Consider the following 144,179-nt stretch of genomic DNA (forward strand, 5'->3'; position numbering starts at 1 on the left):
CATAAATACATATTCCAACAAGGAATCAATACATGATATAAAATATAAAAAACATTTAGAACATGGTTGCATGATTGGGTTGATAAATATACAGGTTAGGAGATCACAAATAAAATTTATAAAAAAGGAAAAGCAATTATATTGGAACGGCCTGACCAGATGCATCGTTGTATGCACTAGGTTGTTGTTGGCTCTACGCATTTCAAGGTCTTTATGCCTACCATCAGGAGCAAAAAACCATAGTGATAATCTAAAAATAAAAATAGAAAATATATTAAATCCCTCCTGGACCCAGCCTGCCCATACACTCACATGGTGGTCCTCACAGTGATGGTGTGGAATCACCATGAAATCCTTAGACCGAACCAGAAAGGTCCAGCACGGGAGCTGAGGGGACATGCTGCGGTGGACAAAACACAAGAATGAACGACGCCCCGCAAGGGTGACAATGTGGGAAAAAGTGATAGGTCAATAGAAAAAATCTAGGGAAAAAAAAAAAAGAGGTTGCTGTAGAATTGACAAGAGCAGGAAGTGAATGAAAGTGAGTAAGAAAAAGTGAAGAAAATAAATGTAGAGGAAGAAAAAGAGTAGCGATGGAAGCAAAGAAGAGAGCGAAGGGGGAAATAGACTGGAAATGAGAAACAAAGAAATGGTGGTAGGAAGGAGATGTGTGTACCTGAATCAGAATAACCACAAACAAAGGTGCCTGAGTGCATGATGCTGGACAAATACAGGTGTGTTCAGTGCAGAGTGTGAAATCCATGTGGGGAAGAAGCCCATAATGGCCATGTCCCCGCAAACATATCCCCAACATCAGACATTGGTCCACAGATAGGGAGAGAAAGGAAGAACGCCATCAGCTCAGAAACCAGCCCCTCAATGGTCCCACAGCCGGCGGCACCAACCATGTCATCCCCCCAATAGGCCAGCAGATAGCAAACACTCGGTCGGCAGCGCTGCGTTTAAGAAGACGCCAGCGTGTCCGGCCGGGATGTGTGACGTCGATGCGCAGTGAGGACAAACCCCGCCCACCCCACGTCACAACAGGGCGGAGGGAGGGTCCGCAGTGAGCGTCGCAGCTCCCAAACGGGACAAACAGGCAAGGCCTAGCTAAACCACAGACACATACACCACTGCGTGCATGTAAGAAAAAAGAACAAAATATAATAGCAAAAAAGCTATAAAATAAAAAACAAAAATAAATAGCAAAAGATCTATGAAGTAAATATAGAAAGTCCCGCCACTTGCTTTTTTTACTTTATAGAAAAGGTAGTAGTATAGTGTGTAATAATGTATACTAAGAGAGGCCCCCCAAAAAGAACACAAGGACATATGTGTCAATGGAGGTTAATTAAAAATGAGGGGTGGGATAATTGGGGCTGAAAAAGTGGAGGGCAGACCATTAGCCATGTCCACTCAAACAGCTCACCAATAAATCCCACTCGACATGGTGCTGGGCGTGTTATACACCCAATGTATATAGGTAAACGAGTGGCCTCTATGGTAAGATACTGAGGTAAGCAAAAATAAAGACATGTACCATCATCCAGAAATCAATAATTAGCAAGATTGGGATCAGGCCCCCAATCTTGCTAATTATTGATTTCTGGATGATGGTACATGTCTTTATTTTTGCTTACCTCAGTATCTTACCATAGAGGCCACTCGTTTACCTCCTGGTGTTGAGGATGGAATGGTCTGTTATGGTTCAGGATGGTGGTCGCCTGTTAGCTGCCCCTTCGCCATTCCCTTCCAGTCAGGCTGCACATAATGGTCTGGAGTTGATTCCAGGAGGACTGCATCCCATATTTTTTTTGTTTTTTGAGTGATGCCCCCTTCAAAATCCATAAGGAAAGGACTAGGCTATGACCATATCTGAGCAATGAAATAACCCAGGATAGCTGCTGGATTGGTCACAATTTAAAACAAATAAATATACAAAAAAGCAGCGCAGGTTACAATATAAATGGAAAACCCAGTGCAAATCATCACATTAGTCCTTTGAGCAATATTGCAGCTCCTGGTGAGAGATGTACAGTCTATATGTAGGGCAGCCTTGCAAAGGGAGGTGAAGCCACTCCAATATGTGAAAAAGAAAAAACAGCAAAAAGGCGCCTCTTAGTTAGATTGTAGTATTTAATGACAATAAGGGCATTAAAAACACTCACATTTCATGACATGTTAGTCCGGTGCAAGGGATAGCAGTGACAGCCATAGATGATCTCTGCAGCAGTAGGTAGAAGGAAGCCTTGTTCTTCTGTATTGCCTGCCGTTAGTAGAGCGTATACTTCCGAGATCCGACCGGGATCTAGAACGAGGCTTGCACCTCAGCCAAGTGATGGTAATTAGGCTGGAACGCAGAGTCTGTGGTATGCGCTGTAGTGCCGTTAAGCAACGCGTTTCCGAGCATGCGCCGTGGGGCGCGCTCCTTTATCAAGCTAGGGGAGAAGGATAATGTGCGGCCTATTTAAGTGCTTCCTCAGCACTGCCACCTAATGATAGAGACTTATATTGCAAGCATACAACGAGCACAAGCTTCTCTCCAGCCACTCTCCTCCTGCTGCAGAGATCATCTATGGCTGTCACTGCTATCCCTTGCACCGAACTAACATGTCATGAAATGTGAGTGTTTTTAATGCCCTTATTGTCATTAAATACTACAATCTAACTAAGAGGTGCCTTTTTGCTGTTTTTTCTTTTTCACAATTTAAAACAAAGATGGTGGGCAGCCGTAAACTGTCATCAGTTAGTGACTGTACTGATACCACCATTAAATGACTTCCTTCTGCAGTAGCCAATGATTCAGGTGGTGGGTGATCTTACCAATACAAGCCATTTAGTTTGTCCATTCAACAAATGGCAAACAGCTTGGGTTGAGGTTGAACTCATGACTGACTTGAACCTGAAGCTCATCCCTATTGGTAAGCCAGTTTATGAGATATTAACAAAAACAATACTGATTTCTGTATCTGTCTAAGTTCAACTGTAATGGGTTGGTATAAGCTTTTTTCATTTCCATTTTGGTATTAAACCAAAAAGTGTTAGGAAACTGGTGACCTCTTGTACCCATATTATGAATCCATTATATTAACAGACCTATGCAACATTACTACAAGAATATTCAAATGTTCCTTTTTGCCATTGACCAAATGAATAAAAATCCAACAATCCTGCCTAATGTGACCCTAGGATATCATCTTTATGACTCGTGTTCTGATCCCAGAAAAGCCATAAAAAGTGTTTTACAGATTTTATCCGGACCGGGAGAGACTATCCCAAATTATTCCTGCCGAGATCACCAGAAATTAGTTGGTTTTATTGGAGACCAGAGTTTAACCACAACCTTGCCTATATATCAGCTGTTATTTGTATATAACTACCTGCACGTGAGTATAATAACATGAATTATGTCTGAAGTCTGGTATATCAGGGCTGTTTTGTCAGTCTCATCTGTTATTTATTTATTTTTGCATAAACATTCTCATAAAGCTGTTTAACATTACAGAAGTGCAGCATAAGATATATAACATATGCATAAGCATACAGGTACAATTAAAAACACACATATATATATATATACAGTATCTCATAAAAGTGAGTACACCCTTCTCATAAAAGTGAGTACACCCCTCACATTTTTGTAAATCTTTTCTTCTATCTTTTCATGTGACAACACTGAAGAAATGACACTTTGCTACAATGTAAAGTAGTGAGTGTACAGCTTGTATAACATACTCAACATACAACCATCAATGTCTAAACCGCTGGAAACAAAAGTGAGTACACCCCTAAGTGAAAATATCCACATTGGGTCCAAAGTGTGAATATTTTGTGTGGCCACCATTATTTTCCAGCACTGCCTTAACCCTCCTGAGCATGGAGTTCACTAGAGCTTCACAGGTTACCACTCTTCCACTAGTCTACCAGTCTCTTCCACTCCTCCATGACAACATCACGGAGCTGGTGGGTGTTAGAGACCTTGTACTCCTCCACCTTCCATTTGAGGATGCCCCACAGATGATCAATAGGGTTTAGGTCTGGAGACATGCTTGGCCAGTCCATCACCTTTACCCTCAGCTTCTTTAACAAGGCAGTGGTGGTCTTGGAGGTGTGTTTGGGGTCGTTATCATGTTGGAATACTGCCCTGTGGCCCAGTCTCTGAGGGGAGGGGATCATGCTCAACCTGTCCTGTATGGTCTTGGCCATCGTGCTGCAACTCAGTTTCAGGGTCTTGGCAATCTTCTTATAGGTTAGACCATCATTATGTAGAGCAACAATTATTTTTTTCAAATCCTCAGAGAGTTCAGGTGCCATGTTGAACTTCCAGTGACCAGTATGAGAGAGTGAGAGCGATAACACCAAATTTAACACACTTGCTCCCCATTCACACCTGAGACCTTGTAACTCTAATGCCCTGTACACAATTTCTGATCATGTGTACACAAATCCGACGCACAAAGTGCCACGCACGCTCAGAATAAATTAAGAGACGAAAGCTATTGGCTACTGCCCCGTTTATAGTCCCAACGTACGTGTTTTATGTCACTGCGTTCAGAACGATCAGATTTTCTGACAACTTTGTGCGACCGTGTGTATGCAAGACAAGTTTGAGCCAACATCCATCTGAAAAAATCCGGTGGATTTTGTTGTCGGAATGTCCGATCAATGTCCGATCGCGTGTACAGGGCATGTCAAGTCACATTACACTGGGGATGGAAAATGGCTAATTGGACCCAATTTGGACATTTTCACTTAGGGGTGTACTCACTTTTGTTTCCAGTGGTTTAGACATTAATGGCTGCATGTTGAGTTATTTTGAGGGGACAGCAAATTTACACTGTTATACAAGCTGTACACTCACTACTTTACATTGTAGACAAGTGTCATTTCTTCAGTGTTGTCACATGAAAAGATAGAATAAAATATTTACACAAATGTGAGGGGTGTACTTACTTTTGTGAGATACTGTATATATACAATATTCAATATTAATGCCAAAATGTCACAATTTCTGCCAGGGTATGCAAACTTTTGAGCACAGCCCCGGAAGATTTTACCCCCTTCCTGACCAGAGCACTTTTTGTGATACGGCACAGTGTCACTTTAACTGACAATTGCGCGGTCGTGCGACGTTGCACCCAAACAAAATGTATGTCCTTTTTTCCCACAAACAGAGCTTTCTTTTGGTGGTATTTGATCACCTCTGCAGTTTTTATTTTTTGCGCTATAAACAAAAAAAGAGCGACAATTTTGAAGAAACCGCAATATTTTTTACTTTTTGCTATAATAAATATCCCCCAAAAATAAATAAAAAAAATATTTTTTTCCTCAGTTTAGGCCGATATGTATTCTTCTACATATTTTTGGTAAAAAAAAAATCTCAATAAGTGTTCAGTATATTGATTGATTTGCGCAAAAGTTATAGCATCTACAAAATAAGTGACAGTTTTATGGCATTTTTATTATTAATTTTCTTTTACTAGTAATGGTGGCGATCTGTGATTTTTATTGGGACTGCGACATTATGGCGGACAAGTCGGACAATTTTGACACATTTTTGGGACCATTGCCATTTTTACATCGATCAATGCTATAAAAATGCATTGATTACTGTAAAAATGTCACTGGCAGTGAAGGGGTTAACCACTAGGGGGCGATCAAGGGATTAATGTGTTCCCTATTGTGTGTTCTAACTGAAGGGGGGAGGGGACTGTGCAGGGGAGATGACAGATCGCTGTTCATACTCTGTATGAACAGACGATCTGTCTGTTCTCCCCTCAGATAATTGGAAACTGTGATCCTGGTTCTCGATGTGCCCCAAGCGATCGTGGGAGTCTGGCGGTGATCCCGACTGCTGGGCACTCGTATCGGCTCTGTGGGTGAGCAGGGGGCGCGCGAGCATCTGGCGGCGTGCACGCGCCCCCCTAGTGGCCGAATATGTTACCGACGTAACATGACGGTGATTCGCGCAGCCGAGCCATGTTGCTGCGGTGGCTGGTTGGCAAGCGGTAAAATAAAAGACAGTTGTTTGGCATGATCAGTCATATTTTCAATAATAATGTCAAAATTTCACAATTTCTGCCAGGGTATGCAAATTTTTGAGCACAACTGTATATATACCTGTACTCTCCACTACATCCATTGCTCCATCAGAGAACACAGACACATAAGCAGTGACTAGTAATCAGTAATTATAAATAGTAAATATAATTTAGCTCCTTTCATTTTGATCCCAGCAGAGGATCTGGCATTAGTAAAGATAACTTAGAACAAAAACGAAAAGGCTCCTAACGTGTCCTTGTGTTTTTCTATGGTGTTCCACACTGTGTATTGCCATATCCCTCAACTGTTGGCTCTAGCATAATGTTGGACCATAGCTGTAAACACCTCCTACAGGTAAAGAAGCCTTTACCCTCAAAAAAACAGTTGGTGTAAAAGTGGCAATGGCTAGCTGTAGGCTGAAAGCTTTTTTTTTTTGTCAATGAGGACCATAGCCTACATGTGATCACTATGTCATATTTGGATACTGATCATTAGTTGCATTCCATCTGTCAGTGACAGAAGGGATTGAGAGGCAGCAGTCATGCAAAGTTTCCACTAGTGGCCCTCAAAGGGAGGCAATCTTTATAGCTTTATGGATCTGCAAGAAAAAATTTTTAGGTGGCTATGAGGTGAATGTCACTTTTTCCCACTGGAGTGCAGATTTTGGTGAATGAGGGTATATGTTGCTTGGCCCACTGAATGTGCAGATTATTCTTTATGTGGATGTATTTCATGGACGCAGCTAAGGATTTGTATGTAAATGTTTAGAGAATGTGCAGTAAATCTCATTTTAGAAAAAGTGTGTCTTCCTAAATCCTTTGAAGCTTAGCCATTTCTTGTAAGTTTATAGCCAAAATGTTGAAACACATCATCCTGTGTTTTAGATCAGTTATGGGGCAGTGGATCATACTTTGACCAACAGAGCTAGCGTTCCCTCTTTTTACAGTGCAGTCCAAGATGACTTTAGGATTTATCAATATATATTAGAATTACTGAGACATTTTGGATGGACTTGGGTTGGAATAATATCATCTGCAGATGAAAGTGGAGAAAGGGAATCATGTTGGTTATTAAGAATTTTGTTAAATCATAGGTATTGTGTGGCATTTATGATAAGGACTGGTATCGGTGTATTAATGCCTAATAGTCCTGATTTGGAAATTGCATATAGCACCATTGAGAAATCATTGGTAAAAGTGATCATACTCTGTGGAACATATCATGATGCCATGTTTCATTCCTCACTGAGAAGATTATACGGGGATGTAACATTCATCCTCCCTCCTAATTGGGCCTCAAATATTCCTCTTTTAGAAAAGTATCCGGAGATTTTGAATTGTAGCTTATCCTTGAACATTTGGTCTGAAGCTGATAAGAATTTTAAGAATTTTGTTGATGGTTTCCATCCAATGATCCGCCCAAAAGACAAGTTACTTGAAAATCTGTGGATGACAACACTTTTCTGCTTGTCAGGGAACACAAAAAAAGATACTTTGTATGAAAAATTGTATTATATTTCTCTTCACAATTGTACAGGTCAGGAACATTTACCGGACTCCGGAGATTATTCATCTGACAGAACTACATCTCCTGTGTATCGCTCAGTGGAACATGTGGTTAATGCTCTACAAGTTCTGTACTCATCTCAGAATTATTCTTCTCTTAAAGGTCAGACAGATGAAGGAAAATATAGACACAAGGTGAGCACAAATGTGGCCAAAAAATAGACTTTTATTAGAATCCTTCAGTGGAGATGTGTCAACGAGTCACGATTGGTGACCAACTTGCAGCTTACTATTTGCAATATTTGACACTGCTGAAATTTGTGAAGCATCAGCTTAGTGTTGTCAACCTGAAACAGGAAGTTCTGCTCTCTGACTAAGAAACTTTGCAACACATTTACAAAAAAAGAATATGCTTAATAACACTATATATAGTGAGGCATGTGAAACATACCAAAAAATAAATCTAGGGTTCACATACTCTCTTCCTGTTGTCTTGTCTAGATATATATTTAGGTGTCAGGAAAAATGAATGGTGCTACAAAAAGGTTTGGTTTGTGCCAGAACTCTCGAACATCGCAAAAGTTCAGTCACAAGCCACTAACCCTATTGAAATCTATGGGACCCTGAAAAAATTTAAATTCCTAATTTTGAAGTCTTATATGCAAGTCATTGGCCATAAAAAAGGGTATAGGGGCCCAGCTACCACCTTGGGGGACATGTATCAACGCAAAAAAAAAAACTGAAAAAAGATTGTTTTTAAGGGAGAAGTGATTTTAATGATGCTTAAAGTGAAACAATAAAAATGAAAATTCCTTTAAAGGGGTTGTAAAGGTAAGCGTTTTTTTACCTTAATGCATTAAGGTGAAAAAAACCCCTGGCAGTGACCGGTCCCCAGCCCCCCCTGTTTTACTTACCTGAAGCCTCGAACTTGTACCACGGGGACATGCTGTCTCTCGGCTGGGGGTTCTCGGCTGTTGATTGGATAGTTTTATAGTAGCTATAAAGGAAATTTCTGCGCTAACTAAGTGAAAAAAGTGCAGCTGCTTGTGTAAGCCTAAATACAAAAAAGCTCAAAAACATATATCTCCAAAAAACAAGCGAGCAACCATTAATTAATCAGTGAAGATGATTAAACACAACCATACAAACTCATATAAAGATATATATAGTATTGTGCAAAAGTGATACAATAAAGTAAAAAAATGCTACCAAAAAACGACCCATGTGAACAGTAGTGTGCACTATCAATCTGTTACAAGGACCTAAAGCAAAAGTACTCTGATATATACAAAATCCATATAAAGTGAGTGTATCTAAGTGATCAACAATATATAAGCAAAGTCCATAAAAATGACAATGTGAGTATGGAGAAACTCAGTAATCAGGAGAGATGGGAATGAGATGATCTTGCAGCCCAAAAACTTGTGATATTACTGCCACTTACCAGATCAGTTGGACATCAAATTATGGAGATCATGGGAGCCTGTTGCATCAGCCTGCCGACATCAAAATCCTCCACCTGTCTTTCAATCCAGGGATCGTGATTACAATCACCTTCAACGACTGAAACTAACTCCTCTCTCCTTTTGGAATCCACACACAGGAACAGTTATAATCACCCTTGATTCAGATCTCTTCTCATGGATGATCTCAGCAGTTAACACTCAAGGGAGATAAGAAAAAAGCTCCATAGTGCAGATAAACTTCGAAAAGGGGTTTTTTTATTCCAAAAAACTTCACAGCAGCTCACAGCAATTTAAAAAACTTTGATAAAACTTCACAGCAAGCTAGCAATCTAGCAATCAGAAAAATGGAAACAGGAACGGTTGAAAAACTAATGAAGCAACAGCTCAGGATCAAACCAAATAGCTGGATAAAACGTGATAACGTCAGAATCAGCTGCTCCACCCGACGCGTTTCTCCAGAGAAGGCATCAACTGGGAACGGAGGCTGGTTGTATGGATAGATTGACAGCAGCGCAGCCATTGGCTCCCATTGCTGTCAATCAAATCCAATGATGTGGCCGCCGGGGGGGCGGGGCCAAGTAAACCTCCGGGAGAGCGCTTCTCCCAGGGGGTTGTCCAATGCGGAGTGGAGCCGAGATAGCCGCCGAGGGACCCCAGAAGAGCAGGTTTGGGCCACTCTGTGCAAAATGAGCTGCACAGTTGAGGTAAGTATGACATGTTTGTTATTTAAAAAAAAAAAAAAAAGAACCTTAGTATACCTTTAAAAATAGGGCCTACAGGGTCCCCTTTCTCTGCCTGTAAAGTGGCCCATTTGTACCGTGTAAAGAACCTGCTGCATCAAATCTGACAATTATAAAGAAAGAAAAATTACATTTAAATTGAATTTCCTTGCAAGATTTCTTTATATAGTAAACAACGACTTGGGGAGCCAGTCTATATGAAGAGGCCAAAATTTAGTGCACTCGGAACAAGATTAGAGATTTTTTGGATACATTTTGGTGTCTCTTTGGCAGACTTTAGATGGAAATAACAAAGTTTTGCACTACAGTGAGCAAGCCTTATGTGAAGAAGCCAAATTATAGTACACTCAGGACAAGATTAACAATTGGTATTAGATAAAGTCTGGTGTCTCTTTTGCAGACTTTGGATAGAAGTAAAATGTGAAGAAAAATTGGGCTTTGGGTGTTGGTAATGCCTTCACACCATAACCCTCATAGAGGTACTCTTGACGAAAGCAAGATTTGGACTTGCTGTAAAAAAATTTAATTTTATGCACCTGTCAAACAGGTGTGGAAAAATTGGTCCTTGGGTGTTAATTGTGCCCATGAAACCTATATAAAGAATTACTTCAAGAAAAAATCAACGCCCACAAAGCTAGGTAGCCTAGACAGTCTTGCAGAAATTTGAGATCGCAATAACACTTAATCAGTGACATCGGCATCAGGGACTTGATAGCTGCTGCTAATCCAGGACTGATTCATTTTGACAATTGTCAGCCGGTCAACTGAGTCTGTGGACAGAAGTGCTCTTTTATCTGTCACAAAACCACCAGCAGCACTGAATGCCCGTTTGGAAAGCATGTTGGATGCAGTGCAGCCCAGCAGCTCAATTGCATACTGGGCAAGTTCTGGCCAGAGGCCTTTTCTCATGACCCAGACACCCAGTGGATTGTCTACTGGAAAGCTCTCCATGTTTATTTCCACCCCTGAATAATCTTCCACCATATGATGCAGATGCTGATGATGGAATATAGAAGCTGACAGTAAACTACCAAAATCTGGAAAGCCGTTACATAAACTCATCTTTAAGGTTTCCTCAAGATATTTCATCCTCTGCTCCCTCTGTGAGGCAGAATGAGTTCTGAGACTTTCCCCTTGTAATGGTGGTCAAGGAGGGTTGCCAACCAATAATGATCCATCTCCTTGATGCCTCCTTGATGCCACAAATTCTCAGGGCCTTTTGCAGGCTTTGAAGAATAAGGGAGCTCTTGCACTGCAAGTTTGTGGAGGTATGAGAAGCAGAGTCCTTGGGGTCACTGAGGTTAACAGTATCTGGAACTACCTCCTTCCAGCCACGTATTACTCTCAAGGTTTCTGGGGATGGAAAACCTTCCTTTAAGGTTGGACGTATGTCTGCCTCTCCTACTATGCCTCCATACCTGACAGAATCCTCCTCCTCTTCCCTCTCCTCTTGTTTGTTTTGTGGCATCACAAGAATAGTTTCTTTGTCAGCTTACCTGTCTCCATGTATTCCTCTCTAGAGACCAGCTGACCCTCACCTGACTGCTTTTGTAACCTCTCCTCTAAGCATGGCCCCACCCTAGGCCCTATCATGGAACCCTATATTAACCTGTGCACTGCAAGCCAGCAGTGCTGATCAACCATTGTGTGTTAGCCTCCATGTGTACTTGCTGTGTTTCCTACATCTAATTCCTGTTACCGACTTTGGCCTGTTCTTAACTATTCCTGTCTGCTCGTGACCCTGACCTTTGGCGTGTCCCCGTTGAACTCTGTTGTCCTTGTCTGCTTGTGGCCCCGATCTTGGCTTGTCCCTTACTTTCCTTGTTGTTCCAGCCTGCTGCCTCCTTCCTCTTCTCCTGTAGTCTACCTTGAGCGTGAGCTGTGAGACCCTGGGGGCCGCGACCTGGAGCCAGACTGCAGCGCAGTCCATCCTTACCACTAAAGGCTCTGGTAAACACCTGCTGGCTCTTAGACTCCGCGCCCTGGGGAATCTATGCTCTAGCTCCCAGTGGGATCTGTGTCAGTGATCCAGTAGACCTGCTTCCTGAACCTCCCAGGGTTCAATCCGCAGCAGTCAGTCCTAGGGTCCACTACCTAGCGGTGCATTTCTGACTCCTACGGAGTGCATCTGTCACCTAGTCTCAAGGTGACCTGACAATGCTCCAGCAGGAACACAACAGGCCCCTTACTTGGATCTGTGATCACCCGGGTCTCGGTGACTCAATGATCACAGTGCGTGCTCTGCAGGGGGCGCGCTGGGCGCTTGCAAAAGGGAGGACGTCATATGACGGCCTCCCAGAAATGCAGGTCCGCGCTGTGGCCATAATTCGGCTATAGCGCGGACGGCAAGAGGTTAAACATCAATAAAATCACTGCTCCTATAAAAACGATCTTTTAAAAAAAATGTCCCCTAGGCAGTACCCAGACCCCAATACCGTTTTTATAATCACTTACTTGCATATAAGCCTTCAAAATGGGGACTTTTCATTTTCCATATTTGGCTCCCAAAGACTTTAATGGAGTTCGCAGGTCAGGGCCAAACGGTTCACACCAGAACTCCTGAACAGGGGGGTGTTTGGCCATCACCTCATCATCATCATCCCCTCCATCCTCACCATCACTGGAGCCAACTTGGCAATACTCTGCAGCTGGGGGAACATGACTGCCAATTTGTTGTTTATCAGTGTTCTCCCCTTTCTGTATGCTCATGTTCCTACCTTTCTCTACCTCAGAACCAACATCAGAATGAAGTCATTTCTGTGCATCATCAAGAAGCAATTGGCTGATGCTGTGGTCAAATAATTCAGCTCCATGCATGATGCAGGGGCTATGGCAGGAGCAGCTGTTGAAAAAGAGGCAGAATAAGCTGCTCTGGCAGCTGCGGTGGACTGTGCACTAGTGTCAGCTTGGGTCAAAAAGGATGAGGAGGATGAAGAGGATGAGGATGGTTTAGTAAGCCAGTCCACCACCTCCTCAGCATGTTGTGGCTGGATAGCACGGGCAACATCACTAAACAGGGACAAAAGTGTCCTGCCTGAGGACGGACCACATCCACCTTTTCCTGTGGACACAAATGCTGCTGGCCCTCTCATAGTGGCATGGGAACATCTGCCTCTGCTTGCTGGGCTCTCAGACATGATGGGGGGGGGCTTGAGGGGGAACACCAGCGTCACAGTCAGAAAAACTGCGGCTGACAATTTAAAACAAAGGGGGCAGGCAGAAGACAAAAAAAAGACAAAAAAAATGCAACAACAAAAAAGAAAGGGTATACAGCACTGTAAAGAGCACTAAATGTTATGCAATGCTTTGTTAAACACTGCACTACACTACACTACACTAATGGATGAACAGGCAATGTTCAGCCCGAACTTTTGCTCAGCCCAAACCATTTGACCCAACACTGGTGATAGCTAGTCAGAAAACGAGATACAAAAATGTGGCAAAAAATTATATTTTCAAAAGACTCATTATTCCTCTTAAAATACCTTTGAGTGTTTGGTTTCCAAAATTGGGTCATTTCCACTGTCCTGGTGCTCCAGAGCCTCCAACAATGTGATGGGTAGTCAGAAAATTAGATGCATAATTTACTTATAATTTATGCTTCTTGAAAGCCTAATGTCACTCCTTGGATTTTGGGCCCCTCGATATGGCTAGACTGTGTAAAAGTATCCCCATACTCGAGAGGCATAGCAGAATGTGTTTTGGGGTGTCATTTTAAGTATACCTATAATGTGTGTGAGACATACACTATATTACCAAAAGTATTGTGACGCTTGCCTTTACACGCACGTGAACATTAATGGCATCCCAGTCTAATAGGGCGCACACACGGTCGGACTTTGTTCGGACATTCCGACAACAAAATCCTAGGATTTTTTCCGACGGATGTTGGCTCAAACTTTTTTTGTCTACACACGGTCGCACAAAGTTGTCGGAATTTCCGATCGCCAACCACGCGGTCACGTACACCACGTACGACGAGACTAGAAAAGGCCGGTTCAGAACCAAGCGCGGCACCCTTTGGGCTCCTTTTGCTAATCTCGTGTTAGTAAAAGTTTGGTGAGAGACAATTCATGCTTTTTCAGACTCGTGGCTTTCAGATCGTTTTCTGCCGTTCAGTTTGTGCTTGTGGGTTTGTATCTGCTCTTCAGTGCGTGCAGTCAGTTCGTATCGGAGTTTTCTGTGCGATCTTGCCCGCTCGTTGCTGTTTTTCAGGTCGCTCTTCACAGGCCTTGCTATTCTTCAGTGGGTTCTGTTACTTCGTTCTGAGCAGCCGACCATTTTCTAGCCATGTTTCGTATGCGTACTCCTCGTAGAGTTCGTGCTGTGCGGGGGCTTGGTGTTGGGGTCCTGACCTTGACACAAGTCCAGTCCATGAACAGGGTGGGGAGGAGATCATGGACCAAGAATTGGTTGCTCCAGCGTGACCAGTTCTCTCATATGCCTTTGCTCTGTGAGATCCGTGAGAATAATCCTGATGATTTCAGGAACTTTCTCCAGATGACGGACCCCGTGTTTCACCATTTGTTGGCTTCGCTGACCCCCTATATCAGCAGGCAGGATACCTGCATGAGGCAAGCCATCACTCCGGAGCAGAGGTTGGTCGCTACCCTGCGGTATTTGGTGACAGGGAGAAGTCTGCAGGACTTGAAGTTCTCGACAGGCATCTCCCCCCAGGCTCTGGGGATCATTATCCCAGAGACCTGTTTTGCCATCATCCAGGTCCTGCAGAAGGAGTATATGAAGGTAAGATTTTTATCCTTTTATATCACATTTTATTGTATTGAATGTTTGCTAATATATTGTATTTCTTTCCTCATTCCCTAATTACCATGCTTGTAATATGCTGTGAATGTCCCCTTTGTCCTCATGCATGCTGGATTTTTATGTAATTATTATTTTAGGTCCTTCATACATATTTGCCCTTCACTAAGCTCCCCAGCATGGTGTCTCCTGCCCTATATTCACCTCATGTAGTCACTTAACAATGTATTTTATCAGCTCCATAGTAGTGCTTTACCCCAAACACCCCCTAAAATGTTTGGAAATGTTATTTTTGATTTAAATTCAGGCAGAGTGCCAGAGGCTTTTTTTTATGGTGTCCCCAAATAATTTTTAGTAACCCTCCCTCCCCCAATTGCTAAGTCAGCTGATCCCAATTCTCTATGTATCCTCAATCATCTATCTGCTGACTTTGCCAAACCCATACACACTATACCCATCTCTTTTGTGGTCAGATTTATGGATGAATTCCCCAAAGCATGTAGTGCAAGGGCCTGCCTGTATACTTTCCAATGGTACTGTTTAAAGTTTTTGTATCCTATTATTATCTTGATAGGTAATAGCAGAATGTCTAAATGTCCTCAAATGTGTACAGTGTGTATTTATATCTTTGTATTCAGACACTTCTTACCTGTCCAGTGGGCTGCCAATAGTGTAACTAAGGAGGGGCTGTTCAAAGTAATACCCATTATTTAGGCATTCATCTCTCAATGAAGTGAAGAGGGTTACCTGTCCAAGATTTACACACACCCCCTATAATGTTAGAAATGGCCCATGAGAGGGGGGGGAGGGGGAATATGATAGGTGTACCTTATACTTTGGCGTTGTTAAATTCCCCTTAGTAAATGCTATCTGGAGGTTGCCCCATAATGTTTGTGTATAATCTGATTGCCATGTTTCAGAGTAAAAATAGTAATGTTTATTGTTTTTTCATCAACAGTTTCCTTCCACGCCACAGGAATGGCAGACTGTGGCCTCCCACTTTTCAGAGCGGTGGGACTTTCCTAACTGCGGAGGGGCAATTGATGGGAAACACATCCACATCGTCCCACCACCCAACTCGGGGTCGTACTATTATAATTACAAGGGGTTTAATAGTATAGTGATGTTGGCGGTGGTGTCGGCTAATTACGACTTCTTGTATGTGGACTTGGGAAAGAATGGCCGGATGTTCGATGGTGGAGTCATCGCCCAGACGGAGTTCTACAGGCGTCTCCAGAATGGCAGCTTGGACTTGCCAGCTCCAGAGGACAATGTGGAAGGACTCCCATTTGTGTTCGTTGTTGATGAAGCGTTTGGGTACACCTGATGCGGCCATTCCCAATGAGGACCCTCACCCCGGAACAGAGGGTTTTTAATTAACGGCTGGCCAGAGCCCGAAGAGTGGTGGAGAACACATTTGGAATCCTGGCCAGCCGGTTCCGACTATTTCTGACACCCATCCATATGGCGGAGTATAAACTGAACCATATTATACTGGCGTGCTGTGTTCTCCATAACTTTTTATCATAGAAAAGGAAAGTTGGGACTTTGCATGAAGCAATGGAGTAGTGGAGGTGAATTACAATATAAACACGTTTATTTAGTAGCATGGGTCTGCATACATTAAAAAATATTTCATATCATATATGCACAAAAGGCGTACACAAGGGCTGAGTATGTAGAATGGAAAAGTATATACATAACATCATATGGTCAGAATAATAAACATACATATATACACATAAGAATGACATATCTGTGCCAGTAACAGCAAGCCTTACACCGGCACATGCACCCAAATGGTGCATCTGTGTCCACCAGATGGTATGAAAAACATGATGTATTAGTAATGAATAAATAGATCTCAATCCGTATAGGGTATATGGCTGCGACATCAAAATAAAGCTCTACGCGTTTCGTGGGTTTTCCCACTCGTCAGGAGTAAAAGAATTTAAGAAAACGTACTTCTCAAAGAAATTCAAAAAATGTTGTTTCTGTTTGTATAGATGGTTAACCACTAGCACTCACCAAACCAGGTATGGACCGCAAAGTGGGGTGATCGGTGCAGGATTGGCCGAGAAACATAGCCTCAATGCGGGAGCTGAGGCGGCATAATACAAGAATGCAGCATCGGATAGGACAAGAAGTAGAGGAATGGATGAGAGCTCCCTATGACCAAAAAGATAATGTATAGCTTCGTGGAGCAAAGATATCTGGGAACAAAATATTAAATATATGTGTGAATAAAATAATATTCATCATAATGATGATATAAGGAGAAATAGTAACACCAATAGGTGAACCCAGTGTAACTCCGTATGAGAAGTGTATAGATGATGAGAAAAATAGGAAGGGTGCGAATAGTGCCCAAGAATGTGAAAGTGTCTGTGTGTGAAAGTGATAAGCATAAACATACAGCAAATTGCGGTATGAATGCTAAAGGGAATACCACGTGCAATCAAGGGTAAATAGTATGGATAAAAGACTGATCCACCAAGAAAGAGAAAGGAGGAGAAGGTGAAAGTATAAGAAAACGAAAAAAAGTGCCAACCCTAATGCTGCAACAAAGAAAACCCCCGGCAGATCATGTAGCTGGTATATAGAGACCTCAAGGGGAGACTGGTCAAATTGAACAGCTCACAAAAATGGGGGATGTAGTTATGCCGCCAACGCCACGCCAATGAGCCAATGAAGGAGAGGGAGCCGCACCAGAGGTGAGTGTAGCACTCAACAACAATCGCGGAGACCTCCCTATACCGGGACAAAAGATGTTATGGCTAGACGCCAGCGTCATGACCTCATTACTGACATCACACGCACGGAGTGAAGCCGCCACACAACACAGCGTGACAGGCGTGGTGTCGATGCGCAAAGCGGCAAACGCCCCATTCTCCCAAACACAAAGTGTGCAGGGGGAGAAGGGGGAGGATCCAATGAGCGCATCACAGCTCCCGCAATAGAGGTGGAGCCCAGCCAAACTCAAGCACCGACCCATCCACACATTTCAGGCCACAACCAGGTAAAGGGAGTGTGCATGGAACATATGAATGGAGGCAGTCCATGTGGGTGCATGAAACTAGTGGAGAAGCTGCTGCCTATGAAGAATATCATATATAAAGCACACAGACATGGATGTAGATAAATGATATGGATAAACATTTATATTAGCAAAATTTCAACCTTAATAAAGGTACCATATGAATGAGGGTGTACCTCACACTGGGATGGCAGGGGAACACTGCCACTCCAATCACTCAATTGCTTCCATCCCGGTATATCTGTATAAAAATGGGGGGGAGTTTGGGACTTTATATGAAGCACCCTGAGGTGCCTCCATCCCGCGGGACTTTAGATGAAGCACCCTAAGGTGCCTCCATCCCTTATGGCATCATAGAAAAGGAAAGTTGGGACTTTGCATGAAGCAATGGAGTAGTGGAGGTGAATTACAATATAAACACGTTTATTTAGTAGCATGGGTCTGCATACATTAAAAAATATTTCATATCATATATGCACAAAAGGCGTACACAAAGGCTGAGTATGTAGAATGGAAAAGTATATACATAACATCATATGGTCAGAATAATAAACATACATATATACACATAAGAATGACATATCTGTGCCAGTAACAGCAAGCCTTACACCGGCACATGCACCCACATGGTGCATCTGTGTCCACCAGATGGTATGAAAAACATGATGTATTAGTAATGAATAAATAGATCTCAATCCGTATAGGGTATATGGCTGCGACATCAAAATAAAGCTCTACGCGTTTCGTGGGTTTTCCCACTCCTCAGGAGCGGATGCGTCAGACATGTCTATGAAATAAAAGAATTTAAGAAAACGTACTTCTCAAAGAAATTCAAAAAATGTTGTTTCTGTTAGTATAGATGGTTAACCACTAGCACTCACCAAACCAGGTATGGACCGCAAAGTGGGGTGATCGGTGCAGGATTGGCCGAGAAACATAGCCTCAATGCGGGAGCTGAGGCGGCATAATACAAGAATGCAGCATCGGATAGGACAAGAAGTAGAGGAATGGATGAGAGCTCCCTATGACCAAAAAGATAATGTATAGCTTTGTGGAGCAAAGATATCTGGGAACAAAATATTAAATATATGTGTGAATAAAATAATATTCATCATAATGATGATATAAGGAGAAATAGTAACACCAATAGGTGAACCCAGTGTAACTCCGTATGAGAAGTGTATAGATGATGAGAAAAATAGGAAGGGTGCGAATAGTGCCCAAGAATGTGAAAGTGTCTGTGTGTGAAAGTGATAAGCATAAACATACAGCAAATTGCGGTATGAATGCTAAAGGGAATACCACGTGCAATCAAGGGCAAATAGTATAGATAAAAGACTGATCCACATTCTTGGGCACTATTCGCACCCTTCCTATTTTTCTCATCATCTATACACTTCTCATACGGAGTTACACTGGGTTCACCTATTGGTGTTACTATTTCTCCTTATATCATCATTATGATGAATATTATTTTATTCACACATATATTTAATATTTTGTTCCCAGATATCTTTGCTCCACGAAGCTATACATTATCTTTTTGGTCATAGGGAGCTCTCATCCATTCCTCTACTTCTTGTCCTATCCGATGCTGCATTCTTGTATTATGCCGCTTCAGCTCCCGCATTGAGGCTATGTTTCTCGGCCAATCCTGCACCGATCACCCCACATTGCGGTCCATACCTGGTTTGGTGAGTGCTAGTGGTTAACCATCTATACTAACAGAAACAACATTTTTTGAATTTCTTTGAGAAGTACGTTTTCTTAAATTCTTTTATTCCATAGACATGTCTGACGCATCCGCTCCTGAGGAGTGGGAAAACCCACGAAAGCGTAGAGCTTTATTTTGATGTCGCAGCCATATACCCTGTACGGATTGAGATCTATTTATTCATTACTAATACATCATGTTTTTCATACCATCTGGTGGACACAGATGCACCATGTGGGTGCATGTGCCGGTGTAAGGCTTGCTGTTACTGGCACAGATATGTCATTCTTATGTGTATATATGTATGTTTATTATTCTGACCATATGATGTTATGTATATACTTTTCCATTCTACATACTCAGCCCTTGTGTACGCCTTTTGTGCATATATGATATGAAATATTTTTTAATGTATGCAGACCCATGCTACTAAATAAACATGTTTATATTGTAATTCACCTCCACTACTCCATTGCTTCATGCAAAGTCCCAACTTTCCTTTTCTATGATGCCATAAGGGATGGAGGCACCTTAGGGTGCTTCATCTAAAGTCCCGCGGGATGGAGGCACCTCAGGGTGCTTCATATAAAGTCCCAAACTCCCCCCCATTTTTATACAGATATACCGGGATGGAAGCAATTGAGTGATTGGAGTGGCAGTGTTCCCCTGCCATCCCAGTGTGAGGTACACCCTCATTCATAGGGTACCTTTATTAAGGTTGAAATTTTGCTAATATAAATGTTTATCCATATCATTTATCTACATCCATGTCTGTGTGCTTTATATATGATATTCTTCATAGGCAGCAGCTTCTCCACTAGTTTCATGCGCCCACATGGACTGCCTCCATTCATATGTTCCATGCACACTCCCTTTACCTGGTTGTGGCCTGAAATGTGTGGATGGGTCGGTGCTTGAGTTTGGCTGGGCTCCACCTCTATTGCGGGAGCTGCGATGCGCTCATTGGATCCTCCCCCTTCTCCCCCTGCACACTTTGTGTTTGGGAGAATGGGGCGTTTGCCGCTTTGCGCATCGGCGCCACGCCTGTCACGCTGTGTTGTGTGGCGGCTTCACTCCGTGCGTGTGATGTCAGTAATGAGGTCATGACGCCGGCGTCTAGCCATAACATCTTTTGTCCCGGTATAGGGAGGTCTCCGTGATTGTTGTTGAGTGCTACACTCACCTCTGGTGCGGCTCCCTCTCCTTCATTGGCTCATTGGCGTGGCGTTGGCGGCATAACTACATCCCCCATTTTTGTGAGCTGTTCAATTTGACCAGTCTCCCCTTGAGGTCTCTATATACCAGCTACATGATCTGCCGGGGGTTTTCTTTGTTGCAGCATTAGGGTTGGCATTTTTTTTCGTTTTCTTATACTTTCACCTTCTCCTCCTTTCTCTTTCTTGGTGGATCAGTCTTTTATCCATACTATTTACCCTTGATTGCACGTGGTATTCCCTTTAGCATTCATACCGCAATTTGCTGTATGTTTATGCTTATCACTTTCACACACAGACACTTTCACATTCTTGGGCACTATTCGCACCCTTCCTATTTTTCTCATCATCTATACACTTCTCATACGGAGTTACACTGGGTTCACCTATTGGTGTTACTATTTCTCCTTATATCATCATTATGATGAATATTATTTTATTCACACATATATTTAATATTTTGTTCCCAGATATCTTTGCTCCACGAAGCTATACATTATCTTTTTGGTCATAGGGAGCTCTCATCCATTCCTCTACTTCTTGTCTTATCCGATGCTGCATTCTTGTATTATGCCGCCTCAGCTCCCGCATTGAGGCTATGTTTCTCGGCCAATCCTGCACCGATCACCCCACTTTGCGGTCCATACCTGGTTTGGTGAGTGCTAGTGGTTAACCATCTATACTAACAGAAACAACATTTTTTGAATTTCTTTGAGAAGTACGTTTTCTTAAATTCTTTTATTCCATAGACATGTCTGACGCATCCGCTCCTGAGGAGTGGGAAAACCCACGAAACGCGTAGAGCTTTATTTTGATGTCGCAGCCATATACCCTATACGGATTGAGATCTATTTATTCATTACTAATACATCATGTTTTTCATACCATCTGGTGGACACAGATGCACCATGTGGGTGCATGTGCCGGTGTAAGGCTTGCTGTTACTGGCACAGATATGTCATTCTTATGTGTATATATGTATGTTTATTATTCTGACCATATGATGTTATGTATATACTTTTCCATTCTACATACTCAGCCCTTGTGTACGCCTTTTGTGCATATATGATATGAAATATTTTTTAATGTATGCAGACCCATGCTACTAAATAAACGTGTTTATATTGTAATTCACCTCCACTACTCCATTGCTTCATGCAAAGTCCCAACTTTCCTTTTCTATGATGCCATAAGGGATGGAGGCACCTTAGGGTGCTTCATCTAAAGTCCCGCGGGAAGGAGGCACCTCAGGGTGCTTCATATAAAGTCCCAAACTCCCCCCCATTTTTATATCCATAACTTTTTAAGGAAACATTCGGCCAACTATGCTGGCTCAGTTGGGCCTGAGGCCGGAATCCTACATCAAACTACACTGACGGCGCTTGAAATGGCCGTCCTGGCTTGCCCTCCCTGAGTGCCCGTGATGTCCGGTTACGCTACCTGCGGGTAGGGGGGCTATCAATATGCCAGCAAATCTGTGAAGCCTTTTTATAATAAAAAAAAAAAGAAATTCTTGGTGGACATTTACTGCTTGTGTTTGTTTTAGCTGACCCTGACAGAAATGTGTTGAGTCCAGAAAATGTCGTGATTGTGTAACCTTATACAAAGCACTGTTGGCTGTTATTTCCTAAATGCAAAAACACATTTCACTACAAGTGCACTTGCAACTGCACTGAAACTGCACTTGTAGTGCCAAGAGGATTTGGCCTTAGGAAATAACACCCATTTTTGCAGAAAACAGCAATTACATCACCCCAAAAGTGTTGTATTGTAGTGTTGAGACAATAATCCACACATTCTTGAGTAAGAAACTTTTTTATACCTGCACAATCACATGTGCATTTACCAAAGGTTTTTAAAACAAACCAACATGTTTGTTGTATAACAATTTTTGCAGTAGCATTATCAAAAATCGAAATGTCCATTTCAGATAACACAGGCCTGTGTAAAACCAACAAGAAAGCCAAAAAACTTGAACTTACAAAGTTCACATTAGGTAAAACCTGAAGGCTATATCAGACATCAGTATTTAGGAACTGGGTTTGATAGAACGTTCAGATGGGGGGAATCACCCCTGGAAAAGCCAAATTTGGAAGATGCACACCAATTTACGAATGTCAACATGTGCTATCTGCCATCAGGGGGGATCAAGGGACGTGTTTTGGGGGAGAAAGCCCTTCCTCAATGCTACTTTATAATTGAGGAAGGGGTTGTACCCCCAAAACGCGTCCATTGATCTCCCGTGATGGCAGATAGCACATGTTGGCACACTGTGTGCATCCTCCAAATTTGGCTTTTCAAAACATTGCAAAAAAATTTAAAAGATTGGACCACAATCCAAAAAGTGATTTTGTGGGGTTTTAAATTCGCCCCAAAACATCAATGATGTTATTATTTTTTTTAATAGCATCATTGATTTTTTGCTGTATGTTTTGCAGTTCGACATTACACCCCATGATCTCCCCGATCAGGATCTGGGCACTTTCTGATGTGAAACGTTCTGGATCCACAACATCACGATCACCTAAAAAGAGAGAAACAAAACAAAAACAGGTCTTAAAAATCTGTCACCATCCATCTCGTTTACCTGAGCCTGTGGTCGCAGACACTCACCTGTTGTGGTGCCAATCTCCACCACATCTTCTTCTTCCTCCTGCACTTCTTGGGTTGGTGGTATTTTACCTTCTTCCAGAGGTGGGGGGTCTCTGGTCTCCTCAGATGAGGGGTGTCTTCCGAGTCTTTTCTCCCCTATGTAAAACAAAAATGGTATAATTAGCACACAGATATTTGATGGCAGAACTAGAAATAGGAAACATTGCTTGGAAGTGGGGTACAATTGTCTATTTTAGCCGAGTTCCAAGATGTATTTTTTTTATTGGCCTTTGTCAAGCTGCAATACTTTACCTGTTTAGTACAAGCTTCACAGATGGAGACCCCCCTATAGTATACACTGGAGCACCTGTGTGGCCCCCTAATAAAATGGTGTTCTGGTGTCCCACACTAGTGCTCCAGTGTCCAGATGTGAAAACAGCTGCTCAGTGTCCTCTCCTTACACACAATCTAGTTGGCATTTCATTCTAGTAACAAACCCATCTACACAAACAAATATTTGGCATCCAAGTAGGCCCAAAAAAAATGTGTGAAAATGCATATGGCCTAAACAATGGTGTTTTAGAGGCCGAAAGAAAAATGTTTGATACGAACAAATAATGGGCCCATGAACATTAAAGTTGCCCTTTTAAACTGTACAATTAGGAAAAGCACATGGAGCAGCACGAACGCAATAAAGACAGAAAGAATTTTGTTTGTTTCATCAGTCTATCAATTAAGGGTGTGGTTAATTGCTCCCAGGTGACTATTTAACTTGTTGTAGGACTCAGTTGAGCATGCTCAGTTTGAAGCTGTGGAGCTTGGTGTAAGTGGAGCTTTTTTAAGTGGGAGTTATAAACAAGAGTTTAAAACAGGAGGTTATAACAGGGGTCATAGTACCTGTGTAGTGTGAGTATCTAAATGTTGTCTGAGTAGTGTGTGTGGATCGTTAGTACTTGTGTATTGTGTACCTGTGTATTGTCTTGAGTATTAGTGCCAGGAAGCTAGTTGTTAGGTAATTTGGACAGGGTAAAATCCCCAAATCCTCACTAAATTTAATAGGTACGATGCCCGGCGGGTGTGGAGAGGCGACTCTTTGTACATCTTGCCGCATGTATGCGTTCCTTGATCATCCGATCGAGGGCGAATACTGCTGTGCAAAATGTAAGCACATTGTTTCCCTGGAAGCCCAGGTTCTGAATCTGGGGAAGCAACTGTCAGCACTGAGAAGTCCCTCCATACTAAAGGTGAGCCAGGAACGTACACGGCAGGTGCCGGCAGGGGCCAGCACAGAGGCGGGTGGAGACAAAGAGGTGCAGGCACTAGCAAAGAGTAGATGGGTGACAGTCAGGAGGGGTAGAGGGGGAAGTGCCAGGGAGGCCGATCCAGGACTGGAGCATCCCAATAAGTACGCTCCATTGAGTGACATTGGTGTAACCAGTCAGGGACCAGCACTGCTGGAGTTGAGGGACTCTCCTAGCTGCCAGGGGAAGAACTCCTCCAGTGAGAGTGGGGGGGCAGCAAAGGGAAAGGAAAGACAGATTCTGGTGGTAGGGGACTCAATTCTTAGAAGGACAGAGAGGGCAATCTGTAACCAAGACCTGAAGCGCCGAACAGTATGTTGTCTACCGGGCGCTCGGGTTCGGCACATCACGGATCTTGTGGACAGATTACTGGCAGGGGCTGGGGAAGACCCGGCTGTCATGGTGCACGTTGGCACCAATGACAAAGTCAGAGGCAGATGGAGTGTCCTAAAGAACGATTTTAGGGACTTAGGAGCTAAATTGAGGAAAAGGACCTCCAAGGTAGTGTTCTCAGGAATACTACCGGTACATCGAGCCACACCAGAGAGGCAGAGGGAGATTAGGGAAGTAAACAAGTGGCTGAAGAGCTGGTGTAGTAAGGAGGGGTTTGGGTTCCTGGAGGACTGGGCTGACTTCTCAGTCGGTAACCGGTACTATAGAACGGACGGACTGCACCTAAATGAGGAGGGTGCAGATCTGCTGGGAATGAAGATGGCCAAAAAGTTAGAGGGGTTTTTAAACTAGGCGATGGGGGGGAGGGTCCAGAGACAGTGATAGCCAGCGCGGAAGATATTCCAGAGTGTAGTATTGGGGGCATTAGTGGTAGGTTAACCAAAGCACAAAAACACAAGGTGAGTATAGTAGCAAGTCCAAGTTGCAATCTTGAAACACCCAATACGAGGACAATATGCGACCGGTCTAAACTATGTGGCATGTTCACCAATGCCAGGAGCCTGGCGGACAAGATGGGTGAACTAGAGATACTGTTGTACAAGGAGGATTTGGATTTTGTGGGAATTTCAGAGACCTGGTTCAACAGCTCTCATGATTGGCTGGCAAACATTCAAGGGTATACCCTATACCGCAAGGATAGAGAGGGTAAAAAAGGGGGAGGGGTATGCCTATATATCAAGAATAATGTACAAGTGAATGTGAGAGATGACATCACTGAGGGGGCTAGGGAGGAGGTGGAATCTTTATGGGTAGAGCTCCAAAGGGATGAAGCTAAGGGGAAAATAATACTGGGAGTATGCTATAGGCCCCCTAACCTGAGGGAGGAAGTGGAGACGGATCTCCTATCACAAATTGGATTAGCAGCAAGGATGGGAAGTGTTATCATAATGGGGGATTTTAATTATCCAGACATAGACTGGGCGGAGGGAACCGCGCATTCATTTAAGGCTCGCCAGTTCCTTAATGTCTTGCAGGACAATTTTATGGGTCAGATGGTAGACGCACCAACTAGAAATAAAACATTACTAGATCTACTGATTACCAACAATACAGACCTGATAACAGATGTGGAAATACGGGGCAATTTAGGTAACAGCGATCACAGGTCAATTAGTTTCAGTATAAATCACACAAATAGGAGACATGAAGGGAACACAAAGACACTGAATTTCAAAAGAGCCAACTTCCCTAAACTACAAACCTTGCTAAAAGGCATAAATTGGGATAAAATATTAGGAACAAAGAATACAGAGGAGAGATGGGTTTGCTTTAAGAGCATATTAAATAAGGGCATTAGCCAATGTATCCCATTGGGTAATAAATTTAAAAGAGCGAACAAACATCCTGGATGGCTTAACTCCAATGTAAAAATGCATATAAAAGCAAAGGAGAAGGCCTTCAAAAAATACAAGGTTGAGGGATCATCCACAGCATTCAGAATTTATAAAGAATGCAATAAGAAATGTAAGGGTGCAATTAGGATGGCTAAGATAGAACATGAAAGACACATAGCGGAGGAGAGCAAAAAAAATCCCAAGAAATTCTTTAAGTATGTAAACAGTAAAAAAGGGAGGACAGACCATATTGGCCCCATAAAGAATGAGGAAGGACATCTGGTTACAAAGGATGGGGAGATGGCAGAGGTATTGAATTTATTCTTCTCCTCAGTATTCACGAGTGAATCGGGGGGCTTCAGTAACCAAAACTGCAGTGTTTATCCTCATGACACAACACAGGAAGCACCTACATGGTTAACAGAGGACGGAATTAAAATTAGACTTGAGAAACTTAACATTAATAAATCACCGGGACCAGATGGCTTGCATCCGAGGGTACTTAGGGAACTCAATCAGGTGATTGCCAGACCGTTGTTCCTAATTTTTACAGACAGTCTATTGACTGGAATGGTGCCAGCTGATTGGAGAAAAGCCAATGTAGCACCAATATTTAAAAAGGGCCCAAAAAACATCCCTGGGAATTACAGACCAGTTAGCCTAACATCAATAGTATGTAAACTCTTGGAGGGGATGATAAGGGACTATATACAAGATTTTAGTAATAAGAATGATATCATTAGCAGTAATCAGCATGGATTCATGAAGAATCGTTCTTGCCAAACCAATCTATTAACCTTCTATGAGGAGGTGAGTTGCCATCTAGATAAAGGAAGGCCCGTAGACGTGGTGTATCTGGATTTTGCAAAAGCATTTGACACAGTTCCCCATAAACGTTTACTGTACAAAATAAGGTGCGTTGGCATGGACCATAGGGTGAGTACATGGATTGAAAACTGGCTACAAGGGCGTGTTCAGAGGGTGGTGATAAATGGGGAGTACTCAGAATGGTCAGGGGTGGGTAGTGGGGTCCCCCAGGGTTCTGTGCTGGGACCAATCCTATTTAATTTGTTCATAAATGACCTGGAGGATGGGATAAACAGTTCCATCTCTGTATTTGCAGACGATACTAAGCTAAGCAGGGCAATAACTTCTCCGCAGGATGTGGAAATCTTGCAAAAAGACCTGAACAAATTAATGGGGTGGGCGACTACATGGCAAATGAGGTTCAATGTAGAAAAATGTAAAATAATGCATTTGGGTGTCAAAAATATGAATGCAATCAATACACTGGGGGGAGAACCTCTGGGGGAATCTAGGATGGAAAAGGACTTGGGGGTCCTAGTGGATGATAGGCTCAGCAACGGCATGCAATGCCAAGCTGCTGCTAATAAAGCAAACAGAATATTGGCATGCATTAAAAGGGGGATCAACTGCAGAGATAAAACGATAATTCTCCCGCTCTACAAGACTCTGGTCCGCCCGCACCTGGAGTATGCTGTCCAGTTCTGGGCACCAGTCCTCAGGAGGGATGTACTGGAAATGGAGCGAGTACAAAGAAGGGCAACAAAGCTAATAAAGGGTCTGGAGGATCTTAGTTATGAGGAAAGGTTGCGAGCACTGAACTTATTCTCTCTGGAGAAGAGACGCTTGAGAGGGGATATGATTTCAATTTACAAATACTGTACTGGTGACCCCACAATAGGGATAAAACTTTTTCGCAGAAGAGAGTTTAATAAGACTCGTGGCCACTCATTGCAATTAGAGGAAAAGAGGTTTAACCTTAAACTACGTAGAGGGTTCTTTACTGTAAGAGCGGCAAGGATGTGGAATTCCCTTCCACAGGCGGTGGTCTCAGCGGGGAGCATTGATAGCTTCAAGAAACTATTAGATAATCACCTGAATGACCGCAATATACAGGGATATGTAATGTAATACTGACACATAATCACACACATAGGTTGGACTTGATGGACTTGTGTCTTTTTTCAACCTCACCTACTATGTAACTATGTAACTATGTAACTAATAGGAACACAGCACAACTACTTACTTTTTTGCAGCACTCTCCGGATCTTTCAGTACTGCTCTGGCTCTCTTAACTTCAGGTCCGACCACCGCTTCCTGAGCTGATCTTTCGATCTTCGTACCCCGAAATTCTTGTGAAGGCTTTTGACCACTTTCACCATGATCTTTGCCTTTCTGATGTTGGGGTTGGGGTAAGGCCCATACTTTCCGTCATAGTCGGACTTCTTCATGATGTCGACCATCTCCAACATCTCCCCAAAGGACATATTTGTGGCCTTAAAACGTCTCCTTCTGGATCGGGACGTGTCCGGATCCGGGCTTTCCTCCTCCTCCTCCTCGTTGCTATAATTAGCACACACCTGCTCTAACTCCGCCATGTGCTCTTCACCCACTGCGCCGAACGAAAAGGGGCGGGGAATAGACTAGAAAGAACGTCAGGGGCGGGCGGAGTTACACGCATGTGCAGTGTGTATAAAGCGTAACACGTGTGCGTATTACGTACGATCTGTGAGCGGAGGAAGGAGCATTGGACGCGCCGATCGTAAGAACGAAGGTAAGAGACAAACTTGTGCCTATACTGCTTCTACAATGAAGCCTATATTGTAACAAGATTAGGAGAGTTTTGTTTGACATTAGGCTTTGTCTTGTGTTGTGTCTTGCAGTGTACATGGATAGCTTAGTGAAAGACAATGACTTCATGTCAGTATTCATAGATATCTTAAGGGAGCTGCCCTGTCTGTGGGAGATTAACCACCCCCATTTCAAGAACCAAGCAAAGAGGAAGGCAGCACTAGTGCAATTGTGTGAAATTGTGAAGCAGGTGATCCCCACGGCAGACATCACCTATTTAAAGATCTTAATTGGTGGCCTGAGGAGTACATATCTAAGGGAGCGCAAGAAAGTCCTGGATTCACAGAGATCCGGAGCAGCAGATGACATCTATGTCCCCAGGATGTGGTACTTCGACAGGCTGCATTTTCTGGCAGGCCAGACTGAACCCAGGCCATCCCTCTCCAGTCTTCCTTCCACGCTTCCTTTTCCCCCGGCTGAGGCTTCTGACGCCCAACCTGGGCCTTCCAGGCAGCAACATGTGGAGGAGCCCAGCTTGAGCCAGGTATAGCATTCCTCGAAATATTTCTGCTTGTCCAATCAATGATGTTAACTAGATGTTAGTTTGGAGTACTAATTTAGGATTGTGATTGATGAAGCAACAACTAAAACCATGTCCCTTTTTCATACACAGGGAAGTCTCAGCCAGGAGGTGGCCAGGCCGAGCCGGTTGGCTGATCTGCAGGTCCCTCCACCCCCCCTGAAAAGAGAAAGTGGCAGGAGGAGGAGTGCCCTAGAAGAGGCTACCGGAGGACTCTTTTGGAGGGCTACAGAGGTCCTGGGAGCACCACAGACCGTGGAGGAGGACATTGCTGCCGTCATTGCCTATAAAATGCAGAGGATGGAGGAGGGCCAACAAGTCTTGTGTGAGGCGCTCATATTGGAGGCTCTTAACAAAGGTATGAGGGGCCAAATGACAGCTCAGACACACCTTTGCGATGGTCCTCCTCCTGCAGGTCCTCCTCCTCCTCCTTCTCCTCCAGGTCCTCACAGTCCTCCTCCAGGTCCTACTCCTCCTCCTGCCACATCTCCAACTGCACAGCCACAGCCGGGAATGAAGCGTGAAAGGAAGACCAGAAAGTGAGGACCCTGGATCCAGTCTGGTCGGCCAAAAAATGCAGCCTCTTGTGGTACCACAGCCTGGGGACACACATGTCATCTGCTGCTATCCGGATCTCTGCGAATTCTGGACCAAACTGCCCTCCCTTACATATGGACTCCTCAGGCCACCAATTTTGATGTTCAACAATTGATGTCTACTGTGGGGGTCCCAGGCTTAGCTAATTTCTCCTGTTGAGCCAGTGTTGCCTTCCTCTTTGTTTGGTTCTGAGCCCTTAATAAAGGATTTTTGTTTTGAATTATACTCTCCTATGTGTTTTACTTCAAAAAGGACAGTTTTTTTGTGAGGATTCAGGTACATTTCAAATATACAATGTGAAATGAACAAGGGACACCAACACCAAACAATCTCCTTGAGATTAAATAATAAAAGATATCAATGGTGTTGGGGTAACTTCACACACAAAACACACACAAAAATATTCTGTATTAAAAATAAAAATAACATTGAACAAAGATCAGTCTTTGAAAAAATCCAAACATTAAGTAAAAAAAAAGGCTTAAAATCCCCCAAAAAATTAAATAAAAAAAAAAAATTCTGTCAGATGTGACAACTAATAACAATATATTCAGAGAATCCAAATAAAAAAACAAAAATAAAACTTTGTGAGAAGTGTGTGTGAATATGAGCAGCAAAACTACTTAATTCTTGTCACATTATAAAAAAGAAGAGAGTGCGCTGTATTAAACCATTTTTAACATTGCAGCGTGACGAAAGTGCTGTATCCATTGCGAACGCTAAGTTTACCAGAACGAGCTGTTCCGTCTTGGAATTTCTTCTGAGCATGCGTGGCACTTTGTGCGTCGGAACAGGGCACACACGGTCGGAATTGACGCGATCGGATTTTGTTGTCGGAAAATTTTATCTCCTGCTCTCCAACTTTGTGTGTCAGAAAATCCGATGGAAAATGTCCGATGGGGCCCACACACGGTCGGAATTTCCGACAACACGCTCCGATCGGACATTTTCCATTGGAAAATCCGACCGCGTGTACGGGGCATTAGTCTGTAGGGTTTAATATTGAGTTTGCCCACTCTTTGCAGCTATAACAGCTTCAACTCTTCTGGGAAGGCTGTCCACAAGGTTTAGGAGTGTGTCTATGGGAATGTTTGACCATTCTTCCAGAAGCGCATTTGTGAGGTCAGGCACTAAGAGTTTAAGCTGTTATAGCTGCAAAGGGTGGGCCAACTCAATATTGAATCCTGAGGCCGGCCATACATGGGTCGAATTCCGAAATAATTTTCTTTTTTGAAAATCTTATCTAAGAATTTTCATTTGAATTGTGCACCATTAGTGGGCCTCAGCAACGGGGTTGTTGGAAATTTTTTGAAAAACAAATGATTTTCTAAACAATGATGGGAGAATCATGTGAGAAATATAATTGGAAAAGAAATGCGCACAAGCACAAGAAAAGAAAATTCCTGGAAAGTAGGGATGAGCTTCAAGTTTAAGTCGAACGTGAGTTCGACTCGAAGATCGGCTGTTCGATCGTTCGACGAAGATCGAACATTATGGGCCGTTCGCACCAAAATTGAGCAGCGCGTCATGGCCCATAATGCACTGCGTCATCGCAATGTTTTGCTGGCTGATGATTGGCCAAGCATGCACAATGACCCGCATGCTTTGGCCAATCACAGCGCCGTAAGCAAACACAGCCATAATTGGCCAAAGGCAGGGTGCCTTTGGCCAATTATGGCTCAGTGGATTAAGTACACACCCCACAATATATAAGGCCGCCTGCACGTCGGCCATGTGTAGTGTGTTCCGGCATTCAGAGAGAGAGAGAGAGAGAGAGAGAGTGTCATTTAATTTCATTTAGCTAGATTGAGCAGACAGTTGATTCAGTTATCTCCAGTATATTTAATATATATATATATATATATATATATATATATATATATATACATTCCAGGCTTTGTATATATATATATATATATATATATATATATATATATATATATATATATACTGTATACCGCTTAGCTAGATCTCACTGCAGGCCGTTCCTGTTGTTCTGTTCCGAATATACTACAGGCAGGCAGTTCATTCATTTAGCTGCAGTATATTCAGTACTGTATCCTGTGCAGCTAGATCTCGCTGCAGACCGTTCCTGTTGTTCTCTTCCTTATATACTACAGGCAGGCAGTTCATTCAGTTAGCTGCAGTATATTCAGTATATAAATACATCCTAGCTTTGTGCAGCTACATCTCACTGCAGGCCATTCCTGGTATACCTATTCAAATACATTACAAATACATCAAATACAGTATGTCTGGAAGGCCAACAAGGAGAGACAGACGCTCACAGTCCACTAAAAGAGGGCAAGCAGGCTCTGTGTCTACAGCCAACATTGCTGTATCCTGTACAGCTAGATCTCGCTGCAGACCGTTCCTGTTTTTCTCTTCCTAATATACTACAGGCAGGCAGTTCATTCAGTTAGCTGCAGTATATTCAGTACTGTATCCTGTGCAGCTAGATCTCACTGCAGACCGTTTCTGTTGTTCTGTTCCTAATTAGGGATGAGCTTTGAGTTCGAGTGGAACTCATGTTCGACTCGAACATCGGCTGTTCGCAAGTTCGCCGAACAGCGAACAATTTGGGGTGTTTGCAGCAAATTCAAAAGCCGCGGAACACCTTTTAAAAGTCTATGGGAGAAATCAAAAGTGCTAATTTTAAAGGCTTATATGCATGGTATTGTCATAAAAAGTGTTTGGGGACCTGGGTCCTGCCCCAGGGGACATGTATCAATGCAAAAAAAAAGTTTTAAAAACAACCATTTTTTCGGGAGCAGTGATTTTAAGAATGCTTAAAGTCAAACAATAAAAGTGTAATATTCCTTTAAATTTCCTACCTGGGGGGTGTCTATTATATGCCTGTAAAGGGGCGCATGTTTCCCGTGTTTAGAACAGTCTGACAGCATAAAAAAGTAATTTAAAACTACTTGCGGCTATTAATGAATTGCCGGTCCAACAATACACATAAAAGTTTATTGATAAAAACTGCATGGGATTTCCCAACAGGGGAACCCCAAACCAAAATTAAAAAAAAAAACTGGCGTGGGGGTCCACCTAAATTCTACACCAGGCCCTTCAGGTCTAGTATGGATATTAAGGGGAACCCCGCGCCAAAATTTAAAACAAAATGACGTAGGGGTCCCCCTCAAAATTCATACCAGACCCTTCAGGTCTGGTATGGATTTTAGGGGGAACCCCGCGCCAAAATTTAAAAAAAAATTGGCGTGGGGTCCCCAAAAAAATCCATACCAGACCCTTATCCGAGCACGCAACCTGGCAGGCCGCAGGAAAAGAGGGGGGACGAGAGAGCGCCCCCCTCCTGAACCGTGCCAGGCCACATGCCCTCAACATTGGGAGGGTGCTTTGGGGTAGCCCACCAAAGCACCTTGTCCCCATGTTGATGAGGACAAGGGCCTCATCCCCACAACCCTTGGCCGGTGGTTGTGGGGGTCTGCGGGCGGGGGGCTTATCGGAAACTGGAAGCCCCCTTTAACAAGGGGACCCCCAGATCCCGGCCCCCCCCTGTGTGAAATGGTAAGGGGGTACAAAAGTACCCCTACCATTTCACAAAAAAACTGTAAAAAATGTTAAAAATGATAAGACATTTTTTGACAATTCCTTTATTTAAAGTCTTCTTTTTTCCATCTTCTATCTTCTTTCTTCTATCTTCCTTCAGTATCTTCCTCCATCTACTTCTTCCTCCGATCCTCTGCTTCTTTCTCCGGTGTTCTCATCTGGCATCTCCCTCCGCGGCATCTTCTTCTCTTCATCTTCTTCTCTTCATCTTCTTCTCTTCATCTTCTTATCTTCATCTTCTTCTCTTCATCTTCTTTTCAGGCCGTTCCGCATCCATGATTGGATGGAAGGCTCCCGCTGTGTGACACTTCTCTCTTCATCTTTTTCTCTTCATCTTCTTGTCTTCATCTTCTTGTCTTCATCTTCTTTTCGGGCTGCTCCGCATCCACGATGGCATGGAGGGAGGCTCCCGCTGTGTGACACTTCTCATCTCCTGACTGTTCTTAAATAGCGGAGGGCGGGGCCACCCGGTGACCCCACCCCCCTCTGATGCACGGGGACTTGACGGGGACTTCCCTGTGGCATTCCCCGTGACGTCAGAGGGGCGGGTCTGGGGGTCCCCTTGTTAAAGGGGGCTTCCAGATTCCGATAAGCCTCCCGCGCGCAGACCCCCACAACCAATGGCCAAGGGTTGTGGGGATGAGGCCCTTGTCCTCATCAACATGGAGACAAGGTGTTTTGGGGGGCTACCCCAAAGCACCCTCCCAATGTTGAGGGCATGTGGCCTGGTACGGTTCAGGAGGGGGGGCGCTCTCTCGTCCCCCCCTCTTTTCCTGCAGCCTGCCAGGTTGCGTGCTTGGATAAGGGTCTGGTATGAATTTTGAGGGGGACCCCTACATCATTTTCTTTTAAAATGTTGGTTCGGGGTTCTCCTGTGGGGAAACCCCATGCAGTTTTTATCAATGAACTTTTATGTGTATTGTCTGACCGGCAATTCATTAATAGCCACGAGTAGTTTTAAATTACTTTTTTTTTCCTTTGAAATGTCATTTTGCTGTCAGACTGTTCTAAACACGGGAAACATGTGCCCCTTTTACAGGCATACTATAGACACCCCCCCAGGTACGAAATTTAAACGAATATTACACTTTTACTGTTTGACTTTAAGCATTATTAAGCAAGGTTCGGTTCTTGGACCCCTTCTCTTCTCTATCTACACCTCCTCCCTTGGTCACTTAATAACTGCCCATGGTTTCCAATACCACTTATACGCTGATGACACCCAAATCTATCTGTCTACTCCTCACCTCACTCCTTCAGTCTCCTCTCGCATTACTAACTTACTAACTGACATATCAGCATGGATGTCGCACAACTTCCTTAAACTAAATCTCTCTAAAACTGAGCTATTAATATCCCCCCCCGCCCGTGCCCCCCTCCATGACTTTTCCATCAAAATTAACAATGCAACCATCAGTCCCTCCCCTCACGCCAGGGTACTAGGTGTAATCCTAGACTCTGACTTGTCATTTCAGCCTCAAATCCAATCGTTGTCAAAAGTTTGTAGAATTCACCTCCGTAACATCTCTAAAATCCGCCCCTTTTTAACAAATAAAACCACCAAGCTCCTCATTCACTCCCTTGTTATCTCTCGCTTTGACTATTGCAACTCCCTTCTCATTGGCTTACCTCTCCATAGGCTATCCCCTCTTCAGTCTATCATGAATGCTGCTGCCAGACTTATCCACCTTACCAACCGCTCAGTGTCTGCCAACCCTCTACTCCAATCCCTACACTGGCTCCCAATCACCCAGCGAATTAAATTCAAAATACTAACCACAACATACAAAGCCATACACAACTCTGCCCCGAGCTACATCACTAATCTTGTCTCCAAATATCACCCAAATCGACCTCTCCGCTCTTCTCAAGACCTCCTGCTTTCAAGCTCTCTCATCTCCTCCTCCCATGCTCGTCTCCAGGATTTCTCCAGAGCCTCTCCCATCCTCTGGAACTCGCTACCTCCATCTATCCGGCTATCCCCTACTCTTGCTACCTTCAGGCGATCCCTGAAAACTCATCACTTCAGGAAAGCCTATCACGTCTCCAACTAATCTCCTCCCACTTCCACCAGCTCATTCCCCACAGTTACAACCTTTTGTACCACCTGCCCCACCCTATTAGATTGTAAGCTCTTTTGAGCAGGGCCCTCTTAATCCTCTTGTATTTTATTGTATTATGACCGTATTGTCTCCCTTTTATATTGTAAAGTGCTGCATAAACTGTTGGCGCTATATAAATCCTGTATAATAATAATAATAATAATTATTAAAATCACTGCTCCCTAAAAACGGCCGTTTTTAAAACTTTTTTTGCATTGATACCTATCCCCTGGGGCAGGACACGGGTCCCCAAACACTTTTTAGGACAATACCATGCAAATTAGCCTTTAAAATGAGCACTTTTGATTTTGAACATTCGAGTCCCATAGACTTCAGTGGGGTTCTAACGTTCCTGCAAAGTTTTGGTCTGTTCACAAGTTCTGGTGCGAACCGAACCGGGGGGGTGTTCGGCTCATCCCTATTCCTAATATACTACAGGTAGGCAGTTCATTCAGTTCGCTGCAGTATATTCAGTACTGTATCCTGTGCAGCTAGATCTCACTGCAGACCGTTCCTGTTGTTCTCTTCCTAATATACTACAGGCAGGCAGTTGATTCAGTTAGCTGCAGTATATTCAGTATATATATACATCCCAGCTTTGTGCAGCTACATCTCACTGCAGCGCGTCACGGCCCATAATGCACTGCGTCATCGCAGTGGTTTGCTGGCTGATGATTGGCCAAGTATGCACAATGACCCGCATGCTTTGGCCAATCACAGTGCCGTAAGCAAACACAGCCATAATTGGCCAAAGGCAGGGTGCCTTTGGCCAATTATGGCTCAGGGGATTAAGTACACGCCCCACACTATATAAGGCCGCCTGCACGTCGTTCCAGCGTTCAGAGAGAGAGAGAGAGAGAGAGAGAGAGAGAGAGAGAATGTCATTTAATTTCATTTAGATAGATTGAGCAGACAGTTGATTCAGTTAGCTCCAGTATATTTAGTATACATATACATTCCAGGCTTTGTATATATATATATATATATATATATATATTGTATACCGCTTAGCTAGATCTCACTGCAGGCCATTCCTGTTGTTCTGTTCCGAATATACTACAGGCAGGCAGTTCATTCATTTAGCTGCAGTATATTCAGTACTGTATCCTGTGCAGCTAGATCTCACTGCAGACCGTTCCTGTTGTTCTCTTCCTTATATACTACAGGCAGGTAGTTCATTCAGTTAGCTGCAGTATATTCACTATATAAATACATCCCAGCTTTGTGCAGCTACATCTCACTGCAGGCCATTCCTGGTATACCTATTCAAATACATTACAAATACATCAAATACAGTATGTCTGGAAGGCCAACAAGGAGAGGCAGATGCTCACAGGCCACTAAGAGAGGGTAAGCAGGCTCTGTGTCTACAGCTAACATTGCTGGTCATGGACACGGTGCATCCTCAGCACGTGGCCATGGGGCGCGCTTGTTCTTTTTTTCGGCAGCTGGCCGTGTTGAGCCACAAGAGGAGTTGGTAGAGTGGATGACCAAGCCGTCCTCATGCTCCTCATCCTCTGTCACCCAGGCTCAGAGTACTTTGGCTGCCAATGCACCTCTTCCATTGGCTCAATGTCATCAGTCACTCCTTCCCTAGCCCCACCATCATACCCTGAGGAGTCCCCCGAAGCTGTTCGACCACAGTGTTGGGTACATGCTGCAGGAGGATGCGCAGCATTTTGAAGGCTCCGATGATGGTACCCAGATTGAGGAAGGCAGTAACGTGAGCCCAGAGAGAGGGGGTGCCCAAGAAGGACAACAAACTTACAGTCATGTTCCCCCAGCTGCAGCATACTGCCAGGTTTGCTCCAGTGATGAGGAGGGAGGGGATGATGAGGTCCCTGACTCTACGTGGATGCCTGATAGGAGAGAGGAGGAGGAGGAGGCACATCTCCAATGAGTCAGGATGCCCTCCAGGGGGCAGCTTAAGGGCAGCCAGCAAACTGCATCACACCGCAGAGCTCTGCATGTGCAGGGTGCTGCTGACTCCGCGCATTTTTCCAAAATTCCTTTGGTGTGATCCTTTTTTGAGACTTGTGCAGCAGATTGCACCATTGCTGTTTGCAACATATGTCTGAAGTGTATCAAGCATAGCCAAAACAGCAGTCGCTTGAGCACCACATGCTTAACCAGACATATGTCGAACTCCCATGCAATCCATTGGCAAGCGTACTTAAAAAACCCACACCAAAGAACAAGGTGGACCTCTCCTTGCTCCTCATCAGCTGGGATCTCCAACCCCACTATACCTTCAGTTCTCTCAGAAACCTGCTGTCAGGTCACCTGTTTCCAGGTGACAAATGCATTCCGTTGGGGTCAGAAGTGCACCGCTATGATAGTGGACCCTAAGACTGACTGCTGGAACTCGGGGTGGTTCAGGAAGGCAGGTCCCCCGGAGCACCAACATGGATCCCACAGTGAGTTAGAACATAGATTCCCCAGGGCGCGGAGTCTAAGAGCCAGCAGGTGTTCACCAGAGCCTCTAGTGGTGAGGATGGACTGGGCTGCAACTGGCTCCAGGACGCGGCCCCCAGGGTCTCCCAGCTCACGCTCATGGTAGGCTACAGGAGGATGGAGAGGAAACAGCAGCCCAGGACAGCAAGGGATAGTAAGGAGAAAGCCAAATGTCGGAGCGACTAGCAGACAAGGATAACAGAGAACACGCCAAAAGTCAGGGTCACAAGCAGACAGGCATAGTCGGGAACACGCCAAGATCGGTAACAGAGACAGAGACAAACTTAGAGCACACGGCAAACAGGAAGCCAAGCACACAATATTGCACGGCAAGGTAGGCTTGGAGAATATGGTGTTAAATAATGGTTCCTGTTGATGCTAGGGTGGAGCCACACAGAGGGAAGATTACTTAAGCATGCAGGTATGAGAGTACAAGCCTCAAGGCTGATACACAGACCAGGTAAGAGACAGACAGATCATAAATGTATTACTGCAAGGTCATGACAGTACCCCCCTCTTACAAGGCCTCCCCCTCCCCCCGCTTTGGACCAGGCTTGGAGGGAAACTTCAAATGGAACTTCCTCAGAAGATGAGGTGCGAAGACTTCAGATGTAGAAATCCAAGATCTCTCCTCAGGACCGAAACTTTTCCAATCCACAAGATATTGAAGGACACCTTTATAGAAGCGAGAATCCAAAATTTGACTAACTTCGTACTCCTGATCATCTTCGATCGAGAGAACTTATTGAAAACTAAAGGTTTCAGAAGAGATACATGAAAGGAGTTTGAGATCCTGAGGCTTTTAGGGATCTTGAGTTTAAAACAAACATGATTCAGCTTAGAAATTATATTGTAAGGACCAATGAATCTCTGGGCAAACTTGAGAGAAGGAACCCGGAGTGTGATGTTCCTAGTAGAAAGCCAGACTTTGTCTCCTTGCTGCAGAGAAGGCGGCTTATGCCTGCGACGGGCAGCAAAACTTTTGAACTTGTTGGTAGCTTTCTGGAGGGAATCATGAACGTCAACCCACAAGGAATTGAATGATTCCTGAACAGTAGTCAAAGCTGGGATGTCAGAAGAACAGGTCATAGGAAGAGGGAGCTGAGGATGTCTTCCATAAACAGTGACAAAGGGTGTCTTCTGAGAACTGACGTTGACATGATTGTTGTGGGAGAACTCTGCCCACGGGAGTAATGATGCCCAATGATAAGCCGAGACCAAGGTACGGAGAAAGACCTCCAACTCCCGATTAACCCTTTCAGTCTGGCCATTGGATTGGGGATGGTAAGAAGAAGTAAAATCCAAGGTAATGTTGAGGGATTTGCAAAAGGCTCTCCAAAAGCGAGTAAACTGAACACCCCTGTCTGAAATGACATGGGAAGGGACACCATGAAGACGGAAAGATGGGAACCAAGGCAGGAGCAGAAGGGAGACCAGGAAGAGGAACAAAATCCATCTTGGAGAATCGATCAATTACCACCCAAATGACCGTATTCTTCTCAGAAGTTGGAAGATCAGTGAGATATTCCATGGCTATGTGAGACCAGGGCTCCTTGGGAATGGGCAAGGGCATGAGAAGACCAGCATGAGCCTGCGTGGAGGACTTAGACTGGGCACAGACATGACAAGCCTTAACATAGTCTTTGACATCCGAACGGAGAGTAGGCCACTAGTAGTGGCGACTGATGAGGAGGAAGGATCAAAGAAACCCAGCATGACCTGCCACCTTGGAGTCATGTCCCCAATGAAGGATCTTATCTCTTAGCTCAGTGGGGACGAAGGTCCTGTCAGGAGGAATTTTTGACTTCAGGGTGGTAGAATGGGCAAGGAAGCATGAAGTAGGGATAATCGGCTCAGGTTCAATGGTAGGCTCCTCATCCTGAATGTCGAAAGATCTAGAGAGTGCATCAGCCCGACTGTTGCAGGAACCAGGTTTGAATGTAATGGTGAAGTTAAAACCGTCAAAGAAGAGACTCCACCTGGCTTGTCTGGGATTCAATCATTTGGCATTCTGTAAGTACTGCAGATTTTTATGGTCAGTGAAAATTGTTATGGAATGTGGGGAACCTTCCAAGAGATGATGCCACTCCTCCAACGCCAATTTAATCGCAAGAAGTTCCCGATCACCAATAGCGTAATTCTTCTCCACCTGAGAAAATTTTCTGGAGAAAAACGCACATGGTAGACGTTTTTCCCAAAGGATTGAAGAAGCACAGCTCCCACCCCAGTTGAGGAAGCGTCCACTTCAATAAAAAATGGATCCCCCGGGTCAGGTTGCCTCAACAAAGGTCCAGAAATGAAGGCCTGTTTCAAATCCTGAAAGGCAGAGACATCTTCGGGGGACCACTCCTTGGCATTATCACCCTTCTTGGTCAAGGCCATAATTGGCGCAGCAATAGAGGAGTAATTCCTAATGAACTGCCTGTAATAATTAGTGAACCCAAGAAAGCGCTGCGTGGCCTTGAGGCCGGCAAGAAGAGGCCAGTTGGTAATGGCCGAGACCTTCCCAGGATCCATACGAAGACTGAAGTTAGAGACGAAGCATCCCAGAAACAGGACTTCAGAACATTCAAAAGAACATTTCTCCAGCTTGGCGTACAGATTATTTTCTCGAAGGCGCTGCAGTACAATCCGGACATGGTCTCTGTGAACCGACAGACTATCCGAAAAGATGAGAATGTCATCCAGGTAGATGACAACAAATTGGTAAAGCAGATCCCTGAAGATTTCGTTAACAAAGTTTTGGAACACCGCTGGGGCGTTACACAAACCAAAGGGCATGACCAAGTACTCATAATGCCCATCTCTAGTGTTAAACGCAGTTTTCAATTCATCCCCTTCCCGTATTTGGATTAAATTGTATGCACCCCTGAGATCCAACTTGGTAAAAATGGAGGGACCTCTCAACCTGTCAAATAGTTCTGATATTAGGGGTAGGGGGTATCGATTTTTTATTGTTACTCCGTTTAGGCCTCAGTAGTCAATGCAGGGTCTTAGGCTACTATCCTTTTTGGCAACAAAAAAGAACCCTGCTCCTGGAGCTGCTCCGGGAACAAGGTCAATGGCACAGTCAAATGACCTGTGAGGAGGAAGCACCTCAGCTGACTTTTTACAGAACACATCCCGGAAATCGCTATATGCAGCGGTAAGGGCAGAGGATAATGAGGTGGTAGCCAAGGAAGTCTCCCCTTAGGGGCAACCTTGAGTAGGCAGGAAGAGAAACAGGAGGGACCCCAAGCCAGGATCTGCCCAGAAGTCCAGTCAATGTGTGGAGAGTGGAGCTGCAACCAAGGAAGCCCCAATACGATAGGGGTTAAGACCTTAGGAAGCATAAGAAAGGATATCCACTCCTGGTGGAGTATCCCTACCGATATCTTAACAGGAGGGGTCTGGAAGCAGATAGGGCCCCCTGGAAGAACAGTGCCATCAATCGCCGAGACCACCAATGGAGTGGTGAGGGGTAAAAGGGTAAGGTTCATGGAAGATGCAGTTCTCCAATCCATAAAGTTGCCAGCGGCTCCTGAATCCAGATAAGCCAAGGCCGAGTGGGAGGAAATGCCGAAAGAAGGAGATGAGAAGATAGCTTTTCTGGGTCCAATACTCCACCTTCCAGATGTATTACCAGAGCTTTTCCTGGACGAAATGAGCATGTGTCACGAAAATGAACTTCGCCCCCACAGCAGAGACACAGGCCCAGAGTTCTGCACCTAGCACATTCCTCGGGGGATGGCCTGGTCTGGCCCAACTGCATGGGATCCTTAGTTGGCAGGAGATGCTCCACAGGATGAAAAGAGGGGAGCTCGGGCTGACTAAGGACCAAGGAGTGCTGGCGTGGCTTTTCTAGGGTCCTTTCCTGAAAACGAATATCAATCTGGTTATACAGGGAGATAACTTCGGCCAGATCATTGGGGATGGTTCTTCCTGCTAATTCATCCTTCACTCTATGAGAAAGGCCATGCAGAAAGGTTGTGACTAAGGCCTCATTGTTCCAGCTCAGTTCAGCCGTCAGTATGCGGAAAGGAAGAGCATACTGTCCCATAGAAGCAGACTCTTGACGGAGATGTAAAAGGGTGCTGACCGCTGAAGAGACACGACCTGGTTCCTCAAAGATATTCCGGAAGAGTGTCAGAAAATTAGAGAGGCTGGAAACCACTGGGTCTTTCCTCTCCCACATAGGGGCAGCCCAAGCTAAAGCCTCGCTGGACAGGAGAGAAATAATATAGGCTACCTTTGACCGATCAGACTGGAAGTTTTGGGGTTGGAGTTCAAAATAAATGGTACACTGGCTAATGAACCCTCTGCAGGCCTTGGAATCCCCAAAGTAACGGGACGGAGCTGGTAAGTGCAAAGGGTTAGCGGCTGCGACTGTAAGCGGAGCTGATACGGCAGCCGATTGCGGTTGTGGAACCGTGGAGCCTAAGGAGGCTTGAAGTTGTTCAAAGTGGGAAGCCAAATCCTGAAGGAATCGCATCACCTGGGTCTGATTAGATTCCTGGGTCTCGAGTCTGTGGACTATGCCCTGCAGCTGATCATCGGCAGGTAGCGGTACATCAGACGGGTCCATGGCCGTGCAAACTGTCAGGTCACCTGTATCCAGGTGACAGATGGACCCCGTTGGGGTCAGGAGTGCACCTCTATGATAGTGGACCCTAAGGCTGACTGCTGCGGATGGAACTCGGGGTGGTTCAGGAAGGCAGGTCCCCTGGAGCACCAACACGGATCCTACATTGAGTTAGAGCATAGATTCCCCAGGGCGCGGAGTCTAAGAGCCAGCAGGTGTTCACCAGAGCCTCTAGTGGTGAGGATGGACTGGGCTGCAACTGGCTCCAGGTCGCAGCCCCCAGGGTCTCCCAGCTCATGCTCACGGTAGGCTACAGGAGGATGGAGAGGAAACAGCAGCCCAGGACAGCAAGGGATAGTAAGGAGATAGCCAAATGTTGGGGCGACTAGCAGACAAGGATAACAGAGAACACGCCAAAAGTCAGGGTCACAGGCAAACAGGGATAGTCGAGAACGCGCCAAAGGTCAGGGTCACAAGCAGACAGGGATAGTCTGCTTGATCGGTAAGAGTCTGCAAAATCGGTAACAGAGACAGAGACAAACTTAGAGCACACAGAAAACAGGAAGCCAAACACACAGTATTGCATGGCAAGGCAGGCTTGGAGAATACAGTGTTAAATAGTGGTTCCTGTTGAGGCTAGGGTGGAGCCACACAGAGGGAAGATTACTTAAGCATGCAGGTGTGAGAGTACAAGCCTCAAGGCTGATACACAGACCAGGTAAGAGACAGACAGGTCATGAATGTATTACTGCAAGCTCATGACACCTGCACTGAGAGGAATGAAGGTGTAGAATTAGGTGTGCCAAGTACTTGCGGGCAATCTGCTATCACTACACCAATGTCCGATTGTAGAAGTCAAATTTGCCTACCCCAGTTGCTAAACCGGCGAAAGAAATTCGGTCCCAGCCATCCACATGTCCAGCGGCTGAATGCTAGCTTGGCCAAATTTCAAGCACTCCAACTGCTGCCTTTTCAGCTGGTAGACTCTGCCCCCTTTCATGAATTTGTGGAATGTGGGGTACCTCAGTAGCAGGTTCCCAAATGCCACATTTTTTCACCGAAGGCGATTCCCGCTCTCTACCGGCATGTGGAAGGCAATGTCTTGACCTCGCTGGACAGGGCGGTTAGCGGTAAGGTGCATATTACCGCTGACTAATGATCCAGCAGGCATGGACAGGGACGTTACCTATCTTTCACGGCACACTAGGTGACCCTGCTGGCAGCTGGGAAGGATGCAGGACAGGGTGCAGTATTGTTGGAGCTTATTCTGCCACCACGCCTCCAAAATTCTACTAGTGGTGATTCTGACACACCTCTCTCCTCCACCCCCTCCTCTTCTTCTTTCTCCATGGCCTCTTCCTCTACAGATTTGTCTTTGGAACCAGCAGTGCTCCGAAGGCGTTCAAGGGGCTACGCAAGCACTCAGGCAAAAAGATGCCATGCGGTGCTTGAGCTGGTGTGCTTAGGGGACAGGAGCCACACTGGGGCAGAGATTCTGTCAGCTCTGAAGGGGCAGGCTCAGAGGTGGTTGATGCCATGCCAGGTTCAGGCAGGAATGGTGGTTTGCGATAATGGCACCAACCTCCTCTCCGCCCTCCGACAGGAAAACTTCACCCATGTTCCCTGTTTGGTTCACGTTCTTAACTTGGTGGTGCAGCGGTTCTTGTGCAGGTACCCGGGCTTACAGGATCACCTGAGGCAGGCCAGGAAAGTCTGTGTGCATTTCCACCGGTCATATAATGCCAGTGCTCAGGTGGCTGACCTCTAAAAAGAATACAACCTGCCCAAGAACCGCCTAATCTGTGACATGCCCACCAGATGGAACTCAACGTTGGCCATGCTGCAGTGGCTGCACATGCAGCAGAGGGCCATCAATGAGTACCTGTGCGACTATGGCACCAGGACAGGGTCAGGGGAGCTTGGCTTTTTTCACCACGCCAGTGGCTCATGATCAAGGATGCATGCACTGTCCTGTCACCATTTGAGGAGGCCACGAGGATGGTGAGCAGTGACAGTGCATGCATCAGTGATACTGTCTGTCAGGTACTCACCAAGGCCAAGATGCTGAGAGCGGCTCCCCTTGCAGCTGAGTGCGCTATACCCCTGGAGGTGGCACAGAGGGTATCGGGCACGGAGAGGCACGGGTCGCCAGCAGGTTGTAGAGGCTTGCGTGAAGACCTTCTGGCAGGTAGAACTGGGACACTGGTCAGCAGAGAATCCTGGCTGGGGTTCAAACACCTTGATCCGGAACAGGTAACTGGAACAGGGTATGATGAGAAGGCCGAGGGTCAAACACAGTGATCCAGTAAAAGAGAAGTCCATTAAGCAAGCCGGGGTCATGCATGATAATCAAGCAATAGGGAAGTCCTTTTAACAGGCCGAGGGTCAAACACATTACTCAGGCAGAGCAAAGTCCTAAGAGTAGAGTGGTCAAACACCAAGATCAGGCAGGAAGAGAAGTCCATTGGGCAAGCCGAGGTCAAGTGCAGGAGAGGTTCAGAGGTGATCAAGGCAATCCGGGTCACAGCAGGCAGATACAGGTAACAGATTTTTGGAAACAGGAACACTGGAGCTGAAGAGACAAACCAGGAATGAGGCAAGGAGCAGAGCTGCCTTTTATAGGGCCGCCAGGGGATCTCACGTTGAGCGGGCTAAGGCGCGTACGTGCCTACACCGATGTGCCGCGTCGCGGCCCGCCGAATCGCGCACCCGCATGCGCCGTTGAGCTGCTCTATCACACAGGCGCACAGGAAAGCACCGGTACTGGCAGATAAGGTTCCTGTTATTCCTCTGACACTGTCCCTCTTGTCTACCTGTTGGAGCACATGCTGCGTGGAATAATGGACAGGACACTTGAGGCAGAACAGAGGGAGGAAGAGGAGGACTTCCTTACCTCTCAAGTCCCCCTTTTTCCAGACAGTGTTCCTGCGGGCCTGCCGATCACACAGGGAGAGGAGGAGGAGGAGGATTGTGTCAGCATGGAGGTGGAGCCTAGCACTCAGCATCAGCAGCAGTCTTCAAGGGATCGTTTACAGTCCCCAAAAGCCCATGGGCTTGGCTGGGAGGTGGTGGCTGCAGATCAGGTCGTCCTTAGTGACCCAGAGGACCGAATGCCTCAGCAAACCTATGCTGCATGGCCTCCCTGATCCTGCAAAGCCTGCGAAAGGACCCTCAGATTTGTGGTATCAAGGAGAGGGTTCAGTACTGGCTGGCAACCCTCCTTGATCCACATTACAAGAGTAAGGTTGCAGAACTTATCCAGCCATCGCAAAGGGAGCAGAGGATGAAACATCTTCGGGAGGTCTTGCAGAAAGGTTTGTGCAACCAGAGCCTGGGAGGTTATAATTTCCTGGTCCTGGACAATGTGTTGCTGAGGCTTCAGTTAGTCACAAAAGGAACGGTGGAGAAGGTGGCCATCTGACAGATGCATTCAGACAATTTTTTAGTCCGCAGCCCCAAGGTCTGATCGCTTCCAGCAACTATGTCTAGTGTTTGATTTACATGGTGCAGGAATACCTAGGGGCAAGATCAGACTTGGAGACCTTTCCAACCGAAAATACTCTGGGTTTCTGGGATTTGAGGATGGGTCACTGGCCAGAGCTTGCACAGTATGCAATTGAGCTACTGGCCTGTCCTGCATCCAGCATTCTTTCGGAATGCACATTCAGTGCTGCTGGAGGCTTTGTAACCGATCACAGTGTGCGCCTGTCCACTGACTCGGTTGATTGGCTCACCTTCATAAAAACGAATCAGTCTTGGATCACCAGCTACCAAGCACCTGATGCTGATGTAACCGACTAATTTTTTTCTGAATGTGAGATCCCTTGAAGACTGCCTATGCTGATGCTGAGTGACTATCCTGTTATGCTGAGTGGCTATCCTATTCCTCCTCAATGTTCATGTTGATAGCTTGTAAGAACATTTTTGGTTCTGGGCACCACCACCAGTGGCTAAGGCCCAATTTTTCTGCCCCTGTTTAACAGGGGCGTGTACCAGGGCAAGGCTGCAAATGTCACTGACAAGGCTGCAGATGGACACTGACAAGGCTGCAAGGCTGCAGATGGACACTGATAAGGCTGCAAGACTGCAAATGACACTGGCAAGGCTGCAAGGCTGCAAATGACACTGGCAAGGCTGCAAAGGCTGCAAATGACACCGGCAAAGCTGCAAGGCTGTAAATGACACTGACAAGGATGCAAATGAAACTGGACAAGCATGCAGATGGACGCTGTGCAAGGCTGCAGATGGACAATGATAAGGCTGCATTGATGGGCATTTAAATGTAAGTTTTTTTCCTTAAAAAGTTTTTTCCTTAAAATTGCCTCATAAACTTGGGGTGTGTGTTATACGCCGGCGCGTGTTATACGCCGATAAATACAGTAATTACAATTTTTGCTGTGATATTTTGCAGCAGGGCTTGTTCCCGCACTCATCTAGAGTATCTGTGAGGGGTTGCAGTGTTGTGGCACCAGCACCAGTGCCTAAAGCCCATTTTTTCTGCCCCTGTTCGACAGGGGCATATAATTACAATTTTTGCTGTAATATTTCACAGCAGGGCCCGTTCCAGCGCCCACCAAGAGTAACTGTGAGGGCTTACAGTGTTCTGGTACCACCAACACCTAAGGCCCAAATTTCGGCAGAGTATATAGGGCACGCCCCTACTTTTAAACATCCGACTTACAAACGACTCCTACTTGCAAACGGAGGGAGACAACAAGAAGTGACAGGAAATCTACCCCTAGGAAGGGAAATTCTCTCCTGTAAGAGTTAATATGGGAAAAAGGTGTCTCCTCCAATGATGCTTTATCATCAATCCTTGTTTCCCTAAAAACCCCCAAATGTTCAAAATCCAATTGTCATTGGGACAGAAAGTGAGGTGAAATCTTCTGAATAGGGGCACAGACAGCAAAACAAATGTTACAGGGGTGATAACCCCTCCCTATGTTTTCCAAAAAGCTTAAAAATTGTTTTTTTGGCTGGAGCTACACTTACAAAATGTACCTGTTCCAAATTACAAACAGATTCAACTTAAGAACAAATCTACAGTCCCTGTCTTTCTTGGGACTGCCTGTATACTGCTGTTCAGAGTATATAGGGACTGGGGGCCCCACACCTTTTCTTTTTTTAATTTGGGTGTGGAGTTCCCTTTAATATCCATACAAGACCCAAAGGGCCTGGTAATGGGCTGGGGGGGTTACCCATGCCATTTTTCTCAATAATTTTCATCCATATTGCCGGGACCCGACATTACATTACCGCCGCAAGCAGTTTTAAATGACTTTTATTCCTTTAGAAATGTCATTTTGTGCAGGGACTGTTCTAAGCACGGGAAACACGCGCCTCTTTACAGGCATACCATAGACACCCCCCAGGTATGATATTTAAATGAATATTTCACTTCTATTATTTCCCTTTTAAGCATCATTAAAATCACTGCTCCCGAAAAAACGTATGTTTTTAAAACTTTCTTTTGCATTGATACATGTCCCCTGGGGCAGGACCGGGTCCCCAATCCCTTTTCAGGACAATACCATGCATATTAGCCTTTAAAATTCACACTTTTGATTTCTCACGTTCGAGTTCCATAGACTTTAACGGTGTTCGAAAGTTCGCGCAAAATTTAGGTTCGCGTGTTCTGGATGCCAACCAAACCGGGAGGTGTTCAGCTCATCCCTACTGGAAAGAAAAGAAAATTCCCTGAAAGAAAATAAGATTCCCGGCCACGAAAATTCTTTTCTGCAGCAACATTAGGGGAAATTGAAGGCTTGGTTGGTCGAATTTTAAAAAATGTAGTCACCATCGGATCACAAAACGCATGAAGTTTCTGATTTTTGAAAGAAAATTTGTTTGCAATTCGACTCATGTATGGCCTAATGTGTGTGTAAAGACAGGCGTCCCAATACTTTTGGTAATATAGTGTAACTTAAAAGGTTAAAATGGCAACATTGTGAAAAAATATGTACTTCATTTCTTCATTTTCCAAAAATTACAACATCAAAAAACTCACCATGCCTCTTACTAAATACCTTGGACTGTCTACTTTCCAAAAAAGAGTCATTTGTGGGGTATTTGTATTGTCCTGACTAGGGATGAGACGAACACCCCCCTGTTCGGTTCGCACCAGAACATGCGAACAGGCAAAAAATTTGTTCGAACACGCGAACACCGTTAAAGTCTATGGGACACGAACATGAATAATCAGTGCTAATTTGAAAGGCTTATATTCATGGTATTGTCATAAAAAGTGTTTGGGGACCTGGGTCCTGCCCCAGGGGACATGTATTAATGCAAAAAAAAGTTTTAAAACCAGACGTTTTTTCGGGAGCAGTGATTTTAATAATGCTTAAAGTGAAACAATAAAAGTGAAATGTTTCTTTAAATTTCGTACCGGGGGGGCGGGGGTGTCTATAGTATGCCTGTAAAGTGGTGCATGTTTCCTGTGTTTACAACAGTCCCTGCACAAAGGAAAAAAAGTCATTTAAAACTACTTGCGGCTATTAATGCATTGTCGGTCCGACAATACACATAGAAGTTCATTGATAAAAATGGCATGGGAATTCCCCACAGGGGAACCCCGGACCAAAATTAAAAAAAAAAAAAAATGATCTGGGGGGTCCCCCTAAATTCCATACCAGGCCCTTCAGGTCTGGGATGGATATTAAGGGGAACCCCGGCCAAAATTTTTAAAAAAAATGGCGTGGGGTCCCCCTCAAAATCTATACCAGTCTCTTCAGGTCTGGTATGGATTTTAAGGGGAACCCCGGACAAAATTTAAAAAAAAAACGACGTGGGGTCCCCCTAAAAATCCATACCAGACCCTTATCCAAGAAAGCAACCTGGCAGGCCACAGGAAAAGAGGGGGGGACGAGAGCGTGCCCCCCCTCCTGAACCGTACCAGGCCACATGCCCTCAACATTGGGAGGGTGCTTTGGGGTAGCCCCCCAAAACACCTTGTCCCCATGTTGATGAGGACAAGGGCCTCATCCCCACAACCCTGGCCGGTGGATGTGGGGGTCTGCGAGCGGGGGGCTTATCGGAATCTGGAAGCCCCCTTTAACAAGGGGACCCCCAGATCCCGGCCCTCCCCCCTGTGTGAAATGGTAAGGGCCTACCATTTCACTAAAAAACTGTCAAAAATGTTAAAAATGACAAAAGACAGTTTTTGACAATACCTTTATTTAAATGCTTTTTCTTTCTTCTTTCTTCTTTCTTCTACCTTCCTTCGGTTTCTTTCTCCATCTTCTTCTTCTGGTTCTTCTGGCTCTTCTGGTTCTTCCTCCGGTGTTCTCGTCTGGCAACTCCTCCGCGGCGTCTTCTTCCCTTCTCCTCGGGCCGCTCCGCATTCATGATGGCATGGAGGGAAGCTCCTGCTCTTCTCTTCATCTTCTTGTCTTCATCTTCTTCTCTTCATCTTCTTGTCTTCATCTTCTTCTCTTCATCTTCTTTTCGGGCTGCTCCACATCCATGCATGGAGGGAGGCTCCCACTGTGTGACGCTTCTCCTCTTCTGACGGTTCTTAAATAATGGGGGAGCGGGGCTCTGACGCACGGTGACTTCACGGGACTTCCCTGTGGCATTACGGGGAATGCCACAGGGAAGTCCTGTCAAGTCACCATGCGTCAGAGGGGGGCGGGGTCACCAAGTGGCCCCGCCTCCCCGTTATTTAAGAACCGTCAGAAGAGGAAAAGCGTCACACAGCGGGATCCTCCCTCCATGCATGGATGCAGAGTGGCCCGAAAAGAAGATGAAGAGAAGAAGATGAAGACAAGAAGATGAATAGAAGAAGATGAAAACAAGATGATGAAAAAAAGAAGATGAAGAGAGAAGTGTCACACAGCGGGAGCCTCCCTCTATGCGATCATGGATGCGGAGCGGCCCGAGGAGAAGGGAAGAAGACGCCGCGGAGGAGATGCCAGAAGAACCAGAAGAAGAAGAAGACGGAGGAAGAAACCGAAGGAGGATAGAAGATAGAAGAAAGAAGAAGCATTTAAATAAAGGAATTGTCAAAAACTGTCTCTTGTCATTTTTAACATTTTTGACGGTTTTTTAGTGAAATGGTAGGGGTAAGTACCCCCTTACCATTTCACAAAGGGAGGTGGGCCGGGATCTGGGGGTCCCCTTGTTAAAGAGGGCTTCCAGATTCCAATAAGCCCCCCGCCCGCAGACCCCCACAACCACCAGCCAGGGTTGTGGGGATGAGGCCCTTGTCCTCATCAACATGGGGACAATGTGTTTTGGGGGGCTACCCCAAAGCACCCTCCCAATGTTGGGGACATGTGGGCTGGTGCGGTTCAGGAGGGGGGGCGCTCTCTCACCCCCCCCCCTCTTTTCCTGCGTCCTGCCAGGTTGCGTGCTCGGATAAGGGTCTGGTATGGATTTTTAGGGGGACCCCACAACATTTTTTTTTTTTAATTTTGGCCAGGGTTCCCCTTAAAATCCATGCCGTTTTTATTAATGAACTTCTATGTGTATTGTCAGACCGGCAATGCATTAATAGCCGCAAGTAGTTTTAAATGACTTTTTTTCCTTTGAAATGTCATTTTGCTGTCAGACTGTTCTAAACACGGGAAACATGAGCCCCTTTACAGGCATACTATAGACACCCACCAGGTATGAAATTTAAAGGGATATTACACTTTTATTGTTTGACTTTAAACATTATTAAAATCACTGCTGCCGAAAAAACGGCCATTTTTAAAACTTTTTTTTGCATTGATGCATGTCCCCTGGGGCAGGACCCGGGTCCCCAAACACTTTTTATGACAATACCATGAATATAAGCCTTTAAAATTAGCACTTTTGATTTCTCCCATAGACTTTTAAAGGGTGTTCCGTGGCATTCAAATTTGCCGCAAACACCCCAAATTGTTTGCTGTTTGGCGAACTTGCGAACAGCCGATGTTCGAGTCGAACATGAGTTCGACTCGAACTCGAAGCTCATCCCTAGTCCTGACATTTTATGGCCCTAAGGAATGAGCTAGGCCGTCAGTACATCAGGTGTGATCAATTTTCAAGTACAATTGATTTTTAGGTGATTAACCACTTGCCGTTTGCCCCCCCCACCATCATATGACAGAGGAGCAGTGCAGCTCTCATTCTGGGATGACATCATATGACTCCCACGGGGGGGGGGGCAGCGCACCGATCACTGCTGCGATGTGTTTCTAGGACATGGCGCAACACTGACCTCTGTAAAGAGCTGCGGGTCTTTAACCATGTGATCGTCTGTGAGTGGACACTCACAGCCGATCACATGTAAACACGGAAATGCCAGTAATCAGCTCTCATTGCCTCACACTGACAGAGTGTGTGGTGAGGAGAGCCAATCAGCGGCATCTCCTCACAGGGGGCATCGAGACGTGTAATCAGGCACTGATTACAATAAAGCGCCACCAGTACCAGCAATCAGCGCCCACCAGTGCCAGCAATCAGTGCCACAAGTACCAGCAATCAGCGCCCACCAGTGCCAGCAATCAGTGCCCACAAGTGCCACTAATCAGTGCCCATTAGTTATGCCAGTCAGTGCTGGATATCAGTGCCGCCTATCAGTGCTGCCCATCATTGCTGCCTATCAATGCCCATCATTGCTGCCCATCAATGCCCATCAGTGCCACCCATCAATGCCCATCAGTGCCCATCAGTGCCACCCATCAATGTGCCCATCAGTGCCACCCATCAGTGCTGCCTATCAGTGCTCATTAGTGCCACATGTCAGTGCCACCTATCAGTGCCCATAAGTGCGGCATATTAGTGCCTCCTCATCAGTGCCACTTAATCAGTGCCCATAAGTGTCGCCTCATTAGCGCACATCGGAGAAGGAGAGAAATTACTTATTTACAAAATTTACTGACAGAAACTTAGAAAATCTCTTTTCTATTTTCAAAATGTTCTGTCTTTTTTTTTGTAAAAAATAAAAAAACCAACAGTGATTAAATACCACCAAAAGAAAGCTCTAGTTGTGTGAAGAATATGATAAAAATGTCACATGGTTACAGTGTAGCATGACCGCTCAATTGTCATTTAAAGTGTGACAACGCTGAGAGCTGAAAATTGGCCTGGGCAGGAAGGGGGTAAAAGTGCCCGGTAGGCAAAGGGGTTAAATGCCACCATGAGAAAACTCTATCTGTTTAAGAAAAAAGGAAGGAGGTGAATAGTGTCTGGTACTGTGTCTATCTGACCTGTGGGGGTCCTTAATAGCGCCTGGAGGGTATGATAGTATTTCACTTGTTTCCAACTTCTATTATCTTCGGTTACATCTGAGTGTTGCAATCTGCTGCAACCTATTTGCAACCACTTCCTCTCTGCATTCACTCCATGATGATGTATGGCATTTTCTAGGGTGGGTTTCCTGATGGTGACAACAATGGACCATGCTTGCTAATAATGTATTGAATTGGTCACTTGTAGTCAATGGTGGAATCTCATGTGACAAGGTGGTAACATAGCAGCACAACTGGGAGACAGGAGTCCACCATACAACAGGAAGGGCCTGAGCATGGAATATATATATATTTAAAATTAATTTTGAAAATGAAATTAATAGTAAACGTATTTTAGTAATTGGGTTTACAGCTACTTAAATGTAGTAATTCAGTAACCATGATATATAATATATTATGGAATGTTTTTACTCTGCAGTTGAACTTGTGCTCAAACATGATATCATATGATAATTTCGGTACAAATGAAGGAAATGAAGACCTTTCTATACAGTTCACCGTTAAGAACCATGTTTTTGTTAATGGGAGTTTGTTTACAAGATCTGTCGGGAATATCCTTACTAATTCGTTTCGTTATTGGACACTTGCAATTAATTCTACTTTAATTAAATGGAAAAATAAGAAAAATCAGGTAAAGCTACCGTATATACTCAAGTATAAGCCGACCCGAATATAAGCCGGTATATGAGATTCTCTAAGGTCCTTCAGAAAAAAGTCTTAAAAATGTGGGTCATTCATATCATAACTATCAACTATCAGAACTATTACCTCCCAGCAAGGACTCTTCTTTTCCCAAGGTATAGCAAGAATTATGTAAGTCTATGTATGTATGTCTTTTCTCCAGCATTTCTCTCTAAGACCCCATACACACTATTAGATTTTCTGCAGATTTTTGTCACTTTTACCAAAACCATATAATATGAGGTCAAACCATAATGCCCCGTACACACGATCGGATTTTCCGACAACAAATGTTGGATGTGAGCTTGTTGTCAGAAAGTCCGACTGTGTGTATACTCCATAGAACATTTGTTGTTGGAATTTCCGCCAACAAATGTTTGAGAGCAGGTTCTCAAATTTTCAGACAACAATACTTGTTGGCTGAAATTGCGAACATGTGTACATAAGTCCAATGCACAAAAGTCCACGCATGCTCGGAATCAAGCAGAAGAGCCGCACCGGCTATTGAACTTCATTTTTCTCGGCACATTGTACGTGTTGTACATCACCGTGTTCTTGGCGATCGGAATTTCCTACAACATTTGTGTGACCGTGTGTATGTAAGACAAGTTTGAGCCAACATCCTTCGGAAAAAAATCCATGGTTTTGTTATTGGAAAATCCTATGGTGTGTACAGGGCATAAGAGTTTCAATTTGTATGCAATCAGGCAGGCCCTTGTGCTAGATGGTTTTGGTAAATCTGAAGACAAAAATCTGCAGAAAATCTAATAGTGTGTATGGGGTCTTAAGCCTTGTACACACGATACGATTGTTGGCCAACCGAGTGTCTGATTTTTATCAAAAGGGCATGTGCCAGGATCTTGTCTTGCATACTAACGTTACACGATAGTCATGCAACAAACACGAACATAGTGACATACTACGAGGAATTTCAGCTCTTGAGCGCCACCCTTTGGGCCCCTTCTGCTAATTTCGTGTTTGGTGAGCATTGATTCTGAGCATGCGTGTTTGTAATTTTCGACATTTGTGTGACGGATTTGTGTACTGACCACACAAAAAAAAGACGTCAAGCCGTTGTCCGACGAAAATGTACTAGCCTGTCATCCAACATTTGTTGGCCGGAAATTGGACAACAATTGTCAAAAGGAGCGTACTAACGGTAAGATTTTAGGACAACAGTCTGTCAACAGACAATCCCCTGCCAACAATCGAACCGTGTGTACGAGGCTTAAGTCCCTTTCTGTCTCCTGTGGACTTTCTGGAAACCATACGATCAACTGATAAATAATATTAGGATCAGAGTTCTGTGCAGGCCTCTTGAGTTCCTCAACACCAAACTCATTAAATCAAATTATGTTGCAATAGAAATATATCTCTCCCAAACTTTGACTTTGATTCTTTGTGGGTTGATGGTAATATATTCAAGGAATCATTGATAAACACTGAAGGCAAGGGTAAGTTTTCAAATAAACATAAAAGTAAGCATATAAATAAAAATAAGAGTGGGGATACAAGATGCATCATGAAAAGGTTGTAAGTGGCAAGAATGAGGTACCAGGTGGAATAGAGGCAATGGTTACTAACATCATATGCCCTCTGGGTACATACACTAGGTAGGCCTCTCCATGGTGAACTACATCGACCAACCCCTAGGAATGACAATGGCAACTTCCACTTGGAGAGGAGAAAAATCTTTGTGAATCCCATAGGGTCACTACCAGGGAACAAGAAGCTACCACACTTAAGGCCAGTACACACTATACAAAAATTAGATGGGAAAATTCGTATGACGAGCTGTCTGTGGATTTTCAGATCATTAGTACGGTGCTTTAGAGAGCCGATTTCACTTTTTCGTCAGACAAAAGCTGGATGAGCAGACTAGTAAATTTTTGATGAAGGACAGCTCAACGTTCGAGTTTTGGATGGTCAGTACAGAAAACGTCACACAAAAGTCGAAAGTACAAACACGCATGATCGGAATCTAGGAACGACCCAGAAGAGTTCGATCTTGTAAACCAGTGGTCATCAACCCTGTCCTCATGGCCCACTAACAGGCCAGGTTTTATGTATTACCTTGGGGAGATGCAGACTAGAATACTGCAATCACTGAGCAGCAAATGATAACACCTGTGATGTACTTCAGTTATCTTGCAAACCTGGCCTGTTAGTGGGCCCTGAGGACAGGATTGATGACCACTGTTGTAAACTACCATTTGTAATCTAGAATTAACATTCGTGACGTGGCAATTGATGAAATGTCGAAAATTCAGCGCACATATTTATCTTCTTTAATGGGATAATAATGAAGCTACTTTGCTGGTGATATTGATGTAGTTATGCCAAACATATTTTAAAAGGCATTTGTTTTGTAAGATCTGAAAATCGCGAATCAACGCTCACCAAACTTCTACTAACATGAAATTAGCAGAAGGGGCCCAAAGGGTGGCACTTGAGAAACAAACTTTCTCTTTATACTCTTGTAGTACGTCATCAATTCGCGGATAGTTAGTATGCTAGACAAAATCCTGCACACGCTTTTGACAAGAATCAGACGCTCAGTCGTACGACAATCTAACCATGTGTACGAGGCTTTACATATGATTTGGGGGCCAGACATATGTATCAGTCAACCTCAATCACCTTTTGTAATGAGGAGATCCCCAAGTGTAAGTGTGGGGGGTGAAAAGAAAAAGAAGAAGTGGGACCAGATGAGGAACCCAAAAAAGGAAAAATCTAGCAATCAGTCACTCAACTATTAAGATTTTTAGTGTATCTTGTTGGGTTTACAGAAGTGGAAGCAATTTTTCTTACGTAATAGTGTACCTATGCTCCATCTTGAACCCCTCCCCCCATTACATCTGTATGAGGTGTTTGTGGATCTGAAAAAAAAAATCATTAGAAATCTTACTATGAAAATGTATTATGCCATGATGGGCGAAAATAACGCTAGGGAAGCAAAAACACTGGCAGGAAGTGAAATAGGCTATAATGAGATGTTGGCTTTGGATATTTTGGAGGAACTCTGGTAAGAGGGGTAGTTGGAGGAAATTGAATTGCTGGAGAAGGCAGTAGGAGGAAGCTTTGAGGTTGAACTATAACAGATGACAGTCATGTCTAAAGCCTCCTTCTATCCCCATTGACTGAAAGGCAATTTCATTCCCACTTTCTAGGGAGCGGTTTACTCTGAGATCATCCAGGTTTGTAAGGAAGCCAGAAAATATTTTAGATCTAATTTGTCATGTAACGAGACGTAAGTTATATGGGGTCTGATGGATAATGCCAATGTGTAGTTGTTTATGGTGCACAAAGCTATGCCAGAAGAGATGTGTGGTGGCATTAAGTACATTTGCACTGCACCTTGCCACAGCTTGTGTTTGGGTTCCATTAATAACATCGCAAGTACTTTCTGATGGACGTCCAGAAGTTCTGCCTTAAGAAATAAAACTTAAGACAGTCTCACCTTAGAAAAACACAAATAATATTATGTTGTCATGTCTTTATTGAATGAATAATTTCATGAATAAAGTTCATTCATGCATGAAATATGTAACATATCAAAAAATATTTAGCTGAAGTCAAGTATGTAAGATAATAAGTTGGCTTTTAAAATCTAGTTAGGTGTAAGCATAACATGATATTTAAAAAAAATCACACACATTCATTTGGTCATTTACTAATCAGAAAAAATGTTTTAGAGTTTGGGTAATTAAAATTAAAATAAAAAGCGTTGTTGAAGTCCACAGTCAGCAGATGGTTTACAAGTTGAAGAATCTCAGCACAATAATTGCTCTCCATAGGAGAAGAGATTTTATCTGAGAAATTAGGATAGAGATGAGATTACATCACTTGTAAAGTGTCAATTATACATTTGAAAACTTGGTTTTCTAAAACCAATATAAAATATATACTGTATAACATACAACATGTTGCTTTCTGTTAGGTTCCAAAATCTCAGTGCTCAATAAGTTGTCTCCCAGGATACCGGAAAGTTCTCAGCTCTTCCATACACCCTTGTTGTCATAGTTGTGTCCTGTGTTCATATGGAGAAATATCAAATATTACAGGTAATGACTATGAAATATTACTGTGGTTATGCTCTTTTGTATGTATTGTCTCTAAAGAACATTAAAAAGGCCGAATTGTAACCTAGAAATAAACGACTTAGCTGATTTGATATGTTGACGCATATTAATATTTGATTATATTAATATATATAAACCAAACAAGATATCCTGTAAGTGATCACAGTATTCATTGATTTTATTTTGTTTTCCAGATAGTGAAAACTGCATGAAATGCCCCGATCATGAATGGCCAAATGAGAACAGAACTCGCTGTATTCCCAAGGAAGTAGAATTTCTTTCCTTCACTGATGACACGCTCTCACTAGTTTTTATAGTCCTCTCACTGTTGTGTTTTGGGAAGACTCTTCTAGTACTCGTCATTTTTATTTTACACCAGGACACACCAATTGTGAAAGCCAATAACAAGAGCCTCAGCTTTGTCCTCCTGGTCTCCATCATGTTGGGTTCCCTCTGTGTGTTCCTCTTTCTGGGTCGTCCTGTGGATGTAACCTGCTTGTTACGCCAAATTTCTTTTGGAATTCTCTTTACAATAGCCGTATCTTCTGTATTGGCCAAGACTATTATGGTTTGCATTGCCTTCAAAGCCAGCAAACCCAACAGCGTGTGGAGGAAATGGATTGGAGTAAAACTGCCCACCTGTATAGTCTTAGCTTGTTCTTCTGTTCAGGTTATAATCTGTATTAGTTGGTTGTCCATCTCTCCTCCCTTCCAGGAATTGGACACACACTCATACCAGGAGAAGATCATCATTCAGTGTAATGAAGGGTCAGTTATCGGGTTCTACTCTGTCCTGGGTTATATGGGAATCCTGGCTGCTGTCAGTTTTATTATAGCTTTTTTTGTCAGGACTTTACCGGATAGTTTTAATGAAGCCAAATATATCACCTTCAGCATGCTGGTGTTCTGCAGTGTCTGGATTGCCATGATCCCGGCCTATCTGAGCACCAAAGGGAAATACACGGTGGCTGTGGAGATATTCGCCATACTGATTTCAAATAATGGTCTCTTATATTGTATATTTCTTACAAAATGCTTTATAATTCTCTGTAGGCCGGAACTGAATACAAAAGTCTATCTGCACAGTCAAAGAAATATATAAAAACTCTTTTATTTTAAGACATCACAAAATGTGTAAAGTTATGCAAATGATACATCACTTTTTGATTTGGCAAAGTTGAAAAAAGTAATATAACATTTTAAAATCCTACTTATAGTGTAAGAGAACATCTTTCAAAAGCAAAAAATCAAATATACAGTATGTCAGCTAAATTTAAATACTTAATAAAGAATCCAATCATCAAGATATGCATGCTTCCAAATCATTAAAAACCACAAAAACAAAGAAACAAACACACAGCCATAAAACCAGACATTTGTACTGGTCCCATAAAACCTAAAGTGTGAACTCCAGACAGATATGAAAGACACAAATGATTGCATCTCTGTAATCATTAATACATCATTAAATGTATTTTTCCTTGTCAAAAGAAGTTTATTGAGTATACAATGTTATAAAGATACATAAAGTAAGTTTACAAGGATCTATAAAGTAAGCTCATTGTTTTACAGTAGGGTTTATATAGGTAAATATCATGAAATTTCAAATATTAAACATTGGGTTCACGTAAACCTAAATTAAAGATATATATTTCCTTAGTTACTTTTGTAGGTATTTAAATGATTTATACCTACTATAATATTGTTTACAAGTAGAGTGTATATAGGTCAAATAAATTCTGATAATGAGCTTTAATCGTAAGGTGGAGAAAAGGAAAGAGAAAGAAGAAAAAGGGTTGAAAGGTAGAGGTATGGTCCACAAGGTTGTCCCGCTCGTCAGTTTATTATTCTTTTTAGTTCTCTTTGAAGCCTTAGAATGGGTGTCTCTGTAAGTCATTTAATCTGTTACCATGGCAACAGGACAGAGTCATTAAAGTTTGACAGGAACTGTTGTTTTATCCAAGGATGCCAAAGTTTTTCAAATTTTGGAATTTGATTTTGATCGATGGCTACCATCTTAGCATGGGACATTGTATTATTCATTCTGTGAATTGTTTCTGCTAGTACCAATGTAGGAGATTTCCATGCCTTGGCCACTGTTTGTTTTGCAGCCGTTATTAGTTGGATCATAAGTTTGAATTGAGAGAGTGTTAACCATTCCGGTTTTAGATTAAGTAAAGTTAAATATGGATCTGGTTGTATTATTTTTTTAAATATTTTAGATGCAATCACGAAGACTTCCTTCCAGAAGGTTTGGATTACTGGGCACGTCCACCATATGTGTAAAATATGTGCCTATTTCTGGGCATCCTCGAAAACAAAGAGCTGAGGTATTAGGTGAATATTTTGCCACTCTAGCGGGTACAAGGTACCAGTGAGTTAGGACTTTATAATTTGTCTCCAGTGCTAAGATGTTGGGTGAAGATGACTTAGATGTGAGCCATATGTTAGACCAGTCCGTGTCTTCTAAAGTTTGTCCCAGGTCCTCCTCCCACCTCTGAACGTAAGAGGGTCTATTAAGATTTGCTACTCCATATAATTGATTATAAAGTGATGAAATTGTACCTTTAGCAAATGGATCTTTTGTACAGATTGATTCAAAAATGGATAATTGGGATAATGGTGTATCCCCCTTTAGGAATGGTGTATAGAAATTTTTGATTTGGAGATATCTAAATATCTCAGAGTTTGGTAGGTCATATTTTTCTCTAAGCGATGGGAATGAAAGGAATGATTTAGATGCTATGAAGTCATTTAGTGTCTGAATGCCTGATGTTGTCCAAGCTTTAAAAGAATTTGGGTAGATCCATGCCGGATAAAAGGCCGGATTTCTGATAAAAGAAAGGAGAGGATTGTGTGGAGATTGTAACTGATATTTGGTTTTTAATTTATCCCAGAGAGATAAGAAGTGTTTAGTTATGGGATTATGAATTTTAAAGCGGTCTTTAGGATCAAGCCATAATAAATTTGATATTAATAGAGGGTCATTTTCTGAAGCCTCTATAAATACCCATAATGGGATTTCCTGTTTTGCATGGTATTTGGACAGACTGGCCAAATGTGCTGCTCTGTAGTAGTTAGTAAAATTAGGGTATCCCAGGCCTCCTTTATTTTTGGGAAGATGTAGTGTGTGTATAGGTATACGTGGTTTAGAAGAGCCCCATATAAACGAAGTTGCTCTTTTTTGTACTATTCTCAAAAAATAGGAAGGAATTGGAATTTGGGTAGAATAGTCATTTTGATTGCATTAATCTTCCCTATCCAGGATAAAGGAAGTTGCGACCATTGTTTTATTAGATTTGTGATCTGTCTTAATACAGGAGGATAATTGGTTGAGAATAAGTCAGAATGAGATGCTGTTAAATGAATTCCAAGATATGGGATTGATTTTTCTGCCCATGTGAATGGGGGTGCAGCACTAGCCCGGATCAATTCCATGTTTGTGAGTGAAATATTAAGCACTAGGCATTTCTTAGGATTAATCATAAGGCCGGATAAGGCTGCAAATCCATCAAGAGCTGGTATTAAGTTAGGACCAGAGACCTGTGGTGATGATAGAAAAAGTAATATATCGTCTGCAAATATACATAATTTGTGTGTAATACCTCCTACTTCAATGCCAGTTATAGTTTGGTTTGTTCTGATGTATTGGGCCATGGCTTCGAGTATAAGGGCAAATAATAAGGGAGATAATGGGCAACCCTGTCGGGTACCTCTTTCGATATTAAAGGCTTCAGATTTGTATCCAGCATATTTTATATAGGCTTTGGGTTTATTATATAATGCTTTGATCCATGTTAAAAAGTGGGGTCCAAAACCCCATTTTTGTAATGAATATTGCATATATTGCCAGGATACTGTGTCAAATGCCCTCTTAATATCGAGAGATAGAAAACATAAAGGGATTTTCCGTTTTTTAGCAATATGTGCCAATAACACTGCCCTGCGTATATTATCGCCTGCCTGTCTATTTGGCATGAAGCCTACTTGATCTCTATGTATTAATTTTCCTATAATGCTATTGAGGCGTTTTGCTATTATTTTTGCTAATAATTTAATATCGAGGTTTAACAGAGAGATAGGCCGATAATTCACACAGGAAGTATCATCAGAAAGGGGTTTTGGGATCATACAAACAATTACCATTAGTGTTTCTTGCCGAAAAGAATGTCCATCTAGAAGTTTGTTAAAAGTTTTAGTGAGAATGGGAGAGAGTATTTCTGAGAATGTTTTATAGTATAAAGCCGAGTAGCCATCTGGGCCTGGTCTTTTGTTAAGTTTTAGGTCTTTTATGGCGTTAGCAACTTCATCTATAGTTATAGGCTCATCCAAACTGCTTTTTTGATTCTGAGATAACTCAGGTAAGGTTATTTTTGAGAAGAAGGATTCAGCCTCTGTAGGATTAAATTAATTGTTTGTCTTGTATAAAGTTGCGAGATGTGAGTGAAATTTATGGACTATTTTAACTGGATTACAAGTGTAAACATTTTTTGATAATTTCAAACGTATTGGTTTGAAAGATTTGTTAGTTGAATTTAATGCCCGAGCCAAATATGTACCTGGTTTGTTTGTATTCATGTAGAAATTGTGTTTGGAGCGTTTGAGGGATTTATCAACTGACTCAGTGAGAAATAGATCGTATTCCAATCTAGATTTTTCCAGATGAGATTTTTTACTCTGAGATGGATTATCTTGAAATGATATGTAGGCTGCATTAAAATTGAGTTCTAGTTTTTTTGCTAGATTTTTGCGTTCCCGTTTAAATAGTGCCATTTGTCTTTGTATTGTACCACGCAAGACAGGCTTATGAGCTTCCCACAGTGTTATTGGGGAGATGTCTGTTGTATTATTAATTGATATGTATTCCTTTAAAGCTTGTTCAATGGCCATCTGATGTAGTGGGTGTTTGAGCATTATGTCCGGTAAGTACCACGTTGGGTCATGCGCTTTTGGTATGGCTGAGGCTATAGTAGTGTATACTGCATTATGGACAGACCACGGAATCGGAATTATATCTGATGCAATAATTTCTGGTATCATTCCTATTGTTAGAAAAATATGATCTATTCTGGTGAAGGTTTGATGAGGGTGCGAGAAATAAGTGAATTTCTTTTTCATTGGGTTACTTTCTCTCCATGAATCTACCAGATTGTATTTGGAAAGAAGTTGAGAAAAAGGTAATCTAGAGGTTATTTTGGATGGTGTAAAAGGTGATTTATCTAGAAATGGGAGGAGGACCTGGTTTGAATCCCCGCACATTATCACTGTTCCTATTTTGTGTGTATTAATCACTTGTAATATATGTGAGAGGAATGGTGTAGGTTGTTTGTTAGGAGCGTAGTAGGAAATCACTGTGATTGCTGTATCCATTATATAACCCATGAGTATCAGGTATCTACCTTCTGGGTCTTTAATTTCTGATGATAAGGTGAATGGTGTGGATCGGTGAAATGCAATTAGAGTTCCCCTTTGCTTGGTACAGGCAGAAGCCATGTAAATTTGTTGATAAAAAGGAGAAATATATTTTGGAGTAGAATCTTTGGTGAAGTGTGTTTCTTGGAGGCATACTATGTGAGCCTTCTTGTTATGGAAAGTACGGAAGGCTTTGGTCCTTTTTTGAGGGACATTTATTCCCTGAACATTCAGGGAAAGTATATTCAGTGGTGCCATGGCAATAGATCAAATAGTTTTGACTTACTTTTGTTATGCAGAGCTGACTGCGCAGATCAACCTGTGTGGACTGAAGAGATGAATAGATAGAAAAGAAACCAGTGAATTCTGGAGTAAAGAGTAAACAAAAAACATATGAGATTAGATGATACATTGTATAAATTATTTTTTGCAAGTAATCACAATTTACCCGTGAAAGAGAATAAATATCTCTCTCAGGGGAATAAGTGCCTTTGTCACACTCCCACATAATATGGTTGGGAGAATGAGGAGGGCTAATGGGGGTACACGGATCTTCCGCTTACAGGAGAGAAGTGCTATGTCAAAAGACATCAAAATGATGTTTCATTAATTGGAGTGCAGAATATAGTTTTTGTTGAAATTATTTATTCCAGGGTGGTTGTATATGGTTAGTCTTGCCCTAGGCTAAATAATTCAGTTAGAAAGGTACTGTTAATAACTTTGGTATTGATGAAGATAGTTTGAATTATTTTGGGATTTTAACCCTTTTAGAGTAAACAATTACATATTTTATTCATATGTAACTGTTTAGATATATTAACTCATAAAATTGAGGTTGTATTGCTTCAGACCAGAATAAACAAAAACCTAATTCTAGGAACTAGTTAGGTAATAATATATTTGTTTTAAGAAAAGAAAGAAAAAGCTTCCATTACTTCTGGATTATTGAACATATTTGTCCTAAAAAGTAATAAATCTATTGTTATTACCTGATAATATATAACTGAACAAGAATTTCCTTATTTCACTTATATATTCTAAGGCTATATGAATCAGAAGTAATAAGAAATATAACTGGAATGTAACATGATCCCACACAGTGTGTGACTATCAGAATGCAGTTACATTCAGTTATAAATATAGGTTTTTTTATAGAGAACCATCTCTTAGTATAATAAATGAAGAGATATCAGGAATTAGGATGTCAGTCCATTGAATCTTCTTGGTCCATGGATGATGTGGCATAACGGCCTCTTTTGTGAGAATGATGATTCCCATTTTGTTCTGATATTTTCTGGGTGCTGCCTGAAGGTGAAGATGATGCCATTCTTCTACGTGTGGGAGTGTTGCTGCTTGTGGGTTCTGTCAGATTTAATTTTAAAAGGGTTTGTTGTAGTTCATCTGCTGATCTGCTTCTGTAAATTGTACCTTGGTAGTTAAATCTGACTGAAAAGGGGAAGCCCCATTGATACATAATGTTGTGGCGTTGCAGTTCCATTAGTTGGGGTTTCATGGATCGTCTTTTAGTAATAGTAAGTTGGGATAGATCAGCAAAAATTTGATAATTGTGTCCTTGAAAATTAAGTTCCTTTTTTTCTCTTGCAGCAATTAGTATTTGTTCTTTCGTTCTGTAATAATGAAATTTTGTGATTATATCACGTGGGGATCCATCTTTCTTTTTGGCTGTGAGGGCTCTGTGTACTCTGTCCAGTTCTAAACGTTCAATAGGGATATCTGGCTTTAGTTCTTGTAATAGAGCAGTAATAGTAGATATCAGGTCTGTCACAGTTTCAGGTATTCCCCTTATGCACAAGTTTGAACGTCTGGCTCTATTTTCGTAATCTTCGAGCTTAGTTTGAAGTATTAAATTCTCTTTTTTTAATTGTTCCAATTCTGTTATATTTTCTTGGGTTGTAATTTCAATTTCATCCATTTTTATTTCTAAGGCTGCGGTGCGGTTTCCCAGCTCTCTTATTTCTTTGGTTAGGCTTTTTGTTATTTGGTCTGAGGTTTGTTTTAAAGCCTTATGAAGCATCTTTTCAAATTGTAATAATATTACTGGGGATACTGAGGAGGCTTGTGGAGAAGTTTGTGAGAGGATTTGTTCTGTATCTGACTCAAATGGAGAGTCTTGCTGTGACATTTTCTGTCTGTGAGAGCGCCCTGATGCTGTATCTTGTGAGGTGACTGGAGCTGCTTCAGCTGCAGTGAGTGCCTGTGAGCTCTTTGTTTGGTGATTTTTATTTCTGCCACGGCTTCCTCCCAGTACCATATTTCCTGCTCAAACTTTCACAGTTTGTTCCCTGGGGCAAAAAGGTTCAAATGGATACCTTTTGAGCCTGCAGGCTCCGCTTTGTCCTTCTCTTCTCTCCTCAGCGGTGTGGAGCTCTAACAATGCATGTCTGCTCCGCTAGGCTTCGCCTCCTGCCCCTCCATTAAATGTATTTTTCAAATGTTAGAAGTGTAAGTATCTGAATGTGATGTAGTTTTGACCTCTTTTGGTCCCTTGACTGCAGTTGTCCGACCGGGAGAGGGGGAAGCAATACAAGTAGCCAATCGGTTGTATTGAATTATATGAAGCATGCTGATAGAAGTGATATGTATGTACACAGTACAATCCTCCTCACTCCTCTTTCCCTCTGTAATGCTAAGCCCTAGGTTTCAATTATAGGTGGAGTGTCTGAAGGGAGGCAACCCCATCCTTATAGCAACCTAGGCGGGAGATACTCTTATTCTATTACTATGCACGATAGCAGAGTTATTAAACAGAAAAGTAGTGATTATTAGGCCTTCATTCCCAATTTCAAGATGGTGGGAGGAGCCAAGGGTCCATGCTAAAGATGGTCAACATGGTGGTTACCTGGTCAACATGTGGTGGCAATATATACAGGCATAGACATCCCATTTCCCCGTGAGTAAGCCATGATGGGTGTGGTGAAATGCATTGGGGGTGGAGCTACATGTTTTTTGCATTTTTGTTTTGTTGAGCACAGCAATATATATATTGTAAGGTTTGCACATACAGTAAAACCTTGGTTTGAGAGTAATTTGGTTTGAGAGCGTTTTGCAAGACAAGCTACATTTTTAAATACATTTTGACTTGATATACAAGTAGTGTCATGTCACAACTGAGTATAAAAGAGAAGCGAGGAGCCTCTAAGTGTAGCAATATGTTTACATTTAATGAAGGTATAACATTTAGCAACTCACATGGTTGATGATTAAAACAGGAACATCTAAGTATTCAGGCATCCGGGGTAAAGCTGTCCACATAGACCATTCTCCTCACCGCCATCAATGCCGTCCCTTCCACGCTGCGGTCCGTGAGCCGTTCAATCACTCTACTGCAGGTTAGTCTTCCTGGTCACGATTGCAGACTCACAGCGGTGAGAGCCGGCGGTGAGGAGGATGGTCTATGTGGACATCTTTACCCCGGATGCCTGCATACTTAGATATGCCTCTTTTAATCATCAACCATGTGAGTTGCTAAATGTTGGACCTTCATTAGCCACTGAAGATTTTACCCCCTTCCTGATGAGAGCACTTTTTGCGATTAAGCACTGCGTCGCTTTAACTGACAATTGTGCGGTCGTGCGACGGTACACCAAAACAAAATTGACGTCCTTTTTTTCCCACAAATAGAGCTTTCTTTTGGTGATATTTGATCACCTCTGCAGTTTTTATTTTTTGCGCTATAAACAAAAAAAGAGCAACAATTTTGAAAAAAAGCAATATTTTTTACTTTTTGCTATAATAAATATCCCTTAAAAATATTTTCCTCAGTTTAGGCCAATATGTATTCTTCTACATATTTTTGGTTTGCGCAAAAGTTATAGCGTCTACAAAATAGGGGATAGTTTTATGGCATTTTTATTATTAATGTTTTTTATTAGTAATGGCGGCGATCTGCGATTTTTATCATGACTGCGACATTATGGCGGGCACATCGGACACTTTTGACACTATTTTGGGACCATTGTCATTCATACAGTGATCAGTGCTATAAAAATGCAGTGATTACTGTGTAAATGACACCGGCAGGGAAAGGGTTAAACACTAAGGGGCGATCAAGGGGTTAAGTGTGTCCTAGGGAGTGATTCTAACTGTGGGGTGGTGGGCTACCACTCACATGACAGCAATCACTGCTCCAGATGACAGGGAGCAGTGATCTCTGTCATGTCACTGGGCAGAATGGGGAAATTCCTTGTTTACATAGGCACTTATCCATTCTGAGGCTCTGTGACACAATCGCCGGGACACCAGCAGACATCGAGTCCGTGGGTCCCGCGGGTGGGGTCACGCTCTACGCGCACGCCCACTAGCCTCGCCAATTAATTACAGGTACGCCCATTTGCCCAGCGTTGCCACTGTGCCGATGTATATCGGCGTGCAGTGGTCGGCAAGTGGTTAATGATAGTGTCAGGAGCATCTAGTGCTCCTGCTCCTCATTCCAGCATCCCGGGTTAGGCAATGGTACTCTCCTTATCCGTCTGTCCACCTGCAAGGTGATTAATATGATCAGTTTCTGGGTGCAAACCAGGCCTGTTATAAGCTCTCCAAACCCTCACTCGCATGCTTGTCATAGAGAGTGATACGTAGGGTTGCCACCTTTTCATCAAGTCAAACCAGAAAACACTTTAGCAGCGCACATCAATTTTTTTTATAGTATAAACTATACATACAGTCAGGTCCATAAATATTGGGACATCGACACAATTCTAATCTTTTTGTCTCTATACACCACCACAATGGATTTGAAATGAAACAAACAGGATGTGCTTTAACTGCAGACTTTCAGCTTTAATTTGAGGGTATTTACATCCAAATCAGGTGAACGGTGCAGGAATTACAACAGTTTGTATATGTGCCTCCCACTTTTTAAGGGACCAAAAGTAATGGGACAATTGGCTGCTCAGCTGTTCCATGGCCAGGCGTGTGTTATTCCCTCATTGTCCCATTTACAAGGAGCAGATAAAAGGGCCAGAGTTCATTTCAAGTGTGCTATTTGCATTTGGAATCTGTTGCTGTCAACTCTCAATATGAGATCCAAAGAGCTGTCACTATCAGTGAAGCAAGCCATCATTAGGCTGAAAAAACAAAACAAACCCATCAGAGAGATAGCAAAAACATTAGGTGTGGCCAAATCAACTGTTTGGGACATCCTCAAAAAGTAAGAACGCACCGGTGAGCTCAGCAACACCAAAAGACCCGAAAGACCACAGAAAACAACTGTGGTGGATGACCGAAGAATTCTTTCCCCGGTGAAGAAAACACCCTTCACAACAGTTGGCCAGATCAACAACACTCTCCAGGAGGTAGGTGTATGTGTGTCAAAGTCAACAATCAAGAGAAGACTTCACCAGAGTGAATACAGACGGTTCACCACAAGATGTAAACCATTGGTGAGCCTCAAAAACAGGAAGGCCAGATTAGAGTTTTCCAAACAACATCTAAAAAAGTCTTCACAGTTCTGGAACAACATCCTATGGACAGAAGAGACCAAAATCAACTTGTACCAGAGTGATGGGAAGAGAAGAGTATGGAGAAGGAAAGGAACTGCTCATGATCCAAAGCATACCACCTCATCAGTGAAGTATGGTGGTGGTAGTGTCATGGCGTGGGCATGTATGGCTGCCAATGGAACTGGTTCTCTTATATTTATTGATGATGTGACTGCTGACAAAAGCAGCAGGATGAATTCTGAAGTGATTTGGGCAATATTATCTGCTCATATTCAGCAAAATGCTTCAGAACTCATTGGACGGCGCTTCACAGTGCAGGTGGACAATGACCCGAAGCATACTGCGAAAGCAACCAAAGACTTTTTTAAGGGAAAGAAGTGGAATGTTATGCAATGGCCAAGTCAATCACCTCACCTGAATCCAATTGAGCATGCAATTCACTTTTGAAGACAAAACTGAAGGGAAAATGCCCCAAGAACAAGCAGGAACTGAAGACAGTTGCATTAGAGGCCTGGCAGAGCATCATCAGGGATGAAACCCAGCATCTGGTGATGTCTATGCGTTCCAGACTTCAGGCTGTAATTGACTGCAAAGGATTTGCAACCAAGTATTAAAAAGTGAAAGTTTGATGGATGATTGTTAATCTGTCCCATTACTTTTGGTCCCTTAAAAAGTGGGAGGCACATATACAAACTGTTGTAATTCCTACACCGTTCACCTGATTTGGATGTAAATACCCTCAAATTAAAGCTGAAAGTCTGCAGTTAAGGCACATCTTGTTTTTTTCATTTCAAATCCATTGTGGTGGTGTATAGAGCCAAAAAGATTAGAATTGTGTCGATGTCCCAATATTTATGGACCTGACTGTATATTTTTCTATTAAATAACATTTCTAATCATATGAAGTTAATAACAAGAGTCCCCCTTTACATCAGAGTCCACAGAGTTCCCCTTTTTTCAGTACATCTGAAACTCTCAGAGTTCCCTTTCACTGTAAGGGGAGACTCTACAGACTCTAATGTAAGGGAGAACTCTGGGGACTCTAACATAAGGGATGCTCTGGGAACCCTGATTTAACCACTTCAGCCCCAGAAGATTTTACCCCCTTCCTGACAAGAGCACTTTTTGCGATTCGACACTGTGTCGCTTTAACTGACAATTGCGCATTCATGCAACGTTGTACTCAAAACCAGAAGAGTGTGGCCTAAGCCTAAAGTATAGCATACAACTATTTTCTATAGTGGGGGTCACCAGAAAAAATATCAGACAGATAAACTTTGGTTCCTGGCTCCTGCGTTACTGCTAGAAGTGCATTTACACGCACAGACAGTTTATGGACTTGGCGTGTCAGTTTGCAACTTTCCTCAGAATGTCACTGGTTCTGGTTCCAGCTACATCCTTGGCAGTACATCCTTGACACTCAGCAGTAAGTGAATATGGTCACTTGTAAACGTTTTAGTGACATTCTTGCTGTTTCTGCCCGTGTTTGCTTGACTAGGGTAGCGATGAATAGGGGATGAGCCGAACACCCCCCGGTTCGGTTTGCATCCAGAACATGCGAACGGACCGAAAGTTCATGCGAACATTTGAATACCGTTAAAGTCTATGGGACTCGAACGTGAGAAATCAAAAGTGTGAATTTTAAAGGCTAAAATGCAAGTTATTGTCCTAAAAAGGGTTTGGGGTCCCGGGTCCTGCCCCAGGGGACATGTATCAATGCAAAACAAAATTTTTAAAACGTCAGTTTTTTCGGGAGAAGTGATTTTAATAATGCTTAAAGTGAAAAAATAAAAGTGAAATATTCTTTTAAATATCGAACCTGGGGGGTGTCTATAGTATGCCTGTAAAGTGGCGCATGTTTCCCGTGTTTAGAACAGTCCCTGCACAAAATGACATTTCTAAAGGAATAAAAGTCATTTAAAACTGCTAGAGGCTGTAATGTAATGTTGGCTCCCGGCAATATGGATGAAAATTATTGAGAAAAACGGCATGGGTAACCCCTCAGCCCATTACCAGGCCCTTTGGGTCTTGTATGGATATTAAGGGGAACCCGGCACCCAAATAAAAAAAAAGAAAAGGTGTGGGGCCCCCAGGCACTATATACTCTGAACAGCAGTATATAGGCGCTCCAAACAAGACAGGGATGGTAGGTTTGTATTTAAGTTGAATTATTATATTATTATATTATTATACAGTATTTATATAGCGCCAACAGTTTACGTAGCGCTTTACAACTTGAGGGTAGACAGTACAAATACAATACAATTTGATACAGTAGGAATCAGAGGGCCCTGCTCATTAGAGCTTACAATCTAAGAGGGGAGGTCAAGAGATACAAGAGGTAATAACTGTGGGTGATGTGCTGATTGAGAAGATAAATATACAGTTGTTAGGTGGGGGCCAGATAGGCTTCTCTGAAGAGATGAGTTTTCAGGGATCGTCTGAAAGTGGATAAAGTAGGAGAAAAACGGACGGATTGGGGTAGAGCATTCCAGAGGATGGGGCAGGCTCTGGAGAAGTCCTGAAGGCGAGCATGGGATGAGGTGACAAGGGAGTTTGAGAGCAGGAGGTCTTGGGAGGAGCGAAGAGAACGATTAGGTTGGTATTTTGTGACTAGGTTAGAGATGTAGCTAGGGGCCAAGTTGTGGATGGCTTTGTAAGTTATAGTTAGTATCTTGAATTTAATTCGGTGACTGAGTGGCAGCCAATGGAGGGATTGGCAGAGGGGTGTAGCAGACGCTGAGCGGTTTGTGTGGTGGATGAGCCTGGCCGCAGCGTTCATGATGGACTGAAGTGGGGATAGCCTATTTAGAGGTAAACCAATGAGGAGGGAGTTGCAGTAGTCAAGGCGGGAGATGACCAGGGAGTGGAGTAGAAGCTTTGTGGTGTCAATGGTTAGGAAGGGGCGTATCTTGGAGATGTTGCGAAGACAGAGGCGGCAAGCTTTGGATAGTGATAGAATGTGGGGTCGAAAGGTTAGTTCAGAGTCCAGGATTACACCTAGGACCTTGGCGTGGGGAGATGGGTTGATAGTTGAGCCGTTGATCTTGACAGGGAGATCAGGGGAAGTGGCACCTGAGGGAGGAAATATCATGAGCTCGGTTTTGGATAGGTTGAGTTTGAGAAAGTGATGTGACATCCAGGCTGATATGTCTGCTAATAAGTTGGTAATGCGTGAGGAGACAGATGGAGAGAGCTGGGGGGTGGAGAGATAGATTTGGGTGTCATCAGCGTAGAGATGATATTTAAAGCCGTGGGAGGCAATCAACTGACCCAAGGAGGTGGTGTAGATAGAGAAAAGGAGAGGTCCGAGAACAGAACCTTGGGGGACCCCAACGGAAAAAGGAAGAGGAGAGGAGGAAGTAGAGTTGTAAGTGACACTGAAGGAGCGGTGGGATAGGTAGGATGAGAACCAGCGAAGAGTGCAGTCACGGAGACCAAAGGAGTGGAGTTTTTCGAGGAGGAGTGGGTGGTCCACTGTGTCAAAGGCAGCAGAGAGATCCAGGAGAAGTAGTACAGAATAGTGTCCATTGGCTTTAGCCATTAGTAGGTCATTTGAGAGTTTAAGGAGAGCAGTTTCCGTGGAGTGTTGAGGGCGAAAACCGGACTGAAGGGGATCAAGAATCTGTTTCTAATTTGGAACAGGTACATTTTGTAAGTGTAGCTCCAGCCAAAAAAATCTATTTTTAAGCTTTTTGGATAACATAGGGAAGGGTTATCATCACCCCTGTAACATTTGTTTTGCTGTCTGTGCCCCTGTTCAGAAGATTTTCCCTCACTTTCTGTCCCAATGACAACTGGATTTTGAAAATTTGGGATTTTTAGGGAAACAAGGATTTGTGATAATAAAGCATCAGTGGAGACATCTTTTCCTCATTAACTCTTACAGGAGAGAATTTCCCTTCCTAGGAGCAGATTTCTTCTCACTTCCTGTTGTCTCCCTCCGTTTGTAAGTAGGAGTCGTTTGTAAGTCAGATGTTGGAAAGTAGGGGACTGCCTGCATATACTATACAGCCTGCCCTATATACTTTGCAGAAGTTTGGGCCTTAGATGTTGATGGTACCAGATCACTGTAAGCCCTCACAGTTACTCTTGGTGGGCGCTGGAACAAGCCCTGTTGTGAAATATTATATCAAGAATTATAATTACATGCTCCTGTTGTACAGTGGCATAAAAATTGGGCCTTTGGTGGTGGTGCCACAACACTTTAAGCCCTCACAGTTACTCTTGGTGGGCGCTGGAACAGGCCCTGCTGTGAAATATTATATCAAGAATTGTAATTACATGCCCCTGTTGAACAGGGTCTGAAAAATTGGGCCTTTGGAGGTGGTGGTGTTGCCACAACATTGTAAGCCCTCACAGTTACTCTTGGTGGGCGCATGAACGGGCCCTGTTGTGAAATATTAGATCAAAAATTTTAATTACACGCCCCTGTTAGACAGAGGCAGAAAAATTGGGTCTTGGGCAGTGGTGGTGGTGCCACAACACTGTAACCCCTCACAGATTCTGTTGTTGAGCGCAGGAACGAGCCCTGCTGTGAAATATTAGATCAAAAATTGTAATTACGTGCCCCTGTTATAACAGGGGCAGAAAAATTGGGCCTAAGGCACTGGTGCTGGTGCCACAACACTGCAACCCCTCACAGATACTCTAGTTGAGCACAGGAACAAGCCCTGCTGCAAAACATTACAGGAAAAATTGTAATTACATGCCCCTGTTAAACAGGGGCAGAAAAATTGGGCCTTAGGCACTGGTGCTGGTGCCACAACACTGCAACCCCTCACAGATACTTTAGTTGAGCACAGGAATGAGCCCTGCTGCAAAATATTACAGCAAAAATTGTAATTACACGCCCCTGTTAAAAAGCTATCAACATGAACATTGAGGAGGAATAGGATAGTCACTCAGCATAACAGGATGGTCACTCAGCATCAGCATAGGCAGTCTTCAAGGGTTCTCCCATTCATAAAAAATTTAATTGGTTACATCAGCATCAGGTGCTTGGTAGCTGGTGACCCAAGACTGATTCATTTTTATGAAGGTGAGCCGATCAACCGAGTCTCTGGACAGGCGCACTCTGTTATTGGTTATGAAGCCTCCACCAGCACTGAATGAGCGTTCAGATAGAACGCTGGATGCAGGACAGGCCAGACAGATCTTGGGGCTGCGGACTAAAACATTGTCTGAACGCATCGGTCAGACGGCCACCTTCTCCACCGCTCCTTCTGTGACTGACCGAAGCCTCAGCAACATGTTGTCCAGGAGGACCAGGAAATTACAACCTCCCAGGCTCTATAAACGCTTTGCACAAACCTTTCTGCAAGGCCTCCCGAAGATGTTTCATCCTCTGCTCCCTCTGCAAAGGCTGAATAAGTTCCACAACCTTACCCTTGTAATGTGGATGAAGAAGGGTTGCCAGCCATTACTGATCCCTCTCCTTGATACCACGAATCCGAGGGTCCTTTCACAGGCTTTGCAGGACCAGGGAGGCCATGCAGCATAGGTTTGCTGAGGCATTCGGTCCGGAGTCCTCTGGGTCACTAAGGATGACATGATCCACAGCCACCTCCTCCCAGCCACGTACAAGTCAGTGGGTTTCTGGGGACTGAAAATGATCCCTTGAAGACTGCTGCTGATGCTGAGTGCCAGGCTCCACCTCCATGCTGACACAATCCTCCTCCTCCTCTTCCTGTGTGATAGGCAGACCTGCAGGAATACTGTCTGGAAAAAGGGGGCCTTGAGAGGTAAGGAAGTCCTCCTCTTCCTCCCTCTGTTCTGCCTCAAGTGCCCTGTCCATTATTCCATGCAGCGTGTGCTCCAACAGGAAGACAAGAGGGACAGTATCACTGATGCATGTACTGTCACTGCTCACCATCCTCATGGCCTCCTCAAATGGTGACAGGACAGTGCATGCATCCTTGATCAGTAGCCACTGGCGTGGCAAAAAATCCAAGCTCCCCTGACCCTGTCCTGGTGCCATACTCATACAGGTACTCATTCATGGCCCTCTGCTGCATGTGCAGCTGCTACAGCATTGCCAACATTGAGTTCCACCTGGTGGGCATGTCACAAATTAGGTGGTTCCTGGGCAGGTTGCATTCTCTTTGAATGTCAGCCACCTGAGCACTGGCATTATATGACCGGCGGAAATGCCCACAGACTTTCCTGGCCTGCCTCAGGAGATCCTGTAAGCCCGGGTACCTGCACAAGAACCACTGCACCACCAAATTAAGAACGTGAGCCAAACAGGGAACATGAGTAAAGTGTCCCTGTCGGAGGGCGGAGAGGAGGTTGGTGGCATTGTCGCAAACCACCATTCCTGGCTGAAGCTGGCGTGGCATCAACCACCTCTGAACCTGCCCCTGCAGAGCTGCCAGAATCTCTGCCCCAGTATGGCTCCTGTCCCCTAAGCAGACCAACTCAAGCACCGCATGGCATCTTTTTGCCTGAGTGCTTGCGTAGCCTATAGAACGCCTACGGAGCACCGCTGGTTCCGAGGACAAATCTGCACAGGAAGAGGCCATAGAGGAAGAAGAAGAGGAGAGGGTGGAGGAGAGAGGTGTGGAAGAATCACCACTACCAGCATTTTGGAGGCGTGGGGGTGAAACAAGCTCCAACATTACTGCACCCTGTCCTACCTTCCTAGCTACCAGCAGGGTTACCCAGTGCATCATGAAAGAAAGGTAACATCCCTGTCCATGCCTGCTGGACCATGAGTCAGCGGTAATATGCACCTTACCACTGACCGCCCTGTCCAACGAGGCCAAGACATTGCCTTCCACATGCCGGTAGAGAGCAGGAATTGCCTTCAAAGAAAAAAATGGCATTTGGGAACCTGCCACTGCGGTACTGCACATTCCACAAATTCTCGAAAGGGGGAAGAGTCTACCAGCTGAAAAGGCAGCAGTTGGAGTGCTAGCAATTTAGCCAAACTAGCATTCAGCCACTGAGCATGTGGATGGCTGGGACCGAATTTCTTTTGACATTTTAGCAAATGGGGTAGAGAAATTTGCCTGCTACAATTGGATTTAGGTGTACCAGATTGGGAACCTAATTCTACACCTTCATTCCTCTCTTTGCAGGTCTCTGAGAGGACTGAAGGTATAGTGGGGTTGGAGATCCCAGCTGATGAGGAACAAGGAGAGGTCCGCCTTGTTCTTTGGTGTGGGTCTTTTAAGTACTGTTGCCAACGGACTGCATGGGAGCACGACGTATGTCTGGTAAAGCATGTGGTACCCAAGCAGCTGCTGTTTTGGCCATGCTTGATACGCTTCAGACATATGTTGCAAACAGAAACGGTGCGATCTGCTGCACAGGTCTCAAAAAAGGCCCACACCAAAGAACTTTTGAAAAAAAACGAGTCAGCAGCGCCCTGCACATTCGGAGCTCTGTGGTGTGATGCAGTCAGTTGGCTGTCCTTAAGCTGGCCCCTGGAGGCATCTTGCCTCATTAGAGATGTGCCTCCTCCTCCTCCTCTCTTCTATCGGGCACCCATGTAGAGTCAGTGACCTCATGATCCCCTCCCTTCTCGCCACTGGAGCAAACCTGGCAGTATGCTGCAGCTGGGGGAACATGACTGCCAGTTTCTTGTCCTTCTTGGGCTACCCCTCTCTCTGGGCTCATGTTACTGCCTTCATCCTCAACCTGGTTACCATCATCGGAGCTTTCAAAACGCTGAGCATCCTCCTGCAGCATGTACCCGACACTGTGGTCGAACAGTTCGGGGGACACTTCAGGACATGATGGTGGGGCTAGGGAAGGAGTGACTGATGTCATTGAGCCGATGGAATAGGCCACTTTGGCAGCTGCATTGGCAGCCAAACTTGTCTTAGCCTGGGTGACAGAGGAGGATGACGACAGCTTTGTGATCCACTCTACCAACTCTTCTGCACGTTGTGGCTCAACACGGCCAGCTGTTGAAAAAAAGGACAAGCGTGCCCCACGGCCACATGCTGAGGATGCACCCTGTCAACAACCAGTACTGTTGGCTGTAGACACAGAGCCTGCTTGCCCTCTTTTAGTGGCCTGTGAGCATCTGCCTTTCCTTGGTGGCCTTGCAGACATGCTGTAAAATTGGATTAGCAAAAGACCACCTGAAGTTTACTAGAAAAATGACACCAGGAATGGCCTGCAGTCAGGTATAGGCTTGGCTAGACTAGAATGCAGTGGATATATATGTAGGACACTGAATATATATATCAATATGCACTGCAGATCACTGAAACACCTGCCTGCCTGCCTGAAAGTGTTGTTGAAAACGTACACCAGGAATGGCCTGTAGTCAGGTATAGGCTTGGCTAGACTAGAATGCAGTGGATATATATGTAGGAGACTGTATATATATCTTTATGCACTGCAGATCACTGAATCACCTGACTGGCCTGCCTACCTGCCTGAAAGTGTCTTTGAATATGTACACCAGGAATGGCCTGTAGTCAGGTAAAGGCTTGGATAGACTAGAATGCAGTGAACATATATGTAGGAGAGAGTATATATATTTAATGCACTGCAGATCACTGAATCACTTGCCTGCCTGCCTGAAAGTGTATTTGAAAACGTACACCAGCAATGGCCTGCAGTCAGATATAGGCTTGGCTAGACTGGAATGCAGTGGATATATATATATATGTTGGAGACTGTATATATATTTTATGCACTGCAGATCACTGAATAACCTGCCTGGCCTGCCTGAAAGTGTATTTGAATAGGTACACCAGGAATGGCCTGCAGTCAGATCTAGCTACACAGGATATAGTATATATATATATAGATACAAAGCCGGGATGTATATATATATATATATATATATATATATATATATATATATATATATATATATATATATATATATATATATATATATATATATATATATATATATATATATATATATATATATATATATATACTAAATACACTGCAGCTAACTGAATCACCTGGCTGCCTGAAGTAGATTAGAAACAGTGCACGAGGAATGGACTGCAGTAAGGTCTAGCTAAACTGGATACAGTGGATATATATATATATATATATATATATATATATATATATATATATATATATATATATATACATACACCAGTCTGACTGTATATATATTATTAAATACACTGCAGCTAACTGAATCACCTGCCTGCCTGAAGTAGATTAGAAACAGTACACCAGGAATGGACTGCCTGCTCAATCTAACGCCAGCAACACACTACACAGGGCCGACGTGCAGGTGGCCTTATATAGTGTGGGGCATGGACTTAAGCCCCTGAGCCATAATTGGCCAAATGCACACTGCCTTTGGCCAATTAAGGCTCTCTTTGCTGACGGTGCTGTGATTGGCAAAAGCATGCGGGTCATAGTGCATGCTTTGCCAATCATCAGCCAGCAATGCACTGTGATGATGCAGTGCATTATGGGGCGTAACGCGGAACTCGAATTTGGCCCAAACGCCCCATAATGTTCGATCTTCAGCGAACGATCGAACAGCTGATATTCCAGTCAAACTCATGTTCAACTTGAACAGAAAGCTCATCTCTAGTGATGAAAAAATACAATTTAATAAATAAAAAAATTTAAAAAAACGTACCTCTGTAAATTATGTTTAACAAAACATAAAACAATAAAACTCTCTTGAGCATAGACTTGAGGGTCTTATTAAAGCGTTCTAAAAACCCATCCATATGGGGATGGTAGACCGATGTGCGCAGCTGTTTAATCCGGAACAGCTTGCATACATCGGCCATAACCCTCGACATAAACAGGGTGCCTTGGTCCGTGAGTATTTCCTTGGGAAAACCAGTCCGTTTAAACAACTGGAATAATTCCTGGGCAATAGCCTTAGATTAGGTATTCCACAGGGGTAGCGCCTCAGGATATCGGGTGGCATAGTCGAGGATCACCAGTATATAGGAGTGACCTCGAGCCGACTTTACCAGGGGACCCACTATATCGATGGCTATCCCCTCGAATGGGACCTCAATTATGAGCAGAGGGACCAAAGGGCTCCGGAAGTGGGTCACGGGATCTGTCAAATGACAGGTGGGACAAGAGGTACAGTATCTCCTTACCTCTGCTTTCAGACCTGGCCAGTAAAACTGGTCAGTGATCCGTGCCTTAGTCTTTTCAACTCCCAGGTGTCCCCCTAAAACATTGTCATGGGCCAGGTCCAGGACCTTGCGTCTATACTGTTGGGGTACCAATAATTGTTCTACCACATTTTTTCTCACTTTGGTAACCCAATAAAGCAATTCATTACATATTGCGAAGTGCGGCCACCGCTCATTCGCACCTGGCTCTTGGGGAACCCCATTTACTACTACAACCTGTTCCCGTGCACGGGCCAAAGTGGGGTCCTGCATCTGGGTAGTACCAAATGCCCACTGGGAAACACCCAAATCCAGCAGGGCAGGGGTAGAGGCCACTTCCTCATCCTCTTCCCCCAGCATTACCCGAAGAAGGGGAAGGTTTCCCCCTCTCAGTGTTCAGGTAGGTCTGTGAACTACACATCTTGGCATCCTTAAGAGTATCAGCACTACTTTCATTACCATTAACCAAAACATTAGCATTTTCATCAACTGGATCCACATTAAGAACATTTGGTGTTTCAGGGTTATTCCCCTCAACAGTAGGAACAGAGGGACTAGTTTCTCCCCAGTCTCTGGACCGTTCAGGTCGTTCTCCTAGTCCCCACAGTTTTTCAAATAGTGCACAGTCTCGTCCTATTATAACATTATGTACTAAGTTCTTTACCACCCCACCTCTTCGGTACCAGTGCCACATGCTGTGGAGATGGACACTGAGATGAGAGGATACTCTCTAGTGTCCCTGTGAATGCACACAACCTGTAAAGTTTTGGTTGCGGGACCGATCTTCCCAATTACTCTAGGATGAACCAGGGTTACCATGCATCCGGAGTCCAACAAAGCCCGGGTAGGGAAGTGGTTCACTTGGACTTCACACTCAAATTTCCCCTCACCAAGGTTGAGATGTGTGGTGCATACTTTATTGGCATAAAAAGACCCCCTCCAAAGAACCCCGCATTCCATGGGCTCCTCTTGCAGTGGGTAGTGTGCCCGGGTATGGCCCTAGGAATGACATCGTCAACATTGCACATTCTGTCCTTTCCGAACAGGAACAGAATGCTGAGGAGGTACCGGGAGTGACCCTTGGCCTTCTGGGGTGTTGGTTCCAGGGCTCCATGGGACGTCCTTTCGAAGGGCAGCAGTCGATCGAATAGGCCATGGCAGACTGGGCCCTTGGCGCTTGGTAGGGCCAAGCAGATCCTCCTCCACTGTATATCGTTCCACCATCTCGACAAGGAGGTTCACTGTTTTGGGGTCTCTATTGCTGACCCAGCATTGAAGGTCATCTGGCAGTGACCTTAGGTATTGGTCCAGCAGGACCCGCTCCACAATTTAGTGGCTAGACAACACTTCGGGCTGCAGCCATTTTTTTACCAGTTGCACCTGGTCATGCATTTGAGAGCAGGTGGCCGATCTGGACGATACTTCCATTGGTTCACTCGTTGGGCCCGAACAGCCGTAGCCACCCCCAGATGAGCCAGTATTTCTGCCTTTAATTTTTGATAATCTTTAGCATCATCCAGTGGCAGGTCGAAGAAGGCTTTTTGAGGATCTCCGGTGAGGAAAGGGGCATACAGGCCGGCCCACTGGTCCGGGGGCCACCCTTCTCTCTCTGCTGTCCTCTCAAATGTAGCAAGAAATGCCTTTACATCATCACTCAGGGACAACTTCTGCATAAAAAGGCTTGCCCTCGTGGTCACCTGGTTGCCAGGGGCAACAGCCGCTTGTTCACGGCCCTGAGAAAGCTACTGCACTGCTTCTTTTAAGGCAGTCACCTGAGCCTGCATAACCCCTTGCTGGGTTGCTTGCTGGGCTGCCAACTGTACCACCAACATGCAAGTATTTTCTTGCTGCAGAGCCAGCACCTCTTTGTGGTGAGTTTGTTGTACCTCAAGCTGGGTTGCTAAGCGCTGATTATCTTCCACATAGCGAGTCTGCTCTTGCATATTAGCCAGGGACAGCTGTTTAATTAGCTCCTCCATTGCTTTAGCTTTCAGGGTTTGTGCAGCTTTAACCCAGGACATACATCCAATGTACTGTCACTTTAAATGTCAGTTTAAGTCCAATGCCAAAACAGCAAGAAAAAAGCCTGTTACTCTGTCCTGCCCGCATTCTCCAGCAGTTGTAAATTTTGGGGGACCAGCTAGATCGCAGGACACAGCACAGGCTTTTCAGTCAAAAGGAGGTTTATTAAACTTAAATAGCTTCACAGCAACAAAAACAAAAGAAAGAGTTTTCAGTCTCACCGACTTGCAGAGTCCAGAACTGCTATCGCAGTTAAACAGTCCTTGGGTTTTGTCGCAGGCAACTTCCTCTGCCAGGAGGCTTCCAGGCAGGACACTGCCGTTAACTTTTATTGCTGTACACAAAACCACCATCCACCATCCACAGTCTCCTCTACACTCCTCCACACCCACCTACAACTTCCTGTCTTGTTTTAAACCCACTTCCTCTGACAGGTGATGGATTACTTGAACCATGTCCTGTGGTTTGATGGCAGAATTTATGATTTCTTGGCCATTTTTCAGAGAATATGAATGATAACACAAAAACTTTTCTTTCACTCATGGTTAGTGTTTGACTGAAGCCATTTATTATCAATCAACTGTGTTTACTCTTTTAAATCATAATGACAACAGAAACTACCCAAATGACCCTGATCCAAAGTTTACATACCCTGGTGATTTTGGCCTGATAACATGCACACAAGTTGACACAAAGGGATTTGAATGGCTATTAAAGGTAACCATCCTCACCTGTGATCTGTTTGCTTGTAATTAGTGTGTGTGTATAAAAGGTCAATGAGTTTCTGGACTCCTGACAGACCCTTGCATCTTTCTTCCAGTGCTGCACTGATGTTTCTGGATTCTGAGTCATGGGGAAAGCAAAATAATTGTCAAAGGATCTGCAGGAAAAGGTAGTTGAACTGTATAAAACAGGAAAGGGATATAAAAAGATATCCAAGGAATTGAGATTGCCATTTAGCAGTAGGGATGAGCCGAACAACCCCTGGTTCGGTTTGCAGTAGAACATGCGAACAGGCAAAAAATTTGTTTGAACACGCGAACACCGTTAAAGTCTATAGGACACGAACATGAATAATCAAAAGTGCTAATTTTAAAGGCTTATATGCAAGTTATTGTCCTTCCCCAGGGGACATGTATCAATGCAAAAAAAGTTTTAAAAACAGACTTTTTTTCGGAAGCAGTGATTTTAATAATGCTTAAAGTTAAACAATAAAAGTGAAATGTTCCTTTAAATTTCGTACCTGGGGGGGGGTGTCTATAGTATGCCTGTAAAGTGGTGCATGTTTCCCGTGTTTACAACAGTCCCTGCACAAAATGACATTTCTAAAGGAAAAAAAGTCATTTAAAAGTACTCGCAGCTATAATGAATTGTCGGTCCCGCCAATACATTTAAAAGTCATTGAAAAAAACGGCATGGGATTCCCATTACCAGGCCCTTTGGGTCTGGTATGAATATTAAGGGGAACCCCGAACCAAAATAAAAAAAAATGCGCGGGGGTCCCCCCAAATTCCATGCCAGGCCATTCAGGTCTGGTATGGATTTTAAAGTGGTCCATGAGAAAAAAAAATTGCATCAAAAAATTCCTAAAAAATTGGAGGAAAAAAAAACATTTTTAACTCACCTGAAATGGCTGTTGCTAGGCAGTCTTCCTAATCTGCCTCTTCCTACTCTGCAGAAGAAGCGGGGAAAGAAGAAGACATTAATAAAGAAATTGTCAAAAACTGGCTATTGTCTTTTTTAACATGTTTGACACTTTTTTTGTGAAATGGTGTACCCCATTACCAATTCACATGGGGGGGCGGGATCTGGGGGTCCCCTTGTTATAGGGGCTTCCAGATTCCAATCAGCCCCCCACCCGCATACCCCCACAACCACCGAGCAAGGGTTGTGGGGATGAGGCCCTTGTCCCCATCAACATGGGGACACGGTGCTTTGGGGGGCTACCCCAAAACACCCTCCCCATGTTGATGGCATGTGGCTTTGTTTGGTGCAGGAGGGGGGTGCTCTCTCATCCCCCCTCTTTTCCTGCGGCCTGCCAGGTTGCGTGCTCAGATAAGGGTCTGGATTTTTGGGGGGACCCCCACTCCATTTTTTTTTTTAATTTTGGCTCAGGGTTCCCCTTACTATCCACACCAGACCTGAAAGGCCGGTTAATGGACTGTGGGGGAATCCCATGCCGTTTTCTTCAATGACTTTTAAGTGTATTGCCGGGAGGGGGGCGCATGCGTGGACTCCTCCAAGATGGCCGCTTGAGCCCGGAGCTCCGCACTGCCCTGACCACCCGGCGCACATAGCGGGGGAACCGGGACCCCGTGGGCCACGACACCCACCTCCAGGCTGACAGGAAGTGCTGGGGAACAACCCTATGCCGGCCGGATCATCCAGGAAGGACCTGGAGCCTCTATTCAGAGCATCGGCGGAGCGGGCCGAATCCAAGATGGCGGGCGCCATGCTGCACGGCGCACAGACAGCTGCAGAGAGCCCAGGAAAAAAACTTTCATATGCTGCAGTGACCCGCTCCCTCCCCTCTGGGACCCCAGTGAGTACTCCTCAACATCTGACTCAGTTCACGGCCCTCTCAGAGCACCTTGCAGAACATCCCTTGACACCCCCCTCGCAGCCTCCTTCCCCTCACATTACAACAGGGCCTGAAATGGCGCTCACTCCAGCCCACTCTATCCTCACAGCCCCTGACCTCTTCTCCCAGTTATCAGCTTTGCTGGATAGAGGTCTGGCCCAAACTGCAGCCAAAATAACGGGCGACATTAGAGAGGACTTCCAGGCCCTGGGCTCCAGGATGGAGGCGATTGAAGATAAACTTGACCAGACCATCTCTAGAACCAGGCAGAACTCCAACCACATACAGGTCCTACAAGACCAACTGGACATTGCTCTCTCATGCATTGACGACCTTGAAAACAGGTCCAGAAGGGAAAACTTTAGACTTAGAGGTCTCCCAGAATCTATTACCGACTCCACGATGGCGGTACAAGACTTCATTAAACAACTTATCCCTGACATTCCTCCACATAAGTTGGAAATGGACCGTGCTCACAGGACATTAGGACCGCTGAGGAAAGATGGCCTCCCCAGAGATATTGTGGTCAAGCCACACTACTTCTCGGTTAAAGAAGAGGTGATGAAAAAGTGCAGATACCAACAGCCCCTCACGTGCAGAGGCCACGCCGTACAAGTCTTTGCAGACATTTCACCTAACACAATACAAAAAAGGAGGGCGTTGAAGCCCCTACTCTCGGTGTTGGCGCAAAACGAAATCAAATATAAATGGGCCTTCCCATTTGCACTCAAGTTTGATCACAGAGGCAAAACCTACTCTTTCCGCAGCCTCCAAGAAGGAGAACGGATCCTGTTAGACCTCCACCTCATCTCGCAAGAGTCAGCAATGGACTTCAACAATTCTGCGGCGGTGTCATACAAACGCCCATCCCCTGCAAGCCCCTTGCAACCCCTGTGGGAAAAACCTAAATACAAGCGCCCCAAGGAAGCCAAACCTCCATGAATCCTCGAGTCAAGAAGATGTTTGATGGACTATCCCTGATCTCTTTTTCCCTTTGTAGGCTCCTACACGAACTCGATTGACTTTTCTTTTTTTTCTTTTTTATTGCTGGTTTGGTTTTTCCATTTGGTCATCCCAGCATTAGATGGTCTGTGCTAGAGATTTTCTTTATTTTTAGCCGGGAGGGGGTTGGGGGGTTGGGGGGAGGAGACGTTATGTCCCCTTTCTCCCCCCCCCCCTCAGTCCTCTATATCTTCTCCTATTAAGAAAGCCACACTCAAATATTTCTGTCCCAGGGTGGTCCCTTGGGGGTAATCCTATTGGGACTTACCTGGAGCTAGGTATTTTAATGTCAACCAACACGATCCTTAATACTACTTTATGACTCAGGTCTCCAAGGCACAGGGTAACAGAGTGTGCACTCATGACTCCTCCTTAAGTTGTGCCTGGGACACAAAAATGAGTTTCATTTTGCATGGGCTATATCCCAGGGAGCCCTCCTCATCCACCAGGAAATGTGTCCTGGGTGGGAGGGGAGGAAGGTGGGAAAAAAGGGTGGGCGGGGTCCCCTTCGGTTCCCCAGGTCGGACTAGAACCGATCAGCAGTTTTATAGTTCAGTATTTAACTAAGGTGCGCCGAGGTCGCGGCAGTCAGGCTGCACCTCCATTAATCCCAAGGACCAGGTGAGACTGGTCTCCTGGGTTAGGAATCCACCCTGTCAGCAGGGTCTGGACATTTCCTCCACTGTGAAGAGCGGTGTGCTCTGTTGCCATCACTGTTCACACAAGTCCCGAGAGGACTTGACCTTCCCCTCTTCCTATGATCTCTTCTCTACTATCTTCTCTAACAATCTATTTTCTTGTAGTTGGCTGTCTGCTGGGTCATACCCACTCCCCCAGTAAGAAGCGAAAGGATGTCTTAATGGTCCCAACTTCGGTTCCCACTCTCCAACTAGAACAGGTAGGCGCTGAGGGATGGGGGGTAGGTCCCCTACTTCTGCTTCATGGCTGTCACTGACAATCTGACCTCCCTATTAAGGGTGGCCACACACAATACCCAAGGGCTGAACTCTCCTTCTAAACGAAGGAAAGTACTTGATTTTATGAAATCCCGCAAGATTGATCTTCTATTTCTCCAAGAAACCCACTTCCCGATCCGGTACAAACCTAACTTTATCCACTCTCAGTTTCCATTGTTTTATCTAGCTAATGCGGAAGATAAGACCAGAGGGGTTGCTATCCTTATATCTAAAAACTGCAGATTCACGCTACATAAGGTTCAACGAGATCCAGAGGGTAGGTACATCCTAGTTAAGGGTTCCGTAGAGGGCAGACTATATAGTATCTTACTACGCCCCTAACACAGGACAGCAAAAAATTTTTTAGCTCAATGTTTAAGACACTCGGACCAATGCTTGAAGGCTCTGTAAATTTTGGGGGAGACTCCAATGTGGCCTTCGACTAGGGACTAGACAAATCTAAACCCCCAACCGCCCAAAACATCCGTCCAACTAAAACTAGCTCGAAAATAGCTAAACTGCTTTATTCACAAGGACTCACTGACATTTGGAGGGAATTAAACCCCACCAAAAAAGATTACACTCATTTCTCCCATGCCCACCAATCCTATGCTCGTATAGACCATCTGCTAATCTCGAATGACTTGATCCCGGCAGCCCAAAGATCACAAATTACTGACACGGTCTGGTCGGATCACTCCTTGTTAAGTGTTCTGTTAAATAATCAAACCCCACACCACAAATACAACCTTTGGAGACTAAAAGAAAACATCCTTTCTGACCCCGCCTGGAAAGTAGAAATTGAAAAGGCCATCACGGAATATTTTAATCAAAATGACACGGCAGACGTCTCCGCGGAAACCTTATGGGCAGCTCATAAGGCCACAATAAGAGGGAAATTAATACAAATAGCAGCCAAAATTAAAAAAGAACACGGGATAGACATAGTCAACCTAGAAAAGAAATTCCAAAAATTATATGCGGAGCACAAGAAAGACCCTGCTTTAGTACCCGTATCCCAATTGGATGCAGCACGTCTAGAATTAAACTTAGCTCTTACAGCTAAAGCGGACAAAAGCCTATCATGGGTAGGAGCAAAATATTACTATCAGAAGAACAGAGCTGGGTCTCTCTTGGCAGCCCGTCTCTCCCAGCGCCCTCGCTCATATACCTTCCCCAAAATTAAAATAGCGGGCCAACCCCACACAACAAACCCATTGAAGGTCATGAAAGCCTTCCATGGATTTTATGCAGATCTATATAGCGAACATAAGGCTAGCAATCCCCAAACTCTGACGAAATTTCTGAATAATCTCCCCATTCCTACCCTTTCGGCTGAGCACAGAGATAGACTCGAAGCTCCAGTTTCCGCCGCAGAAGTGATAGCGGTTATTAAAAATCTTAAGAGGCGGTCAGCTCCGGGCCCAGATGGCTTCTCCGTACCATACTATAAAACTTATGCAAATACCATAGCGCCTTATCTTGCTAGATTCATTAACTTCAAAACCAAGGGAGAGCCTCTGGACCCGCAAATGAACGCTGCTTTCATAACCGTAATACCGAAACCAGACAAAGACCAGAGTGAAGTATCCAACTATAGACCCATATCCCTGATCAATAACGATCTAAAAATTATGACTAAAATTATGGCAGACTGTTTGGCCTCCTTTATCGGATCCTACATCCATAAGGACCAAGTGGGTTTATCCCGGGAAGGCAAGGTCCTGACCAAATCAGGAGAACGGTGGATGTAGTCTCCCTCCTACAATCGGGCTGGGATGGTGGTGGGGCACAAAAGGGAATGTTGCTATCTCTAGATCTACAAAAAGCGTTCGACTCTGTGTCCTGGTCTTACCTATTCTCAATCATACAACAATGGGGTTTTGGCCCACGGTTCACAGGGTTACTACACTCCCTATACTCGAACCCGGAAGCTAGAATCAAACTACAAGGACAACTCTCTGATCCTATTAAAATAGCTAGAGGAACCCGCCAAGGTTGCCCGCTCTCGCCACTGATTTTTGCGATAGCGATTGAATCATTGGCAATTGCTATACGCACTAATCCAGACATAGCGGGGGTGCACTGTGGGCCAAAAACACATAAATGCGGGCTATTTGCTGATGACCTCATTCTTTACATAACGTCACCAGTAACCTCCCTCCCAGTGCTATGTAAGCTCCTAGAAGACTTTGCACAGATCTCTGGATTATGTGTTAACTATTCCAAGTCTCAGGCACTTAATGTGTCCCTCCCGTCAGCTTTGGTGTCTCAGTTGCAGGAGGCGTTCCGCTTTTCTTGGAGCAAATCCAGCATTTGATACCTTGGAATCAATCTTACCCCCAAATTTGAACAGCTATACCAAGCAAATTTCCCCCCCAATTTACAAAAAATTAGAATCCGATCTCAAACACTGGTCCCCACACCACATTTCCTGGCTCGGTAAAATAAACTCTGTAAAAATGACTCTGCTACCACGTCTCCTATATATTTTCAGAGCGCTCCCAATCGCTATATGGAAGGATCACCTCTCAGCATTCCAAAACAAGGTAGTAAAATTCATTTGGGGATCGAAGGGACATAGGCTCCCGAGAAACACCCTATTCGGCCCAAGAAAAAAGGGAGGACTGGGACTTCCAAATCTTTTTTGGTACTATCAGGCGGCTAGACTAGCACAGATATCAACAGTTTATGCCAAAACAGCCAGACCTGATTGGGTAGAAATGGAAAGACAGGCAGTACCAACATTTACAATTGACTTCCTCCTCTGGTGCCCACCAAAAGCTAGGCCCCCGGTCATGTCTCCCGCCTTATCACAATCTCTGACGATATGGGACACTCTCAGAAAGAACCCTTCCTTGGTATCGCACAGCAAACCTCTATTGCACATTTTCCATAACCCAGCATTTCCCCCGGGTATGGACATAAAAGCCTTTCAGTGGTGGCTGGATAGGGGTATGTACCGGATCGGGAACTATTTTACCGCAGCGGGGCCGTTTTCCCTCAACCACTGCGTCAAACATCTGAGTCTCCCCAATTCGGAGAGGTTCAGGTTCTATCAAATTTCACACTTTCTACAATCAATCTGGGTTGAGAAACCCGAACCACCGCAGTTCACCCCATACGAAATATGGTGTGGGAGACTCCTGGAGCAGAGGGGGGGAATATCCTTAATCTACTCTTCGCTTGCTGCTACAGATAAGAAAGCAACGTTCATGTTGGCATGGGAGAGGGATTTACAGGACACATGGGATCTAGACCACTGGCACACGGCATTCTTCCGATCATTCAAAGGCATTTATAACATATCCCTGATTGAAGCTAGCCTTAAGGTAATCACTAGATGGTACTTGACCCCCTCCCGGCTTGCTATGATGCATCCCGCGGTCTCCCCTCTCTGCTTTCGTGGATGTCACATGAAAGGTTCCATGATACATATATGGTGGGAATGCCCTAAAATCAGGACATTCTGGCAAAAAATATTTTACGCTATTTCCAAAATAACAGGTAAGACCATTCCCAAGTCTCCTCTAACGGCTCTTCTCAACCATCCCGTTCTAGGGATCTCAAAATCATCACAGAAATTAGTATTTTTTGTTCTCCTGGGAGCCAAAATTACCCTTGCTAAAGCTTGGAAGAAGCCCTCAGTCTCTCTCATAGCAGCTAAACGGAAAGTGTCATGGATGATGGCTCAGGAGAAATTAGTAAGCTCGTTACTAGACACCTCAGCAAAGTATGAGAAGATTTGGGAGCCATGGTCCAAATACATAGGAATAAGGGAACATCCAAATTTTTAGAAATAGACCCTTCATAGAAGTGGGGGCACCGAGCAGACAGCTAAACTCTTCCCTTATCTGCACTTCTCCTCTCTCCTTCTTACTCCTCCCTCTTCTCTCCTTCCCCAACCCCCCCCGCCCTTTTTTTTTTTTTGTTTTTTTTTGTTTCTCTTACTTCTCTCTCCCTGACTTTCCATAACTGGCAGGCATGAATAGAACTCACTCCCGCAGTGGATACACACTGGAGTGAACTGTAGTAGAAAGTTTTACTTAGTAGTTTGTCCCTGAGGTTTACATATGAATAATAGCATCTTTATGCATCATGCCTAAACAGCAGCTGTGCCTCAGGGATTGTTATGTTATTTTAAGCTTGAAATGTTACCCGTTTGGCAAACTGTTTTGCCACCAAGATCATTTGGTCAAGGTGCCAAAATTTTCATTAAATTTTTTTTCTACTTCGCGAATGTCTCTCTTGGCCCACAGGTCATTAGTAAATGGAACCCATTCCGCTCTCCAGCACAGTGTGCTCCCATGAAGGGGTGCTGGTGGTGGAATGGGATAGTTACCCAAGGCCCACCCATGATGGCCGCAATAACACGGATCCTGTAGGACCTGATATTAGATACTTCAGTTCACAGCTAGTTGATGATGTAAATCTAGTGTATAAGTTGTTACAATGCAAAACATATCACTGTAGCTATGATATGTACTTCTCCTTTTATTTTGCTTTAAGATGTGACATGCACCGGATGCTTGTTCTTATAATTTGTTTTTCTGTCAAAATCTAATAAAAATCATTTAAAGACAAGTGTATTGCCGGGACCGACAATTCATTATAGCCGCAAGTACTTTTAAATGACTTTTTTTCCTTAAGAAATGTCATTTTGCTCTCGGACTTCTAAACACAGGAAACGTGTGCCACTTTACAGGCATACTATAGACACACCCCAGGTACAAAATTTAAAGGAATATTTAACTTTTTTTTGTTTCACAAATTATTAAACTCACTGTTCCTGAAAAAAACGTCCTTTTTAAAACTTTTTTTGCATTGATACATGTCCCCTGGGGCAGGATCCAGGTCCCCAAACACTTTTTATGACAATAACTTGCATATTAACCTTTAAAATTAGCACTTTTGATTTCTCCTATGGACTTTTAAAGGGTGTTCCGCGGCTTTCGAATTTGCCATGAGCACCCCAAATTGTTCGTTATTCGGCGAACGGGTGAACAGCCAATGTTTGAGTCGAACTCATGTTCGAACCAAACATAAAGCTCATCCTTATTTGCAGTTTTCAAACTCTAATCAATAAGTGGAAAATGAGGGGTTCTGTTGAAACCAAACCACGGTCAGGTAGACTGTAACGAGTCCCTTGCTCGCTCGATTCCACTCTCCCGACACTCCTCTGCGGCTATAGAATCAGATTGCAGATCGCAACATCTGATGATTCGGTTATCCGATGCTCCGGGAATTGAACTACAGCTATGTGCCGTTCAAATCCAGTTGTGATAGCTCAGAACAAACACCAGGCAGGCTGTATGTAAGTTCAACCAGGAATCTCTTTTATTGAAAGGAATACAGGCTCTTTTATACAGTAAAAGAGGAGGTGCATACCTCCTGCTCATATTACTCTGAACATACACCTGTGACCAGAAACCTAATTAACATGGGCTAATTAACTAATCCCTTTAGACAGCCTAGATGACTCAGACATGACCTTTAGGCCAGACTGGCCGTCTTGTAGCTCAGAAAACCCAATCAACATTATCAGACAATAGCAGAGTTAATTAACACAAACAACAATGGGGATCTAATGACTCTTAGATCCCATACTAGACTTATTTACAATAGACATTCTAGCAGGCAACAGAAAAACAGGTGGCTGGAATTGACATCAGCATCTTCTAACAGTATTTGTCCCAGCATTATGAATCAGCCACTATTTCTAATGTGGCAAATCCAGGGTCCCCAGAGTCTGTGTGGGGGACCGGGACCCGAATCCACAGTAATACCACCTCAAGGGTCCCAAGGCATACAGCTCACAAAGAGCACCGTTCCCCCAAATGCCAGGGCCCATGATCGATCAGCAAGAGGCTAGCATTCAGCCCCCTCCAAAAGTCTCTCACCCGGCTAGGTCTGTCACATAGACCAACTAAAATTTCAGCAACAACTGCCAGGAAAATTGTTCAGGATGCAAAGAAAAACCCACAAATAACTTCAGGTGAAATACAGGACTCTCTGAAGACATGTGGTGTGGCTGTATCAAGATGCACAATAAGGAGGCACTTGAAGAAAGATGGGCTGCATGGTCGAGTCATAAGAAGAAAGCCATTACTACGCAAATGCACAAAGTTCCCCTTCTTACAATACGCCAAACAGCACAAAGACAAGCCTCAAACCTTCTGGCACAAAATCATCTGGAGTGATGAGACCAAAATTGAGCTTTTTGGCCACAACCATAAACACTACATTTGGAGAGGAGTCAACAAGGCCTATGATGAAAGGTACACCATTCCCACTGTGAAACATGGAGGTGGATAGCTGATGTTTTAGGGATGTGTGAGCTGCAAAGGCACAGGAAATTTGGCCAAAATTGATGGCAAGATGAATGCAGTATGTTATCAGAAAATACTGGAGGAACATTTGCATTCATCAGCCAGGAAGCTGCGCATGAGACGTACTTGGACATTCCAACATGACAATGATCCAAAACACAAGGCGAAGTCGACCTTTCGTTGGCTACAGCAGAATAAAGTAAAGGTTTTGGCATGGCTGTAGGCTTTTTGTCAAGAGGAATGGACAGCTTTACCATTTGAGAGGACAAAGAGCCTCATCCTCAAATAACACAAAAGACTTCAAGCTGTCATTGATGTTAAAGGGGACAATACACAGTATTAAGAACTGGTGTATGTAAACTTTTGATCAGTGTCCTTTGGGTAGTTTCTGTTGTTAATATGATTTAAAAAGAGTAAACACAGTTGATTGATAATAAATGGCTTCAGCCAAACACTAACCATGAGTGAAAGAAAAGTTTTTGTGTTATCATTCATATTCTCTGAAAAATGGCCAAGAAATCATAAATTCTGCCATGAGACCACAGGACATGGTTCCAGTAATCGATGTCCTTAGTCTGCTTGTCTTCAGCAAACTGTTTGCGGGCTTTCTTGTGCATCAACTTTAGAAGAGGCTTCCTTCTGGGATGACAGCCATGCAGATCAATTTGATGCAGTGTGCGGCGTATGGTCTGAGCACTAACAGGCTGACCCCCCACCCCTTCAACCTCTGCAGCAATGCTGGCAGCACTCATACCTCTGTTTCCCAAAGACAACCTCTGGATATGACGCTGAGCACGTGACCTCAACTTCTTTGGTTGACCATGTCAAGGAGTATGAATACTTTTTCAAGGCACTATATGTAGTGTATATATATATATATATATATATATATATATATATATATATATATATACAGTGGGGACGGAAAGTATTCAGACCCCCTTAAATTTTTCACTCTTTGTTATATTGCAGCCATTTGCTAAAATAATTTAAGTTCATTTTTTTCCTCATTAATGTACACACAGCACCCCATATTGACAGAAAAACACAGAATTGTTGACATTTTTGCAGATTTATTAAAAAAGAAAAACTGAAATATCACATGGTCCTAAGTGTTCAAACCCTTTGCTCAGTATTTAGTAGAAGCACCCTTTTGATCTAATACAGCCATGAGTCTTTTTTGGGAAAAATGCAACAAGTTTTTGACACCTGGATATGGGGATCCTCTGCCATTCCTCCTTGCAGATCCTCTCCAGTTCTGTCAGGTTGGATGGTAAACGTTGGTGGACAGTTTTAGGTCTCTCCAGAGATGCGTAATTGGGTTTAAGTCAGGGCTCTGGGTGGGCCATTCAAGAACAGTCATGGAGTTGTTGTGAAACCACTCCTTCGTTATTTTAGCTGTGTGCTTAGGGTCATTGTTTTGTTAAAAAGTAAAACTTTGGCCCAGTCTGAGGTCCTGATCACTCTGGAGAAGGTTTTCGTCCAGGATATCCCTGTACTTGGCCGCATTCATCTTCCCCTCGATTGCAACCAGTCGTCCTGTCCCTGCAGCTGAAAAACACCCCCACAGCATGATGCTGCCACCACCATGCTTCACTGTTGGGACTGTATTGGACAGGTGATGAGCAGTGCCTGGTTTTCTCCACACATACCACTTAGAATTAAGGCAAAAAACTTCTATCTAGGTCTTATCAGACAAGAGAATCTTATTTCTCACCATCTTGGAGCACTTCAGGTGTTTTTTAGCAAACTCCATGCAGACTTTCGTGTGTCTTGCACTGAGGAGAGGCTTCCGTCTGGCCACTCTGCCATAAAGCCCCGACTGCATCTCTGGACTGCATCTCTGAAGCTCAGCCACAGTGATCTTTGGGTTCTTCTTTACCTCTCTCAGCAAGGCTCTTCTCCCCCGATAGCTCAGTTTGGCCGGACGGCCAGCTCTAGGAATGGTTCTGATCATCCCAAACATATTCCATTTAAGAATTATGAAGGCCACTGTGCTCTTAGGAACCTTAAGGTGGAAGGCCACCCTGAAAAAAAAAAATTCACCAAAAATCCTAAAAAAATTTTTTTTTAAATTTGAAAAAAAAAAAATATTTTAAACTTACCTAAACCTTTGTTGCTAGGCAGTCTTCCTAATCTGCGTCTTCCTTTTCCATTCTTCTCCTCGGTGAGCAGCCCCATTGTCTTCTGGGAACTGTGTGTGTTCCCAGAACACCACGGGGCCATTCACAGAGCGCCGCGCCGCTTGCGCATGCGCAGTAGGAAACTGGCAGTGAAGCCGCAAGGCTCCACTGCCTGTTTCCCTCACCTAGGATGGCGGTGCCTGGACCCGAGAACCGAGGGACAGGTCGGCCTCGGGAGGCCGACATCGCAGGCACCCAGGACAGGTAAGTACTTATTTAAAGTCAGCAGCTACAGTGTTTGTAGCTGCTGACTTTTTTTTTTAAGGCCAGAATCCCGCTTTAAGTGCAGCAGAAATTTTTTTTGTAACCTTGGCCAGATCTATGCCTTGTCACAATTCTGTCTCTGAGCTCTTCAGGCAGTTCCTTTGACCTCATGATTCTCATTTGCTCTGACATGCACTGTGAGCTGTAAGGTTTTATATAGACAGGTGTGTGGCTTTCCTAATCAAGTCCAATCAGTATAATCAAACACATCTGGACTCAAATGAAGGTGTAGAACCATCTCAAGGATGATCAGAAGAAATGGACAGCACCTGAGTTAAATATATGAGTGTCACAGCAAAGGGTCTGAATACTTAGGACCATTTTCTGTCAATATGGGGTGCTGTGTGTACATTAATGAGGATAAAAATGAACTTAAATGATTTTAGCAAATGGCTGCAATATAACAAAGAGTGAAAAAAAATGTAAGGGGGTCTGAATACTTTCCGTCCCCACTGTATATATATATATAAATATATATTATATATATATATATATATATATACATATCAGAAAAGCGTATTAGACAAGTGAACCGGTGGTATCTATCCCGTCAGTGCATAAAGCATACAATATAGATAATATAGGGAGATGCTAATCTACTTGTGTTATATTCAATCACACATACATCATGTACCATACTGACCTACAAAGCTGGAACCATGATGATAACAGTGTGTGTCTCCAAGATGGTATAGCAGTCACTGGCCCAGCATGCATCAGTCGGTGATATCACTAGGGGGGTGATGTCACCAGGTGGCCCCGTCCCTTATCTATTTAAGCCATGTCACATGGCGGTTCAGGCATTCAGCAGTTAGCTTTTGTCACGGGTAGAGCTTTTTTTCTCTGGGTCCTGAGGTGCAGCGGGTGTCATGATTGTTGATGGATCTACATCGGGAGGCATTGTTTTTTTATTTTTCAAATAAAGGAATTATCAAAAACTGCCTCCTGTCTTTATCTTGTATACCTATACCTTATCTCTCATTTTGGTAAATGAGTAGGGGTACAATGTACCCCATACTCATTCACATGGGAGGGGGCTGGGATCTGGGTGCTCATTGGTCCTGATTCTGATAAGCTTACAGACCCCCACAACCACCACCCAGTGTTGTCGGGAAGAAGCCCTTGTCCTCATCAACATGGGGAAAAGGTGCCCTCCCCCCATGTTGAGGGTATGTGGCCTGGTATGGTTCAGGAGCCCAGGGCTGCATGCTTGGATAAGGACCTGGTATGGATTTTGGGGGAGACCCCAAACCATATTTTTTAAAAAAATTGGTGTAGGGGTCCCCTTCAAAATTAATACCAGACCTAAGGGTCATATGGATTTTGGTGGGACCCCACACCGTTTTTTTTTTTTCATTTTTCTATTGTCGGCAATGGGTTTTTTTTTTGCAACTGGGAAAATCTATTTAAATGTCATTTTTTTTCTTTATATACAGTATCTCACAAAAGTGAGTACACCCCTCACATTTTTGTGAATATTTTGCAACACTGAAGAAATGACACTTTGCTACAATGTTAAGTAGTGAGTGTACAGCTTGTATAACAGTGTCAATTTTCTGTACCCTCAAAATAACTCAACACACAGCCATTAATGTATAAACTGCTGGCAACAAAAGTGAGTATACCCCTAAGTGAAAATGTCCAAATTGGGCCCAATTAGCCATTTTCCCTCCCCGTTGTCATCTTATCGCTCTCACTCTCTCATACTGGTCACTGGAAGTTCAACATGGCACCTCATGGCAAAGAAGTCTCTGAGGATCTGAAAAAAAGAATTGTTGCTCTACATAAAAGATGGCCTAGGCTATAAGAAGATTGCCAAGACCCCGAAAGTGAGCTGCAGCATGGAGTATCTTTTCAGAGTTGTCACATGAAAAGATATTAAAAATAAAAATAAATAAATAAATAAAATATCTCTCCACTCCCCAGCTCTCTCCATCTGTTTCCTCATGCATTACCAACTTACTAGCAGACATATCATCCCGGATGTCACTTCCTCAAACTCAACCTATCCAAAACCGAGCTCATGATATTTCCTTTCTCAGGTGCCGCTTCCCCCGATTTCTCTGTCAATATCAACGGCTCAACTATCAACTTGTCCCCCCACGCCAAGGTCCTAGGTGTAATCCTGGACTCTGAACTAACCTTTCAGCCCCACATCGTATCGCTATCCAATATTTGCCACCTCAACCTCCACAACATCTCCAAGATACGCCCCTTCCTAACCAATGTCACCACAAAGCTTCTAATCCACTCCCTGATCATCTCCCACCTCGACTACTGCAACGCCCTCCTCATTGGCTTACCTCTAAACAGGCTATCCCCACTTCAGTCCATCATGAACGCTGCTGCCAGGCTCATCCACTTCACAAACCACTCAGCGTCTGTATTACCCCTCTACCAATCCCTCCATTGGCTGCCACTCAGTCACCGAATTAAATTCAAGATACTAACTATAACTTACAAAGCCATCTACAACCTGGCCCCCAGCTACATCTCTAACCTAGTCTCAAAATACCAACTTAATCGTTCTCTTCGCTCCTCCCAAGACCTCCTGCTCTCAAACTCCCTTGTCACCTCATCCCATGCTCGCCTTCAGGACTTCTCCACAGCCTCTCTCATCCTCTGGAATGTTTTACCTCAATCTGTCCAATTTTCTCCTACTTTATCCACTTTCAGACCATCCCTGAAAACTCATCACTTCAGAGAAGCCTATCTGGCCCCCACCTAACAACTGTACATTTATCTTCTCAATCAGCACATCTCCCACAGTTATTACCTCTTGTATCTCTTGACCTTCCCTCTTAGATTGTAAGCTCTAAGGAGCAGGGCCCTCTGATTCCTACTTCATTAAAGTGTATTGTATTTGTACTATCTACCCTCAAGTTGTAAAGCGCTATGTAAACTGTTGGCGCTATAAAAATCCTGTATAATAATAATAATAATAATAATATTTACAAAAATGTGAGGAGTGTACTCACTTTTGTGAGATACTGTTTTTCAGTTTTGCTGCAGCAGGTTATATACATGGTACAGATGTGTCGCTTTACAGTCAGACTAAGGAGACCCACAATGTACTATATTTAACCACTTCCCACCCGGCCTATAGCAGATTGACGGCCAGGAAGTGGTTCTGTTGTCCTGACTGGGCGTTTATGACGTCCAGCAGGATAACATGCGGGCGCACGCCCGTGGGGAGGCAGCGATCGCGAGTGTGGCATGTCAGTCTGACACGCCGAATCTCCGATCGTGATAAGAAGCCTCTGACAGAGTAAACGACATTCCTCGGTTCGCGCTGACAGGGAGAGACGATCGGCGGCTCTCCCTGTCAGAGGGGGAGTCTGTGCTGATAATCAGCAGATTGATTATCAGCACAGCCCCATCAGATGTGCCACCACAGCTGTCAAAAAGGTGCCCATCAGCTGCCATTCAGTGCCCCCTCAGGACCTCCTGTCAGTGCCCAATAAAGTGCCAATTAGTGCCCACCACAGTGCCAGTCAGTGTCCATCACATTGCCAATCAGTGACCTACAGTAACACCTGTCAGAACCTCATCAGTACCTCATCATCAGTGCTGCCCATCAGTGCCACCTTTCAGTGCCAATCAGTACCGCCTATAGGTGCCAATCAGTGCCTCCTGTCAGTGCCCATTACAGCTGCCTGTCAGTGCTCATCACAGCCGCTTGTCAGTGCCCATCAGTGCCACCTATCAGTGCCGATCAGTGCCATCTATCAGTGCTCATCAGTGCCACCTATCAGTGCCCATCAGTGCTGCATATCAGTGCCGCCTATTGGTGCCCATCAGTGCTGCATATCAGTGCTGCCTATCAGTGCCCATCAATTCTACATATCAGTGCCTCCTCATTAGTGCCCATCAGTGCCACCTTATCAGTGCCACCTCATCAGTTCCCATCAGTGAAGGAGAAAACAAAATTTTATAACCGAAACGAAGAAAAAATTTTTTCTTCTCAAAAATGTTGTGCTTTTTTTAGTTTGTTTAGCAAAAAATAAAAACCCCAGTGGGGAGCAAATACCACCAAAAGAAAGCTCTATTTGTGGGAAGCAAATGCAAAAAATTTAGTTTGGGTACAGTGTTGTATGACCGCGCAATTGTCATTCAAAGTTTGACAGCGCTGAAAGCTGAAAATTGTCCTGGGCAGGAAGGGACGAAAGTGCCTGGTATTGAACTGGTTAAAAGAATTTTCCATTTTTATTGTTTTACTTTAAGCATCACTAAAATCAAGGCTCCTTTAAAAACAATATTTAAAAAAAAAAAATGTTTGCGTTGATACATGTCCCTCATGGCAGTACACAAGCTCCCATGCCCTTTCTATGGCCAAAAACTTGCATATAAGCCCTCAAAATGGGGACATTTGATTTTTCAGGTTTGAGTCCCATAGACTTTACTAGTTTGTGGCTCGGGTCTGAACTTTTTCTCCATTCGGGATTTCTGGTGCGAACCGAACTGGACGGTGTTTGACATTGACTGTCCAAAATCGCAGATTTCATTTGTAGTGAAACACGCATGACAGAATGAATAATGCTGGACAAAACTGTGCAAGGTACACAGAGGAGTCACATGGCTGTATTAGTGCTCTGAGTACTAAAGGAAACTCTACAGAATACTGACCCCTGCATGGAGTACGCATAGGGCCTTGCCTTTAGTGATGGAGAGTTTTTTGGGGACAGACAGGACAGAGGTTACAAAGGTTACCTTTCAGGACTTTGCTAGAGCACTATGAACATCTGAGCAGTAAAAGATATGTAGATATTTATTAGATTTAGACTCGCCTAAAGCCACCATGTTGGAAAGGCATCTTTTTTTATTTATTTATTTTTTTATATATTTATTACATTTTCGCACAAAAGTATACAATTTTTGAATCAGGAGTAGTATGCAAAAAAGTTAAAGACATAGTACGACATAGTAAGCAAGATAGAACCGTGTGGCTTGGAGCCTACAAACATTCATATGATAACTAGTAACATTGAAGTTTTTTATGTTATCATAATGTATGGAACGTTTAAAAGCATCAGAAGTGGGCAAGAAAACAGAACAGACACGGAATCCTGAAAAGAAAGAGAGAAAAATGCTTTTAATCACATTACATATTTTATTAGAAATGCTTTATTTTCTATTTAACTATTGTTTTTAGAAAATCTTTTCATGTACATTTTAAGCAGACAAAAGCTTTAACTAAAATACAAAGACCTATTTTCCTCTTTTCTACAGATAAATAAACTCGAGGCACTAAATCTCTGCACTACACGTCTTTATAAACCGAGCACAGAGGGCTCCGAAGTGCTGCACTGACAGACACGGCAGCTCACACCATCCAGTGTCATGTACAGATTTTTTCCTCTGCATTAGTTCAGATTTAAGGAAATATTTAATTTTGTAAAACAATGTGGCTTGTTTTATCTATGTGTTTAACATTATGTCTGATCAATATCCTCAGTCCATCACCAGCTTGTCACCTGCAGATTGTACCAGCGTACGAGGATTATGAATATGTTCAGGATGGAGACATCATCATCGGAGGAGTCTTCACCGTCAACTGTGTCATGGCCGGATACAAGATCCCTGAGAAGCCGAATCTTACTAAAATATTCTGTATAAAGTATGTAACTTGAACAAAAAAAGCATTTTGATACTCATATCTGTAAGGTAATGAAATAATGATGAACTGAACAATTGCAATCACGTCTAACAAACACAATTTATGATGCCAGATTACTGGATGACGGATTATGTATTGCTGCATTTTCCATATCATTTGCTCCCTTTATTCAAAATAAGTGACTGTGTTGCTTTTACTAATGCAAGAAAATTCTCTCTAAGTTGGTAGAAAAGTCTATACATTTGTCTATAAAACATCTTAAAAGAGGCAAAAAAACCCCCAAAAACAAATGAAAGTACTCTGCTGTACAAGAAGAAATCCATTGATCTTTCTGAAGACCCATGTCTTCTACCTCTGCCCTGTTGCAGAAATGTCATATATTTCAGCAATCAATTGCTCTTCTATTTCAGGGACCGTTCACAGTCACTTTAAGCCCAAAAGAGTTTTCCAGTCTTTTGATTCACAAGTTTTCTACCATATAGATACTAAGGTGAATCTTTCAATAACTCAAATATTCCAGCAAACAAGCTAAGTTGGGTTACAACTCTTATCTAACCCGACCCGAATGTCTTCCCTATTCTCAGCTTTACAGTCATAATACAAAATTAATCCATCACACATACCTCTGTGGGAAGCTTCAGATTCAAGCTGACTTTTTCTCACTTTTTGGTTCAGGTTAGTTTTAGGGCAATTAGGCCGTGTATATTATTGCTATTATACTACAACAGAGTTCAACCCAGTCAGACTTCACAGATCAGTTTTACTAAGTTTATTGACTGGGGAGTAGGGATGGGCCAAACACCCCCCTGTTCAGTTTGCAGCAGTACTACCCAACAGGGGAAATGTTCTAACCTGAACGGCGAACCCCATTCAAGTCTATGGGAGCCGAACAGGATAATTCAAAAGTGCCCATTTTGAAGGCTTATATGCAAGTAATTGGCCATAAAAGGGGTATGGGGGTCTGGGTACTGACCTGGGGGACATGTATCAATATATATATGTATATTTTAAAAGCAATCATTTTTCCGGAAGCAGTGATTTTAATTATGCGTAAAGTGCAGCAAAGAAAAAAAGAATTCTTTTAAATATAAGAAAAATCCAATTTAAAATGACTCGCGGTTACAATTGCCGACACCCGGCTATTAACCACTTGCCGACAGGCTCATGCCATTATATGTCAGCAGAAAGGCTCTCCTATGCAAACAGGTGTACCTGTACGTCAGTCCACAAAACCAGGATAGTGGGAGCGCCGCGGGAGTGTGCCTGTCGGTCCCATGGACTCTATGTCTGCCGACAGCCTGCGATGTCCGCCAGCGGCCTGCGATTGCGGCAAGGAGAGGCAGAACGGGGAACTGCCTATGTAACCAAGGCATTTCCCTGTTCTGCCTAGTGACATGACAGGGATCTGCTGCTCCCAGTGATTGGGAGCAGTGATCTCTGTCCTGTTAGTGGTAGCCCATTCCCCATACCATTAGAACACGCTGAAGAAACGCACTTAACACCTTGATTGCCCCCTTGTGTTTAACTCTGCCAGTGACATTTATACAGTAATCAGTGGCCATTTTTAGCTCTGATTACTGTATAATTGTCAATGATCACAAAATACTGTCAAAAGTGTCCGATCTGTCCGATAAAAATCGCAGATCACTGCCATTACTAATAATTAAAAAAAAATAATAAAAATACCATAAATAAATATACTTTTTTTATATAGTTTTTCAATTTGTGTCAGCAGCAGTCCTCAATTTATAGTGCACCAAACACCACATTTCATTAAATAGAGTGCAACTAATCACCCATTTCCTATTATGTAATACATTTGTGTAATAAGCCACCCCTCAACATCATGGGAGGCCAACAAGGAGAGACAGATGTTCCCATGCCACTATGAGGGGGCGATCAGTGTCTGTATCCACAGCAAAGGTGGACATGGTCCATCCTCAGGCAGGGCACATTTGTCTCTTTTTACTGATATTGGCCATGCTATCCAGCCACAGCATGCAGAGGTGGTGGTGGACTGGCTTACGAATCCATCCTCCTTGTTTGAAGATGTAGCTTAGATAGATTGAATTAACTATTTAGGCATAGGAGAATACCACTCCTGGGATGAAGGAAGACAATGATTTTTCCCTCCCCATTTTTCATCCAATTGGTTGAACCAATATACCTTCAGATCTTATAATAAATACTTAAAATAAATTAATACATATACATATGACCAGATCAAACCAACATTAAAACTATTTCTGTATTTAATTTTGTATATCCTTCCAATATTATGGTTTGGTATTCAGCGTTCATCCTCCATGGACCATCGCGTCCAGCCCCATGACACTGGGTGGGTGTTCCCCTTTCCATCCGGCTTCCCGGCATGGTGGGGAGACACAATCATTTTTGCGGTTCTCCCCAATTTGTGTTCCCCACAGATGAGCCCTTTCACTAGGGCCATTGTGAGGAGCCTTCTTCGTGCCGGCAGCGTCCCTTGAACACTGCCAGATTGTCAGTGACGTCACACGCACGTGGGTCATCCCGCACTCGCGCGTGACATTGTGATGTCACATAATTGCATCGGAGGTGACGGCGAATGCCGGGGCTCACCCCTTGTGGAGCGCCGAGGGGGCCATGCAGATGGCGCTATCAAGCGGTGGGAACGAGTAGAGGAGTTTTTGACGAGGAGGAGTCAAGCACCTGCAATTCATGGGCAATCAATTGAGACACAACATAAACCGGCAGTTCCCAGATGACCCTGAGGTGATCTCGGGAATGCCACCATTACATATATGAAGAAGCAAGCACTAGATAAGAGCAGTGCTTTGAACACACCAGACTGGACGATATCGGTACTTCCTTGAACATTTCATCTACCCACATTTTTCCTCTCTGGGGCTCTTTGTATAACAATTACTGAGCACTGTTACTATATTTTGTTATTGTTGTAAAGTTATGGTTCTATTTATAACATTTCAACACTCGCACCCAGCACTTTACACTCTTCATTTTGTTTAGCTTAACCAACACATGGATTTCTTCACCAGCACAGGCACCTAATGTATACTTCAAAGCTCTTTTTAATTTCCACAACTATTCAACATAGGTTTATTATTAACACTACATTGTTTTTTCCCACATCACATTTACAGTGCTTTGTATCATGTTCGCATCATACCCCCACACTCTTTTTCATCATCACTTACACTACTGCACACTTAGCACATTCACTTTTACACTTTGATTAAATCAGGTACCAATACCCCCTTTTTTCATCCTATTCTAATTTAATTTATTCTACTTATATTAATCTGAACTAGGGATGAGCTTCGAGTTCGAGTCGAACTCATGTTCGACTCGAACATTGGCTGTTAGCAAGTTCGCCGAACAGCGAACAATTTGGGGTGTTCGCGGCAAATTCGAATGCCGCGGAACACCCTTTAAAAGTCTATGGGAGAAATCAAAAGTGCTAATTTTAAAGGCTAATATGCAAGTTATTGTCATAAAAAGTGTTTGGGGACCTGGGTCCTGCCCCAGGGGACATGGATCAATGCAAAAAAAAGTTTTAAAAACGGCCGTTTTTTCAGGAGCAGTGATTTTAATAATGCTTAAAGTCAAACAATAAAAGTGTAATATCCCTTTAAATTTCGTACCTGGGGGGTGTCTATAGTATGCCTGTAAAGGGGCGCATGTTTCCTGTGTTTAGAACAGTCTGACAGCAAAATGACATTTTGAAGGAAAAAACTCATTTAAAACTACCCGCGGCTATTGCATTGCCGACAATACACATAGAAGTTCATTGATAAAAACGGCATGGGAATTCCCCAAAGGGGAACCCCGAACCAAAATTAAAAAAAAAAAATGACGTGGGAGTCCCCCTAAATTCCATACCAGGCCCTTCAGGTCTGATATGGATATTAAGGGGAACCCCGGCCAAAATTAAAAAAAAAAAATGACGTGGGGTTCCCCCTAAATTCCATACCAGACCATTCAGGTCTGGTATGGATTTTAAGGGGAACCCCGCGCCAAAAAAAAAAAAAAAACGGCGTGGGGTCCCCCCAAAAATCCATACCAGACCCTTATCCGAGCACGCAACCTGGAAAAGAGGGGGGGACGAGAGTGCGGCCCCCCCCTCCTGAACCATACCAGGCCACATGCCCTCAACATTGGGAGGGTGCTTTGGGGTAGCCCCCCAAAACACCTTGTCCCCATGTTGATGAGGACAAGGGCCTCATCCCCACAACCCTGGCCGGTGGTTGTGGGGGTCTGCGGGCGGGGGGCTTATTGGAATCTGGAAGCCCCCTTTAACACGGGGACCCCCAGATCCCGCCCCCCCTGTGTGAAATGGTAGGGGGGTACAAAAGTACCCCTACCATTTCACTAAAAAACTGTCAAAAATGTTAAAAATGACAAGAGACAGTTTTTGACAATTCCTTTATTTAAATACTTCTTCTTTCTTCTATCTTCCTTCATCTTCTGGTTCTTCTGGTTCTTCTGGCTCTTCTGGTTCTTCCTCCGGCGTTCTCGTCCAGCATCTCCTCCGCGGCGTCTTCTATGTTCTTCTCCTCGGGCCGCTCCGCACCCATGGCATGGGGGGAGGCTCCCGCTCTTCTCTTCATCTTCTTCATCTTCTTCTCTTCTTCTTTTCTTCTTTTCTTCTCTTCTTCTCTTCTTCATTTTTGCTGTCAGACTGTTCTAAACACAGGAAACATGCGCCCCTTTACAGGCATACTATAGACATCCCCCAGCTACGAAATTTAAAGAGATATTACACTTTTATTGTTTGACTTTAAGCATTATTAAAATCACTGCTCCTGAAAAAACGGCCGTTTTTAAAAATTTTTTTTGCATTGATCCATGTCCCCTGGGGCAGGACCCAGGTCCCCAAACACTTTTTATGACAATAACTTGCATATTAGCCTTTAAAATTAGCACTTTTGATTATTCATGTTCGTGTCCCATAGACTTTAATGGTGTTCGCGTGTTCGAACGAACTTTTTCCTGTTCGCATGTTCTGGTGCGAACCGAACAGGGGGGTGTTCGGCTCATCCCTAATCTGAACTAACTAAACTATAAATTAATCCAATTAATGGTTGAATCATACAATAAAACTAATATGTCCAATCAATATGAATTAAATATTTGATTCAGTACGGGCCAGTCTGTAGTCGGAAAGCTGTAGTAGATACTCACAGAATACCTGAATAATAAGATTTCTCAATGCCCAATTGCAGGTGTCTTGCCCCCTGTCCTCCCCTCCAGGTCCAAGAGCGTGGCCCCTTGCAAGTCCGATGGACTGTGGATCCACCTGGAGGGCGCCGAGGGGAGGTGTGGAGTCGGTGTGGTTGCTGAACGCGAATGTTTTTTAACAATCTGGTTTGTGCGATATATCCTCACTCTTTCTTTTTTTTTTTTTTTTTTTTAAGCTTTTAAAGAAGTTTTATTGAAGAGCAGTACATTACACTTCATAGACTGGCAATGCTGTGGGACGCAGCCCACTTCAGTGAACAAGCTCGATTAATGAACAATAACAGAGAAGTTGATCAAAAACGTATGGTTATACGTAAGGATAGGGAGAAAAGAACCCTCAGGAATGACAAGGTAAGACCTAGTGCTGCATGTGGGCTCGACACCCCTAACGGGAACATACTGTGTCGAGCACCGAAGAGAGGCCTTCGATAACCATAAGGTGAGTGGCTATTCTGTTAGGGCCCATCGCACCTTCCGGGAGATTAATTGTCCCAGACTGCGTGAGGGAACCTTCCCAGGCTCTCTCTAGCCAGAAGGCCAAAGGGGCTAGGGGAGCCGTAAAGAAATCCTGAGGGTTCCAGCTTAGAAAATCGACCCATGTGGAATGGATCGAGGTACCATCTGAGTACACACTAGTGCAAATAAAACTGGAAGGAACCGTGTGAAACCGTATACTTACAGTAAATATTTAATAACAACTTCCTGAGATTTAAGAAGAAAGAGAGAGAGGAAAAGTGGGAAGGAAGACAGAGGAGAAGAGAGGAAGGGGGTGGGGTGTGTTGACAGACTGCAAAATCACAATAGCACCAGGTCAAGCTTCAACTCCCGGTATAAGAGAGATGCCTACATGCCGCGCCCAGGGTTCCCAAACCGCCAAAAATGCTTTATTTGAGTCTGCTATGGTACTAACTAACTTTTCCTGAGACATGATCCATGAGATCTTTCTCTTGGCTGATGCTAGGGAGACCCCCGGTTGTTTCCAAGCCTTTGCTATGGAAATCTTGGCGCCTGTCAGAATAAAAGCGATAAGTTTAGCAGTTGTTTTGGAAGTTTTGGGGATATTACCATTTAAGAGAGCTATTTGGGGGGATTTTGGAATGGGAGTGTCCGTAATTTTCCTGATCAGGTGAAAGATCCCGTTCCAGAACCCCCTGATTTTAGGACATTCCCACCAAATGTGTAACATGGAACCCTGGGCTTGGCAGTTTCTAAAACATAAAGGAGACGAGGAAGGGAACATCAGTGCAAGTTTGGAAGGAACCAGATACCATCTCGTAAGGACTTTCATGTTAGCTTCTATTAATGCAATATTAACTATACCTTTGTAGGCTCTTGTACTCATTCTGTTCCAGCTCTCCAGGTCCCAAGACTCGCCCAAGTCCCTCTCCCAGTCTGTCATGTATGTGAGTTTGGATGTGGGAGTTGACAGGGCTTCATAAATCAGGGATATGCCTCCTTTTTGCTCTGTTGCTTGTCCACACCATTGTTCATAAGGTGTGCACTCTGGTGGGATTGATTTGACTTTCCAAATGGTGTGAAGGAAATGGGATATTTGAAGAAATCTAAATTTCTCGGAATCTGGGAGTTCTAGTTTATCAACGCAGTATTTCTTGGAGATTGGACCGGAGGCGACGAGGTAATGTCCGATACGGTACATTCCCTTGTCAAGCCACCATTGAAAGGATTTGATGTCTAATCCTGGCTTGAAAAGGGGGTTGCGGAAAATGTGTGAGAGAGGGCGGAGCTGTGAGGTCAGAGCTGGGTTTTGAATCAGGGTGTCCCAAAGTTTGAAGGAGTGTGAAAGTGTGGGTGCCATGATGGGCGGTCTAGATTTGCTGGGGGTCCAGAGTAGATAGTCTAGTGTGTGGGAAGGAACCGCTTGGCGTTCTATTTGTATCCAGTCGGGTTTTTCGCCTCTGAAATATAAGGTGGAGAGTTGGGCCAGTCTGGCTGCTTGGTAGTATTTGAATAGTTCGGGGAGACCCAGTCCTCCCTTAGACTTTGGGGCATAAAGGGTGTTTCTCGAGAATCTATAACCTTTCCCCCCCCAGATAAATTTTATGATCTTCCCCTGGAAGTGTTTGAGGTGATTTCTGTTAATCGCGATTGGGAGAGCTCTAAATAAGTACAAAATTCTGGGGAACAGGGTCATTTTGATGGCATGGATTCTCCCCAGCCATGATAATTTGTGGAAAGACCAGGCTCGTATGTCTTCCTCCAATCTACGAAACATAGGAGGGAAGTTAGCTTGGTAGAGGGAGTCTATGCTGGGTGTGAGGTTTATACCTAGGTATCGGATTGAAGAGTCACTCCAGTTAAAATTAAAGGACAGTTTTAACCTCTCAACTAGGGCTGGATTAAGGGAGATGTTTAAAGCTTGTGATTTGGTCATGTTGACCCGCAGGCCTGAGACTTCGCCAAATGTCTGGAGTAGTCTGTTAATGTTAGGGAGGGTGGTAATTGGAGATGTGACGAATAGAAGAAGGTCGTCTGCGAAGAGGGCGCATTTATGGGTGTTCAAGCCGCAGTTGACACCTTTGATGTTTGGGTCTGACCTGATCGCAATGGCTAGTATTTCTATTATTAGAGCGAAAACGAGTGGGGAAAGGGGACAGCCCTGTCTTGTGCCCCTGGCAATTTTGATTGGGGATGAGAGGAAGCCCTGTAGTTTGACTTTCGCTTCCGGTTCTGAATAAAGAGATTTGAGGATTCCGATGAAATGTTCTCCGAATCCCCAGAATTTAAGGGAAGCGAATATGAAGGGCCAGGACACAGAATCGAAGGCCTTTTGAAGATCTAGGGAGAGGAAGAGACCCTCCTGCTTTGGGCCTCCGTCCCATCCCGAGTGCAAAATTGAGGCTATGTCTATGGCCCTTCTGACCTGGTCCGGACCCTGTCTGCCGGGGATAAAGCCCACCTGATCCTTGTGGATATAAGTGTTGATGAATGTATTTAATCTATTGGCGTAAATTTTCGTTAGGATTTTTAGATCGTTATTTATTAGTGATATTGGTCTGTAATTTTCTACCTGATCCGGATTTTTGTCGGGTTTAGGGATGACTGTAATGAAGGCAGCATTCATCTGGGGGTCTATGGGGTCTCCCTTTCGTTTGGAATTGAACATTTTAGTTAAATGTGGCGCTAGAGTCACGGCAAAAGTCTTGTAGTAAAGATTGGAAAGACCATCTGGACCTGGAGCCGAGCCCCCTTTCAGATTTTTTATGACCTCCAAGGTTTCCTCCACTGAGATCTGAGCCTCCATAATATCTTTGTGGGATTTTTGTATAGTGGGGATAGGGAGGTGCTCTAAAAATGCTTCTATAACTCGTGAATCTTTGGAATCATTTGCTCTGTATAGTTGTGAGTAGAATGCTTGGAAAGAATCCAGGATTCTATGTGGATTTTGGGAAGACGTCCCATCCTGTAGTTTTATTTTGGGGAGGGCGAAGAGACGGGTCCTAGGGGATAACTTGGAGGCCAGCATCGTGCTCATTTTGTCCTGATTCAGGTAGAATTTCACCCCATTCCAACGCAGAGAATCCTCAGCTTTAACCGTGAGCGCCAGGTTTAGTTTAATCCGAGCAGCATCAAGCTGGTCGGATTGAACCAGGGATGGGTTAGCTTTATGGTTTTTACGTAAGAGGAGGAAATCTCTCTCCAATTTTGCAATGTCCATGGTTCTCTCCTTTTTGAGTTTGGAGGATATTTGGATCAGTTTGCCTCCTATCACGGCTTTGTGGGCTGCCCAGAGGGTCTCGGCTGAGATGTCGTCTACGTTATTCAGGAGAAAATATTCTTTTAGTGTCTTGGTGAGTTCCGAAATCTGAATGGGGTCTTTAATGATGTGTTCTTTAATACGCCAGATGGGGGAAGAGGGTCTGAGAAGCGAGCCTTGGATAGATAGGGAGATCATAGAGTGGTCGGAGAGGGGAGTATCCTTAATTTTAGCTGAGATAGCGGCTGGAATATGCATGGAGGAGATCAGGATATGGTCAATTCTGGAGTATACTTGGTGGGGTATTGAGAAGTGGGTATAGTCCCTAGAAGTGGGGTTGAGTTCTCTCCAGATGTCTGTGAGGCCCTGTTGGTGAATCAGTTTAGCAATTTTGGAGCTGGTTTTTGTTGGCCTAGAGAGCTGTTTAGCCGGGGGTTTAGATTTATCGAGGCTCTGATCAAAGGCGACATTCGAGTCTCCTCCAAAGATTACTGTTCCTTCCAGAAGGGGACCTAGTGTTTGGAAAAGCGAAGTGAAGAATACAGTCTGTCCCTTGTTTGGGGCATAATAGGAGATCAGAGAGAGAGTTTGGTCTGCGATCTGACCTTTTACTAGTATGTACCTGCCTTCGGGGTCACAAAGAGTCTGGCTTACTTTGAATTGGCAATCCTTAGCAAATAGGATCGCGACTCCCCTGGTCTTATCCTCAGCATTCGCCAAATAAAACGAGGGGAAGCGCGCATGTAGGAATGAGGGGGAGAATCGAGAAGGGAAATGCGTTTCCTGGAGCATTACTATCGAAGCCCTTTGTTTATGATATGATTGGAAGGTTTTCCTTCTTTTAATTGGGGAATTGAAGCCTTGGACGTTGTGGGAAATAATTTTTATCTGGGGGCGAGATGGAGTGGTGTTAGGCATGTTTTTTGAGTAATGTGTGTGCTAATGAAAGAGGAACACTTACCCTGACCCAGTTGAAGAGGGGTGGGTAGGAGGCGAATGAGGAGCGAGGTCTGGAACCCGGAGATGCTGGACAAGAAGGAGCTGCAGACAATCCGTCAACCCTGGCAGGAGGGGGTAAGGGAGAAAAAAGCACAGATGGGTTAAAACATAGAGACAGAAGGAGAGAGAGAATATGTACAAAATGACCTGAAATAGGCCGGAGGCGGAGAGGGGGGAAGGTATTCCCCTTTCCGAACTCCAACAACAGGAGAAGGTGGTCCTTGGATCGAACCACCAATCCATCGAACGAGAATGGGAATTCCATTTTCGTAGGATGGAAGAAGTCGCAGGGCAGCTACCGCAGCCCAAACCACCCTTGAGACCTTGCATAGAGAAATAAGCTTTGTAACAACATAGATAAAAAAAAAAGGCATACGGAGAACAATAAGGAGTATCAAAATCTGAAAAAAACTGAAGTGTTTTTAACTTGGGGCCGCTCTGGTCTGGAGTACAGATAGAGTCTTCCTGGTAGACATAATGGGTTCCTCTGTGGGGATGGAGAAGGAAGGTGGTGTGGGGAATCCAAGTCCCACTGTGGGCTTAGCCAGTCCGTTGTGAGGGAATGAGGTTGTGGAGATGGGCCATAACATCCTGCTGGCGCTGGGGGAGCCCAGAGGGACGATGAGGGAGTGATGTTCAAGAGCCGATGAGGCCATTCTTGTGGAGATCAATGGGCTAAATCTTTAAGCCTCCTTGAGGCGTAGGTGAGGGATAGGGGCAATAGTAGATCTTGGGGATCTGGATGCGTAGCCCCGCTGGGGTGTTGGGATGCAAACTTGAGAGTTAGGGGCGAATGGAAAAATTTCCCCTCGCGGGGACAATGCCTCTTTGTGAAGGATCCGAGAAAGGTGGAGAACATCTGGTATGAGATGGATGGGGGACAGTGGAACACAAAGAGGAAGAAGGGTGTCGCCGGGGTCTTGTGTAAGACCTCCTCAGGTTGGTAATTGTTCTTTCAGTCGCCTGCTTTTATTAGCTTTCCAGGCTGGAGAGATGGGGCTGTTGGGAGTTTGGCGTTTAGATGAACCCGCTTGAGTGTTGGTTATGTCCATTTCCGAGTCTAGGGATATGAGCTTGAGAGAGAGGAGGATTCGTTCGCCTTCAGTGAACGTGGTGAATGAGTGGGTTCTGCCTTTAAGGGAAAATTTTAGGGCGAAAGGGAATGCCCACCAATATTTAATCTCCTTCTGGGAGAGGACGAGCAGAAGGGGCTTGAGGGCTCTGCGTTTCTGGATGGTCGTGGGGGAAATGTCCGCGAAAATTTGCACTTCCTGTCCTTGAAAAAGGATGCGGGATTGCTGGCGTGAAATTTTCATTATTTCTTCCTTTACACTATAGAAGTGTGGTTTCATGACCACATCTCTGGGGGATCCGTCTTTTCTGGGTGGGCCCAGGGATCTGTGTGCCCTGTCCAGCTCCAACTTGATGGGGGGCAGCTCAGGGATGAGGGATTTGATTAAATCCTGGATAGCTTTGGGGACGTCTGTGATTGATTCGGGGATACCTCTTACTCTGAAATTGTCCCTTCTCGACCTGTTCTCCAGGTCATCGATTCTGTTCAGTGCCACCTCTAGTTGCTCTTGAACAGTATGAATGTGCTCAGTGTTCTGGTTAGCTCTGGACACTGTAATGTCTAATTTGTGTTCTATGGCTTCCATCCTTGCTCCCAAGTTTTGAAAGTCTGCTCTTATCTCGTTTGTGATTCTTGTGGCTGTGTTTGCTAAACCTCTGTCTAGTAGATCTGACAGTTTGAGGAATAAATCTCCTGTGTTAAGGGGTATGGCAGCCTCCGGATCTCCTATGGAGGTTCCAGCTCCCTGATGTGGTGGTGTAGCGATCAGTGGGGACAAGGAGTAGTTCTCATAGATGCGCTCTAGGAGGGATACTGTGGAGGCTGGGGATGGGGTCCCCATAGGCTGGTTATGCAGAGCAGGTAAGGGTGTGTAGGCCAGAGTGGCAGGAGCGATCACTTGCCTGGATTCCACATGTCCCCCTGCATACTGCTCCTTGTGCTGTGCTGCGGCCGCCATCTTGGATAAGGCCCGGGAATCCTCTGCTGAAAACCGCGGTCCCAGGTCCCTACGGGCCATGCTGTTTGGCATGGGTTGATACAGCGGGTGTTCCCGGGTCCGGTTCCGCTAGTGGTGGGCGAAAAGGCGGCCTTAATCCAGCTCTAGGGTGGCTTGCTGGGCTGGGTAGAGCGGAGCTCCCGGCTTACGCGGCCATCTTGGGAGTCCCGCGCCTGCGCACGTGATATCCTCACTCTTTCATCTACTTAATGGTAAATATACCTCCATGTATATGGAGATACATTTTTCGCACAATTTGAAATGTTGTAATGATATTTTGTATATTATCAAATGTCTTAAATCAAATTTTATTTTTCGATATATTTCCCTAGAATCTAAATGCCCCTGAAGAAGACCAGAATGGGTCGAAATGCAATGGGATAGTCATGTGGCTATTAATGTTGTTAATGCAATTGGCTAACTATGTTCTCCTGGGCGCCTCTTTGCTATGAGTGATGTTTTATGTTGTTGTTTGTAACATTAACCAGAGTTTGTATTTTATAATAAATCTACTGTACAGTGGAACCTCGGATTACGAGCATAATACGTTCCAGGAGTATGCTCGTAATCCAAAGAACTCGCATATCAAAGTGAGTTTTCCCATTGAAGTCAATGGAAATGAAAATAATTGACTTCAATGGGATGCAATACCGCATGCGGCCAGATGCAGGGGCGCCAGAGAGCCTCAGAAACGCCCGAAAAGGTCCAAGCACACTTCCGGTGACCTCGGCAAATCTCGGAAAGACTTTGTTCATGAGTCTTTCTGAGGTTTGCCGAGGTCAGCCAAACTGTCCTCGGGCCTTTCCATCTATTTCCGAACGGCGCCGATTGGTGACTTTTGACTCTGTTCGGCTCCAGCGCCCCCCCCACCTCAGGCCAAAAGTTGTACTGCACACCCCTTATGCCTGAATCCTGCTCGTCTTGCGAGAAAAACTGAGTTACGATTTTTAAAAATTCAGTGCTCATATTGCGAAACACTCGTTAACCGCGTTACTTGCAATCCGAGGTTCCACCGTATATTTGAACCTATTTTTAATTCTTGATTTATCTAATATTTCTATACAAATGTCTAAATGTTTTGCTGCTTAAAAAAACCCCTGGGGAAACTTTCCATTCTTTGAACTAATCCACCCTCATCCTCTATCACCCAAGCTGACACTAGTTCACAGTCCACTGCAGCTGGCCTATTCTGCCTAATTATCTACAGCTACTTCTGCCATAGGCTCAGCATGATGCACGGAGGAGTCAGCTGAATTATTTGAACACAGCATCGGCCACTTGCTTCTTGAGGATGCACAGACATTACTTGATTTTGATGTTGGTTCTGAGGTTGGGGAAGGGAGTAACATGAGCCCACAGAGAGGGGAGAACACTGATAAACAACAAATTGGCAGTCATGTTCCCCCAGCATATTGCCAAGTTGGCTCCAGTGATGAGGATGGAGGGGATGATGATGATGAGGTCACTGATGTGACTTGGGTGATGGATAGAGCAGAGGAGGAAAGTGAGGGTGAGGCATAGGGATGAGCCGAACACCCCCCGGTTCGGTTCGCACCAGAACCTGCGAAAGGACCGAAAGTTCGCACGAACGTTAGAACCCCATTGACGTCTATGGGACTCGAACGTTCGAAATCAAAAGTGCTCATTTTAAAGGCTAATTTGCATGGTATTGTCCTAAAAAGGGTTTGGGGACCCGGGTCCTACCCCAGGGGACATGTATCAATGCAAAAAAAACTTTTAAAAATAGCCGTTTTTTCGGGAGCAGTGATTTTAATGATGCTTAAAGTAAAAAAAAAAGTGAAATATTCCTTTAAATATCGTACCTGAGGGGTGTCTATAGTATGCCTGTAAAGTGACGCGTGTTTCCCATGTTTAGAACAGTCCCTGCACCAAATGTCATTTTTAAAGGAAAAAATCTCATTTAAAACTGCTTGCGGGTTTAATGTAATGTCGGGTCCTGGCAATATGGATGAAAATCAGTGAGACAAACGGCATGGGTACCCCCCAGTCCATTACCAGGCCCTTTGGGTCTTGTATGGATATTAAGGGGAACCCCGCACCCAAATTAAAATAAGGAAAGGTGTGGGGCCACCAGGCCCTATATACTCTGAACAGCAGTATACAGGCTGTAGGTTTGTTGTTAAGTAGAATCTCTTTGTAATTTTGGACGGGTACATTTTTAACGTGTTTAGCTCCAGCCAAAAAATCTTTTTTAAGCTTTTTGGAAAACATAGGGAAGGGTTATCACCCCTGTGACATTTGTTTTGCTGTCTTTCCTCCTCTTCAGAAGATTTCACCTCACTTTTTGTCCCAATGGATTGGAAAGCATCAGTGGAAAGGAGAAATGTTTTTCCCATATTAACTCTTACAGGAGAGAATTTCCCTTCCTAGGGGTAGATTTATTCTCACTTCCTGTTGTCTCCTTCCGTTTGCAAGTAGGAGTCGTTTGTAAGTTAGTTGTTTGAAAGTAGGGTCCTGCCCTATATACTCAGCAGAAATTTGGGCCTTAGGTGTTGCTGTGGCCACAACACTGTAAGCCCTCACAGGGCTCTGCTGTGAAATATTAGATCAAGAATTGTAATTACATGCCCCTGTTGAACAGGAGCTGAAAAATTAGGCCTTAGGCACTGGTGCTGGTGCCACAACACTGCAACCCCTCACAGACACTCTAGTTGGAATGCAGGAACGAGCCCTGCTGCAAAGTATTGCATCAAAAAATGTAATTACACGCCCCTGTTAAACAAGGGCTGAAAAATTGGGCCTTAGGCACTGCTGCTGGTGCCACAACACCGCAACCCCTCACAGACACTCTAGTTGGAACGCAGGAACGAGCCCTGCTGCAAAGTATTGCATCAAAAATTGTAATTACATGCCCCTGTTAAACAGGGGCAGAAAAAATGGGCCTTAGGCACTGGTGCTGGTGCCACAACACTGCAACCCCTCACAGACACTCTAGTTGGAATGCAGGAACAAGCCCTGCTGCAAAGTATTACATCAAAAATTGTAATTACACGCCCCTGTTAAACAGGGGCTGAAAAATTGTGCCTTAGGCACTGGTGGTGGCGCCCAGAACCAAAAATGTTCTTACAAGCTATCAGCGTGATGATTGAGGAGGAAGAGGATAATTACTCAGGGATAGTCACTCAGCATCAGCATAGGCAGTCTTTGAAGGGATCTGAGATTTCAAAAAAAATTATTCGGTTACATCAGCATCAGGTGCTTGGTAGCTGGTGGTGATCCAAGACTCATTCATTTTTATGAAGGTCAGTCGATCGACCGAGTCAGTGGACAGACGCACCCTGTGATTGGTTACCACGCCTCCAGCAGCACTGAATATGCGTTCCGAAAGAACGCTGGATGCAGGACAGGCCAGTAGCTCAATTGCATACTGTGCAAGCTCTGGCCAGTGATCCATCCTCAAGACCCAGTAACCCAGAGGATTTTCGGTGGGAAAGGTGTCCAAGTCTGATCTTGCCCCTAGGTATTCCTGCACCATGTAAAACAGACGCTGGCGATGGTTGCTGGAACCGATCATAACTTGGGGCTGCGGACCAAAAAATTGTCTGAACGCGTCGGTCAGACGGCCACCTTCTCCACCGCTCCTTCTTTGACTGACCGAAGCCTCAGCAACACGTTGTCCAGAAACAGGAGTTTGTAACCTCCCAGTCTCTGGGAACGCGTTGCACAGACCTTTCTGCAAGGCCTCCCGAAGATGTTTCATCCTCTGCTCCCTCTGCGATGGCAAGATAAGGTCCGCAACCTTACCCTTGTAATGTGGATCAAGGAGGGTTGCCAGCCAGTATTGGTCCTTCTCCTTGATACCACGAATACGAGGATCCTTACGCAGGCTTAGCAGGATCAGGGAGGCCATGCAGCGTAGGTTTGCTGAGGCATTCGGTCCGGAGTCCTCTGGGTCACTAAGGATGACATGGTCCTCAGCCACCTCCTCCCAGCCACGTACAAGTCCATGTGTTTCTTGGGACTGATCCCTTAAAGACTGCTGCTGATGCTGAGTGCCAGGCTCCACCTTCATACTGACACAATCTTCCTCCTCCTCCTCCTCCTCCTCCTCGTCCTCTTCCTGTGTGATCGGCGGGCACGCAGGAACACTGTCTGGATAAAGGGGGCCTTGAGAGCTAAGGAAGTCCTCCTCTTCCTGCCTCTGTTCTGCCTCAAGTGCCCTGTCCATTATTCCACGCAGCGTGTGCTCCAACAGGTGGACAAGGGGGACAGTGTCACTGATGCATGCACTGTCACTGCTCACCATCCTCGTGGCCTCCTCAAATGGTGACAGGACAGTGCATGCATCCCTGATCATGGCCCACTGGCGTGGGGAAAAAAAAACAAGCTCCCCTGACCCTGTCCTGGTGCCATAGTTGCACAGGTACTCATTGATGGCCCTCTGCTGCGTGTGCAGCCGCTGCAGCATGGCCAACGTTGAGTTCCACCTGGTGGGCATGTCACAGATTAGGCGGTTCTTGGGCAGGTTAAACTCCTTTTGGTCCGTCAGCCGAGCACTGGCATTATATGACCGGCGGAAATGCACACAGACTTTCCTGGCCTGCCTCAGGACATCCTGTAAGCCCGGGTACCTGCCCAAGAACCGCTGCACCACCAAGTTAAGGACGTGAGCCAAACAGGGCACATGGGTCACTTGTCCCTGTCGGAGGGCAGAGAGGAGGTTGGTGCCATTGTCGCAAACCACCATTCCTACCTTAAGTTGGCGTGGCGTCAACCACCTCTGAACCTGCCCCTGCAGAGCTGACAGAACCTCTGCCCCAGTGTGGCTCCTGTCCCCCAAGCACACCAGCTCAAGCACCGCATTGCATCTTTTGGCCTGCGTACTTGCGTAGCCCCTTGAACGACTACGGAGCACCGCTGGTTCCGAGGAAGAGGCCATGGAGGAAGAAGAAGAGGAGGGGGTGGAGGAGAGAGGTGTGTCACAATCATTAGCATTTTGGAGGCGTGGTGGCGGAACAACCTCCAACACTACTGCACCTTGTCCTGCATCCTTCCCAGCTGCCAGCAGAGTCACCCAATGTGCCGTGAAACTTAGGTAACGTCCATGTCCATGCCTGCTGGACCATGAGTCAGCGGTAATATGCACCTTACCGCTGACCGCCCTGTCCAGCGAGGCATGGACATTGCCTTCCAAATGCCGGTAGAGAGCCGGAATCGCCTTCCGTGAGAAAAAGTGGCGTTTGGGTACCTGCCACTGAGGAACCGCACATTCCACAAACTCGTTGCCGAAAAAAAGGCCAAGCGTGTCCCATGGCCACGTGCTGATGAGGATGCACCGTCTCCACGACCAGCACTAGACACAGAGCCTGCTTGCCCTCTCTTATTGGCTTGTGACTGTCTGCCTCTCCTTCTTGGCCTTCCAGACATACTAATGGCCTGTAGCTGCACTAAGCTGGGATATATATATATACTGTACTGTATACTGTAGTACTGATACTGCAGCTAGCAAAATCAACTGCCTGCCTGTAGTATGAGAACACCACCAACCTTCTACAGGTAGCTTTAGCTGAACACTGTGAGGTGGACGCACCCCACTAACTTGTAGGTTTAGCAGAACACTGTGAGCAGGACGCACTGCACTAACTGTAAATAGTCTAGCTGCCTGACTGTGGTACTAATAGGATCAAAAGAACACAAGCAATTTTCTTCAGGTAGCTGTATTTACTGTAACAAGACAAGCCTGCCTGTCAGTAAGAAGATAACAGAAACGGATCTAGCTGAACACTGTGAGCAGGACGCACCCCACTAGCTTGTAGGTTTAGCTGAACACTGTGAGGTGGACGCACCCCACTAACTTGTAGGTTTAGCAGAACACTGTGAGCAGGACGCACTGCACTAACTGTAAATAGTCTAGCTGCCTGACTGTGGTACTAATAGCATCAAAAGAACACAAGCAATTTTCTTCAGGTAGCTGTATTTACTGTAACAAGACAAGCCTGCCTGTCAGTACGAAGATAACAGAAACGGATCTAGCTGAACACTGTGAGCAGGACGCACCCCACTAGCTTGTAGGTTTAGCTGAACACTGTGAGGTGGACGCACCCCACTAACTTGTAGGTTTAGCTGAACACTGTGAGATGGACGCACCCCACTAACTTGTAGGTTTAGCAGAACACTGTGAGCAGGACGCACTGCACTAACTGTAAATAGTCTAGCTGCCTGACTGTGGTACTAATAGGATCAAAAGAACACCAGCAATTTTCTTCAGGTAGCTGTATTTACTGTAACAAGACAAGCCTGCCTGTCAGTAAGAAGATAACAGAAACGGATCTAGCTGAACACTGTGAGCAGGACGCACCCCACTAGCTTGTAGGTTTAGCTGAACACTGTGAGGTGGATGCACCCCACTAACTTGTAGGTTTAGCTGAACACTGTGAGCAGGACGCACCCCACTTACTTGTAGGTTTAGCAGAACACTGTGAGCAGGACAAACTGCACTAACTGTAAATAGTCTAGCTGCCTGACTGTGGTACTAATAGGATCAAAAGAACACCAGTAATTTTCTTTAAAATACTGTAACAAGACAAGCCTGCCTGTCAGTAAGAAGATAACAGGAACGGATCTAGCTGAACACTGTGAGCAGGACGCACTGCACTAAATGTAAATAGTCTAGCTGCCTGACTGTGGTACTAATAGGATCAAAAGAACACCAGTAATTTTCTTCAAAATACTGTAACAAGACAAGCCTGCCTGTCAGTAGGAATATAACAGGAACGGATCTAGCTGAACACTGTGAGCAGGACGCACTGCACTAAATGTAAATAGTCTAGAAGATAACAGGAACGGATCTAGCTAAACTGAATACAGTGTATATATATATATATATATAAATATATATATATATATATATATATATATATATATATATATATATATATATATATATATATATATATATATGCAACACCTGGGATGCATATATATACACAATACACTTTAAGTGCAGCTAACTGACTGACTGTCCTGCCTAATCTAGCTAACTCAAATGAAATGACACTGTCTCTCTCTCTCTCTATTTCTCAGCACACCGGAACACACTGCACAGGGCCGCCGTGCAGGCGGCCTTATATAGTGTGGGGCGTGTACTAAATCCCCTGAGCCATAATTGGCCAAAGCCTCCTTGGCTTTGGCCAATTACGGCTCTCTGTTAAGGCGGCGCTGTGATTGGCCAAGCATGCGGGTCATAGTGCATGCTTGGCCAATCATCAGCAAGCAATGCACTGCGATGCCGCAGTGAATTATGGGCCGTGACGCGCCACACGAATTTGGCGCGAACGGCCCATATCGTTCGCAATTCAACGAACGATCGAACAGCCGATGTTCGAGTCGAACATGGGTTCGACTCGAACACGAAGCTCATCCTTAGTGAGGCACAACACCAATTAGGCAGGATGTCCTCCAGAGGCAGCCATCATAGAACAGTAGGGAGCAGCCATCCTATTCCATCTGATTGTAGAGCTCTCTTCTTCCAGCCCAATTCCCACAGCTCAGCTGCGTGGGCCTTTTTTAGCACATGTGCAGTCGCTCGCACTGTTGCAATTTACAATCTTTGCCTCCAGCAGATCATGCATTGGAAAAACCCCAGCTATTTGGGTATCACATGCATGAGAAGGCATTTAAAGTGTTCCGGCCAAAATTATACTTTTTAAATAAAAGTACCCCTATAATACACAAGCTTAGTGTATTCTAGTAAAGTTAGTCTGTAAACTAAGGTCTGTTGTGTTGGTTTATAGCAGTAGTTTGTTATTTTATAAACTTACAGCAGGCCGTGGCCATTTTAAGTGTGGGCATCTGAAACCAGACTGTATTTCTTCCTGGATCTCATCCTTGCAGATCTCGCACATGCTCAGTGCAGCACAAGCAGTGTAATAGGTTTCAGGCCAGGTTTCCATAGCAACGACAGTGTCAGAGGGAGTTGCCGCCCCTTCCCAGAAGGCATTGCAAACAGGAAATGATGCGATGGGCCACGGCCAGGGAGGAGGAAATGAAAAATGAATACAGCAGATATACAGTAGGTGCTGAGAAAAAAAAATTAAAAATATCCAATTTGTTTACAGTGCACAGTTTAGTGAGGGATGCTGAAGAGTTGTAAAAGTGGGTGGAACTCCACTTTAACCCCCCAACACTCAGCCTATTGGCAACAGAACCCAAAGCCTAATTTTTCTGCAACTGTTTGACTGGGGTGTCAAATTTCTATTTTTTATAGCAAGGCCAATTATTGCTTTCATCAACAGTACCTCTAGAAAGTTATGGGGTGAAGGCACTACCAACACCCAAAGCCCAATTTTTCTGCACGTGTTACTCTGCAAAAGAGACAACAGACTTGTACTATAATTTGGCTTCTTCGCATAAGGTTTGCTCTCTGTGGTGCAAAACATTGTTATTTCCATCCATCCAAAGTCTACCAAAGAGACACCAGAATTTATCCAAAAAATCTCTAATCTTGTTCCGAGTGCACTAAATTGTGGCCTCATCATACAGACTGGATCCCCAAGCCGTTGTTGATAAATTAAAGAAAGTTTGCAGGGAAAATCCATTTAAATGTCATTTTTTTTCTTTATAAATGTCAGTTTTGCTACAGCAGGTTCTTTACAAAGTACAGATGTGCCACTTTACAGGCAGATTAAGGGGACCCCCCAGGCACTATATTTAAAGCAATTCTTCAATTTTATTGTTTCACTTTAAGCATCATGAAAATCACTGTTTCTTTAAAAACAGTATTTTCTTAAAGTTTTTTTTGCATTGGTACATGACCCCCAGGGCAGTACCCAGGCTCCCATACCCTTTTTATGGCCAACAACTTGCATATAAGCCTTCAAAATGGGAACTTTTGATTTTTCAAGTTCGGATCACATAGACTTCAATGGGGTTCATGGTTCGGGTCCAAACATTTGCGATGTTTGAGAGTTCTGGCACGAACAAAACATAATAATATCACTTAGAAAACATATTTTTATTTTAATGACATTAAAATTACAGCTGATGATACTAATATCAAGGTCCTTGTTTGGGTACTTTGGGATTTATTTACTAAAACTGGAGAGTGCAAAATCTGTTGCAGCTCTGCATAGAAGCCAAACAGCTTTCAGGTTTTATTGCCAAAGCTTAATTGAATAAGCTGAAATTAGAAGCTGATTGGCTGCCATGCACAGCTGCACTAGATTCTGAGTGCACCGGTTTCAGTAAATCTACAATTTACTGAAACCGTCCCCCCAAAAATCCATACCAGACCCTTATCCGAGCACGCAACCTGGCAGGCCGCAGGAAAAGGGGGGGACGAGAGAGCGCACCCCCCTCCTGAACTGTACCAGGCCAGATGCCCTCAACATGGGTAGGGTGCTTTGGGGTAGCCCCCCAAAGTACCTTGTCCCCATGTTGATGGGGACAAGGGCCTCATCCCCACAACTGTTGCCCGGTGGTTTTGGGAGTCTGCGGGCAGGGGGGCTTATCGGAATCTGGAAGCCAATACTCTGTCTCTACCAGACACAATCTCCCACATGTAAATTATCTTCTCTCATGCTTTCCCAAAGGAAACTATAAACTTTTGTGCTTTTTCACATTGTTCAGCTATAGGCATATGAAATCCCACAGAATGCACTCCAGCAGGGGCATATCCTCAAAAGCAGGCAGGTCTGAGGAATGGTGACATCCTCACAGCATCGGTGTCAATAGGATCTTTTGAGTAAAGGGATGTGCAATATGCGGTGAGAAGAGCACTAATTTTAGAGGGCTCTTTGATAATGAATCCTGAGGGGAATTGTAAAGCCCCTTTGTGAGTTGAGCAATGGCGGTCAGAACACAATTTTGCCAAGAGCGTACCCATTTTGTTGCCATGTCTATGAAATTGGAAAGCCGAGTAAGACTGTTTTGTTGCTTCCTGCTGTGCAGCCCAGTAATCAAATCAAAAGTGCAGTTGGTTGCTTGCTAGGCTCGACAGTTAGCAGGGGTACGGCTCTGGGTCAGGGAAAGATGAGCTAGACAAAGATATTTGCTGGCCTGTTGGTATTTAAGATGAGATTGTCTTTTGAATTGGGAGGTATAGGAGATAATGTGCTCTCTGAGAAAAAACCTTGCCAGGTTCCCAAAATAGATAAGGGGTAGTCACATGGGCTCCATTGGTTTCAGAAAATTCCACCCACGCAGCCATCAGGTGTGTTTGAAGTCATCGTTGTTTGCAAGGTAGGAGAGGAAGTGCCACTTGCCCACGGGACGAGGGGATTTGAGCCCTGACAGCTGCAAGATGATAGAACTGTGGTCTGAGATGACCATGTCACCTATGTCAGAGGAGATCACCAGTGGAAGTAGGGCAGAGGAACAGAGGAACAGAAAAGGTATATTTATGGTTGGTAGGATGAGAAGTGCACCATACATCTAAGAGATGGAGCGTAGAGATCGAGTGGGCAAGCATAGTGGAGGCTGTGGTCTGAGGAGTCCATCAATTGAAGCCCGCAGTACGAGCCTTGGAGGGGTGCGTAACTGAATCACCACCAAGAAGATTACAGAGGTGTTAAGGGGCCGTCTGCTACCAGGTGAGTCTCCTGAAGGAGACAATATCTGTCCACAGGTGTTTCAGGTGTCACAAAATTTGCATGCATTTATTAGGGGAATGCAGCCCTTAACATTCCATGAAATTACCTTCAGATGATCCCCAGCATCCAAAGGAGCCGTGGCTTTTGCAATGAAGTGAAGTAAAGCAGTCCAAAAAAGGGCAATACCGCATCAGGTATCGCCCTGTCGAGCTCGGAATCATTGTTGTACTGGTAGAATCTTACGAAAATAAAGAAAAAAAAGCAAATAACAAATTAGGCAAAACAGAAGCAACAAGAAGGATAGGCCTCAAACAAAACATTATGGACTTTACATCTTTCCACACGGAGCTAACTCCCAGAACGCTCCCGCAGTGGGTGCTTCCTCTAGGACAAAGAGCATTGAACAGCTACAAGGTGGGGAAGAGGGCATAGGGAAAAGATAGTAGGATGGAAGAATAGAAGGAAGGGGAGAGGAGGAGGGGGAGAGCGAGGGGAAGGAGGGAGACGGGGGAACCCAGTAATTTAAGGTGCCTGTGCAGCAGATGAAATGGCAATTGGTGAAGGCGAATATAAGGGAGTTTATGCAAGAGAAATAAAATGGGCCAGATTCCTACTTTCCATAATGGGTAGAGCCCATATGTTCAAAGAGAGAAACCAATTTGTAGTATCTAGCAGATAAGAAAACAAACTAAAAAAAAACCAGAGGGCGTTAACAAACAATTAGAGTAAACCAAGTGTAAGCTTAGATAGAGTAGTTCAGCAGTTTACAGAGATTCCATCTGGAAGGCCAAAATGAACACGCTTATGAGAAGGCTTCTGAGGGCTCTGTGGATTCCATGAGGATAAAGCACATGTTCTAGGGGAGGAGGGTCCATGAGAGGGGGAATATTCTTCTTGGTCCATAGCTGTGAGCTGAGTAGTGTTGAGGTAGTGCTCCACCTCCGAGGGAGATATGAATTAGATGCAGTCTACAGTGGAGGGCTGAATATGGAGAACAGCCAGGCATGCCAAGGCAGATTTGACATAGTTGTTGTAGAGGTAGGAGCAGATGGATGAGAAGGCTTTCCGTTGGAGCAGCACCTCAATGGAGTAGTCAGCAAAAAGTAGTAGCGGATGATCAATGGAAAGATTACGTATCCACAGGAATTTTTTAAGAAAGGCATGTTTGTCGGCATAATTGAGGTAGAGGACAATTAGCGTTCAAGGCTTGAAATGGGACTCTGAGGGTTGCCCAATGTGATGAGCAGGCTTCACCAGGCATTTTGAGCGGAGATGGATGAAGGGAACTGCTGCGCCAACTTAAGATGCGAAAGCAGCCAACACTAATAATAAGACTAATTGTGCAAAGCAAGTAAGAAAACAATAAAGTGTAGCGCTATAACTGTGGTAAAAATCTACATTGAGGGTGTAGAATCACAATGGTGAGAGTGATATCAGAAAACTCACAAGTGTGTAAACAACCTCTGCGTTTCGTGCTAAAAACAGAGAGTGAATGTTTTCAGAAATTCACGACTAGGTGAATGTTTTTAAACATTGCAAGTGTATCTCATTGAAGGACACATCCAAAAGAGCAAACATAAAAATAAAAAATAAAAACAAAAAATTAGAAATAAATACAAAAGGCTAAACCCAAGTGTATGGAAAGTCTGGGATATTACACCAACATGTTCATGCAGACATATAAAGGCAAATCTATATGTCTGACGTGGCTACAAAAACCAGAAGTTATAAACAAAGGAATATAATGTAATGGCTGATGGACATATACATAATAAAAAGTCTGTATGGATTGACAGTTCTTGGAGGTACAGGATGTTCAAAACTTGTGTATATGTCTTTCACCGCAAGGTGTACGGTATACCAGTATCCAGGGCCAAATCTTCTTACAAAATGCACACTTCAACTGAGAGAAATGAAATGCCCTTACCAGAGATGTTGGACTCACTGGCTGTTGGCGGTGAGTCATATAGGCTTGTACCATCTGAGCAGTAGGGTTAACGTTGGTTCCAATTTTGGAGAAGTGCCGGATAGGCAGGTAGGACCTCACGGCTTTAACTCTCCTAGAAGGGATGAAGGTAGGCCTGATACTCCTCTTCTCGTTTTCCTTAATCAGGTTTCTTATCCGGATGTAGGCTGGGATCTTCCACCGGGTTCTACTCGCTCAGCGGCAACCCCCCACATATAGTACGGAAGAAACAAAGAAACAAGGCTTCCACATAGTGTAAATCTGGTAGTACAAGGAAAAATTTATTGATAAAAAACATTTCCAATAAGTAGTAAAACGGGTGGTAAAAATGTGGTTCAACTGAACAGAGTTAGTGCAGTAAAAAGGTAGCTAGGGTAGCGTACAGAGCCCGACGCGTTTCATCTGCTAAGACTTCGGCTGGGGTATAGGCTAACCAGCCACCAACTGCGCTCCAAGTGTTCATCAGTGATAGGAGTCACATGACCGCCACATCATTCGGCGTCAGCGTGATGACGCGGTATACACTCAGAAAGAATGTATCATCGGAGGCAGGAAGTGGAAATGCATACCAGCTCAGTTTGGAACGCAAACACGTTGCAAGAAACCAGAACTGGCTGCTTATTGGATAGATGTAAGCCAACACTCAGCTAAAAAGAAGACAAAGACTATAAATAAAAAATATAGAAAGGTATAATACTATACTTTGATCGACGGGCCCTCACACCATACATACTCCATCAAAGTTACATGCATGTTAAAAACACATATCGCTCAAAACGAAAATGTCAGAACGGGCAACTGTATATGGGTGGAATATACTGTGTCTTAATCAGAGCCTTATGGGTGGAATATACTGTGTCTTAATCAGAGCCATTTGTGATAGGTGATTAGAAAACAATGAATGTGTATAATACACTCAATCTCTATTAAGAGAGAGTAATGGAAGAACATAGTAGTGTGTATATCAAAATACCAAGGTGACATCACAGTCGGGGTAAAATAATAGGAGTTCTATATAGTAAATGGTGTAGAAACAGTAATAAATCACCAATAATATGAAACATACTCAATCCTCATAAGGAGAGAATAATGGGAAAACATTGTGGTATATATCTCTAGTAGTACTAGACAAAAAAATGTGAAAAAAATAAGTAGATAAAATTAAAATTAAAAAATAAATAAAAAGGGTAAAAGTAGAAATAACGGACGTCTACACTAAACGTGATCCCAGACTGGATAGTAACCAAAGAAATTCTACCAGGTACTTAAAATGCATCTATTAAATTTAAAAAAATTTAAAATATATCCTTTGGTTGTGAATCACCCCCAAAAGGGAAAAAATCTACGTTCTAAACGACACAAACAATGGTAGACATTCAAGATTGATTTATAAATGCATTTATGTCCCAGTCAATATTAAGTCTGTGGGGCGTATAGCATTTCATTTGATGAACATGTTGGTGTAATATCCCAGACTTTCCATACACTTGAGTTTAGCCTTTTATATTTATTTCTAATTTTTTGTTTTTATTTTTTATTTTATTTTTTGCTCTTTTGGATGTGTCCTTCAATGAGATACACTTGCACTGTTTAAAGACATTCACCTAGTCATGAATTTCTGAAAACATTCACTGTTTTTAGAACGAAGCGCAGAGGTTGTTTAGACACTTGTGAGTTTTCTGATATCACTCTCACCATTGTGATTCTACACCCCCAATGTAGATTTTTTCCACAGTTATAGTGCTACACTTTATTGTTTTCTTACCTATATTGAGCGGAGACCCAACTGCTCTGGGGTAGTAGTGGAATGTGTAGGATTCTGATAGCCCTACGATGCGCAAATTGTTGCATCTTGATCGATTTTCCAGGTCATTAACCTTATCTTGAAGCTCCCTTTGAATGTTAGAGAGTCTAGCCACCACTAGGGATGAGCTTCGAGTTCGAGTCGAACTCACGTTTGACTCGAACATCAGCTGTTCGCCAGTTTGCCGAACAGAGAACAATTTTTTGGTGTTCGCGGGAAATTTGAATGCCGCGGAACACCCTTTAAAAGTCTATGGGAGAAATCAAAAGTGCTAATTTTAAAGACTTATATGCATGGTATATAATAAAGATGAATTTCGCGCAATATTAAATAAATAAATACAATTAAATAACTATATGTAACTATATACTATCACTTTGAAACAAGTTTAGCATTTCATCATCCAATGAGCGCGAAGGACATTTTTATTCACTTATATGCATGGTATTGTCATAAAAAGTGTTTGGGGACCTGGGTCCTGCCCCAGGCGACATGGATCAATGCAAAAAAAAGTTTTAAAAATGGCCGTTTTTTCGGGAGCAATGATTTTAATAATGCTTAAAGTGAAACAATAAAAGTGTAATATCCCTTTAAATTTTGTACCTGGGGGTTGTCTATAGTATGCCTGTAAAGGGGCGCATGTTTCCCTTGTTTAGAACAGTCTGACAGCAAAATGAAATTTCAAAGGAAAAAAAGTCATTTAAAACTACTTGCGGCTATTAATGAATTGCCGGTCCGACAATACACATAAAAGTTCATTGATAAAAACAGCATGGGAATTCCCCACAGGGGAACCCCGAACCAAAATTTAAAAAAAAAATTACGTGGGGGGTCCCCCTAAATTCCATACCAGGCCCTTCAGGTCTGGTATGGATATTAAGGGGAACCCCGGCCAAAATTTAAAAAAAAAATGGCGTGGGGTCCCCCCAAAAATCCATACCAGACCCTTATCCGAGCACGCAACCTGGCAGGCCACAGGAAAAGGGGGGGACGAGAGTGGTTGTGGGGCGAGTAGTTTTAAATGACTTTTTTTCCTTTGAAATGTCATTTTGCTGTCAGACTGTTCTAAACACGGGAAACATGCGCCCCTTTACAGGCATAGTATAGACACCCCCCAGGTATGAAATTTAAAGGGATGTTACACTTTTATTGTTTGACTTTAAGCATTATTAAAATCACTGCTCCCAAAAAAACGGCCATTTTTAAAACTTTTTTTTGCATTGATCCATGTCCCCTGGGGCAGGACCCAGGTCCCCAAATACTTTTTATGACAATAACTTGCATATAAGCCTTTAAAGTTAGCACTTTTGATTATTCGTGTTCGTGTCCCATAGACTTTAATGGTGTTCGCATGTTCGAACAAATTTTTTGCCTGTTCGCAAGTTCTGGTGTGAACCGAACAGGGAGGCGTTCGGCTCATCCCTAGCCACCACTGCAGATACTTCTGCAGCTTCATCTTCAATAGGGGAGATTAGCTGCTCAGTCTGTGTGATTTGCAAGGCTTGGATTTGTAGATCCTGATGTCGTTGCTCTAGGCCTTTAAGAACCGCTTGGTCCACAGCCTCAGTGATCATGGGGGTGAGGAGTGCTACCACTGCTTGGGCAATGCCAGCTGGAGAAGCAGGATCCATCAGTGCTGGCAAGCCATGTGTCTGAGGCTGCTGACATGCCACTGAGGCGCCAGGGTCAGTTTAAACAGTGGGCGACATATTGGCTGCATTGGGAGCTGTGTCCCCTGTGGCTGTTTGGGAAGCCAAGACTGTGTGGAGGAGCAATCGCTCTGCAAAGCAATGCATGGTGTTTCCCTGGGCAGTGTTGTGGCAGCAGGGGGTATACCTCAGGCGGTGGTAGGCTTGAAAAGCAGGGAAAGAAGGAGCGCAACGGGAGCCAATGCAACCTAGCTCCTCTCCATGTGGCGTCGGAACTGGAATTCTCGGTTTTAGTTTAATGTTCAGAACTTCAGCACAATTCAGCAATACTCCTGCAGAACAAACTTAGATACATTTTACTCCCAGACAAGCTTCCCTCCTGGTGTTGAGAGTGGAATGGTCTGTTATGGTTCAGGATGGGGGTCGCCTGTTAGCTGCCCCTTTGCCATTCCCTTCCAGCCAGGCTGCACATAATGGTCTAGAGTTGATTCCAGGAGGACTGTTTTTTGAGTGATGCCCCCTTCAAAACCCATAAGGAAAGGACTAGGCTATGACTATATCTGATCAATGAAATCACCCAGGATAGCTGCTGGATTGGTCACAATTTAAAACAAAGATGGGGGGCAGCTGTAAACTGACTAGTTAGTTACTGTACTGATACCAACATTAAATGACTTCCTTCTTCAGTAGCCAATAATTCAGGTGGTGGGTGAACTTACCAATACAAACCATTTAGTTTGTGCATTCAGCAAATGGCAAACAGCTTGGGTTGAGGTTGAACTCATGACTGACTTGAACCTGAAGCTCATGCCTATTGGTAAGCCAGTTTATGAGATATTAACAAAAACAATACTGATTTCTGTATCTGTCTAAGTTCAACTTTAATGGGTTGGTATAAGCTTTTTTCATTTCCATTTTGGTATTAAACCAAAAAGTGTTAGGAAACTGGTGACCTCTTGTACCCATATTATGAATCCATTATATTAACAGACCTATGCAACATTATTACAAGAATATTCAAATGTTCCTTTTTGCCATTGACCAAATGAATAAAAATCCAACAATCCTGCCTAATGTGACCCTAGGATATCATTTTTATGACTCCTGTTCTGATCCCAGAAAAGCCATTAAAAGTGTTTTACAGATTTTATCCGGACCGAGAGAGACTATCCCAAATTATTCCTGCCGAGATCACCAGAAATTAGCTGGTTTTATTGGAGACCAGAGTTTAACCACAACCTTGCCTATATATCAGCTGTTATTTGTATATAACTACATGCAAGTGAGTATAATAACATGAATTATGTGTGAAGTCTGGTATATCAGGGCTGTTTTGTCAGTCTCATGTGTTATTTATTTATTTTTGCATAAACATCTCCATAAAACTTTTTAACATTGCAGAAGTGCAGCATATCTATCATATGCATAAGCATACATTACAATTAAAAACATATATATATATTTGTAAATATTTTATTCTATCTTTTCATGTGACAACACTGGAGAAATGACACTTTGCTACAATGTAAAGTAGTGAGTGTACAGCTTGTATAACAGTGTAAATTTGCTGTCCCCTCAAAATAACTCAACACACAGCCATTAATGTCTAAACCACTGGCAACAAAAGTGAGTGCACCCCTAAGTGAAAATGTCCACATTGGGTCCAACGTATCAATATTTTGTGTGGCCACCATTATTTTCCAGCACTGCCTTAACCCTCTTGGGCATGAAGTTCACCAGAGCTTCACAGGTTACCACTGGAGTCTCTTCCACTCCTCCATGATGACATCACGGAGCTGGTGGATGTTAGAGACCTTGCGCTTCTCCACCTTCCATTTGAGGATGCCCCACAGATGCTCAATAGGGTTTAGGTCTGGAGACATGCTTGGCCAGTCCATCACCTTTACCCTCAGCTTCTTTAGCAAGGCAGTGGTCGTCTTTGAGTGTGTTTGGGGTCGTTATCATGTTGGAATACTGCCCTGTGGCCCAGTCTCCAAAGGGAGGGGATAATGCTCTGCTTCAGTATGTCACAGTACATGTTGGCATTCATGGTTCCCTCAATGAACTGTAGCTCCCCAGTGCCGGCAGCACTCATGCAGCCCCAGACCATGACAATCCCACCACCATGCTTGACTGTAGGAAAGACACACCTGTCTTTGTACTCCTCACCTGGTTGCTGCCACACGCATCAGACACAATCTGAACCAAATAAGTTTATCTTGGTCTCATCAGACCACAGGACATGGTTCCAATAATCCATGTCCTTAGTCTGCTTGTCTTCAGCAAACTGTTTGCGGGCTTTCTTGTGCATCATCTTTAGAAGAGGCTTCCTTCTGCGACGACAGCCAAGCAGACCAATTTGATGCAAAGTGCGGCGTATGGTCTGAGCACTGACAGGCTGACCCCCCACCCCTTCAACCTCTGCAGCAATGCTGGCAGCACTCAAACGTCTATTTCCGAAAGACAACCTCTGGATATGAAGCTAAACATATGCACTCAACCTTCTTGGTCGACCATGGTGAAGCCTGTTCAGAGTGGAACCTGTCCTGTTAAACTGCTGTATGGTCTTGGCCATCATGCTGCAGCTCAGTTTCAGGGTCTTGGCAATCTTCTTATAGCCTAGGCCATCTTTATTCAGAGCAACAATTCTTTTTTCCAAATCCTCAGAGAGTTCAGGTGCCATGTTGAACTTCCAGTGACCAGTATGAGAGAGTGAGAGCGATAACACCAAATTTAACACACTTGCTCCCCATTCACACCTGAGACCTTGTAACTCTAACAAGTCACATTACACCGGGGAGGGAAAATGGCTAATTGGACCCAATTTGGACATTTTCACTTAGGGGTGTACTCACTTTTGTTTCCAGCGGTTTAGACATTAATGGCTGTGTGTTGAGTTATTTTGAGGGGACAGCAAATTTACACTGTTATACAAGCTGTACACTCACTACTTTACATTGTAGCAAAGTGTCATTTCTTCAGTGTTGTCACATGAAAAGATAGAAGAAAATATTTACAAAAATGTGAGGGGTGTACTCACTTTTGTGAGATACTGTAGATATACATTATTCAATATTAATGCCAAAATGTCACAATTTATGCCAGGGTATGCAAACTTTTGAGCACAGACCCGGAAGATTTTACCCCCTTCCTGACCAGAGCACTTTTTGCGATACGGCACTGCATCGCTTTAACTGACAATTGCGCGGTCGTGCGAAGTTGCACCCAAACAAAATTTATGTCCTTTTTTTGCACGAATAGAGCTTTCTTTTGGTGGGATTAGATTACCTCTGCAGTTTTTATTGTTAGCGCTATAAACAAAAAAAGAGCGACAATTTTGAAGAAACTGCAACATTTTTTACTTTTCGCTATAATTAATATCCCCAAAAATATATATAAAAATTTTTTTTTTCCTCACTTTAGGCCGATATGTATTCTTCTACATATTTTTGGTAAAAAAAAAAATCACAATAGGCGTATACTGATTGATTTGTGCAAAAGTTATAGCGTCTACAAAATAAGGGACAGTTTTATGGCATTTTTATTATTGATTTTTTTTTTACTAGGAATGGCGGCGATCTGTGATTTTTATTGGGACTTTGACATTATTATAAAGGACATGTCGGACAATTTTGACACATTTTTGGGACCATTGGCATTTTTAGTGATCAATGCTATAAAAATGCATTGATTACTATAAAAATGTCACTGGCAGTGAAGGGGTTAACCACTAGGGGGCGATCAAGGGATTAATGTGTTCCCTATTGTGTGTTCTAACTGAAGGGGGGAGGGGACTGTGCAGGGGAGATGACAGATCGCTGTTCATACTCTGTATGAACAGACGATCTGTCTGTTCTCTCCTCAGAGAGTCGGAAACTGTGTGTTTACACACACAGATCGCAGTTCTCGGTGTGCCCCTAATGATCGGGGGAGCCCAGCGGGGATCGCGACCGCCAGGCACTCGCATCGGCTCCATGGGCGAGCAGGGGGCATGCACCCACCCCCCTAGTGGCCGAATATGTTACCGACGTAACATGATGGTGATTCGCGCAGCCGAGCCATGCAGTACAGCTGCGGCGGCTGGTTGGCAAGCGGTAAAATAAAAGACAGTTGTTTGGCATGATCAGTCATATTTTCAATAATAATGTCAAAATTGCACAATTTCTTCCAGGGTATGCAAACTTTTGAGCACAACTGTATATATACCTGTACTCTCCACTACATCCATTGCTCCATCAGAGAACACAGACACATAAGCAGTGACTAGTAATCAGTAATCATAAATAGTAAACATAATTTAGCTCCTTTCATTTTGATCCCAGCAGAGGATCTGGCATTAGTAAAGATAACTTAGAAAAAAAAACTAAAAGGCTCCTAACGTGTCCTTGTGTTTTTCTATGGTGTTCCACACTGTGTATTGCCATATCCCTCAACTGTTGGCTCTAGCATAATGTTGGACCATAGCTGTGAACACCTCCTACAGGTAAAGAAGCCTTTACCCTCAAAAAAACAGTTGGTGTAAAAGTGGCAATGGCTAGCTGTAGGCTGAAAGCTTTTTTTTTTGTCATTGAGGACCATAGCCTGCATGTGATCACTATGTCATATTTGGATACTGATCATTAGTTGCATTCAATCTGTCAGTGACAGAAGGGATTGAGAGGCAGCAGTTATGCAAAGTTTCCACTAGTGGCCCTCAAAGGGAAGCAATCTTTATGGCTTTATGGATCTGCAAGAAAAAAGTTTTTAGGTGGCTATGAGGTGAATGTCACTTTTTCCCGCTGGAGTGCAGATTTTGGTGAATGAGGGTATATGTTGCCCACTGAATGTGCAGGTTATTCTTTATGTGGATGTATTTCATGGACGCAGCTAAGGATTTGTATGTAAATGTTTAGAGAATGTGCAGTAAATCTCATTTTAGAAAAAGTGTGTCTTCCTAAATCCTTTGAAGCTTAGCCATTTCTTGTAAGTTTATAGCCTATATGTTGAAACACATCGTCCTGTGTTTTAGGTCAGTTATGGGGCAGTGGATCATACTTTGAACGACAGAGCTAGCAATCCCTTTTTTTACAGTGCAGTCCAAGATGACTTTAGGATTTATCATTATATATTAGATCTACTGAGACATTTTGGATGGACTTGGGTTGGAATAATAACATCTGCAGATGAAAGTGGAGAAAAAGAATCATCTTGGTTATTAAGAATTTTGTTAAATCTTAGGTATTGTGTGGCATTTATAATAACAACTGGTATCAATGTATTAATGCCTGATAGTCGTGCTTTGGAAATTGCATATAGCACCATTGAGAAATCATCGGTAAAAGTGATCATACTCTGTGGAACATATCATGATGCCCTGTTTCATTCCTCACTGAGAAGATTATACGGGGATGTAACATTCATCCTCCCTCCTTATTGGGCCTCAAATATTCCTCTTTTAGAAAAGTATCCAGATATTTTGAATTGTAGCTTATCCTTGAACTTTTGGTCTGAAGCTGATAAGAATTTTAAGAATTTTGTTGATGGTTTCCATCCAATGATCCGCCCAAAAGACAAGTTACTTGAAAATCTGTGGATGACAACACTTTTCTGCTTGTCAGGGAACACAAAAAAAGATACTTTGTATGAAAAATTGTATTATATTTCTCTTCACAATTGTACAGGTCAGGAACATTTACTGGACTCCGGAGATTATTCATCTAACAAAACTTCAGATCCTGTGTATCGCGCGGTGGAACATGTGGTTAATGCTCTACAAATTCTGTACTCATCTCAGAATTATTCTTGTCTTAAAGGTCAGATAGGTGAAGGAAAATATAGACACAAGGTGAGCACAAATGTGGCCAAAAATAGAGTAGACTTTTATTAGAATCCTTCAGTGGAGATGAGTCAATGAGTCATGATTTGTGACCGGTGACCAACTTGCAGCTTACTGTTTGTAATATTAGGTATAGCAGATAGCCATCCCAATGGTCAACTAAAGAAGTAAGTACAACAGGTTGACAACACTGCTGAAATTTGTGAAGCATCAGCTTAGTGTTGTCAACCTGGAACAGGAAGTGCTGCTCTCTGGCTAAGAAACTTTGCAACACATTTACAAAAAAAGAATATGCTTAACCACCTCAATACAGGGCACTAACACCCCCTTCCTGCCCAAGCCAATTTTCAGCTTTCAGCGCTGTCGCTGTTTAAATGACAATTGCGCAGTCATACAACACTGTACCCAAATAGAATTTTTATCATTTTGTTCCCACAAATAGAGCTTTCTTTTGGTGGTATTTAAACACCTCTGGGATTTTTATTTTTTGCTATCAAATAAAAAAGTCCTAAAATTAAAAAAAAAAAAATGTTTTTCTTTTGTTTCTGTTATAAAATTTTGTAAACAAGTACATTTTCTCCTTAACTGATGGGTACTGATAATGTGGCACTGACAGGCACTGATAAGGCGGCACCAATGAGGTGGCACTGATGGGCACTGATGGGCAGCACTGATGTGCACTCATGGGTGGCACTGGTGGGAACTGATGGGCACTGATAGGTGACACTGATGGGCACTGAAATGCTGCACTTATGGGTACTTATGTGTGGCACTGCTAGGCGGCACTGCTGTGCACTGATAGCCGGCACTGCTGGGCACTGATAGGCGGCACTGCTGGGCACTGATGGGCACTGATATGCGGCACTGATAGATGGCATTAATAGGCATCACTGATGGCACTGGCACTGGCAGGCATTTGGGATGGGCACTGATTGGCATTTCCCTGGTGGTCTAGGGTGGCATACCTGGTGGTTCAGGGTGGTGCCAATCCCTGCTGGTCCTGGCGGCATCCTGGTGGTCCTGGGTGGGCATCCGAGGGGGGCTGCACTGATAAACGATCAGCGCAGACCCCCCTGTCAGGAGAGCAGACACTCAGCTCTCCTCTACTCGCATCTGTCAGACGCAAATAGAGGAAAAGACGATCAACGGCTCTTCCTGTTTACATTGTGATCAGCCAAGATCGGACACGGCTGATCACATGGTAAAGAGCCTCCATCAGAGGCTCTTTACCAAGATCAGTGTAGCGGTGTGTCTGACTAACACACCGCACCACCAATCGCTGCGATGTGCTCCCCAGGGCCGCGTGAGAGCGGTCGTTCTGGGAGGACGTCATATGATGTCCGCCCAGAACGAGAGCTGCACTGCCTGGCGAGGAGGTTAATAACACTATATATAGTGAGGCATCATATGAAACATACCAAAAAATAAATCTAGAGTTCACATACTCTCTTCCTGTTGTCTTGTCTAGATATATATTTAGGTGTCAGGAAAAATTAATGGTGCTACAAAAATGTTTGGTTTGTGCCAGAACTCTCGAACATCGCAAAAGTTCGGTCACAAGCCACTAACCCTATTGAAATCTGTGGGACCCTGAAAAAATTTTAATTCCTAATTTTGAAGTCTTATATGCAAGTCATTGGCCATAAAAAGGGTATGGGGCCCAGCAACTGCCTTGGGGGACATGTATCAATGCAAAAAAAAACTTTGAAAAAAGATTGTTTTTAAGGGAGAAGTGATTTTAATGATGCTTAAAGTGAAACAATAAAAATGAAAATTCATTTAAATATAAGGCCTACGGGGTCCCCTTAGTCTGAATGTAAAGTGGCCCATTTGTACCTTGTATAGAACCTTCTGCAGCAAATCTGACATTTAGGAAGAAAAAAAAATACATTTAAATTGATTTTCCCTGCAAGCTTTCTTTATTTAGTAAACAACGGCTTGGGAAGCCAGTCTATATGATGAGGCCACAATTTAGTGCACTCGAACAAGATTAGAGAGTTTTTGGATACATTTTGGTGTCTCTTTGGCAGACTTTAGATGGAAATAACAAAGTTTTGCACTACAGTGAGCAAGCCTTATGTGAAGAAGCCAAATTATAGTACACTCAGGACAAGATTAAAATTTTTTATTAGATAAAGTCTGCTGTCTCTTTTGCAGACTTTGGATAGACGTAAAAGGTACGGAAAAATTGGGTGTTGGTAATGCCTTCACACCATAACCCTCATAGAGGTACTCTCGATGAAAGCAAGAAATGGCCTTGCTGTAAAAAAATGAAATTTGGCACCCCTGTCATGCAGCTGCAGAAAAATTGGTCTTTGGGCGATGGTGGTGCCTTCACCCCGTAACTTTTTAGAGGTACTCTTAATAAAAGCAAGATTTGGATTTGCCGTAGAAAATTAAAATTTTATGCACCTGTCAAACACAGAAAAATTGGTCCTTGGGTGTTAATTGTGCCCATGAGGTCGGAGATGGGAGACGTGAGGATGTGAGGACGTAACGTCCATCATGGAGGGAGGGGCCTGAGTGTGTCAGCTGGCCAGGAAGCGGACACCGACCTGAGGAGAGCTGCAGCGGTACCCGGCGGAGGAGAGACATATGGGATCAGCTGGACTGTGACAGTGACAGAGCGGGAGGGCGTTCGAGAACGGCGGGGGGCCGACCCCCCCTGCCTTCCCTCACCAAGCCTCCACCCCCGATTTCCCTGTGTGTGAGCACCCTAAGACCTATTCATTGTGGCCCCTGCAGAACCCTCGCAGACCAAGAGGTTCCATGTGGCTGACAAGGTGAAGACCGGGAGGGAACCCAGATCTGTTGAGTAACAGGAGCCGATGACAAAGAGCACGGAAGGGCAGAAAAGAGAGGTACCCCATAAGGGATGGTATAGGATAGCACTGGATTTGTATCATTGTTACAGTATATGAGAATAATCTGCAGGTTACTAAATGGGATTGTATCATAGACTAAATAACAATTGGTGAATTGAAGAGGTAACCATGTGTAAAGTGCCATATCCCAAAAAGGATTATCGAGAGGTAGGACTTTGCCTATTGCACAATACAGAGAACTTATGAGGTGGTCTGTTCTTTTGTTGTTCTTTCACTTTTAATAAAGGAATAAATAGCAGTGTCGGAATTATACAAAGCCAAGAGGAGTACTGCATTTGCCCAAAGAACCAGCTGAACAGGCATATGATAAGAAATGGTGACCAGGTGTACTATACTTGAATGGCGCATATCTGGTTAAATTATTCCTAGTAAGCACATCAAAGAGCAGTTCACCAGGTTGTACTGTGTTGTTTGTGCGGGAGCACAAGATATAAACTAAAAATCTTCTTGGCAATAGCAGGCTCTGCAGTCAGAATTGTAAAATCATACCGTCTTTATACCCTTTACTTGTATAGAAAAGCAGGGGGCCCCGTGACAGCCGATCTCAGCTATTTTAGCAGAGTGATTCCCCCCCTTTTTTTTTTCTCTTCCTCCATTTCATTAAATTGATTTGGAGGGAGTAGAGGGAGTTAAGGCTGGGGAAACAGATAAGAGGGATATAAAGGAAAGGTAACATGAGTAAAGTTTCAACCAAATCAACAAGGGGGAGCCCCCAAGTCCCCGAAAGATAAAACTGTGGCCAGTTCGATCAAACAGTTTTTGTCACAGGGAGCTAGTCCCATGAGCACAGATTTGGAGAAACAGGGATCAACTAAAACGGAAAAAAAAGGGTACTGAAAAAAAAATTGGAGAGACATCAGACCACTCTAGGGAGTACTTTACTACAGAGAGCGAGCTAGAAATGAGCAGAGTAGAGGGGAAAACAGGCGAGGCTCATCCCCCCACAAAAGGAGAAATGATGGAGATGTTCCTGAGGTTGGAAAATTCAATAGAATCAAACATGAATAGAGAGAGTGCACTAGAGAGAGTGCACTGGGTCGGAAATTTCTACAATTCAGAAACAGAAAGGCCACATATTAGTAAGATTTAGATTCTATGAAGATAAAATGGAAATCTGGACGAAATTAAGAGGAAAACTGTCCTATGAGGGAGCTGAGTTACAAGTGTACTCCGATCTGGCCCCAGAAAATCTTGCAAGAAGGCGACTACTTAAGCCCCTATTGGAGATGATGAGAACTCAAAACATTAGATATAGCTGGGGGTTCCCAGCCTGTCTGGTGGGCTTGGGGGGGGGGGGATCTGCCAAATTACGGTTCCCCGAAGAGCTAGGAGAATTTTGTAATAAACTTAATTTACAGGTGCCAGACCTGCCGGGTTGGTTTGAGGAAGAATAGGAATTCTTACAGGAAGAAGATAACAATCATAGGTCATAGGTATAATTTAAAAATTAGATGTTGGTTGGTCAAGGGGGGGTTTGGGGGGGTGGTCATGGAAGGATGATGTGGGTTGATCAGGAGTGGGCTTCCGGTGATTGGCCGGTTCACCTCACCCGCAGTATTCATCTTGTGGGGAGTGGTGGGGGGGCACACTTGGAGTCTCACCTCAGGACAAAGAGATCTGGAGAGGGCCTTGGTTTTTTGGGCTCTCAACGATCTAGGGGCCCGAATAGGGCCAAGACGAGGGGGAGAGGAGGTGAGGGAAGAGTGTGGGGGGGGGGAGTGGTGTTGGGGGATGGGAGGAGGAGGGAGGGCACCTCTGGTATTGCATATAAAAGTACGTCGGATCCTCCACTAGGACAAGAAAAGTGTGGTCAGCACAAGAAAACAGTGAAAAAGAAATGACAACAATAAATTTAATAACTTATAATGTCAGGGGATTAAACACTCCCACTAAGAGATATAAGATTTTAAAGGGTTAAAAAGGTATGGGGCAGAGGTGATCTTTTTGCAGGAGACCCATCTATCCCATGAGTTTAATGTGAAACTGCACTCCTCTGATTTCCCGACATGGTAATATGTAGATACAATCACTAAGAGAGCAAGGGGGGTTGCAATAGTGTTCGCAAAAGGAACCAGGTTTATCCTTGAGGAAAGGTTGATGGACCCAGAAGGAAGATTTCTCTTCCTAAAAGGTAATGTAGAATTGGAATGCACACTGGCAAAGATTTATGCTCTGAACAGGAATCCAATTAAATGCTTGAATGTTACCTTGGGGAAGTTGATGGATTTCAAAAAGGGGTACGTGATCCTGATGGAAGATATGAATTTCTGCTTGGACCCAGGATTGGACAGTACGTCCCGTGTGCAGGGGATGAATAACGCACAATTAAGGAAGATAAAACAAAAATTGTACAGGTGCCAAATGGCGGACATTTGGAGGATCCTTCACCCTAAAACACAAGATTTTACATTTTACTCCCCTGTACATGTGTCCTACTCGAGGATTGACTATATATTGGTCGACCATAGAATCATCGACTGGGTGATAGATTCCAGGGTAGAGATATCTACACTATCAGATCACTCCCCAGTGGGTATGAAGATGAACGTCCCTGGAAACCAAAGACAACCTAATGTCTGGCGACTAAATGAGGACCTAATTCAGGACGAGACAAACTCAGCAATAGTGAAGAAGGAAATTGAGCAATTTTTTGCAATAAATGATAAAGGGTAGGTATCGTGAACTACCATGTGGGAGGCTCACAAAGCCTACATAAGGGGGATTTTGATAGAAGTAGGATCAAGAAGAAAAAAAAGAGAGAACAGGGAAAATTAAATAATTAACGGAAGAAATATGCAGAGCCGAACAAGTACACAAAAAACATCTGGGCAAACACTCAGGGGTATTCCAAAATTTAGTAACGAAAAGAGATGAATTGAAGGAGCTTATGGAATAAGAAACCCAAAAAACTTTCAATAGAATAGCTAAAGAAAGATACCAGTGGGGGAATAAAGCTAGCAAACCTTGCCAGAATGCTGCAAAAGAAAAAAGCTACAAATTATATTGAAAAAATTCAAACCAAAGTACACTCGACTAAAGACATAGCTGAAACATTCAAAAATTACTATCAGGATCTGTATTCAGTGGATCAGGGTGGGTGTCAATCAGATGAAAAGGGAGGTAAAATAAATGACTTTTTAAAAAAAAGTTAGATTACCTAAGATCCCAGAGAACGTAAGGGAGACGTTAGAGACCCTTATACCAGAGAAGGAAATAAACAAAGCCCTATCGGATTCGGCCCAGGGGAAAAGCCCTGGCCCGGATGGGTTTACTACATATTACGATAAAAAATACAAAGAGATCTTAACCCCAAGGCTATGTCAATATACGAATGGCCTGGGGGTGGACTATGAAATAAGTAGAGAGGACCTGTCAGCCATGATCACAGTAATCCTGAAGGAAGGGAAAGATGGGACGATGTGTTCCAGCTACAGGCCAATTTCGCTCCTGAATGCAGATATAAAATTGTACGCTAAGGTATGGGCAGGTAGGATGAAAGGACTTTTGGTACATCCGGATCAGGTGGGATTCACCCCTAGAAGGGAGGGAAGAGATAATGGGGTGAGAACGTTACTTCTACTTCAGAGGATAAAAGAAAGTGGGCCCCCAGGTCTACTCCTGTCGATAGATGCCGAAAAAAAAAAAAATTATGCCCATGAAACCAATATAAAGAATTACTTCAAGAAAAAATCAACGCCCACAAAGATAGGTCGCCTAGACAGTCTTGCAGAGATTTGAGATCGCAATAACACTTAATCAGTGACATCGGCATCAGGGGCTTGATAGCTGCTGCTAATCCAGGACTGATTAATTTTGATAATTATCAGCCGGTTAATGGAGTCTGTGGACAGAAGTGCTCTTTTATCTGTCACAAAACCACCAACAGCACTGAATGCCCGTTCGGAAAGGATGTTGGATGTGGGGCAGCCCACAGGCTCAATTGCATACTGGGCAAGTTCTGGCCAGCCGTCTGCTCTCATGACCCAGACACCCAGTGGATCATCTACTGGAAAGCTCTCCATGTTTATTTCCACCCCTGAATAATCTTCCCCCATATGATGCAGATGCTGATTATGGAATATGGAAGCTGACAGTAAACTACCAGAGTCTAAAAAGGCGTTACATAAACTCGTCTTTAAGGTGTCCTCAAGATATTTCATCCTCTGCTCCCTCTGTGAGGCAGAATGAGTTCTGAGACATTCCCCTTGTAACGGTGGTCAAGGAGGGTTGCCAACCAATAATGGTCCTTCTCCTTGATGCCACAAATTCTCAGGTCCTTTTGCAGGCTTTGAACAATAAGGGAGCCCATGCACTGCAAGTTTGTGGAGGTATGAGCAGCAGAGTCCTTGGGGTCACTGAGGTTAACAGTATCTGGAGCTACCTCCTTCCAGCCACGTACTACTCTCAAGGTTTCTGGGGATGGAAAACCTTCCTTTAAGGTTTGACGTATGTCTGCCTCTCCTTCTATACCTCTATGCCTCCAAAACTGCCGGAATCCTCCTCCTCTTCCCTCTCCTCTTGTTTATTTTGTGGCATCACAAGAATAGTGCCTGCATAAAGTGGGCATTAAGATGAAAAGAAGTCCTCTTTTTCCTCCCGCTGCTCTGCCTTGAGCGCCCTGTCCATAATGCCTTGCGGAATATGCTCCAGCAGGAACACAACTGATGCATGCTCACCATCCTTGTGGCCTCCTCAAATGGTGACAGTACAGTGCATGTATCCTTTATCAGCATCTATTGGCGTGGAGAAAAAGCTCTCCTGAGCCTTTCTTTGTGCCATACTCACACAGGTTCCTCGTTGACGGCCCTCTGCTGCATGTGCAGCAACTGCAGCATTGCCAAATTTGAGTTCCACCTGGCAGACATGTCACAAATTAGGTGGTTTACAGGCAGGTGGAATTCTCGCTGAATTTCAGCCAACCGAACTGGTCTGGCTGTGTATGACTGGCTACAGACTTTTCTGGCCTGCCTTAGAAGATCTTGCAACCTGGGTACCTGTTTAAGAAATGCTACACCACCAAATTGAGGACATGTGCCATGCATGGCACATGTGTCAATTTTCCCTGTCGAAGTGCGAACAGAAGGTTAGTGGCATTATCGCACACCACCATTCCTGGCTCAAGCTTCCATGGTGTGAACCACCTCTGGGCCTGCCCCTGTAGAGCTGAAAGAATCTCTGCTCCAATGTGGCTCCTGTCCCCTAGACAGACCAGCTGAGGCACTGCATTGCATCATTAGCCTGACATTAGCACTGATGGGCACAGAGGAGGCATAGATGAGCACTGATGGGCAAGGATGAGGCATGGATGAGCATTGATGGGCACAGATGAGGCATGGATGAGCACTGATGAGCACTGATGGGCACGGATAAGGCATGGATGAGCACTGATGAGGCACAGATGAGCACCGTGGGCACCCCAATCCAACCTACTCAGGCTGCTGCAGTCTCCTCACATGCTGTGAGGAGAGCACAGAGATGAACTGGACATGGCGCCAGTTTTACAAAGTGATTGCTCCATCATTGAACTGAGTGACCACGTGGTAAAAGGCCTGTCATTGGCCCTTTTCCCTAATCCTTCATGCGCTGGGTCCTGAGCACCCAGCCATCATGGACACTCCCGGCTGCGAGCCCCAGGGGGCATGCGAGAAGCATGAGCATGGCGGGAAGTCAATAGATGCCCTCCCAGAACTAACTGGCCGTGCTGTAGCCATCATTCAGCTATAGCATGGTCAGCAAGTGGTTAACAACCAATTAATCATCAGCTGTCAATGGGCTTCCCCGCTGACAGCTGAAAAAAAAAAAAAAACATTGCCAGCAATAAAAAAGTTAAAAAAAATGCACGGGGTTCCTTCCCCAATCCATTCTTGGCCCTTTGGTTCAGTGAGCACCCCCCCTCCTGAACCATACCAGGCCAAATGCCCTCAACATGGGGGGTGCTTTGGGGCATGGGGGGGCTCTGTCCCCCAACCCAAAGCACCATGTCCCCATGTTGATGGGGACAAGGGCCTCATCCCCACAACCCTGGGCTGTAGTTAAGGGTGTCTGTGGGCAGGGAAAATATCAGAATTTGATAGCAAGGGGGTCCCCAGATCCTGTCCCCCATGGAAATGAGTATGGAGTGCATTGGGGTACATTGTACTCCTACCCATTCACCAAAAAAGTGCCAACAATAAATAAAAACACAGAGACAGTTTTTGTCAATTTCTTTATTAAAAAATAAAAAAAAACAGTGTGCCCCAATATAACACCATCGTCAATCACCACACCCGCCACACCAATGGACCCTAAAAAGAAAAAAAAATGCTCTGCAGTTGTTGATGGCTGACCACTGAATTCCTCCCCAGCCTTTTGACAGTTCATATATAGGTAAGGAGCGGGGCAACCTCGTGGCATCACCTGATGGCACTGCCCCCTTTTTTACTTCACCGACCAGTGCATGGAGAGACACTGTTTTATTTTGTTTTTAAATAAAGGAATTGTAAAAAACTGTTTCCGTGTTTTTATTACTTTTTCACACTTTTTTGGTGAATGGGTAGGGGCACTATGTACCCCATACTCATTCACATAAGGGGGAGCTGGGATCTGGGGGCCCCCTTGTTAAAGCTCCCTGCCCACAGACCCCCACAACCACTGACAAGGAATTTTTCATTTTTATTGTTTTACTTTAAACATCAATAAAATCACTGCTCCTATAAAAACTATCTTTTAAAAGAAAATGTCTCCTAGGGCAGTACCCAGACCCCCATACCCTTTTTAAAATTACTTACTTGCATATAAGCTTTTAAAATGGGGACTTTTCATTTTTCATGTTCGGCTCCCATAGACTTTAATAGAGTTTGCAGCTCAGGGCCGCATGGTTCGCACCAGAACTTCCGAACAGAGGGGTGTTTGGAACATCTCTATCAGTGACCTCATCATCATCATCCCCTCCATCCTCATCATCACTGGAGCCAACTTGGCAATACTCTGCAGCTGGGGGAACATAGTTACATAGTAGGTGAGGTTGAAAAAAGACACAAGTCCATCAAGTCCAACCTATGTGTGTGATTATGTGTCAGTATTACATTATATATTCCTGTATATTGCGGACATTCAGGTGATTATCTAATAGTTTCTTGAAGCTATCAATGCTCCCCGCTGAGACCACCGCCTGTGGAAGGGAATTCCACATCCTTGCCGCTCTTACAGTAAAGAACCCTCTACGTAGTTTAAGGTTAAACCTCTTTTCTTCTAATTGTAATGAGTGGCCACGAGTCTTATTAAACTCTCTTCTGCGAAAAAGTTTTATCCCTATTGTGGGGTCACCAGTACAGTATTTGTAAATTGAAATCATATCCCCTCTCAAGCGTCTCTTCTCCAGAGAGAATAAGTTCAGTGCTCGCAACCTTTCCTCATAACTAAGATCCTCCAGACCCTTTATTAGCTTTGTTGCCCTTCTTCAGAGTCTTGTAGAGCAGGAGAATTATGGTTTTATCTCTGCAGTTGATCCCCCTTTTAATGCATGCCAATATTCTGTTTGCTTTATTAGCAGCAGCTTGGCATTGCATGCCATTGCTGAGCCTATCATCTACTAGGACCCCCAGGTCCTTTTCCATCCTAGATTCCCCCAGAGGTTCTCCCCCCAGTGTATAGATTGCATTCATATTTTTGCCACCCAAATGCCTTATTTTACATTTTTCTACATTGAACCTCATTTGCCATGTAGTCGCCCACCCCATTAATTTGTTCAGGTCTTTTTGCAAGATTTCCACATCCTGCGGAGAAGTTATTGCCCTGCTTAGCTTAATATCGTCTGCAAATACAGAGATTGAACTGTTTATCCCATCCTCCAGGTCATTTATAAACAAATTAAATAGGATTGGTCCCAGCACAGAACCCTGGGGAACCCCACTACCCACCCCTGACCATTCTGAGTACTCCCCATTTATCACCACCCTCTGAACACGCCCTTGTAGCCAGTTTTCAATCCATG

The 144,179-nt window shown here is 44.1% G+C and overlaps 1 protein-coding gene across 1 annotated transcript; it reads left to right on the top strand.

The window, feature by feature from the left end:
• Positions 1-2,887: 2,887 nt before the first annotated feature.
• On the top strand, positions 2,888-58,712 carry LOC141112914 (vomeronasal type-2 receptor 26-like). Its single transcript, XM_073606019.1, has 4 exons — positions 2,888-2,921; positions 7,579-7,742; positions 57,469-57,592; positions 57,805-58,712. The coding sequence occupies exons 1-4, from the start codon at positions 2,888-2,890 to the stop codon at positions 58,710-58,712; spliced, it is 1,230 nt and encodes a 409-aa protein (XP_073462120.1).
• The last annotated feature ends 85,467 nt before the right edge of the window (positions 58,713-144,179 follow it).

This window comes from Aquarana catesbeiana, linkage group LG11 (assembly GCF_042186555.1).
Source record: "Aquarana catesbeiana isolate 2022-GZ linkage group LG11, ASM4218655v1, whole genome shotgun sequence".
In the NCBI taxonomy this organism is placed as follows: domain Eukaryota; kingdom Metazoa; phylum Chordata; class Amphibia; order Anura; family Ranidae; genus Aquarana; species Aquarana catesbeiana.

What these genes read in the sequence shown, in the direction of transcription:
- LOC141112914 (XM_073606019.1), top strand. Translation starts at nt 2,888, where the DNA reads ATGACTGACTTGAACCTGAAGCTCATCCCTATTG. An exon ending in CCTGAAGCTCATCCCTATTG is followed by an intron (nt 2,922 to 7,578) that starts GTAAGCCAGTTT and finishes ACAATTGTACAG; the next exon opens with GTCAGGAACATTTACCGGAC. An exon ending in AGAAATATCAAATATTACAG is followed by an intron (nt 57,593 to 57,804) that starts GTAATGACTATG and finishes TTTGTTTTCCAG; the next exon opens with ATAGTGAAAACTGCATGAAA.